Source organism: Rutidosis leptorrhynchoides, chromosome 9 (assembly GCF_046630445.1).
Source record: "Rutidosis leptorrhynchoides isolate AG116_Rl617_1_P2 chromosome 9, CSIRO_AGI_Rlap_v1, whole genome shotgun sequence".
Lineage (NCBI taxonomy): Eukaryota > Viridiplantae > Streptophyta > Magnoliopsida > Asterales > Asteraceae > Rutidosis > Rutidosis leptorrhynchoides.
This window is the reverse complement of record NC_092341.1, coordinates 368,713,419-368,857,597: the sequence shown is the minus strand read 5'-3', so window position 1 is coordinate 368,857,597 and position 144,179 is coordinate 368,713,419. Positions and strand designations below refer to the sequence as shown.

Below are 144,179 nucleotides of genomic sequence, written 5' to 3'. Positions count from 1 at the left end.
TTGCATATGGGTGAGCAAACTTCATATGATTGTTTAAACAATTTTTGCAAATGTGTTTACCACTTGTTCGGGCCCGAATATTTGAGAAAACCAACTGCACAAGATGTGCAACGTTTGACCACAAAACATGCTCAAATACATGGTTTTCTGGGGATGTTAGGAAGTATTGTTTGTATGCATTGGAGATGGAGAAATTGTCCGGCCCGTTGGAAGGGTCATTATACACGAGGTGACCATGGTTACCCGTCTATTATGCTTGAAGCGGTAGCATCATACGATGGATGGATTTGGCACGCTTTTTTTGGTACGGCTGGTTCAAACAATGATATCAACGTACTTAATCAATCCGATTTGCTTAGCGAGTTATTAGCCGGTGAAGCACCACCATGTACGTATACGGTTAACGGGTGTACGTTTTCTAAGGGTTATTATTTGGCGGATGGAATTTACCCGGAATGGTCTACATTAGTTAAGGCGTTTAGAAATCCGATAGACCCGAAACAAAAAAAATTCACAAGGTATCACCAATCGGCAAGAAAAGATATTGAACGAGCATTTGGAATTCTACAAGGCCGATGGCAAATTGTTCAACGTCCGGCACGACCGTATTATATTCGCAAAATTAGAAGAATTTTGTTAACATGTGTGATATTAAATAATATGATAACCGAGGACAACGGCCGTGCATTTTGTGGACTCGAGGACAATTATTGTTCCGTTCGACGAAGATCGGGCTCATTCCAAGAAACGGTTGATATGCATATGCGAATGGACGCGGAACTTAGAGATGTGGGCCTTCATCGACTACTACAACGTATGCTTGTCGATCACATACACAATCTTCCACCAAATTATCGCATACGATATGACCCGACACAAAACCCAAACAATCAAGATGACGCTGGACCTTCACACATTCCCGATGACGAGGATGAAGAAGATGAAGAAGAATATGAAGAAAACGACGACGAGTAGTTTTTTAATTATTGTAATTTTTTAAATTATTAATTTAAGGATTGTAATTTTTTTTTGTTTTTAATTGTCGTAATGTTTAATTTTTAATTATTGTAATTTTTTTTATTTTTAATGAAATGATAGTTTTATGTTTGTTATTTAAAATGTATTTTATAAATATTAATAATTATTTGATAATATAAAAAATAAAAAAAATAATTAAAAAAAATGGAAGGAGGAGTGTCATGGTTGGCAGTGGTTAGTCCAGGTTTAGTCCTGGAAAAGGAGGTGAGAATGAGGTGCTGATGTGGCGCTGAATTATTTGTTAGTCCTGGAGGAAGTTATGTCTTTGTTGGGAGCGCTCTAACTATAGATTTTATTTTCTAGATTAAAATAAAAATAATACCGATATTATATTAAAGGCATATTATCCTCCATATATCATACTATATATTTTCTTGCCACATATCTCTTATCGGCTTTATGTTAACTTGAATAAGGGGTTGTCCGACGACTTGTTTAAATATATTACAGATGATCATCAAAGTTCTTCGATTGTGATATTGTGCTTTTTGTATCCACAAAAAAATGTTTTAAATTTTAATCTATAATTTTTATTTTGACGAACACATACGCATCTAGAAATACTTAACAACTAATAACTTGTTTTATCTGTTAACTTGTTTCTCATAATATGCCTTTTTCTATTAATTAGTTATAAGAATAATTAAATAAATATACATTTTTTCATCATTTACGGTTTAATGTGACATGTTAACCACCATAAAAACCATTTAACTTTAAATTTTTGACATTTGCTACTCCGTTGAATTATTATGTGGTAAAGTGACATGACATTTGATAAGAACTTAGTTACTTATGCTATAATCATCAATATTTTCTTGTTAGGAATATTAGTGAGTCTCAACAAGAACTTGATAACTCCAAATTATCAAACCCACGAACAATAAACAAATAATGTAAGTGAACAAAAAAAATAAATAGCAAGAACGTAAAAGAACACAAGAATATAACGGAGTTATATCCAATATTGCTATTGGTTTAATCCACGACCAACCAAAAAGCAATTCTCATTAAAATTTGTAGGTGATAATTTACAGGTTACATAAGAGTTGTATTTATAGGAGAAAATAAACTAGGAACTAGCTTAGGGAGCAAGCTAAGTTCCTAAAACAAGTCCTACACGTGAAACTTCTAAAACAATTCATGCTCGTATTCGGAGTCCTAATTGTAATATAATTCCTTAAACAATTATGGACGTGAAACTTATCAAGCAATTCGTTGTATGTGTAAGACCTCACATTTGGTGACATGTATGTCACCATACGTGACATGCATTTTTATGAGCTTCCGAATTGCCTCGATCCTAATTTTCACGTCTTGCAACATGCAATCACGTTTGAGTCAATTTTGATGTCACCAATGGTGACACTATGTCACTAAGTGTGACTCATCATTGGCCCCACTTTCCAAGCTTCTAATTTCCTTCACACTCAACAATCTCTCACTTGAAGAAAATTTTAAACAAACTCATCCTTAACCACTTCATCACCATCAATATCATCCCACAATAACAACTTGACTCGTTAATTATACATCATTTTGATACCGCCGGATGAGACACCCGAATCACGCCGCACTTCATTCGATAACCTTCAAACAAGTGAAGTCTTTCGACATCAAAGAATATTGCTGAGCTATAACACGATCTTTATGTTACTAGCTTGGGAAACAAGAACAACTCTTTGGCTATGACACCTACCTCCTTAGTTTGGGAGATAACAGGTCGTTTGAGTTCGACCTGACCCAATTAACCCCATCGCCCAAGCGATTCACCCGTACAAAACTCCATCCACCTGATTTATTTTTCCAACAAATAATAAACCCGTCGGTAGAACAAACATGTGGATAACACCATCAAGGCAGCCGTGTGAGAACGCAATCACACCCTTGATATTCCACATAACCGCCTTCGCTTTCACCATTGGAACACCGACCACATACGTGCGCACGTCTTTTGACAAACCCGATTTTTCATCCCGAGCCTACTCCCATTGTACAGATGTATCTTTAACAGTGACTCTCATGAAAACCTCTTGTTCATCTTTCGGCCGACCGCAACAAAGTTGCCATTGTAGAAGATCTTTCCGAAGTGACGAAAGCTCTAGTGTACCCAATTCGACCCGAATTTTCACTAGCTTCAACTTCCTTTGAGCTCCCACTCAAACAAGATCTCTAAATAATAACGGAAAGCATTAGCACGCTAGGACTTTTAACACTCACAAAATTACATAGCCATTCCTCCTTAGAAACTTCAACCATATACATGGTTCCCCTTTTAAACCTGAGAGCGACTACATAATCTCCCTTAAACACAGCCCACTTTTGATCTCCAAATAGGATATGACAATTATCGTCATCCAATCGCCCAACCGAGATCAACCGACTCTTGAGCTTTGGAACGAACCGCACATTCCTCAAGATCCAAGCATAATTTAAGTGTCTAACCACGAGATCACCAATACCCGCAATATCAAACGTACTCCCATTCGCAACTCGAACCTTGCCGGAGTATTCCTTGAAGTTCACCGTCTCGTTCATGTATGAGGTAACATGATACGAGGCACCCGAATCTAAAACCCATGATTCGTCAAGAACCTCTTTTTGGTACATCAACGCATCCTCGATCACCATAGTCGACACGCTCCCACCCGACTTATGACTTGGGCACTTTGACTTATAGTGACCAACTTGTTAACAATTCCAGCACACCACGTTCTTGCTCCTTGATGGACTCCTTGACCTAGCTCTTCCCCGACTAACACTTAGAACTGAACCCGAGCTCCCATTCGAATCTTTCCTACGAATACCTTCGCTAAGAATCAAATCACGGATTCCTTCAAATGTGAGCTTAGTAGTTCCGGATGAACCACTAACCGCCGTAACCGTACCGGCCCAACTATCGGGTAACGAAGATAGCAAAAACAACGCTTATAGCTCATCATCGAATTTAAGATCAACCGATTTCAACCGAGTCAAAATTAAATTAAATTCGTTCACATGATCCGCCGCTGAAGAACTCTACTTCATCCAAGCATTCACCAATTGTCTTATCAAGAAGACCTTGTTCAAATCGGGTAGCTTTTCATACATGTTAGATAAACCCGCAAGCAATCCCGCCGTTGTGTTTTCACCCACGATGTTGTAAGCAAGAGAAAGTCGAACAACTCCTAGGGCTTGCCTATCCAACAACTCCCACTCGCCTTGATCCATTCCTTCCGGCTTAACACCAGTTAATGGTTGGTAAAGCTTCTTTTGATAGAGTAGATCTTCAATTTGCATCTTCCAAAAGCTAAAATCGATCCCATCAAACCGATCTATCTTCACATCACTTTTATCTGCCATTGTTCCCAAAATACTCGTAACCCGAGCTCTGATACCACATGTTAGGAATATTAGTGAGCATCAACAAGAACTTGATAACCCGAAGTTATCAAATCCAAGAACAATAAACAAGTAATTCAAGTGAACAAAGAAAATAAATTGCAAGAACGTAAAAGAACACAAGAATATAACGTGGTTATATCCAATATTGCTATTGGTTTAATCCACGGCCAACCAAAGAGAAATTCTCATTAAAATTTGTAGGTGATAATTTACAGGTTACATGAGAGTTGTATTTATAGGAGAAAATAAACTAGGAACTAGCTTAGGGAGCAAGCTAAGTTCCTAAAACAAGTCCTACACGTGAAACTTTTAGAACAATTCATGCTCGTATCTGGAGTCCTAATTGTAATATAATTCCTTAAACAATTATGGATGTGAAACTTGTAAAGCAATTCGTTGTATGTGTAAGACCTCACATTTGGTGACATGTATGTGTAACGACCCTACTTTTTCCGTTATCTTTTACCGTTAATTATTTAACGATAGTTAACTGTTATTCATGCCACGTCATTTCTATGACCTATATTATTATTTTTGTAATAATATATTAATTATTATATGCTATGTGAATATTTGTATTCATATTTTAAGTTTTACGTTTCTACGTGTCGCGGATTTCTATCCGGCGAATCTTTTCGGTTTTCAAACCAACGGTCAAGCTTTTGGGATTTTTAAGTCCTAATTATTTTAAATATGATATTTTAATGTCATATATGTATATATAGTGTTTATATATATTTTTCGTCGCGTAATCAATATCTCTCCGAATAATTAATCGCATAGTCGTGTTTTCGCGTTTCGGGTTTCGTTCGAGCGTTCGGGCCACAAGCAATCCACCAAATAACAATTTTGATCCATGGGGCCCACCTCCCTTGCACCATTCATCCGAACACTCCCAAGGGGAGGGAGTGTTGGCTCATTTGCTCCCACTTTTGCAATTTCACATTCATTTATCAAAACCTAAATTTTATTTTGTGCTCTCTCTCCCTCCCTCACCCTAGCCTTCACCTACCACCACCATCTTCACCATTTGATCATCAAAACTAGCTTGGATCAAGAAGCTTTCAAAATAAATGCTTTCCTCTCGTTCTTCTCTACACGTTGTTATTTCTTAATTCTTGATTAGGGTATAAACCCTAACCCTAGCTTTTTGATTTTTCATATATTTTACTGATTTTATATTTTATATTAATGGTATGATGCTTATATGTTATTGTATTATTGATTGTATGCGTAGAAATGCTCGATTATATATGTTTTCGGTTTGATTGTTTTAGGACAGCGGTTTGATTGTTGTTTTCTGTAAATATAACTGATATAAAAGTGAAATTAAAGTGTTTAGATGAGTTCCTCTCATCAAGACATTAATTTTAGACTCCGGATTCATGTCATTTCTATTCCCGGAGCTCTAGATATGCTTAAAGTGGTGTTTTGTTGAGATTAAAATGTGAAAACGAATTGGTACAGGTATGGTCCGATTTTGGGATCATTTTTGGAGTCTTTAGGGTGCACTAGTGTATTAGGATTGATTATTGGATGAACTTTCATGTTCGGGTCATCGAAATCTGAGCCACGGATCACCCGTTATGACAAAAACATGTTTTTGAACGGATTAAAGCTACAAGTTGATTTATGGCTGTAAGTCACGACTTGGTGGCTGTTCTTGGGATGTTCTTGAGCACACTAATGTGTCGGGTGGGTTGGTTAGGCAAAGATATATATAAGAGTCACCGAAAACTGATTCCCCGGGCTCAAGTTATGACCTGATGAACTTTTAATTAAAACTTATGGTTAATAATTATGACTTATGATATAAATAATGAATTTCATTATTAATAAATTACTTATGATATAAAAAATAATTAATTTAATTTAAGACTTATGATATATATATTTATTATATCATTATTTAATTACCTATGATTTAATTAAACATTTAATTAAACTTATGATTAATAATACTTTTATTATTAATGAAAAATACTTATGGTAAGTATTAAACTTATATTATGAGATTATTATAATAAGACTTATAATAAGGATTAACTAATTATTTAATTATTATAAGGCTTAGTTATTATTTAATTATAATTTAATTATTAAATACTTATGATTTAATAATCTTAATTAGAAACTTATGATATGATTAATAATTCATTATTAATTAATAATATTTATGATATGATTAAAATTTATTATTAATTAATAATACTTATATTATGATTAATATTTAATTAATTAATTAAATACTTATGTTATACTAATTATATAATTTAAACTTATGTTAACTTTAATAATTCATTTAATTTAATTAAACTTATGTTATGACATAATTATACATATATGACTTTAATTAACGTTATAACCTATATTATTATTATAACCTATACTTTTAAAATTAATGTTGACTATGTTTGACCAAGGTTAACTTTTGAGTTGACTTTCAGTTGACTTTGACTTTCAGTTGACTTTCTAATTAAGGAAACTTTCCTAACTTAAAAACTTTTCAAAAATAGCAACTTTCTAAATATAGAAACTTTATAAATATGGAAACTTTCTAAATTTGAAAACTTTCCAAAAATAGAAACTTTCCTAAAATAGAAACTTTCCAAAAATGGAAACCTGCTAAAAATAGAAACTTTCTAAAAATAGAAAGTATGTGTCCGTACGCTGTTCCGATCAAACTGATGCATGTTGAGTATTGTTTTATGTCTACTTGCAACATGTACAATAGCTATCATACTAAGACTTGACCTAAGTTAGTTATTTATATCGACCTGCTTTATTTATAGGTCGGCGTTGTGATCATTCCTAATCACTTTACTTCATTAATGTTCGCATTTTTGTCTGGTTACTTCATTTGCTTTAAGGTGAGTTATAGTCCCGTTTTTATATACTTTTCAAAGTATATTTTTGGGATGTGATTACATGCATTTTATCTTTACGTTTAGCCACAAGTGGTAATTAAATTTAAATTATTCATTGTGAGTTGAACAAAAATATTCCCTAGTCTGGTAACTGTAATCACTGGTTTCTACTGGTGAACGTGAATCCTACGGATAGATCTATCGGGTTTGACAACCCCATTTCGAGCTAGTCGCGCTAGCAATTTATAATCGGAATGTTTAGTACTTCGTATTTAGTTGTAGATACACTTGTTCAGTGTATATTATTATTGTGTATTGCAAGGGTAAATAAAGGGTTAAGTGGTTATCAGGTAGCTCATTGATAATGGAATAATGTTTTATGTTTTCTAACATTTTAAATCTTGTGGTCTAAAGCTTATACGTTCATTTAAACCTATAATTCACTCAACATTTTTGTTGACAGTTTACTCGCATGTTTTCACAGGTACTTGAGTTTGTTTGATGCTTCCGCTGTGTTAGAAGAGTCTTATAACAACCCGAAAATTTCTGACTAAATTTAAACCTAACTTCGACTCATTCCGACGATTCACGAACCATTATTCATAAATTATTATGCGTTGGTATCAATTCATTATATTAATATTATTATTTTTCTATATATCACTTTCATCATTATTATTAACATTAATAATAATGTTAACATCAGATTTAATAAAGACGGTTTGTTGTATTAATAATAAAACTATTATAATTATTACCATTTTTCTTAATATTAATATTATTTTGATATTTGGTAATATTATTATTATCTATTATTTATTATTATTATTATTGTTATTACTATTATTAATATCATTAACAAAACTTATATTATTATCATTATTGTTATTAAGAGTATTATCATTACTAATATTATTATCATTATTTTAGTATTAGTAATATCATTATTATTATTATTATTATTATTATTATTATTATTATTATTATTATTATTATTATTTGTGTTATTATTAATAATATATTTATTAATTATTAATATTAAATAAAAAAAAAAGAAAAAGAAAGTGACAGATACCTAAATTAGGTATTAACACAACTGCTTTTATTTTTTATTTAAAAAAAAAGATCACGATCTTCATTATATTTTATATATATTTTTATAAGAGAAAAATTAGGTATTAATCTGTTTTTATTTTTAAATTTGAAGATATCTGCTTTTTATTTTTATTTTTATACTTTTGATTTCCTTATGCAAAAATGAGTCAACACCCACAAAGTTCATTACTATAAATCAATCCAAACGAGTACCAGTTAATCACACATTATCAGTATCATTTATCAAATTTATCAGATAAAAAAATAATAATAACAAGCTCGTATTATCTCTGTTCTTAAGCTTTTTGGCCATAATTCGATTTCGTAATGTTTTTCAAAATGTGTTAATACAGAGTTGCTAGTAATTATTCCTTCAAACTATCTGCAAAAATTCATATTCCAATTCTTGTTATCGAAGTCGAATTTACGAGTCAAAGTTGTGGTTTTCAAAAGTCAAACTTTGTTCTAAGATCAAATTGGAGTTGTAGAAGTCGTTTCTGTTAAAATTAAGGATTTAGAAAGTTTCTAGGATGGATTTACAACCTATTTCATGTAGTAATTTCAATATAAAAACGTTTGGAAATCGAAATCATAATTAAAGTGCATCGTGTTCATCAGGTGGCTGCTACAGCCTTATTTTTTTTTTTTTTTTTCTGTTTTGATAAATCAAATGACTCATCCAGGTTGTTTCTGTTTCAATTACAAGTCGTAAATCATTTGTTTAACTCACTATTAGATTGGGTTTTGGTTCTGGTCAATCGAATTTTTGAAGAAGATAATGAAACCAGAAATTAAGTTAAAAGTAATTAAGATTCTGATAATAACAGAAAGACAGGAGACAGAGTAACGGTTAATTGTGTTGACGGGTTTCGAGAGGTCACGTGTTCGAGTCCCAGTTGAGGCATATTTCTTTTAAAAGAGCTTTAAAGGTAGTTTCTTTATCAAAATTATTATTATTATTATTATTATTATTATTATTATTATTATTATTATTATTATTATTATTATTATTATTATTATTATTATTATTATTGTTACTAGTATTATTATTAAAAGTATTATTACTAGTAATACTAGTATTATCATTATTACGATTAAATAACATTAAGTATCATTATTATTAATATTAGTATTAGAATTACCATTTAACATTAATTTTAGTGTTATTATTAATAAGATTATTCAAATTACTATTAAACTATCATTTTATTAAAAATTAACATTGTTATTAAAGTTATAATTAAAATTTCATTTAGGTTATTATTATTATTATCATAAAAAGATATAACTTTATATTTATACTTATTAATATTATTTTACTAAATAAATACTCGTTGTATAAAAAATATATTCAAAACCTACAACAGAACTATATTTATATTTTTATAATGAACACTACTTAATTAATTATAATAAATATATTTAATGTACTATTTTCAAATAACATATAAAAATAACATATATATATATATATATATATATATATATATATATATATATATATATATATATATATATATATATATATATATATATATAAACATACATAATTGAAATAACAAATATATTACTATAAGTAATATATTATAGACAAACTAGTTTGATTAACATTATATGTTCAATATACGTTTTAATATATATAAAACTGATATAGGTTCGTGAATCCGAGGACAACCCTACACTTGTTCAGTGCTATCATACGTATATCATACAAACTATCGTATCGTGAGTTTTCATAGCTCCCTTTTTATATATATTTTTGGGCTGAGAATACATGCGCAACTTTTATAACTGTTTTATACGTTAGACACAAGTACCAACTATTAAACTGTGATATGTTGGGCTATGACCAGCAAGTCCCCAACCGACAAGTATAAACGATAACTTGTTACGGGGCAAACTTGAAAGTCTAGTCTAAATATCAGTACCAACTATTAAACTATGCTATACCCGACTATGTCCGACTAAGTCCCTACAGTGATATTTTTAATTGCTGCGGCATTCTTAATTATTGGGGATAGGCCTATCGGGAGTAACGTCCCCGATACATTTGACTAAGTCTTTGTATTACTTGATAATGAAATTAAACGACAAGGACAGAACAACTTGTCACGGGGCAAACAACGTTTAGTCTAAATATCACGCACTGGCATAACTTTTGATCCTGCGGGAGATCAACTTGACTGGATCTGAGCGATCTACTTATGAAAACAAATCTTGTGGTCTAACATTATTACTGAAATCATTATTTATAACAAACCTATTGAAATGTCCCGTTCTTATTGATTAAAAACGTTCCATATTAATTGATTTCGTTGCGAGGTTTTGACCTCTATATGAGACGTTTTTCAAAGACTGCATTCATTTTAAAACAAACCATAATTTTTGGATATAGTTTCATGTTCATAAAAAAAATCATTTTCTCAGAATAACAACTTTTAAATCAAAGTTTATCATAGTTTTTAATTAACTAACCCAAAACAGCCCGCGGTGTTACTACGACGGCGTAAATCCGGTTTTACGGTGTTTTTCGTGTTTCCAGGTTTTAAATCATTAAGTTAGCATATCATATAGATATAGAACATGTGTTTAGTTGATTTTAAATGTCAAGTTATAAGGATTAACTTTTGTTTGCGAACAAGTTTAGAATTAACTAAACTATGTTCTAGTGATTACAAGTTTAAACCTTCGAATAAGATAGCTTTATATGTATGAATCGAATGATGTTATGAACATCATTACTACCTTAAGTTCCTTGGATAAACCTACTGGAAAAGAGAAAAATGGATCTAGCTTCAACGGATCCTTGGATGGCTCGAAGTTCTTGAAGCAGGATCATGACACGAAAACAAGTTCAAGTAAGATCATCACTTGAAATAAGATTGTTATAGTTATAGAAATTGAACCAAAGTTTGAATATAATTATTACCTTGTATTAGAATGATAACCTACTGTAAGAAACAAAGATTTCTTGAGGTTGGATGATCACCTTACAAGATTGGAAGTGAGCTAGCAAACTTGAAAGTATTCTTGATTTTATGTAACTAGAACTTGTAGAATTTATGAAGAACACTTAGAACTTGAAGTTAGAACTTGAGTGAGATCAATTAGATGAATAAAATTGAAGAATGAAAGTGTTTGTAGGTGTTTTTGGTCGTTGGTGTATGGATTAGATATAAAGGATATGTAATTTTGTTTTCATGTAAATAAGTCATGAATGATTACTCATATTTTTGTAATTTTATGAGATATTTCATGCTAGTTGCCAAATGATGGTTCCCACATGTGTTAGGTGACTCATATGGGCTGCTAAGAGCTGATCATTGGAGTGTATATACCAATAGTAGATACATCTAAAAGCTGTGTATTGTACGAGTACGAATACGGGTGCATACGAGTAGAATTGTTGATGAAACTGAATGAGGATGTAATTGTAAGCATTTTTGTTAAGTAGAAGTATTTTGATAAGTGTATTGAAGTCTTTCAAAAGTGTATAAATACATATTAAAACACTAAATGTATATACATTTTAACTGTTTCGTTAAGTCATCGTTAGTCGTTACATGTAAGTGTTGTTTTGAAACCTTTAGGTTAACGACCTTGTTAAATGTTGTTAACCCAATGTTTATAATATCAAATGAGATTTTAAATTATTATATTATAATGATATTATCATGTATGAATATCTCTTAATATGATATATATACATTAAATATCTTTACAACGATATTCGTTACATATATGTCTCGTTTAAAAATCATTAAGTTAGTAGTCTTGTTTTTACATATGTAGTTCATTGTTAATATACTTAATGATATGCTTACTTATCATAGTATCATGTTAACTCTATATATATCCATATATATGTCATCATATAGTTTTTACAAGTTTTAACGTTCGTGAATCACCGGTCAACTTGGGTGGTCAATTGTCTATATGAAACATATTTCAATTAATCAAGTCTTAACAAGTTTAATTGCTTAACATGTTGGAAACATTTAATCATGTAAATATCAATCTCAATTAATATATATAAACATGGAAAAGTTCGGGTCACTACACCTATGAACTCACTCAACCTCGTGTTGACTTTTTAAGCATGTTTATTCTCAGGTACTTAAATATTACTTCCGCTGTATATCTACTGCTTTGATGATGATTGCTTGCTATGCTTGGAGTCTTCATTACATATCATATCAATTAAAGACATATTTAACTTTTGCTGCAAAAAACTCAACAAAACGTCTCATGTAGAGTCGTTCTCATTTATACAACTGTGATTTGATATAATTAGACAAAAATACCCCAGGCCCTATTTGGGGGTGTCACAAGTCTGCATGCATTTGGGCAGATTATGTTAAACATTTATGAAACTTTGAACTTGCATTCTATTTTTAAATAATTTAAACTTGTGAGTTTTGTTGACAATGTTTTAATGTTAACTTTGTTTATTAATATGTTGGGTTGTTTAAACTACATATTTTAGTATGTTTCCTTTTTGGAAAACTTTTGAAATAAAAGAATACAACGTTGTTTATTAAATTCATTTAAGTCCGATCAAGCTGTGGGACCAAGTGACGGAGCCGTCAAGTGTTTTGATGGGGCCATCACAGTTGGTATCAGAGCTCTGGTTATAGGGAACTAGGCGGTCATAATGTGGTCAACCCGTGGTTTTTAGGGTGCATTAGAGTCTAGTCTACAGCCCGACCTTTCTTGTTATAGCATTATTATGCATTTCATTTCGTATGAGGAATAATTATAAGTTATTACTTATGTTATTTCTATGTTGTATGTGGCTTATGGTTTTTACTGGTTGCAGATGTCGACTTCAAGCAACAATTCCGTTACGGCTCCTGCTCCTTCGTCAGCCGCTAGATGCCGTACTCATCAGCCTTTGATCGATGATCCTGTTGACCACTACATGGCTACTATCACTCACATGACTAGAGCATACTCGAATGAGACGCGTATTAATGCTCTCAGCGATTGTATGCTGGTTTTGCCACATAACGAGGTGATGGACGAAATTAGAGCTAGTATGGATTCCTTTATCATTTTCAAGCATAATGTTGGGTTCGAGACCCGGGAGTGTAACCGTGAGGTGGACGCTAAGTTCGAGGCTCTTGAGAGCATAGTTCGTGGTCTGAAGACGGAGTTGGAGGAGGTGAAAGGAAAGTTGAGGAAGTATGAGACTCCTGACGAGCCTCATACCGGCCCATCTAATCACACTCGCTCCAAGCAGATATGATATGATATCATGAGTGATTATTTTATTTCATGGACTATCTATCCTTTTATACATTCATGTTTGGGTGATGTACGGCGTTTTGCCGAGGATTTTGTTATGGGATATTTTCATTTATGTATGGATGGTTATTTCTTTTATAACATCTGGTTATCATTATCATATTTTTATTCTAGTGTTGTGACTCTTGGCATGTTATATTATGCGTAATATAGTTCATGTATGTTAGGTGCTATGTATGTTGTATGATTTTTATCATAAAGTATGTATGCATGTGGTGGCTATTTTTATAACTATCATAACTATCATGTTGTTACTCATAGTGTTCATTGACTATTATTTTAATGGTTAATCTTTTCGTGTTCGATCTATTCCTTTATAACACTGGTATTATTCTTAGTACTAACAGTTGTGTTATTCTTTTTTGAAGATCATGCCTCCCCGTGTATCCAACGAAGCTCGCATGAAACGCCTAATTTCTGAAGGGATTGCGGCTGCTATGGCAGCTAATGTTAATGCTAATGCTAATAACAACAATCATGTGGGATGTTCCCACAAGACTTTTATGGCCAGTCGTCCACAAAAATTTAGTGGCACTGAAGGACCCATTGGACTTACTCGTTGGTTCGAGAAGATTGAGTCTATTTTTAGGGTTAGCCGAGTCCGAGAGGAGGATAAGGTTAGTTTCGCAAGCTGCACTCTTAAAGATAGTGCATTAACTTGGTGGAACAACTTGGTTAGTAGTTTGGGTAATGATGTGGCGTATGGTTTGACTTGGAATAACTTTAAAGAGAGAATGATCACCCGTTATCGTCCCCTGGGTGAACTTAAGAAGTTAGAAGCTGAGCTTAAGAACTTAAAGATGAAGGGCACTGAATTAGATGCCTATGAACAAAGGTTCTTCGAGTTGACTTTATTGTGTCCTAATACTTATGCTGATGAGAATCTTAAGATTGAAGCTTATATTGATGGGTTATCTGAGAAAATTGAGCATGGGGTTGAGTCTAGTGAGCCCCAGACTATTGAGGCTGCTATGTCTATGGCTCATAAACTTAATGATAAGATTTTGAGGAGAAGTAAGGCTGCTGTGACCGATGCCAGTGAGGAAGTTGTTAAAAAGACTGATAATGGGAAAAGGAAGTGGGATAATAACCGCAACCAGAACCAAGGTCAGCAGAAGAAACAAGATACTTCTAGTTCTAATAACCGTAATCAGTGTGTTTGTTCTCGATGTTAAAAGGCTCATGATGGTTATTGTACGGTTACTTGTAAGAGGTGTTCCAAGCAGGGACACATTACTAAAGATTGTACAGTGCTTATACCGGGTCCTGCTACTCCTGCTGCAGGTGGTAGTAACAATGCTGGTAATAATGGTGGTAATGATAATGGTAATGGGAAGCCGAGAAATGGTGGTAATCAGAGAATTTGTTATGAATGCGGTAAGCCGGGGCATTTTCGTGATGCCTGCCCTAACAAGAAGACTACTGAGAATGCACATGGAAAAGCATTCAACATTAATGACAGGGATGCTGAGAAAGATCCTAAACTTGTTACGGGTACATTCTCGGTCAACGATTTATCAGTTTATGTACTATTTGATTTGGGGGCTAATTTAAGTTTTGTGTCGAATAAATTAAGTCCAAAAATCAAAACTCCGTTAACTCCTCTAGATAATACTTATGTTGTAGAGATAGCTAATGGTAAAGTGCTTACTGCTAAGACTGTGCATCGTAAATGTAACATTAATTTGGCTGGTAGAGATTTTGAGATAGATTTGATACCGATTGACCTAGGCAGTTTTGACGTTGTTATTGGTATGGATTGGTTGTCTGCGAATCGTGCTGAGATTGTGTATTATGAGAAAGCTATTCGTATTACTAATGTGGTTGGAGAGCCGCTGATGGTTTTTGGGGATAAGAAATGCAGACATTTAAACCTTATTAGTTGTTTGAAAGTTCATAAACATCTCCGCAAAGGCTGTCATGCTATTCTAGCCCATGTTGTTGATTCTGATAGAGAAGAGAAGAGCGTTGGTGATGTTCATATTGTTAGAGATTTTCCCGAGGCATTTCCCGAAGACTTACCTGGCCTTCCGCCGCAACGCGCGGTAGAATTTCAAATCGATCTTGTTCCCGGTGCTGCTCCTGTAGCACGTGCTCCTTACCGACTTGCGCCTTCCGAACTTCAAGAATTATCGAGTCAACTTCGTGAGTTTTTAGACAAAGGTTTTATTCGTCCTAGTTCGTCCCCTTGGGGAGCTCCTGTTCTATTTGTTAAGAAGAAAGATGGTTCGTTTCGTTTGTGCATTGATTATAGTGAATTAAACAAGCTTACAGTTAAAGAATCCGATGTTCCGAAAACTGCTTTTCGCACCCGTTACGGTCACTACGAATTCCTTGTTATGCTGTTCGGATTGACAAATGCACCTGCTGTGTTCATGGATCTCATGAACCGTGTGTGTAGACCCTATCTGGACAAATTCGTTATTGTATTCATCGACGACATCCTTATTTATTCCAAGAGTGATGAAGAGCACGAAGAACATTTGAAGTTGGTGCTTGATTTATTGAGGAAAGAAGAGTTGTACGCTAAGTTCTCTAAGTGTGCTTTCTGGTTAAGAGAAGTTCAATTCCTTGGACATATTGTTAGTAAACAGGGAATACAAGTTGATCCTGCTAAGATTGAGGCGATTGAAAAGTGGGAAATTCCGAAAACTCCTACTCAGGTTCGTCAGTTTCTAGGGTTGGCAGGTTACTATAGAAGGTTCATTCAAGATTTCTTTCGTATAGCGAAACCTCTGACTGCTTTAACGCACAAGAGGAAGAAGTATGAGTGGAAGGATGAACAAGAGACTGCTTTTCAAATTCTGAAGAAGAAGTTGACTACCACTCCGATATTGTCATTACCTGAGGGTAATGATGATTTTGTCGTTTATTGTGATGCTTCGCGTCAGGGCTTTGGTTGTGTTTTGATGCAACGAAAGAAAGTTATTGTGTACGCGTCACGTCAGTTGAAGATCCACAAACAGAATTATACAACTCATGATTTAGAGTTGGGAGCTGTTGTTTTTGCGCTTAAGATTTGGAGACATTATCTCTATGGGGTCAAAAGTACAGTGTACACTGATCACAAAAGTATTCAACATATCCTTGGTCAGAAACAGTTGAATATGAGACAGCGAAGATGGGTTAAGACATTGAATGATTATGATTGCGAACTTTTATATCATCCGGGAAAAGCCAATGTTGTGACCGATGCGTTAAGTCGTAAAGAGAGGGTTGAACCTCGCAGATTTAGAGCTTTGAATATAACGATTCGAACAAACCTCGCAAGGCAGATTCTTGAGGCACTACAAGAAACCTTAAAGGAGGAGAACTTTGTGAACGAGAAAGTCAGAGGCATGGCTAAGAAGTTTGAGGTACGAGCAGATGGTACTAGATATTTTGCGGGACGTCTTTGGATTCCGATGTTTGGTGATCTGCTAGAACTTGTTTTAGTTGAGGCTCATAAGTCTAGGTACTCTATTCATCCTGGTTCAGGAAAGATGTATCATGATCTTAAGGAGCTGTATTGGTGGCATAATTTGAAGGCTGATGTGGCTACTTATGTGGCTAAGTGTTTGACATGTGCTAAGGTTAAAGCCGAACATCAAAAACCGTCTGGACTTTTGGTGCAATATGAGATTCCCGAGTGGAAGTGGGAAGGTATTACGATGAATTTTATTACTAAGTTACCGAGAGTTGCGGGTGGCTATGATACCATTTGGGTGATTGTAGATCGACTCACTAAGTCAGCTCACTTTTTACCGATTAAGGAAACAGATTCAATGGAGAAGCTTACTCGTTTGTATTTGAAGGAGATTGTTTCTAGACATGGTGTTCCTGTATCTATTATTTTAGACCGAGACAGCCGATTTATATCGAGGTTTTGGCGATCTTTACAGGAGGCTTTGGGAACTAAGTTAGATATGAGCACCGCTTATCACCCTCAGACGGATGGTCAGAGTGAAAGGACCATTCAAACGTTAGAAGATATGTTACGAGCGTGTGTTATTGATTTTGGTAATGGGTGGGATAGATATTTGCCACTAGCTGAATTTTCTTATAATAACAGCTATCATGCGAGTATTAAAGCTGCACCGTTTGAAGCTCTGTATGGTAGAAAGTGTAGGTCTCCTGTCTGTTGGAATGAGGTTGAGGATGCTCAACTCACAGGTCCATAGATTATTCACGAAACTACCGAGAAGATCTTACATATTAAGAAAAGATTGAGAACCGCTAGAAGTCGGCAAAAGGGTTATGCTAATAAGAGGATGAACGATATTGAATTTCGGGTTGGTGATCGTGTTATGTTGAAGGTATCGCCTTGGAAGGGCGTGACACGTTTTGGTAAAAGGGGAAAGTTGAGTCCTCATTTTGTTGGACCGTTTGAGATTATTGAGAGAGTTGGACCAGTGGCTTATCATTTGAAATTGCCACAAGAACTCGGTGCTGTTCACGACGTTTTTCATGTATCGAATTTAAAGAAGTTTTTGGCCGAGGCCGATAAGACTATTCCTCTGGAGGAACTTCATGTTGATAAGCAACTACATTTTATTGAGGAACCTGTTGAAATTATGGACCGAGAGGTTAAGACTCTTAAGCAGAGTAGAATTCCTATTGTCCGGGTTAGATGGAACGCCAGACGCAGTCCCGAGTTCATTTGGGAGCGTGAAGATCAGATGAAGCAGAAGTACCCGCATTTGTTCCCAGATGCTGAGTCAACCCCTGCACCTGCTTAAATTTCGGGACGAAATTTCCGTAACGGGAAGGTAATGTAACGACCCTACTTTTTTCGTTATCTTTTACCGTTAATTATTTAACGACCGTTAACAGTTATTCGTGCCACGTCATTTCTATGACCTATATTATTATTTTTGTAATAATATATTAATTATTATGTGCTATGTGAATATTTGTATTCATATTTTAAGTTTTACGTTTCTACGCGTCGCGGATTTCTATCCGGCGTATCTTTTCGGTTTTCAAACCAACGGTCAAACTTTTGGGATTTTTAAGTCCTAATTATTTTAAATATGATATTTTAATGTCATATATGTATATATAGTGTTTCTATATAGTTTTCGTCGCGTAATCAATATCTCTCCGAATAATTAATCGCGTAGCCGTGTTTTCGCGTTTCGGGTTTCGTTCGAGCGTTCGGGCCACAAGCAATCCACCAAATAATAATTTTGGGCCATTGGGCCCACCTCCCTTGTACCATTTGGCCAAACACTCCCAAGGGGAGGGAGTGTTGGCTCATTTGCTCCCACTTTTGCAATTTCACATTCATTTATCAAAACCTAAATTTTATTTTGTGCTCTCTCTCCCTCCCTCACCCTAGCCGTCAACTACCACCACCATCTTCACCATTTGATCATCAAAACTAGCTTGGATTAAGAAGCTTTCAACATAAACGCGTTCCTCTCGTTCTTCTCTACACGTTGTTATCTCTTAATTCTTGATTAGGGTATAAACCCTAATCCTAGCTTTTTGATTTTTCATATATCTAACTGATTTTATATGTTATATTAATGGTATGATGCTTATATGTTATTGTATTGTTGATTGTATGCGTAGAAATGCTCGATTATATATGTTTTCGGTTTGATTGTTTTGGGACAGTTGTTTGATTGTTTTTTTCTGTCGATATAACTGATATAAAAGTGAAATTAAAGTATTTAGGTGAGTTCCTCTCATCAAGACATTAATTTTAGACTCCGGATTCATGTCATTTCGATTCTCGAAGCTCTAGATATGCTTAAAATGGTTTTTTGTTGAGATTAAAATGTGAAAACTAATTGGTACAGGTATGGTCCGACTTTGGGATCATTTTTGGAGTCTTTAGGGTGTACTAGTGTGTTAGGATTGATTATTGGACGAACTTTCATGTTCGGGTCATCGAAATCCGAGCCACGGATCACCCGTTATGACTAAAACATGTTTTTGAACGGATTAAAGCTACAAGTTGATTTATGGCTGTAAGTCACGACTTAGTGGCTGTTCTTGGGATGTTCTTGAGCATACTAATGTGTCAGGTGGGTTGGTTAGGCAAAGATATATATAAGACTCGCCGAAAACTGATTCCCGGGGCTCAAGTTATGACCCGATGAACTTTTAATTAAAACTTATGGTTAATAATTATGACTTATGATATAAATAATGAATTTCATTATTAATAAATTACTTATGATATAAAAAGTAATTAATTTAATTTAAGACTTATGATATATATATTTATTATATCATTATTTAATTACCTATGATTTAATTAAACATTTAATTAAACTTATGATTAATAATACTTTTATTATTAATGAAAAATACTTATGGTAAGTATTAAACTTATATTATGAGATTATTATAATAAGACTTATAATAAGGATTAATTAATTATTTAATTATTATAAGGCTTAGTTATTATTTAATTATAATTTAATTATTAAATACTTATGATTTAATAATCTTAATTAGAAACTTATGATATGATTAATAATTCATTATTAATTAATAATACTTATGATATGATTAAAATTTATTATTAATTAATAATACTTATATTATGATTAATATTTAATTAATTAATTAAATACTTATGTTATATTAATTATATCATTTAAACTTATGTTAACTTTAATAATTCATTTAATTTAATTAAACTTATGTTATGACATAATTATACATATATGACTTTAATTAACGTTATAACCTATATTATTATTATAACCTATACTTTTAAAATTAATGTTGACTATGTTTGACCAAGGTTGACTTTTGAGTTGACTTTCGGTTGACTTTGACTTTCAGTTGACTTTTGTTGACTTTCTAATTAAGGAAACTTTCCTAACTTAAAAACTTTCCAAAATAGCAACTTTCTAAATATAGAAACTTTCTAAATATGAAAACTTTCTAAATTTGGAAACTTTCCAAAAATAGAAACTTTCTTAAAATGGAAACTTTCCTAAAATAGAAATTTTCCTAAAATAGAAACTTTCCAAAAATGGAAACCTGCTAAAAATAGAAACTTTCTAAAAATAGAAAGTGTGTGTCCGTACGCTGTTCCGATCAAACCGATGCATGTTGAGTATTATTCTATGTCTACTTGCAACATGTACAATAGATATCATACTAAGACTTGACCTAAGTTAGTTATTTATATCGACCTGCTTTATTTATAGGTCGGTATTGTGATAATTCCTGATCACTTTACTTCATTGATGTTCGCATTTTTGTCTGATTACTTCATTTGCTTTAAGGTGAGTTATAGTCCCGTTTTTACATACTTTTCAAAGTGTATTTTTGGGATGTGATTACATGCATTTTATCTTTACGTTTAGACACAAGTGACAATTAAATTTAAATTATTCATTGTGAGTTGAACAAAAATATTCCCTAGTCTGGTAGCTGTAATCACTGGTTTCTACTGGTGAACGCGAATCCTACGGATAGATCTATCGGGTTTGACAACCCTATTTCGAGCTAGTCGCGCTAGCAATTTATAATCGGAATGTTTAGTACTTCGTATTTAGTTGTAGATACATTTGTTCAGTGTATATTATTATTGTGTATGGCAAGGGTAAATAAAGGGTTAAGTGGTTACCAGGTGGCTCATTGATAATGGAATAATATTTTATGTTTTCTAACATTTTAAATCTTGTGGTCTAAAGCTTATACGTTTATTTAAACCTATAATTCACTCAACATTTTTGTTGATAGTTTACTCGCATATTTTCACAGGTACTTGAGTTTGTTTGATGCTTCCTCTGTGTTAGAAGAGTCTGCATGCATTTGGGCAGATTTTGTTAAACATTTATGAAACTTTGAACTTGCATTCTATTTTTGAATAATTTAAACTTGTGGGTTTTGTTGACAATGTTTTAATGTCAACTTTGGTTATTAATATGTCGGGTTGTTTACATATTTTGGTATGTTTCCTTTTTGAGAAACTTTTGAAATAAAAGAATGCAACGTTGTTTATTAAATTCATTTAAGTCCGATCAAGCCGTAGGACCAAGTGATGGAGCCGTTAAGTGTTTTGACGGGGCCATCTCAGTATGTCACCATACGTGACATACATGTTTATGAGCTTCCGAATTGCCTCGATCCTAATTTTCAAGTCTTGCAACATGCAATCACGTTTGAGCCAATTTTGATGTCACCAATGGTGACATTATGTCACTAAATGTGACTCCTCATTGACCCCACTTTCCAAGCTTCTAATTTCCTTCACACTCAACATTTATAACCCTAAATAGGTGGTTGAGTGGTTGGGTGCTTGGGAATTTCAAAAGGAGACCCATGTTCAATCCCCACTGTAGCGACCCGACAAAATCGTCATTGACGGCGCCGTCTACTTAGGTCCCGTTACGTGGTCATAAGTCTTTAAAACAACGTTTGACCAAAAGATATGTCGCATTCATTTCAAATGTAAAGATTGTTCAAAGTTTACGAGAATAGTTCCACCACAAAATTACGTTACAAAGTTATAAGTACAAATGAAACTTATGCGACACAATTTAAAAGTAGTCAAAAGACGCTCTGTGTATGCATATATACTCGACATCCAATGCAAGTATCAAAATAATGAGCGGAAGCATGTATCATGTATCGTTCAAGGACCTGAGAAAAACATAGAAATCTGTCAACGAAAACGTTGGTGAAATCATAGGTTTAAGTAAGTAAGTACAAGTGAACCACAAGATTTGCATCAATGAAATAATAGTAATACATTCCAAAAGTTTGTTTCACGAGCACCCAATTATCAATGCTTAACATTCCTTCCATTGAACCCCATCACTTAGTGCTAGAACATACACTGTTTCTCGAAAATATATTTCATTCGTAAACGGTAGCGAACCGTTTGAATGAGGGTTTGTCAAACCCATATGGATCCATACAACATAAGTTCTCGCTTACACCCGGCAAGTGTAACTAATGATAATCGAATTGAGGATTTTGTTCTAAACTCGTATGTAGAATGTTTGTTTTCCTGTACTTGTGTTCACTTAGTAAAAGAAATGTTTATGTTTTCTCATCCCAAATGTAAGTTCAAAAAGAGTAAAAGTGGGACTATGATCTCACCTTGAGTGCACGAGTAGTAAAGTACTTCAACAAGTAAACGTGTGCAAAGAACAATGCTAGTCTTGACCTAAACAATAGGTTGTATCAATAACGGTAAACACGATAGGTCAAAGATGTTCAATTAGTCCTATGGCTCGTTAAGACTCGATCATAATAGCATGTGAATCAAATTGTCATGTTTCATGCAAGGTACAAGTATAAAAAACATGTTAGAACGATTGCACAAATATTTGGTTAAGTTTGATTAAAAGTCAACTTGGTCGGGTCAAAGTCAACGAAAAAGTCAACATGTTCGGGTCGGGTCCCGAACTATTTTTCTGAGGTTTTTAATCATATATGAGCATGTTAGAACAAGTTTCATGTGAATCGGAGGTCCGTAGTATGCCAAACATTTTTCGTATTTTGGACATGGAGGTCAGAACCTGACCACGGCTTATGTCGCGCCGCGACATAAGCTGGCCGCGCCACGGCATTGGCCGTGCGCTGGTACCTGGTCAGTCTCAATTGTTCAAGTCTTGGTCAAAACTTCAAACAACCATAAAACGCAAACCGTAAACAACTAGAAGGCGTATCTTATACCGTTGGAAAGCTCTTTTGACAAGGAACACAACTAAACATGTATCATCAATCAAAAACATCATTTTCAACAACCGATTTCTCGTCAAGTGATCAATAAAAGTCTATTTTCAAATTTTCAAGTTCATCAAATGCATTTTGAGTTTCGGGAATCCAATTCTCACATATGATATGCCGTTTTAAAGGTAATGAGGCATACATTACAACTAAACACTAACAATTAACATTCCATGGCATTCAAGCATCCAAAAATTCATGTCAAGAACCATCAAACCCTAGTCAAACATCTCAAAATCAATAATCATGCTTTTGAAGTTTTCTTAATCAACCTACACATCAAATTGAAGCTAGTGATACTAGGAACACAATTAGAACATGAACTTTTAACATCTAACAACATATGATCATCCAAAATTCAAGAACAACACACCAAAAGTCAAGTTCATGCTAGTTATACTAAAACAACGAGATCGAGCATACAAATTACATACACGACATCACAATGAGCCATAGACACTAACTAACACTATTTCAAGTCAAAAACACGAATTTAGAGAAATCTAGAGTTTTAGAAATGTTACCCAAACGAGATGAAGTTGGTACCAAAATGAAGAGGATGAAGAGAGGATCACGAATATGTAATTTATTTTGTTGTAAGCCTCCTAGGTCGAATTTAGATGATGATTGAATGAATTTGGTAAATGTGTGTGTGTTCTTGCTAGAGAGAAAGAGAGAGAGATGGAGATGATAATGAATGGGTGAAAGGGGTTTGACCCTTTGACCTAGTCAAGGGTTTGATCCCTTATCAAGTTTAGTCCCTCAACTTTCGTTCGGGTGCGTGAATTACCTAAACGAGATAATTTAAAACGCGTATCAACGGAAGATGTTACAAACATATAACGGAGTTTAAATTAGTATAACGTAAAAGTAAATGGAAAAAGGCGGGATGTTACATTACCTACTCCTTAAAAGAAATTTCGTCCCGAAATTTAAGTAGGCGTAGTAGTCGTTGTTTCTTCCTCGGAATCCTGCGTTTCCGGAATTGGGAATAAATGAGGGTATTTCTTTTGCATTTGATCTTGCCTTTCCCAAGTAAACTCGAGTCCTCTTTTGGCGTTCCAACGGACTTTAACAATCGGGATTCGGCTTTGTTTCAATGTCTTAACGGAGGTGTCCACAATTTCAACCGGTTCCTCCACAAAATGAAGTTTGTCATCAATAGTAAGTTCCTCGAGAGGGATGACGATATCGGGTTCGGCAAGACACTTTTTCAAGTTAGATACATGGAAGGTAGGATGAACGGAACTCAGTTGAGGCGGAAGATCTAAACGATAAGCAACGGTTCCAATACGCTCCAAGATTTCGAAAGGACCAATATACCGCGGATTTAGCTTCCCGCGTTTCCCAAAATGGATTACACCCTTCCAAGGTGCGACTTTTAACATTACTCGGTCACCGACTTGAAATTCAAGATCGTTGCGTCGTTTGTCGGTATAGCTCTTTTGACGACTTCGGGCCGTCCTAAGCCTATCTCGGATTTGAACGATTTTCTCGGTGGTTTCATGAATGAGTTCGGGTCCGGTGATTTGCACGTCGCCTACCTCGGCCCAACAAAGAGGTGAACGACATTTGCGGCCATATAGCGCTTCAAAAGGTGCGGCTTTAATACTCGCGTGATAACTATTGTTATAAGAGAACTCGGCGAGAGGTAAGTGCTTGTCCCAAGCTTTTCCGAAATCAACCACGCAAGCTCGTAACATGTCTTCCAAGGTTTGAATTGTACGTTCGCTTTGTCCATCGGTTTGAGGATGATATGCGGTGCTCATGTCTAAACGCGTTCCCAACGCTTCTTGCAATGTACGCCAAAATCTAGAAACGAAACGGCCATCTCGGTCGGAGATAATCGATAAAGGTACACCGTGTCGGGCTACGATCTCCTTAATGTAAAGTTGTGCAAGTTTCTCCATTTTGTCCGTTTCTTTCATGGCAAGGAAGTGTGCGGATTTGGTGAGACTGTCAACAATAACCCAAATGGTATCATAACCGCCCGTCGTTTTTGGTAGTTTGGTGATAAAATCCATCGTTATTCTTTCCCACTTCCATTGCGGGATCTCGGGTTGTTGAAGTAGTCCGGACGGTCTTTGGTGTTCGGCTTTGACTTTGGAACATGTCAAACACTTGGAAACATAAGTAGCTACGTCCCTTTTGATGTTCGGCCACCAATATAGTTGTTTAAGGTCGTGGTATATCTTATTGGCACCGGGGTGAATCGAGTATCGTGACTTATGGGCTTCATCTAAAATAAGGCTTCGTAGGTCCCCATAACTAGGCACCCAAATCCTTCCAGCGTAATATCGGAGTCCGGTCTCCCTAATTTCGAATCGAGAGATGAGAATGATCAAGAGCTCGTGTGAAAGGTTTTCATCCTTGAGGGCCTCATCTTGGGCTACACGAATTTGACTATTGAGGTTGCTATGAATGGTGATGTTTAAAGCTCGGACACGAAGAGGCACCTGTAGTGACCCGAACTTTTCCATGTTTATATATATTAATTGAGATTGATATTTACATGATTAAATGTTTCCAACATGTTAAGCAATCAAACTTGTTAAGACTTGATTAATTGAAATATGTTTCATATAGACAATTGACCACCCAAGTTGACCGGTGATTCACGAACGTTAAAACTTGTAAAAACTATACGATGACATATATATGGTTATATATATAGTTAAAATGTTTTTATTATAAGTATGTATCTCATTAGGTATTTTAACAATGAGTTATATACATAAAAATGAGACTATTAATTTAAGAAACTCGAAAACGATATATATAACGATTATCGTTATAACAACGTCTTACTAGGTACATATGAATCATATTAAGATATTGATACACTTGGTTAATTATGTTAAATGATAAGTAAATATATTATTAAGTGTATTAACAATGAAATACATATGTAAAAATAAGGCTACTAACTTAATGATTTCGAAACGAGACATATATGTAACGATTATCGTTGTAACGACATTTAACTGTATATACATCATACTAAGATATATTATATATCATAATATCATGATAATATAATAATTTAACATCTCATTTGTTATAATAAACAATGGGTTAACAACATTCAACAAGATCGTTAACCTAAAGGTTTCAAAACAACATTTACATGTAACGACTAACGATGACTTAACGACTCAGTTAAAATGTATATACATGTAGTGTTTTAATATGTATTCATACACTTTTGAAAGACTTCAAGACACTTATCAAAATACTTCTACTTAACAAAAATGCTTACAATTACATCCTCGTTCAGTTTCATCAACAATTCTACTCGTATGCACCCGTATTCGTACTCGTACAATACACAGCTTTTAGATGTATGTACTATTGGTATATACACTCCAATTATCAGCTCTTAGCAGCCCATGTGAGTCACCTAACACATGTGGGAACCATCATTTGGCAACTAGCATGAAATATCTCATAAAATTACAAAAATATGAGTAATCATTCATGACTTATTTACATGAAAACAAAATTACATATCCTTTATATCTAATCCATACACCAACGACCAAAAACACCTACAAACACTTTCATTCTTCAATTTTCTTCATCTAATTGATGTCTCTCAAGTTCCATCTTCAAGTTCTAAGTGTTCTTCATAAATTTCAAAAGTTCTAGTTTCATAAAATCAAGAATACTTTCAAGTTTGCTAGCTCACTTCCAATCTTGTAAGGTGATCATCCAACCTCAAGAAATCTTTGTTTCTTACAGTAGGTTATCATTCTAATACAAGGTAATAATCATATTCAAACTTTGGTTCAATTTCTGTAACTATAACAATCTTATTTCAAGTGATGATCTTACTTGAACTTGTTTTCGTGTCATGATTCTGCTTCAAGAACTTCGAGCCATCCAAGGATCCGTTGAAGCTAGATCCATTTTTCTCTTTTCCAGTAGGTTTATCCAAGGAACTTAAGGTAGTAATGATGTTCATAACATCATTCGATTCATACATATAAAGCTATCGTATTCGAAGGTTTAAACTTGTAATCACTAGAACATAGTTTAGTTAATTCTAAACTTGTTCGCAAACAAAAGTTAATCCTTCTAACTTGACTTTTAAAATCAACTAAACACATGTTCTATATCTATATGATATGCTAACTTAATGATTTAAAACCTGGAAACACGAAAAACACCGTAAAACCGGATTTACGCCGTCGTAGTAACACCGCGGGCTGTTTTGGGTTAGTTAATTAAAAACTATGATAAACTTTGATTTAAAAGTTGTTATTCTGAGAAAATGATTTTTATTATGAACATGAAACTATATCCAAAAATTATAGTTAAACTCAAAGTGGAAGTATGTTTTCTAAAATGGTCATCTAGACGTCGTTCTTTCGACTGAAATGACTACCTTTACAAAAACGACTTGTAACTTATTTTTCCGACTATAAACCTATACTTTTTCTGTTTAGATTCATAAAATAGAGTTCAATATGAAACCATAGCAATTTGATTCACTCAAAACGGATTTAAAATGAAGAAGTTATGGGTAAAACAAGATTGGATAATTTTTCTCATTTTAGCTACGTGAAAATTGGTAACAAATCTATTCCAACCAAAACTTAATCAACTTGTATTGTATATTATGTAATCTTGAGATACCATAGACACGTATACAATGTTTCGACCTATCATGTCGACACATCTATATATATTTCGGAACAACCATAGACACTCTATATGTGAATGTTGGAGTTAGCTATACAGGGTTGAGGTTGATTCCAAAATATATATAGTTTGAGTTGTGATCAATACTGAGATACGTATACACTGGGTCGTGGATTGATTCAAGATAATATTTATCGATTTATTTCTGTACATCTAACTGTGGACAACTAGTTGTAGGTTACTAACGAGGACAGCTGACTTAATAAACTTAAAACATCAAAATATATTAAAAGTGTTGTAAATATATTTTGAACATACTTTGATATATATGTATATATTGTTATAGGTTCGTGAATCAACCAGTGGCCAAGTCTTACTTCCCGACGAAGTAAAAATCTGTGAAAGTGAGTTATAGTCCCACTTTTAAAATCTAATATTTTTGGGATGAGAATACATGCAGGTTTTATAAATGATTTACAAAATAGACACAAGTACGTGAAACTACATTCTATGGTTGAATTATCGAAATCGAATATGCCCTTTTTTATTAAGTCTGGTAATCTAAGAATTAGGGAACAGACACCCTAATTGACGCGAATCCTAAAGATAGATCTATTGGGCCTAACAAACCCCATCCAAAGTACCGGATGCTTTAGTACTTCGAAATTTATATCATATCCGAAGGGTGTCCCGGAATGATGGGGATATTCTTATATATGCATCTTGTTATTGTCGGTTACCAGGTGTTCACCATATGAATGATTTTTATCTCTATGTATGGGATGTGTATTGAAATATGAAATCTTGTGGTCTATTGTTACGATTTGATATATATAGGTTAAACCTATAACTCACCAACATTTTTGTTGACGTTTTAAGCATGTTTATTCTCAGGTGATTATTAAGAGCTTCCGCTGTCGCATACTTAAATAAGGACAAGATTTGGAGTCCATGCTTGTATGATATTGTGTAAAAACTGCATTCAAGAAACTTATTTTGTTGTAACATATTTGTATTGTAAACCATTATGTAATGGTCGTGTGTAAACAGGATATATTAGATTATCATTATTTGATAATCTACGTAAAGCTTTTTAAACCTTTATTGATGAAATAAAGGTTATGGGTTGTTTAAAAATGAATGCAGTCTTTGAAAAACGTCTCATATAGAGGTCAAAACCTCGCAACGAAATCAATTAATATGGAACGTTTTTAATCAATAAGAACGGGACATTTCAGTTGGTATCCGAGCGTTGGTCTTAGAGAACCAGAAAATTTGCATTAGTGTGTCTTATCGAGTTTGTTAGGATGCATTAGTGAGTCTGGACTTCGACCGTGTTTTCTTTAAAAATGATTGCTTAACATTTTTGTTGGAAACTATATATTTTTAACATATGAATATTATGTGATATATTAATCTCTTAACGTGTTTGATATTATGTGATAGATGTCTACCTCTAGAACAAGTCCCATTGACTCACCTAATAATAATGAAGAGTCAAATGTAAATTGGAATAATTTGTGGACTGATTCACAAGTTCCCGAAGAGGAACCGGAAGAAGAGTCGGAACCGGAAGAAGAATCGGAACCGGAAGAAGAATCGGAACCGGATGAAGAAATAGAACCGGTGGGGGAAATAATAAAACGGTTAAGTAAAAGAAAATCCTCAACCAACCGACCAAAGTTAATTATGGTCAATGGTGTTTCCGCCAAGGAAGCAAAATATTGGGAGGATTACCAATTCTCCGATGAATCGGATTCCGACGAGAATTCCGATGATGTTATAGAAATTACCCCAACTGAATTTAAAAAGGCAAAAGAAAATAATAAGGGAAAGGGCATAAAAATAGAGAAATCTAATTCCAACCCCGATGAACTTTATATGTATCGTCAACCCCCGAAGTCCTTAAGTTGTAACAATGACCCGGGAACCTCTAAACCACCAGGTTTTTCTAAACCAATGTGGAAAACGACGGTTCGTATTAGGGGAACATCATATATCCCTAGAAACTTGGCAAAACGAACCAAAACCGAAGAAGAAGAAACGAGCGAGTCGGAATAAGATAGTTGTATTCGTGTGGTGTAATATATGGAATATAGTGTTCTTATGCTTTATGATATATGTAAAAATTGCTTGTATTAATAAGTATTTTTTTTTATGAATCTAACTCTTGTCTATTTTACAGTTTAAAAATACAAAATGGATAGACAACCCAATATTTTAAGAGACCTACCCGGAGACATGATTGATGAAATCTTGTCTAGAGTCGGCCAGAATTCTTCGGCATAACTATTTAAGGCGAGATCAGTTTGTAAGACATTCGAAGAACGTTCCAAGAATGTCTTGGTTTATAAGAGACTTTCGTTTGAAAGATGGGGGATATCACATTGGGAAACCCATAAGTTACGATGTGTTTACTTTGACGCATATATTGCGGGGAACCCAAATGCTATTTTACGCAACGGGTTAAGAAATTATTTTGACTCAATATATCCGAATATTGGACTTCGTGATTTAGAAAAAGCGGCTAACATGCAACATAAAGAAGCATGTTATGCTTACGGATTAGTAATGTTCGCTTCTCACCAAAGTGAGAACAAGAACATCGGGCTACAACTATTAAACAAAACGTTTCCACAAGTGACGGAGTCGGTAATTGGGGTAAGAAATGAGGTTTTTAGATTATTACGGGACTGTTGGACATTACGTAACCCTCGTCCCTTTGATGACGTTACAACACGCTGTCTTATCAACGGCCATAACGGTTATGTTGCACAAGACCAAGGATGGGAAGTAGTCCTAGTAAAACCAGAATGCATGACTTGTTTCTGGACGTATGAATTACGTGTATTTATTGCCTTTGCTGAACGACTTGTGTACTAGCTAGAATTGTCTTCACAACTATCTTGTATCAAAGTTATTGTGTGCTATATTTCATGCTTTATGTAAAATAAGCGGTATTGTAAGTTTGTAAAATATTGTATAAAAGTTTGAACGCGAAATATTATTATAATCAGTTTTTCATATAGAATTGTAGTAGTTGAATTGTATATTAGCTACTAAGTATGAACTTAACGGGTAGGTACTACCCGAATTTAAACTTATAAAACGCTAATATGAAGAAAAAGCTTTTATAAATGAGTTCATATTATGCTACCAAATACTATTAACTACTCTTAATATTCTGTATGATTAACTTGTTCCATTTAACTATTTTGAAGGAAATGGCACCGACTACTCGACACACCGTGAATATGAATGAAGAGGAATTCCGTACTTTTCTAGCTTCAAACATAGCCGCAGTACAGGCTGCGCTACATACCAACAATAACCTTGGATCTAGCAGTACAGGAAATCGTGTAGGATGCACCTACAAAGAATTCACTGCCTGCAAACCTTTGGAATTTGATGGAACCGAAGGACCGATCGGATTGAAACGGTGGACCGAGAAGGTTGAATCGGTGTTTGCCATAAGTAAGTGTACTGAAGAGGACAAAGTGAAGTATGCTACGCATACCTTCACAGGTTCTGCGTTAACATGGTGGAATACCTATCTAGAGCAAGTGGGACAAGATGATGCGTACGCACTACCGTGGTCAGCATTCAAGCACTTGATGAACGAGAAGTACCGTCCCAGAACCGAGGTCAATAAGCTCAAGACAGAACTTAGAGGGTTACGAACCCAAGGATTTGATATTACCACGTACGAAAGACGATTCACAGAATTGTGCCTATTGTGTCCGGGAGCATTCGAAGATGAGGAAGAGAAGATCGACGCGTTTGTGAAAGGATTACCGGAAAGAATCCAAGAAGATATAAGTTCACACGAGCCCGCCTCCATACAACAGGCATGTAGAATGGCTCACAAACTAGTGAACCAGATTGAAGAAAGAATTAAAGAACAGACTGCTGAAGAGGCCAATGTGAAGCAAGTCAAAAGAAAGTGGGAGGAAAACGGTGATAAGAATCACCAATACAACAACAACAGCAATTACAACAATAATCGCAACAATTATCCCAACAATCGCAACATCAATCGCAACTACAACAAACGGCCCAACAACAACAACAACAACAACAACAACAACAACTACAACAATCATCCCAACAACAATAATAACCGCAACAACAACAACAATCAGAAGCAACTATGCCAAAGGTGTGAAAAGAATCACTCGGGGTTCTGCACCAAATTTTGCAACAAGTGTAAAAGAAATGGTCATAGCGCGGCGAAGTGTGAGGTCTACGGACCAGGGGTTAATAGAACGAAAGGAACAAATGGTGTCGGAACGAGTAGTGTCGGAGCAAGTTATGCCAATGTAGTTTGTTATAAATGTGGAAAACCAGGCCACATTATTAGAAATTGCCCGAACCAGGAGAACACGAATGGACAAGGCCGTGGAAGAGTTTTCAATATTAATGCGGTAGAGGCACAGGAAGACCCGGAGCTTGTTACGGGTACGTTTCTTATTGACAATAAATCTGCTTACGTTTTATTTGATTCGGGTGCGGATAGAAGCTATATGAGTAGAGATTTTTGTGCTAAATTAAGTTGTCCATTGACGCCTTTGGATAGTAAATTTTTACTCGAATTAGCAAATGGTAAATTAATTTCAGCAGATAATATATGTCGGAATCGAGAAATTAAACTGGTTAGCGAAACATTTAAGATTGATTTGATACCAGTAGAGTTAGGGAGTTTTGATGTGATAATCGGTATGGACTGGTTGAAAGAAGTGAAAGCGGAGATCGTTTGTTACAAAAATGCAATTCGCATTATACGAGAAAAAGGAAAGCCCTTAATGGTGTACGGAGAAAAGGGCAACACGAAGCTACATCTTATTAGTAATTTGAAGGCACAAAAACTAATAAGAAAAGGTTGCTATGCTGTTCTAGCACACGTCGAGAAAGTACAAACTGAAGAAAAGAGCATCAATGATGTTCCCATTGCAAAAGAATTTCCCGATGTATTTCCGAAAGAATTACCGGGATTACCCCCACATCGATCCGTTGAATTTCAAATAGATCTTGTACCAGGAGCTGCACCAATAGCTCGTGCTCCTTACAGACTCGCACCCAGCGAGATGAAAGAACTGCAAAGCCAATTACAAGAACTTTTAGAGCGTGGTTTCATTCGACCAAGCACATCACCGTGGGGAGCTCCTGTTTTGTTTGTCAAGAAGAAAGATGGTACATTCAGGTTGTGTATCGACTACCGAGAGTTGAACAAACTTACCATCAAGAACCGCTACCCACTACCGAGAATCGACGACTTATTTGATCAACTACAAGGCTCGTCTGTTTATTCAAAGATTGACTTACGTTCCGGGTATCATCAAATGCGGGTGAAAGAAGATGATATTCCAAAGACTGCTTTCAGAACACGTTACGGTCATTACGAGTTTATGGTCATGCCGTTTGGTTTAACTAATGCACCAGCTGTGTTCATGGACCTTATGAACCGAGTGTGTGGACCATACCTTGACAAGTTTGTCATTGTTTTCATTGATGACATACTTATTTACTCAAAGAATGACCAAGAACACGGTGAACATTTGAGAAAGGTGTTAGAAGTATTGAGGAAAGAAGAATTGTATGCTAAGTTTTCAAAGTGTGCATTTTGGTTGGAAGAAGTTCAATTCCTCGGTCACATAGTGAACAAAGAAGGTATTAAGGTGGATCCGGCAAAGATAGAAACTGATGAAAAGTGGGAAACCCCGAAAACTCCGAAACACATACGCCAGTTTTTAGGACTAGCTGGTTACTACAGAAGGTTCATCCAAGACTTTTCCAGAATAGCAAAACCCTTGACTGCATTAACGCATAAAGGGAAGAAATTTGAATGGAATGATGAACAAGAGAAAGCGTTTCAGTTATTGAAGAAAAAGCTAACTACGGCACCTATATTGTCATTGCCTGAAGGGAATGATGATTTTGTGATTTATTGTGACGCATCAAAGCAAGGTCTCGGTTGTGTATTAATGCAACGAACGAAGGTGATTGCTTATGCGTCTAGACAATTGAAGATTCACGAACAAAATTATACGACGCATGATTTGGAATTAGGCGCGGTTGTTTTTGCATTAAAGACTTGGAGGCACTACTTATATGGGGTCAAAAGTATTATATATACCGACCACAAAAGTCTTCAACACATATTTAATCAGAAACAACTGAATATGAGGCAGCGTAGGTGGATTGAATTATTGAATGATTACGATTTTGAGATTCGTTACCACCCGGGGAAGGCAAATGTGGTAGCCGATGCCTTGAGCAGGAAGGATAGAGAACCCATTCGAGTAAAATCTATGAATATAATGATTCATAATAACATTACTACTCAAATAAAGGAGGCGCAACAAGGAGTTTTAAAAGAGGGAAATTTAAAGGATGAAATACCCAAAGGATCGGAGAAACATCTTAATATTCGGGAAGACGGAACCCGGTATAGGGCTGAAAGGATTTGGGTACCAAAATTTGGAGATATGAGAGAAATGGTACTTAGAGAAGCTCATAAAACCAGATACTCAATACATCCTGGAATGGGGAAGATGTACAAGGATCTCAAGAAACATTTTTGGTGGCCGGGTATGAAAGCCGATGTTGCTAAATACGTAGGAGAATGTTTGACGTGTTCTAAGGTCAAAGCTGAGCATCAGAAACCATCAGGTCTACTTCAACAACCCGAAATCCCGGAATGGAAATGGGAAAACATTACCATGGATTTCATCACTAAATTGCCAAGGACTGCAAGTGGTTTTGATACTATTTGGGTAATAGTTGATCGTCTCACCAAATCAGCACACTTCCTACCAATAAGAGAAGATGACAAGATGGAGAAGTTAGCACGACTGTATTTGAAGGAAGTCGTCTCCAGACATGGAATACCAATCTCTATTATCTCTGATAGGGATGGCAGATTTATTTCAAGATTCTGGCAGACATTACAGCAAGCATTAGGAACTCGTCTAGACATGAGTACTGCCTATCATCCACAAACTGATGGGCAGAGCGAAAGGACGATACAAACGCTTGAAGACATGCTACGAGCATGTGTTATTGATTTCGGAAACAGTTGGGATCGACATCTACCGTTAGCAGAATTTTCCTACAACAACAGCTACCATTCAAGCATTGAGATGGCGCCATTTGAAGCACTTTATGGTAGAAAGTGCAGGTCTCCGATTTGTTGGAGTGAAGTGGGGGATAGACAGATTACGGGTCCGGAGATTATACAAGAAACTACCGAGAAGATCATCCAAATTCAACAACGGTTGAAAACCGCCCAAAGTCGACAAAAGAGCTACGCTGACATTAAAAGAAAAGATATAGAATTTGAAATTGGAGAGATGGTCATGCTTAAAGTTGCACCTTGGAAAGGCGTTGTTCGATTTGGTAAACGAGGGAAATTAAATCCAAGGTATATTGGACCATTCAAGATTATTGATCGTGTCGGACCAGTAGCTTACCGACTTGAGCTACCTCAACAACTCGCGGCTGTACATAACACTTTCCATCTCGAATTTGAAGAAATGTTTTGCTAAAGAAGATCTCACTATTCCGTTAGATGAAATTCAAATCAACGAAAAACTTCAATTCATCGAAGAACCCGTCGAAATAATGGATCGTGAGGTTAAAAGACTTAAGCAAAACAAGATACCAATTGTTAAGGTTCGATGGAATGCTCGTAGAGGACCCGAGTTCACCTGGGAGCGTGAAGATCAGATGAAGAAGAAATACCCGCATCTATTTCCAGAAGATTCGTCAACACCTTCAATAGCTTAAAATTTCGGGACGAAATTTATTTAACGGGTAGGTACTGTAGTGACCCGAACTTTTCCATGTTTATATATATTAATTGAGATTGATATTTACATGATTAAATGTTTCCAACATGTTAAGCAATCAAACTTGTTAAGACTTGATTAATTGAAATATGTTTCATATAGACAATTGACCACCCAAGTTGACCGGTGATTCACGAACGTTAAAACTTGTAAAAACTATACGATGACATATATATGGTTATATATATAGTTAAAATGTTTTTATTATAAGTATGTATCTCATTAGGTATTTTAACAATGAGTTATATACATAAAAATGAGACTATTAATTTAAGAAACTCGAAAACGATATATATAACGATTATCGTTATAACAACGTCTTACTAGGTACATATGAATCATATTAAGATATTGATACACTTGGTTAATTATGTTAAATGATAAGTAAATATATTATTAAGTGTATTAACAATGAAATACATATGTAAAAATAAGGCTACTAACTTAATGATTTCGAAACGAGACATATATGTAACGATTATCGTTGTAACGACATTTAACTGTATATATATCATACTAAGATATATTATATATCATAATATCATGATAATATAATAATTTAACATCTCATTTGTTATAATAAACAATGGGTTAACAACATTCAACAAGATCGTTAACCTAAAGGTTTCAAAACAACATTTACATGTAACGACTAACGATGACTTAACGACTCAGTTAAAATGTATATACATGTAGTGTTTTAATATGTATTCATACACTTTTGAAAGACTTCAAGACACTTATCAAAATACTTCTACTTAACAAAAATGCTTACAATTACATCCTCGTTCAGTTTCATCAACAATTCTACTCGTATGCACCCGTATTCGTACTCGTACAATACACAGCTTTTAGATGTATGTACTATTGGTATATACACTCCAATTATCAGCTCTTAGCAGCCCATGTGAGTCACCTAACACATGTGGGAACCATCATTTGGCAACTAGCATGAAATATCTCATAAAATTACAAAAATATGAGTAATCATTCATGACTTATTTACATGAAAACAAAATTACATATCCTTTATATCTAATCCATACACCAACGACCAAAAACACCTACAAACACTTTCATTCTTCAATTTTCTTCATCTAATTGATGTCTCTCAAGTTCCATCTTCAAGTTCTAAGTGTTCTTCATAAATTTCAAAAGTTCTAGTTTCATAAAATCAAGAATACTTTCAAGTTTGCTAGCTCACTTCCAATCTTGTAAGGTGATCATCCAACCTCAAGAAATCTTTGTTTCTTACAGTAGGTTATCATTCTAATACAAGGTAATAATCATATTCAAACTTTGGTTCAATTTCTATAACTATAACAATCTTATTTCAAGTGATGATCTTACTTGAACTTGTTTTCGTGTCATGATTCTGCTTCAAGAACTTCGAGCCATCCAAGGATCCGTTGAAGCTAGATCCATTTTTCTCTTTTCCAGTAGGTTTATCCAAGGAACTTAAGGTAGTAATGATGTTCATAACATCATTCGATTCATACATATAAAGCTATCGTATTCGAAGGTTTAAACTTGTAATCACTAGAACATAGTTTAGTTAATTCTAAACTTGTTCGCAAACAAAAGTTAATCCTTCTAACTTGACTTTTAAAATCAACTAAACACATGTTCTATATCTATATGATATGCTAACTTAATGATTTAAAACCTGGAAACACGAAAAACACCGTAAAACCGGATTTACGCCGTCGTAGTAACACCGCGGGCTGTTTTGGGTTAGTTAATTAAAAACTATGATAAACTTTGATTTAAAAGTTGTTATTCTGAGAAAATGATTTTTATTATGAACATGAAACTATATCCAAAAATTATAGTTAAACTCAAAGTGGAAGTATGTTTTCTAAAATGGTCATCTAGACGTCGTTCTTTCGACTGAAATGACTACCTTTACAAAAACGACTTGTAACTTATTTTTCCGACTATAAACCTATACTTTTTCTGTTTAGATTCATAAAATAGAGTTCAATATGAAACCATAGCAATTTGATTCACTCAAAACGGATTTAAAATGAAGAAGTTATGGGTAAAACAAGATTGGATAATTTTTCTCATTTTAGCTACGTGAAAATTGGTAACAAATCTATTCCAACCAAAACTTAATCAACTTGTATTGTATATTATGTAATCTTGAGATACCATAGACACGTATACAATGTTTCGACCTATCATGTCGACACATCTATATATATTTCGGAACAACCATAGACACTCTATATGTGAATGTTGGAGTTAGCTATACAGGGTTGAGGTTGATTCCAAAATATATATAGTTTGAGTTGTGATCAATACTGAGATACGTATACACTGGGTCGTGGATTGATTCAAGATAATATTTATCGATTTATTTCTGTACATCTAACTGTGGACAACTAGTTGTAGGTTACTAACGAGGACAGCTGACTTAATAAACTTAAAACATCAAAATATATTAAAAGTGTTGTAAATATATTTTGAACATACTTTGATATATATGTATATATTGTTATAGGTTCGTGAATCAACCAGTGGCCAAGTCTTACTTCCCGACGAAGTAAAAATCTGTGAAAGTGAGTTATAGTCCCACTTTTAAAATCTAATATTTTTGGGATGAGAATACATGCAGGTTTTATAAATGATTTACAAAATAGACACAAGTACGTGAAACTACATTCTATGGTTGAATTATCGAAATCGAATATGCCCTTTTTTATTAAGTCTGGTAATCTAAGAATTAGGGAACAGACACCCTAATTGACGCGAATCCTAAAGATAGATCTATTGGGCCTAACAAACCCCATCCAAAGTACCGGATGCTTTAGTACTTCGAAATTTATATCATATCCGAAGGGTGTCCCGGAATGATGGGGATATTCTTATATATGCATCTTGTTATTGTCGGTTACCAGGTGTTCACCATATGAATGATTTTTATCTCTATGTATGGGATGTGTATTGAAATATGAAATCTTGTGGTCTATTGTTACGATTTGATATATATAGGTTAAACCTATAACTCACCAACATTTTTGTTGACGTTTTAAGCATGTTTATTCTCAGGTGATTATTAAGAGCTTCCGCTGTCGCATACTTAAATAAGGACAAGATTTGGAGTCCATGCTTGTATGATATTGTGTAAAAACTGCATTCAAGAAACTTATTTTGTTGTAACATATTTGTATTGTAAACCATTATGTAATGGTCGTGTGTAAACAGGATATATTAGATTATCATTATTTGATAATCTACGTAAAGCTTTTTAAACCTTTATTGATGAAATAAAGGTTATGGGTTGTTTAAAAATGAATGCAGTCTTTGAAAAACGTCTCATATAGAGGTCAAAACCTCGCAACGAAATCAATTAATATGGAACGTTTTTAATCAATAAGAACGGGACATTTCAGCACCGCTCTTTCTTTTCGACTTAAGGCATCGGCCACTACGTTTGCCTTCCCGGGATGGTAACGAAGCTCGCAATCGTAATCGTTCAAAGTTTCAATCCACCGTCGTTGTCTCATGTTTAGTTGCTTTTGATCGAAAATGTGTTGGAGACTTTTGTGGTCGGTAAAGATAGTACTCTTGGTTCCATAAAGATAGTGTCTCCACATTTTAAGTGCAAAGACAACGGCTCCGAGTTCGAGATCTTGCGTCGTGTAGTTTCGTTCATGAATTTTGAGTTGTCGGGAGGCATAAGCAATGACTTTCTTTCGTTGCATCAATACACACCCAAAACCATGTTTCGAGGCATCGCAATATACAACAAAATCATCATTGCCTTCGGGAAGTGACAAGATAGGAGCGGTGGTTAGCTTTGTCTTCAAGATTTGGAACGCGGATTCTTGCTCGATCGCCCAAATGAATTTCTTTCCCTTGTGAGTTAATGCGGTTAGAGGACGTGCAACCAAAGAGAAGTTTTCGATGAATCTACGATAGTACCCGGCGAGACCCAAGAATTGACGAATGTGAGTAGGAGTAGTAGGAGTCTCCCATTTACTAATGGCTTCGATCTTCGTGGGATCGACTTTAATACCTTGATCACTTACAACATGACCAAGAAATTGAACTTCCTTCAACCAAAATTCACAATTGGAGAATTTGGCATAAAGTCGTTCTTGTCTCAAGAGTTCAAGCACAAGTCGGAGATGTTGTTCGTGCTCTTCTTCATTTTTAGAATAGATCAATATATCATCGATGAACACAATAACGAATTTATCGAGATACGGTCTGCACACGCTGTTCATAAGATCCATGAACACCGCCGGTGCGTTAGTGAGACCAAATGGCATGACGAGGAATTCATAACTACCACAACGAGTCCGGAAAGCGGTTTTGGAGACATCTTCCCCCTTAACCCTTAATTGATGATAACCCGAGCGGAGATCGATTTTCGAATATACACAAGACCCTTGTAGTTGATCAAAGAGGTCATCGATGCGAGGAAGAGGATATCGGTTCTTAACCGTCAATTTATTTAGTTCACGATAATTAATGCACATTCGTAAGGATCCGTCTTTCTTTTTAACAAACAAAATCGGAGCGCCCCAAGGTGAATGGCTAGGTTGGATAAAACCACGGTCAAGTAGTTCTTGGATTTGACTTTGCAATTCTTGCATTTCGGATGGAGCAAGTCTATACGGTGCACGTGCTACGGGTGCGGCTCCCGGAATAAGATCGATTTGGAATTCAACCGGTCGATGAGGTGGAAGACCCGGCAATTCGTCGGGAAATACATTGGAAAAGTCACTAACAATTGGCACATCATCGATATGCTTCTCATCGGACTCGACTTTCTTAACGTGGGCAAGGATCGCAAAACAACCCTTACGGAGTAGTTTTCTAACTTTAAGGCACGAAACGAGGTTGAGTCTGGTGCAACTCTTATCGCCATAAACAATCAAAGGTTCACCATTCTCGATAGGAATTCGAATTGCTTTAAGATCACAAAGGATGTGAGATTTCGTTTTGACTAACCAATTCATACCGATTATTACATCAAAGCTTCCTAGTTCCATGGGTATCAAGTCAATTTCAAATTCCTTACCCAAAATGTTTAACGTACACTCCCGTTAATATGTGTCGGTACTTAATAGTTTCCCGTTAGCCACTTCAATGGTATAAGTGGTATCTAATGGAAGAGGTGGAGTGCTAAAAGAATGAGTCAAAGTCTTGGATACAAAGCATTTATCGGCACCCGAATCGAATAAGCAAGAGACATAAGAATTGTTGAGAAGAAACGTACCCGTGACTAGTTCAGTGTCATCCCGGGCTTCCTCGGTGTTGATGTTGAAAGCTCGGCCGCGCATATTGGGGTTATCTTTCCTCTTCGGGCATGCATTTCTATAATGGCCCATTTGGCCACATTCGTAACAAGTGCCCGTCTTTGGTGCATTGGGCCACTTTCGAGCGACGGGAGTGGCACTTTTACAATCGTTGGCCTTATGACCAATTCCTTGGCACCGATGGCAAATTAGCTTACTACATTCGCCAAAATGATGTTTGTTGCATTTGTTGCAAAGAGGTAGAATTCCGGCATAACCCTTCTTGCCGTCGGAGGTGAAATATTTCTTGGCAAAGTTGTTGTTGCTTGATTGGGGAGCTTCCCATTTTCTTTTGTTGTTACCCGACTTGTCCTCGGCTTTAGGTGCCGGTACTACGATTTCGTCCACTGTCTCTATCAATTTGCGGGCCATGTTCAAAGCTTCTTGATGATTAGGGGGTTTGGATGACATTACTCCGTGTTTGATGCTCTTTGGAAGACCATCCATGTAAAGTTCAACCCTTAAAGCTTCGGGGTTCACAAGATTTGGGCACATCAAGGCTAGTTCGGAAAATCGTTGATTATAAGCCTTGAGATCATTTCCGATCGCCTTTAAAGTTCTTAGCTCTTGTTCGAGCCTTCGGGTTTCTTCACGAGGGAAATATTCGACAATCATCTTTTCCCTCAAGTCGGCCTAAGAGAGGGCGTGAGCTTCATCGGTACCCACCGATTGTACATAAGTATTCCACCATGTAAGAGCGACACCGGCGAAGGTGTGAGTGTAGTATTTGACCTTGTCTTGGTCCCGACAACCGCGTATGCTAAAGACGGCTTCCGTTTGCTCAAACCATCGGGTGAGCACGACCGGTCCCCCGGTTCCATCAAAAGTGTGAGGTTTGCACCCCATGAACGCTTTATAGGAGCATCCTTCGTTTGAGTTACCGGCTCCATTGTTGTTGTTGTTGTTGTTGTTGTTGTTGTTGTTGTTGTTGTTGTTGTTGTTGTTGTTGTTGTTGTTGTTGTTGTTGTTGTTGTTGTGGTTGTTATTATTATTATTATTGGATGAGTGACCGGCCATGGCGCATCCACGGTGGTAGCTATCATCCGTTCGAGAGCTTGTTCGGGAGTTTCATTGCGGCGTACACGAAGAGGAGCCATTGTTCCTTCAAGACACAAGAATATCATTGATTAGTATTCTCAATAATACTAACCGTGATATAGAATAAAGATAAAGAGAAGTTTTTCCTCGACTCGCCTTAAATTCTTTATGTCATAATGTCGGAACGTTCATATGAGTCACCGTAATATAATCCCGGAAATTATATTACTCTGATTCATATGTGCATTCGACATCATTTCATATAGTCAAGGTGGCGTGTCAATCAAATTAAACAACGTGAGATTAAGATGAACTAAGAGTAGATATGAGAAGAAGCGTTCGAGTATAAATGCACAAGTAGTCAAGTAATTCCTACTTCAAGTCTATATGCCGGTTGTAGTCTAGACTCACCAATGTACCCTATGACTCGGGGTCGACACCAATGAATTCTAAATCCCTACAACTAACGCTCTGATACCATCTGTAGCGACCCGACAAAATCGTCATTGATGGCGCCGTCTACTTAGGTCCCGTTACGTGGTCATAAGTCTTTAAAACAACGTTTGACCAAAAGATATGTCGCATTCATTTCAAATGTAAAGATTGTTCAAAGTTTACGAGAATAGTTCCACCACAAAATTTCGTTACAAAGTTATAAGTACAAATGAAACTTATGCGACACAATTTAAAAGTAGTCAAAAGACGCTCTGTGTATGCATATATACTCGACATCCAATGCAAGTATCAAAATAATGAGCGGAAGCATGTATCATGTATCGTTCAAGGACCTGAGAAAAACATAGAAATCTGTCAACGAAAACGTTGGTGAAATCATAGGTTTAAGTAAGTAAGTACAAGTGAACCACAAGATTTGCATCAATGAAATAATAGTAATACATTCCAAAAGTTTGTTTCACGAGCACCCAATTATCAATGCTTAACATTCCTTCCATTGAACCCCATCACTTAGTGCTAGAACATACACTGTTTCTCGAAAATATATTTCATTCGTAAACGGTAGCGAACCGTTTGAATGAGGGTTTGTCAAACCCATATGGATCCATACAACATAAGTTCTCGCTTACACCCGGCAAGTGTAACTAATGATAATCGAATTGAGGATTTTGTTCTAAACTCGTATGTAGAATGTTTGTTTTCCTGTACTTGTGTTCACTTAGTAAAAGAAATGTTTATGTTTTCTCATCCCAAATGTAAGTTCAAAAAGAGTAAAAGTGGGACTATGATCTCACCTTGAGTGCACGAGTAGTAAAGTACTTCAAAAAGTAAATGTGTGCAAAGAACAATGCTAGTCTTGACCTAAACAATAGGTTGTATCAATAACGGTAAACACGATAGGTCAAAGATGTTCAATTAGTCCTATGGCTCGTTAAGACTCGATCATAATAGCATGTGAATCAAATTGTCATGTTTCATGCAAGGTACAAGTATAAAAAACATGTTAGAACGATTGCACAAATATTTGGTTAAGTTTGATTAAAAGTCAACTTGGTCGGGTCAAAGTCAACGAAAAAGTCAACATGTTCGGGTCGGGTCCCGAACTATTTTTCTGAGGTTTTTAATCATATATGAGCATGTTAGAACAAGTTTCATGTGAATCGGAGGTCCGTAGTATGCCAAACATTTTTCGTATTTTGGACATGGAGGTCAGAACCTGACCACGGCTTATGTCGCGCCGCGACATAAGCTGGCCGCGCCGCGGCATTGGCCGTGCGCTGGTACCTGGTCAGTCTCAATTGTTCAAGTCTTGGTCAAAACTTCAAATAACCATAAAACGCAAACCGTAAACAACTAGAAGGCGTATCTTATACCGTTGGAAAGCTCTTTTGACAAGGAACACAACTAAACATGTATCATCAATCAAAAACATCATTTTCAACAACCGATTTCTCGTCAAGTGATCAATAAAAGTCTATTTTCAAATTTTCAAGTTCATCAAATGCATTTTGAGTTTCGGGAATCCAATTCTCACATATGATATGCCGTTTTGAAGGTAATGAGGCATACATTACAACTAAACACTAACAATTAACATTCCATGGCATTCAAGCATCCAAAAATTCATGTCAAGAACCATCAAACCCTAGTCAAACATCTCAAAATCAATAATCATGCTTTTGAAGTTTTCTTAATCAACCTACACATCAAATTGAAGCTAGTGATACTAGGAACACAATTAGAACATGAACTTTTAACATCTAACAACATATGATCATCCAAAATTCAAGAACAACACACCAAAAGTCAAGTTCATGCTAGTTATACTAAAACAACGAGATCGAGCATACAAATTACATACACGACATCACAATGAGCCATAGACACTAACTAACACCATTTCAAGTCAAAAACACGAATTTAGAGAAATCTAGAGTTTTAGAAATGTTACCCAAACGAGATGAAGTTGGTACCAAAATGAAGAGGATGAAGAGAGGATCACGAATATGTAATTTATTTTGTTGTAAGCCTCCTAGGTCGAATTTAGATGATGATTGAATGAATTTGGTAAATGTGTGTGTGTTCTTGCTAGAGAGAAAGAGAGAGAGATGGAGATGATAATGAATGGGTGAAAGGGGTTTGACCCTTTGACCTAGTCAAGGGTTTGATCCCTTGTCAAGTTTAGTCCCTCAACTTTCGTTCGGGTGCGTGAATTACCTAAACGAGATAATTTAAAACGCGTATCAACGGAAGATGTTATAAACATATAACGGAGTTTAAATTAGTATAACGTAAAAGTAAATGGAAAAAGGCGGGATGTTACACCCACCAACATCACTTTAAGGTCTTGTCTTTAACAAAAAAAAATCATCTATATTTTCTAAGTAATTGAATTTATGATATTATCAAACAAAGTTACAAGTTCAAATTATAATAGCAACATATATTTATAGATAACGAAGAAAAAATGTCCAAAAAAAAACAAAACAATCATGTAAGAGTGCTCCCATCGGTACCTTCTTCACCCCCACCCTAGAGCCCTGCAGAGCGCCGATGGCACAAAACTTCCATCGAGTCGCCCTGCTTTCGCCATAAGTGCAAAATGAAATAGAAAGTGGTACTTTTTATTTCTTTGCTTGTACATTTAATCAATTAAATAATATATTGGTTCCCAATTTTTAGGAGTAAGTATGTCATGGTTTGTAGTGTTTAGTCATGTGTTAGTCATGACGAAGAGGTGCCGATATAGCGTTGATGTGACAGCTAGTCTTTGTAAAGAAGCTTGTCATAATTGGGAGCACTCTAATAACTCAATTAGCTTGCGTATGTCTGAATAAAAATGCTCTAAATAGGTAAACTTTACATGTTTAGTGTCTCATACAGTATTATATACTCACTCTATTAAAAAACAGGTACCATAGTATTAATTTTATTTTTCTCATCATAGGAATGATTTTGATTTTAAAATTTATTTTTAATTGTATAACTTTTAAAAATATTATATAATATAAATAAAAATATTTAAAGTCAAAATTTATCGTGAAAAGGATAAAGTATAGTTTAAAATAAATATATATATAATAACCAATAAAATTAATCACCGTACAATTCCTCACGTATCAATTATATAACCACCATCACCAAGAAATATCACCACCTCTCCATATATACTGAATTTTTTTAGAAAATAGTAAAAAATGCATAGCATTTTATAGAAATAGATTTTCAAACGCAAACTTTACAAAATATGGAAAACTGCATTTCAAATGCCGGTTTGCAACTTTTCTACCCAAACCGGCATTTCAATTGCCAGTTTGCAGTGACGTGGCACAATTATTCACTTTTCAAGATTTCACTGAGAAAATGGCAATTCAAATGCCGGTTTGACTGTCAAAAAAGCTCCCAACCGATAACATTTATCACCTCAAATACAACTAACACAAATGTAAGTACATCCACGGTCTTTAAAGAACACCTTTACTAAATTGGGATGAGTGGGACTTGTAAGTAATACGGGTTAAGTGCGTTGCGAACCTATATAATTGATGTCAGAATCTATCATCTCCAAAATTCGAATTCGATTGGCTCATTTTTATGTTAATGTGAGGAAAAAATGAATGTGTGAAGTTAAAAAGCAAGACTGGCCCTTTATATGCAGAGCAAATCGGCATTTTAAATGTCGATGTCAGAAAAGAAAAGCAGACAAACCGGCGTTTGAAATGCCGATTTGTGTGCTTTTAGGGCACGGGTGGCAAAAAGTCAAAGTCAGGGGCCACGTCACTGCAAACCGGCAATTGAAACGTCAGTTTAAGTCAAAAAGTTACAAACCGGCATTTGAAACGCCATTTTCCCTATTTTTGTAAAGTTTGCGTTTGAAAATGTATTTATGTAAAATGCCATACATTTTTGATTTTTTACTATTTATAAAAAAAAATCATATATACTTCCATCTACAACCACCACCTTCCACTGTCATCAATCGGGTAACCAAATTACAGTTATTCAAAGTTTAAATCCCTATGTTTATACAAAAACATAGATATTATATATATATATATATATATATATATATATATATATATATATATATATATATATATATGATCAATCCTCAAGCTCTGTATAAAAAACATTAAGCTGGTTTAATATTTGACGCCTTGTATGGATCGAGTTTCGTTGTGCATTTTTCCTATTTCATTCTCTTAATTTCGAAGTCAATAATAAATAGAACAAACGAATCGTTCTCCAAGTTTTAAAGAAAAACGGATAGAAAGAAAATAAATTAGCAGTTCAATTACATTTCTTATAATTATTGCTGTTAGCCTTCGTTTCCAACAAGCTACCATGGGTGTCACATTAATCATCGACTCCATAGAAGTTTCTATCTTGCGCGATCGAGTTTACATAACATCAGACTAAAAAAAAAAATTAAAATAAGAATAAAAAATAATCAACGAACTAAACCATTTGAACTCCTATGTTTAATAACATGTTCTGTTCAGATTTCAGCATCATGCCAATGACACTTGATTTTCTTGTACTTAAGAACACACCCTTGCTGAGATTCATGTCCTCTTCAAGGCAGTTACATACGCCAACTAATTATTATTATTATATTTCTCATTAAATAAATAAAGGTAGGAATCTTGACACAATCATAATAAATTGATCACCCTGATATCATATAGTAACCTAATTATATTTCGTCAAATTCAATTCTCACATCATTTAATAATGTGCATGGAATGTAATTATTTTCATAATAAGTTAAAGGCTAGTTCTACCTGAAAACCTATATATCTGATAATTTATGCACTTGTAATCAAGAAGAAATACCCACACCAAGAAAATCAATGAAGGGTATATCATTATTATTTCGATTTACGCCTTCATCTTTTTTTGTTTCTTGATTACCAACTTCTCGCATTTTCATCATTGACGTCGAACTTGAACAGCTGACCATCTTGTGTGTTGGATCGAATCTATATCCTCCTTGACAATTTAGGAAAAATGAGTGGTCTAGTGAACTATTCGAAACTTGTACAAAACTGCTACCTTGTTTTCCATGACTAAAATCCATTGAAGTCGACAATCTTTTGCTTGCTAACAACGTTGATGTTGGTCGTACAAAACTCCACGAGTTACCATTATCAAAAGTGTGTAAATCATCATCTTGGTATTTTGTTGATTTATCACATAATTTGGATCTTTCCCTTTGTTTTCTAGCCATAATAACATGCCAATGATTCTTGACTGTATTATCCGTTCGACCAGGAAATAATCGCGAGATGAGAGCCCATTTGTTACCATGTACACGATGAGCGGCCAAAAGCCTTTCTTCTTCTTCTTCGGTAAACGGCCTTCGGTTTATTCTAGGATCCAGTTGATTAAACCATCTCAATCTGCAACTCTTGCCTGCATGTATTTCATCATTTTACATGTATTCCAATTAATTATGTATAGCATATATGATAATACTTTATATATTATGCATGTAGGTCATTTTCTTAAAATCACTACCTAGTATAATTTTTGCTTAAAAATGTACGGATTAAAAGTTTGATGTGTCTTGGGTTGTTAATTTTGCAATATAATCCTATAACACTAAATTTTTAACACTAAAGTTTTTCTATTCGTTACAAATTAACGACAAGTAAATAGCTGATGATGTATGGTTACTTACATAAAACTGAAATAACATAATTAAGGTTCTATATATATATAAAGGCATATAAATCCATGGAAATACAAATTAGTTGAATAATTTTAGTGAAAAAAAAAAAAAGAAACAAATAAACCTAGCTATGATGAAACAAACAAGCAATTTGAACAAATAAACATCTTTAGTTAATTACATACATAGCGATGAGATAATTCGTTGATTAAATCGTAATAGTGATCGAGTGTTCCTTCCAAGGCAAAACAAAATTACACAAGTAAGGGAAAAATAATTTACTTTATAGATCATACCGACAGTCTTGCAAGAAAAAAGTCGAAAACTTCATTAATCCGATTCACTAAAACTATCATACGACTTAGCTTGTATCAGTAATCATAATTAATGATCGATCGATGAAAGTTACCTGATCTCCCTTGAAGCTTTTCAGCAATAGAATTCCAGTTTTGGGGACCATATCGATGCACAAGTTGCCGAAGCTTTTCATCTTCAGCAGGTCTCCAATGGCCTCTAGGACATGTTGTTCTTGAATAACTATCGTCCTCCATAAATTAAACTGATTGATCGAGTCAAAAAAAGTGTAATACGCAATTAAGATGCAGAATAATTAAGGTGGAAAGACAAAGTATACAATATACAAGAAGTTTTTATAGGAAAGTAAGTGGGTTGGTTTAGGGTTGTGGATAAGCAGTCACTTTTGTTGGTTTTACACGACACTTTCCATCTTTAATCATTTTAATTTCTTTTTAGTACTTATATGAAAACTAATTTTGTGGGTAACTCTACTTAATTAATTAACTGTATCATTAGTATTATACTGATTGACGTCTCTTGTGTTATTTCCGTTTATGTATCTATGAATAAAATAACTAAAAATGAATACAATTAAACGGTAATTAGACCATTTAGGACACTAACTTGTCGGATCAAGCTACCTTTTACGTTACCATTAACAAAACAAACTTAAATTAATGACGATAAGTAAACTTACATTAAGCTATGTTAATTATTGGTTGTTGCCAGTTAATGTTTTCTTTCATTTGATTCGCCTTTTTCATCAAACCATGGTCGATCATTCGGTGCATAAACTTATTTATCTTGGAGATCATGTACAGATGATATTTATGGTACAGAATGATATTCCATAGGCGAAGTCTTGGTGGCACTTGATAGAAGTCTTTTTTTTATTTTTCGAAAAACAAACTCCATAAAATGAACGAGACAACTTTTATCAAAAGATGAAAGGAACCTAATCAAGAGCTATAAAAGACGACTAGCCTCACAATTAGAAAGCAAACATAACCAGTGGCGGATCTAGTATTGGTAGTTAGTGGTGTCACTGGTTAAAACCCCAAAAAAATTTCTACCATATGTCTTATTTCAATGGTTCACTCAAAAAAATTTACACTATCCAGTGGTGTTACTAGTTAAAAATCCAAAAAAAAAAATTCACTACATCGCTTATTTCAGTAGTGTCCCGTGCAACCACTGGATATAATCTAGGTCCGCCCCTGAACATAACGGCCCTTAAAACTAAGTTATCTGAGAGCGAGTTCAGCTAGCCTAAACAAACAATAAAACGAGAAACCTAACAAAAGCATACTCACCAGTAAAACGAATCGAACAAAACATACAACACAACCTCAAAATAACCAAACCAAGAAAACAACTAAATACGAGTAATACCTAACTTTTTTTGCCACTTGTTCGAATCTAACATATTTGCCCGTTTAGACGGGTAAACAAAAACCTTCGATTGTTCGGACGTAGAGGCTTCCTTTCTAATCGCATCGATACCATCTTCAGCAATCAAACCCGACTTCACTGCTATCACAGTCCCATCCACTCGCAACGAACTCAAGAAGACTTCTACCACACAGTCGTCATCATCCATTCGCAGATGAAGTCATTTGGAGTAACTTTTTATGAATTTTTTATTAGTGACAATGTAAATATAATTAGGTAATATTAGTTAAAAATTGTTCATTTAACATAACAAACAACTCAACTTGAGAGTTAAAGCTTTTCAAAATAAAAATTAAAAATCGTTAGTTTAGTTATTGTTGTACTTCATTTAATGTAATTTGCTTTGAAAGTTATAGGTTAGTTGGATTTAGGGTTAACTTAATTGGTGTTGTACGTGTGTGTATATATGGTTAACGGGTCCACTTTTCTTTGCCGATGGTTAGTCAAAATAATCACAACATACTGTATTTCTTTAAATATTCAATATCTTAACCGATGGAACTATTGAAGTTCTACCAACTTTTTTTAAAAAGTTACACTATATGTATATTAGCCACGTGTCAAAATTTCAAAGTAATTTGTTTTCCCTTGTGCTATCTATCTATCTATTTTGCTAGAATATATTTCTTGAACTTTAATATCAACTAGGTTAATTCATTAAAAAGAAAAAAATAGAACACCCCTATGGCCGGAGACGAATCAATTATATATGCATGTTATAAAATTTACTATGGATATTTAAAAGGTGTTGTGTGTATTGTGTATATCAAGCTTCTAAAATTTATGTTGGCTACATTCAACTTTCGATTAGTTATCTTATTTATACATGTGAGTATGTGACTACTTGCATGGATAACATATCTACTTGTTACATCTCAGTTAAACTATTCATCTTTGACTCGGTATACAAAATTATACAAAATCTTTTTGATTATAACTTTTAATCAAGTTTCATATATCTACTCATTTATGTATTTTTTGATTGTTTAAACACACTTGTAATGAAACTGGAGAAATAATACTTTGTATGGATGATATGCGGTCAAATTAGTTAGGGTTATTCAAGATTGGTAAATGGCAGTTTAACACTTTAACATGATGCATGATATAAGGTTTGCTACAAAAAAAGTCAGAGTTTATCTGGGTGATGACTGAAGAAGCGAGAGAGATTTTAGATTCCGTAAGTAAATCTTTGAAGAAAGATGACTTCTATTCTAAGATATTGAGTTAGACAGTTAAAAAAAAGCCCAAAGGCCAAAAATCTCCAACACATGTGCAAAGTGTGCAATCGAACCTACAAGACCTACAATCTTTTAGGGGCTCTTTGTAAAATAGTAAATGCATTATATATATATATATATATATATATATATATTAGCGGTAATATTATTCACACAAAAAATTAAAATTATAATTAGCTAGTTTATAAATTATGAGCTTAATAATATTAGTTTACTACTCTCTCCGTTTCATATTTATTGTCTCCAGAGAAAATACACAGTTTTAGAAATATTATCATTACACTGTACGTTTTCCGTATTTTAAAGTTTCACCCCTTACTTTTTACCATTTTTTTTTCTTACGTACATAAATTAGGGGTATAAATGGACTTTACCCTTTTATATTTTTTAACCATTTATGAAAATAGACAATTAATTGGGACATTTCATAAAAGAATACTAGCCAATAAATATGAAACGGAGGGAGTAATATGTTAGGAGAGTAATTTAATTTAAATAATAGCTTATATATAATGAGATGACAATCATTCGATAATAAAACCATTTGGTATGTTTATTATTATTTTTTTTTTTTTGTTGATAATTTTTAATACCCATAGTATTATTTTTTATATGCACTGAAAAATTTAATTTATATAAAGACTTTTTTGCTCCGTTGGTCCTTCAATTATACACGAAATTGCAATCCGAGTCTCTCAAGTTTTTTTTTTGATTTCCGAGTCCTTAAATTTGCAAAATTTTGCAATCCGAGTCTCTCCGTCTAACTTCCGTCTAAATTGGCCGTTAACCTTTGACATGTGTCATGCATGTGAGGGTAAAATCGTCTTTTTACTCTTTTCTTTGACTTTTTTGCTTCGTTGGTCCTTCGTTTATACACAAAATTGTAATCCGAGTCCCTCAACTCTTTAATTCGAATTTTTATCTGTTTTTTATCTTTAATTCATACTTTTTATCTTTGATTCGACTTTTTATCATTAATTTAATGCTTAACACTTAATTTCTTACCTAGAACATAAGATGATGACGAACAACCACCTAAGAAAAAAATTTTGCTTCCTGATTTCGAATCCGAACGAACTTCAGATCTGTCAATGATGATTTGACGATGATTCGATGAAGATAATGACGATGGTGAACAAACAAGATGACGAAGAACATGAACTAACAAGCGGTTTAAATCGGACAAACCCTACATGTTCCTTGACGGCGATGCGAAACGCCGGAGAAAGTTAGAAGATGACGATGACATTATCAATAGTAGTGATTCCGACGAGTCTAATGACGAAGTTGCGGTTGAAAACGGAGTTGGTGTGGGAGACGGAGAACGGAATACGGAATACGGAAGAAGGAGATGAGAGATGATGATGATAAAAAGTCGAATAAAAGATAAAAAGTATGAATTAAAGATAAAAACAGATAAAAATTCGAATTAAAAAGTTGAGGGACTCGGATTTCAATTTTGTGTATAAACGAAGGACCAACGAAGCAAAAAAGTCAAAGAAAAGAGTAAAAAGATGATTTTACCCTCACAAGCATGGCACATGTTAAAGGTTAACGGCCAATTTAGATGGAAGTTAAACGGAGGGACTCAGATTGCAAAAAATTTCAATTTTAAGGACTCGAAAATCCAAAAAAAACTTGAAGGACTCGGATTGTAATTTCGTATATATTTGAAGGACCAACGGAGCAAAAAAGTCTTATATAAAAGTCAATTTTTTATGTCTCAAACATGACTTTTAAAATTGATGAGAGGGTCATGAAGCTAGAGGAGTATACTTGGTATTTTTAATTGTAAAATAAGTAAAATATAACTACAAAGGAGTAAAGTAGAGAACTAAAAATGGTAACATGGTTATATATACACATCACTCTTTTTATCAAGTACATATATATTTAGGGTAGGTGTAAAATCGATGTCCAAACCATAACCAATAGATGATGGATGTGCTTCTTCGATTTAACCATCTAATCAACTACCTTTGAAAATTATATAATGAATGCAACTCATTTCCTTTTGCAAAAATCCAAACAAAATTAGGTTGCAACGATAAAGAATGTATGCTTTTAATCGTACTCCTATTACATTTGACAAAGAGAGAAAGAGAGAGACTGGGTTTGATAGTGACACATCTACATATTAATTTTAAGGAAAATGCTAACAACACGCTTTAAAATGTTGTAAATTTTGATAACCCCTTTATGAAAGCTACTAATAACCGTCTTGTACAATTACTTAATGCATGTTAACGATAACTCTTAGAACTCTCGTTAGCATTTTCCTAATTTTAAATGACACAATTTATTTGTAAGTCCTCTAAAAGTTAATTGTACTGTTTTATTTTAAGTTATAAACAACACTTTAATTGTGATTAAACAATGATTTGTATCGTCCGCTATATAAGTAAAGCAAAACTGCAAAACTGATTGTGTTACTACACTTTGAGATATTGTAGATACAAGATAATGATATTTGAATATGTTTGTTGAAAAATGCGACTTAACTTTTGCACTTTCGGCATTTTGAAATGAAATATAAAATCCGTCTTCAAAAGATTTGACACTTGTCATTTGCCGTCGAATTATAAACCGAGTTGACTATTTTGTGCACGTGGCTCATTGTGCATGCATATATTTAGGAGAATATTTATATTTATATTTGACTTTTTTGCACCGGTCCCTCGTTTATACAGCATATTGCATCCCGCATCCCAATGTCATTTTCTTTTAGCTCCAGCAATCCCTTAATTTTACAAATGTTGCCTTGGCGCATGGTGTTCCCTCCTATTTCCAGCTAAGGGGCTGTTTACCTTTTTTTCCCATTAAGTTTTATATGAATATAGATGACAGTATGGGTAAGAATGACTATATGTAGTAACCAGTGAATGAATAATGTTGTTTACTTTTTACGGTGAATAAAAAGTTTGAATGATCAAATTGACTCTTTTACCCTTAAATTAATAAATTTTTTTTTTTTTACATAGAATGAAAATTTAGTCCTATAACTCATGTAATATATGGATTATTTGTTTTAAACATTTAACCCATTGTTTTAAACAAAAACAGACATTCGATTTCCCTTTTTCTATTGTACAGATCCATCGAGAAGATAATACAATTTTAATTTGCTCCACATACACGTTTGTAGCAAATTTGTTCATGATTGCTCCATTTGGTTGTTTCTGCAAACATACCACACTTCTACACACTTCTTACACCACTAAAGTCAAACAAACAAAAAATTATCTTGAAACCAAACAATAAAAATGTCATCTTTCACACCTACAATCGTAATTATCAGAAACAATTTTTATAGTAGTTTTAAATGAACGGTTTTCACGATTTTGTAAACCTTAGAGTAATTTTCTCTTCGAGATGTTTTGATTTTCTCACATACATGTTTTTTAATTCACCTATTGGTGCGTAATATTTTATACTGTAACAAAGAAGAAAAATGAAGATTAGAGAAAAAGAAAGGGTAGGTGAAAGGGTAAGATAGGGAAAAGTTGAGAAAAATATGAGCTATATGGGGAGTACAGCCTATTTTGGGGTGTATCAGAAAGCTCATTATCCAGTTTGACTCAATCATTAATGCATAAGTAAACACCCAAAATTGATTACCGAATAATCTTCCCACTCACCTAAGTCCATTAATGCATAAATAAACAGCCCCTAAGTGTCTTTAAGTGATTAATACGTGATGTCGTTTAGTAACGTTTAATTCACCTTAAACGGCATCACAAAGATGGCACTTGGTAGACTTTTTTAGCGAAAAAAAATTATACAAATGGACCACCAAGGCAAACATTTTAAAATTAAGGAATCATCGAAGCTAAAAATAATGACAGAGACGTGACATACAAATGGATGTATAAATGAAGGACCGGCACAAAAAAATCTTTATATCTTTATAATTTAAAGCAGCCAATTTTCTTTTTATTTTTATAATTTTTCATTTTTTCATGAGTATCTACCAAACAAGGTGAAGTATGAACTTGAGGTCAACTCGAGTAAAGGAACCTGTCATTAAAGCCTACGTTGAAGACATTGGTTTTAACATAATTATCATGTCGTAACATGAGATCAAGAAAGACTAAATTTTGACTAGTCTAACTCGTTTTCTAGTAATACATGCTTTTCTTGATGGGGCGCACGATTAGTTGGTATTTGTCTCCGAAAGCTATTGCAGCTTCGTTAACCATTACAGTGGACTATCTCAAACACGGGTTATGCTTCATTACTTAGCCAAAACTCGAACACTGAGTCATCGAACATATGATGTCATTATAAGATTTTGTTACAATGGTGTGAGTGAATCCTGTTTAGCGTTTGACACCAACAAAACACAAACCTACTTCAGCTTGCGCCTGTAGCTCTTGAAGGACCTTTATAAGATGATCTCGTGGTACATTTATATCCACCTTTTCATCAAGCATTTTCCGCAATCTTCATCCAAATACAAAATAAAAAATTAATAATTAGAATACACTATTATATAAAATATTTGCAAAGATTATTAATAACTTTGTGTACCTCTGAACGACTGAAGTATCTCCATGATCAGAGCAAACGATTAACATGGCGTTACTAGGTAAACTGGAATAAACATTTTTAATTCTGGAATTCAAGTGACTAAGAACATCCTTCAAATCGGGTGTAACCGTGTACTTAATTTTCTTCCTACCCTTGGATTTGTTATTGCAAGTAAGTAATGCTATCATCTCAGCAAGTTTTTTGTTCAACGCCTCAACATCGTCTGCTTGTTTCTTGTAATAAGAACTGAGCTCTGTAAATTGTGCCCACACAAAATGTACCTTGTCATTTTTTACCTGTGGTCACGAGTTAGTGATCTCTTGTATGGTAAAAGTAATGATGTTAATACAAAATAAAACATAACTACACGAATAGTCCCTGTGGTTTCCCCTTTTTAAAAAGATAGTCCTTCTATCTAAAGAGCGTTAATTTTTTCTGTTAAAATCAGTCATGTGCCAGGCACGTGAGGGTATTTTCGTCCTTTTATCTTTCCCTTATCTTAAAATAAAAATAAAAATAAAAATAAGAGACACTGAATATATTTCTCAATTAAATCGACCAACACGAACACAACTATTAAAATCCTCAATTTATCCGTCCTCTTTTTAAAAGAAAAAACGATATAAAAACCCTATAAAAATCACATCTTTTTCGTTTTCTATTTACCCATCTTTTAGTAATTTCACAATCAAAACGACTTATTAGCTTTAAAAAAAAAAAAGTCGAAACGCACAGCCTGGTAACAGCGCAAAAGGTTTGACTTTTGGTTCAGGTGTTTTGGGCCAGGTGAGAATCAAACTGACAAATGGGCAAAAGATGACACCTTGAATAAAAAAAACAATACCTCTTTGATGGTTTTTGAGAGAACTTCATCATCGGAAGAAACAGGGATCGAATGTGATGATTCGGAAGCATATCGCTTCACTATTGATATATTATCAATAAAAGAAGAAGACTTTCCGGATTCGCCCAAAACTGTTAGAAACTTTTTCCGCATAAATGATGATGCAGGTCGACCAAAATCAGGCCCTGTTTAAAAAAATCACTTTCATGAAATGAAAAAAAAAGTATATATGAAAATCACACACAAATGGTCATTTGCTAAAATGTGTAATTGGGGACAAGATAAGTTAGATAAACTGATGCCAGCAATATGTAACTCAACAAGTCGGTTACCATGTTTGATCTTGGAAATAGATTATTAGGTAGAAATCTGTTAAATAGTTATTAGGAAAAAAAAAAAAAATTAACATATTTTTTTTCATCGGCGATAAAACAAAGCAAATATGTGATTTTACCATGTTTGATCTTCAAAAATGCTAGTTCCATTGCGGCTTTTGCATCCTCGATACTATCATGTCCGTTTTCTGAAACTTGTATCTCTCTGTTAAGGAATCTTCTAGTAAGCACACGAAGAGCAATTTTGTGTGTTCCGCCGCGTGAATGCTTGTATAAAACAGCCGTATCAATCACCAAACTATGAGAGATTTTCAAAGCTAATAAATCATTTTCCAACGAATGTCCAACCAAAATCGTTTCCTTATTAACAACATGCAGAAACTCTTCCTGAAAATAAAAAAGGTATGGTTGGTTAATTTAAAAGGCAATATTATCAGTGCTTAACATCTTAACTTTTCTAATTAAAGTTCGTTTTTTCGTTAAAAAAATAGAAAAAAAGTAATAATGATAAAAACATCTTGATCTTAATACATAAATAGCATGAAAACCTGAACATCTCCAAGGGTAGTTGTGACTCCATCCATCATCTCATGTGTTATTCCACTGTACCTGAATAACAGGAAACCTCTTAAACACGGTGTATGAATCTACGTACATCTGCTTATAGGTACATGTATAGAAACATATATGTGTGCATAATGTATCTCATTAGCTACATTAGCTATGAATACCATAGATGTAGTTTATAAGTCTCGATTGATATGTATCTATTGACATACATATCTATATCTAGATAAATTATAAAACATTACAAAGTAGGCACTTGTTATTTCAAAAAGTAACAAAATGCCTCGGAACAAAGTACCTAGTGTTGTAATCAGTTATCGCATTTGATGGTTTAACCAATTTATCCAATAGAACCTGCAAAACAAATTAGCACATGCGAAAATAGTAAATAATCAGTTAGGTTAGGATTCTAAAATATTAAGTATATCATAAAGTAGTGTTACATAGATTATTAAGTTACATTCTAATGATTACAAATTACCAGATATGTATCATATAGACCATCATTTAGTAACAGAGTAAAAGCTGTACCTGTCCCCTAAAATCTAGTAGTGTTACTCTTGTTAGCTCAAACCCATCACTTGTGATACACTGAATAAATATATATAAAAAAAAAAATTAATAATCGAACATAAAAAAATTATAACCTAACAATTCAAAAAATTTCACCGAGATAATGCAATGCAGATTGTAATTTTACTTGCCATTTCACAATCAACACCGACAATTTCATGTGTGGGCCTTTCCAAAGGTGCAGGGAGAGTTGATATAAAACCTGTAAAATATATATATGCAACAAATATATCAATGACTCCAATTTTTAATGCCTTTGTTGTAAGACAAAAGACAAATAAATATAAATATATAACAACAGTTATATGTCTACCTGATTGATCATGAACATATCCATTATCTTCTAGTTCCTTTGTTGTAAGAGTATAATATGAGATGGGAAATGGAGCATCTTTCATGAACTCAGCCAAAGACGTATCATCGGGAACAAGACAAGTACCTATTATAATTGACAATTATTCTTAATTAATAAAGTAATACAGAAATATTTTAGTAACAAAGATACAACAACAAAGACCAATCAAGCATTAGATACTAAATATAGAAGAACGTACTACAAGTATTACCTGGTTCAGAAATTTGTTCATTTTTCTTTGTGTTTGTATCATCTTCCCTTTTTCTTTTAAGTTTGCATGTAAGCAGTGCATCTATTGACTGCATTCCATCTGATACACAGCTAGCACAGGACAGAATACATAACAAAATTGCTGTGAGACAAAAAAAATAAAAATACAAACTCACAACTAGGGTGGTAAAATCAATCTAATATTAAAATAATAATCATGATATTAGAGTTATAACCATGTCCAAGGGAAGGTTCAAACAGATCAGAATCGCCCATGCCATCTACTGATTCACTTTATTCAAGAGCATAAACTAATATTGTAACAATATACTTTTTATGTTAACATGTAACCGGAAGTGTTATAAGACAACTTGACCTAAAATGGCACATTGTAACCCAACCCAAATAAATCCATTTTCACCCGTTACCCAACCTGTCCAATTTGACACCTGTAGTTAGAGTACTTTAATTCAATATCAAAAGTCTGTTATTTCCAACCTTGGTGCTAGCACTGCTCTCGGGACACCACAAGATTCTTTAAAACTGTGTAGTACTTTAGACTGTGATAGGTAGATTGCTGCATCAAGACCAGGAACATAAAGCAAAACCACTTTCGGAATCAAAGGTTTGTTCTGCATACAATAAAAATTGCACTCAGTATCTTTAATGGGAAGTAATTTCTAACACGAATCGTTACCAACTTTTAGCATGAGATTGCACTCTAACAGCATAATGTAAAAAGGAGTTGAAACCTTAATAAAAATCCATGATGGCATGAATCCCTCAGCAAGCACCCATGTGACAAGCCCCTGAATATCCTGTCACATACGATAAACCAAATTTAGGATTAGTTAAATCTTTAATAACTTGCAAATAAACTTTTTAGTATGAACTTAATTGACTTTGAAAACCCACTTCCAAATTCAATGTTGAGTTGGATTCTGGGGTCTTAAACTCAACGCCTGCTTTCGCCTGCATTATATCCACCATTAAAGTTATAATCTTTAAACTCAAATTACATAAGCATGGCAATGTTTCCACATGGGGTTAAGGGGTTTAACAATATGTTTTTTTTTTTTATTTACAAATTCAACAAGCATAAACTTTATAAAGCAAAAACAACCCGATATGATTCAGTTTTGAAAATAAAAAATAAAACTTGAAGATTAGATGAAACCTCGGGACCGTAAATATCGTAAAATGTGTTGGGTTTATTGGTGCAGTCTTCTTCTTCTTCTTCTTCTCCTTGACTGCAATTCTTTATCGGATGATTCATTCCCTCCGGCGACAAGAAAAGTAGGGATTGATTCGCTGATAACCAAAAAGAATATTGAACCGCTGGAAGAAAACAGGGTTAGGGGTTTTGCGCGAATGGTCCAAACACAAAATTACTATTAATTTAGCCCAATAACCCTTGCTTGTAATTTTAGGTTACAAATTGAAGGAGTCCGTTGACTGGCTAAGGTGTTCACGATTTGATTTGATTGGATTTGGTGCGGTTAAAAATATACTCTCACGCTAGTAATTTGTTTATCACCGACAAAAAACACTTCTCTCAAATCTCAAATTATAATTATAATATAATTTTGATAATGTGATTTACCAAGTTAGTAATTGTTTTGAGCGAAATGTAACAAATAAATAGAATATATAAATAAATAAACATAAGGAATTTGCTAACGACAGTATTTAGGGCTATCGGTAACTGTATAAAAAACTTGTAAATAACGGTTACTTTAATATAGCAGCTATTGAGCTGTTAAGTTTTATATTCACCTTGAGGTAGTTTTATTACTTAAGACCAAAATATATTTATATTTAAATATAACCGTGATCGGTAATTTAATTGTTCATTTAGAAGGTATATTAACATTCTTCGCAGTTTACGAAAATATCGTGATCTTGAATTCGATTATTGACATAGTTTTTAACCTTTTGAATCTTGTAACGTTCTTTTTAACCACTTAAAATTAAAAGAAGATAAGACTTAAGAATGTGACTAACTCTTTTTTTTACAAAATACATCTTGACCTTTAATGTTTGACCAAAGTTTCATGGATGGACCTAAAGAATTTTCTTTTTAACGTAGATGACCTTAGTGGTTGAAAATGTGGTGTCTACCTAAATGTAACAAACGTTATTTCCCATTCGTTAGTGTGCATCACGTGAGTGGGCATCGTGATTTCATCATCGTTAGTTCCCATGCGTATTTCTCTTGTAGTCAACTATCGCTATATATTAACGGGACCATTCATCCTCATCGTTAATTATTAATTTAGCCCATTAACCCTTGCTTGTAATTTTAGGTTACAAATTGAAGGAGTCCGTTGTCCGGCTAAGGTGTTCACGATTTGATTTGATTTGATTGGATTTGGTGCGGTTAAAAATATACTCTCACGCTAGTAATTTGTTTATCACCGACAAAAAACACTTCTCTCAAATCTCAAATTATAATTATAATATAATTTTGATAATGTGATTTACCAAGTTAGTAATTGTTTTGAGCGAAATGTAACAAATAAATAGAATATATAAATAAATAAATATAAGGAATTTGCTAACGACAGTCTTTAGGGTTATCGGTAACTGTATAAAAAACTTGTAAATAACGGTTACTTTAATATAGCAGCTATTGAGTTGTTAAGTTTTATATTCACCTTGAGGTAGTTTTATTACTTAAGACCAAAATATATTTATATTTAAATATAACCGTGATCGGTAATTAATTGTTCATTTAGAAGGTATATTAACATTCTTCGCGGTTTATGAAAATATCGTGATCTTGAATTCGATTATTGACATAGTTTTTAACCTTTTGAATCTTGTAACGTTCTTTTTAACCACTTAAAATTAAAAGAAGATAAGAAGACTTAAGAATGTGACTAACTCTTTTTTTTACAAAATACGTCTTGACCTTTAATGTTTGACCAAAGTTTCATGGATGGACCTAAAGATTTTTTTTTTTTAACGTAGATGACCTTAGTGGTTGAAAATGTGATGTCTACCTAAATGTAACAAACGTTATTTCCCACTCGTTAGTGTGCATCACGTGAGTGGGCATCGTGATTTCCTCATCGTTAGTTCCCATGCGTATTTCTCTTGTAGTCAACTATCGCTATATATTAACGGGACCATTCATCCTCATCGTTAATTATTAATTTAGCCCATTAACCCTTGCTTGTAATTTTAGGTTACAAATTGAAGGAGTCCGTTGTCCGGCTAAGGTGTTCACGATTTGATTTGATTGGATTTGGTGCGGTTAAAAATATACCCTCACGCTAGTAATTTGTTTATCACCGACAAAAAACACTTCTCTCAAATCTCAAATTATAATTATAATATAATTTTGATAATGTGATTTACCAAGTTAGTAATTGTTTTGAGCGAAATGTAACAAATAAATAGAATTAATAAATAAATAAATATAAGGAATTTGCTAACGACAGTCTTTAGGGCTGTCGGTAACTGTATAAAAAACTTGTATATAGCAGCTATTGAGTTGCTAAGTTTTATATTCACCTTGAGGTAGTTTTATTACTTAAGACCAAAATATATTTATATTTAAATATAACCGTGATCGGCAATTAATTGTTCATTTTTTTTTAAGGCAAAGCAGTATATATTATATAATCAAAACGAAACATTTACAAAGAGTTCCACTTACAAAAAGTAACCTACATCTATGAATCCGAAAACGAGAAAACACGGAGACCGAGATAAAAATACTCCACAAACGGCAGGAAAATGCCTTAGCCCGTTCATTATCGTTAGAGGCGAGATTGGACTTGAGAAGAATTAACTAAACAAGCTGGAGTGGAAACGGGGCACAGTGTTGGCAATTCAACGACAAAGCACCCCGTGCCACCCCAAATTCTCCCGACCGAAACGACTACTCCAGGGGTGGGGCAAAAAACCTGCGTGGAGTACAACTTATTAATGTGACGATCGTTCCAAATCCATATGGACGAACACGTCATTCATTGATTTCATTGCGAGGTATTTGACCTCTATATGATACGTTTTGTAAACATTGCATTCTTTTGAAAAGGCACACCATAAATGAATATTTAAATCAAAGGTTTTCGACATATGATGATTTCTACATATAGACAATCACCATAAATAATAGTTTACAACAGTATTTCAGTTGACAATGCAGTCAAAATAAGATACATGGTGATGATTTGGTGAATGCAACGTTTTCTTGAAAAATATGTCATGTAAGACTCCATGCACATAGCTTGTCTAACATCTAAGCAAACAGCGGAAGACTTCTAGGGAACCTGAGAATAAACATGCTTAAAAGTGTCAACACAAAGGTTGGTGAGTTCATAGTTTTAATGTTGCGCATAATTCGTATATAAAGGTGGATCACAAGATTTCAGTTGTTTCATCCAGAAACGTTTATCAAAATATTCTACAAGATTGAGCACCCTGGTAACTAAACTTAACGTATATATAATTTATACCCTTTGTATAATCATCTTAATAATACACGCAAACCAACGTGTACACTTCTCAAATAGCATACGTCCGTTAAAAGGCTAGTGCTCTAGCTCGGACGGGGATATCAAGCCCTATGGATCCATATACTACTACTCGCGCCCACCAGTTCTTATAACTGGCAGTTACTAGTTACCAAAGCTAAGGGATTTTCGGTTCAAACTCAGTGTAGAATTTAGTATGTAATTGTATCCATTGCGTTTAAAATAAAGTGCATGTATTCTCAGCCCAAAAATATATATTGCAAAAGCAATTAAAAAGGGAGCAAATGAAACTCACCTTAGCAGCATATAAAGTCGTTCACCAAAATGTGATCGAAACACGGATTACCAAATAACTGTAGATCTCAACCTAGAGAACATATGTTGGTCAATAAATGTCTATCAAGCTAGGTCAGGTCATAGTGTATCACAATCCTAATGCTCGATATTGACATACAAAAGTTATCCAATGTTGTTTCAAAAAGTCAATTTTGACAATAGTTTAACAAAACGAGATGTACCTTATATAAGGATTCATTTACTCGGTTGGTAATATTCAAAAATCCAATTTATCAATCTCGTAAACAAGTTGTTTAAATCTTAATTGTAGATTCAAAAGCAATTTCAATTAACTTCAATCATAATTCAGTTGCTCATATCTTTTAATCCGTTCATCGAAATTATTCGATATCTAAATGAAAAGTTATTGATTTTTCGTCAGCTTTCCAATAACATGTATATCATATACCTTTTACCAGTAATATATGTATTTAATTCGTGGTACATCATAAACTGTTTAGCGACAAAATTTAGCATACAAGCATGTATAAATATATATACTCGAGCACTAGTCATGGATACACTATTAATATATAAAAGATAAAATATAAATGCTTACGTATCAATATTGTGATTCAATATTTCAGAAAAGTACGTAGACGTAACAGAAATGATAAACACTAGGTTTGATTCACAAATATACCCCCGAACATTACCCATAACCTCCTTGGCAATAACCCATAATTTCCTTAACTCTGCCCCGCTCGTAAAACCCGTTTTTAAATTACTCGAACAGCACTCCGTCGTAGAATTTTATGTATAATACTAATAATAATAAGATTAATAATAATGTTAATCTTAATATTAATTTTAATAATAATAATAATAATAATATAAATATTAATAAAATAAATAACAGAGGGAGGTATGTGTGTGTGTCAAATGCCAGAACTCGATCGCGTTTTATAATGTTTCCTGAATCTTGATCCCATGCGATCGCATGGGTAATGTGGGTTAGTGCCATGCGATCGCATGGCCAGCTGTTTGGCACCCAATCTGTTTTGTTTTCATTCTGTCGACATATTTATATATATTATATATAATATATATATAATTTAAATAATTAATTATATATTATATTAAATTCACGTGCATAGTTGACTTGTAATTTTCGTCCCGATAATTCGTACGTTGTCACTTGACTTATGCCCCGGTTCCGGTTTCTCGAACGCATTTTCGTATGGTTAAAAAACTATCACTTTACGTTTCGTGACTCGTACCTTTGTCAAAATATCGTCTTAAATTATCAATAAACTATACCACTCGAGGTATAACTTATACATTTGAGTGTTTTGGTCATTTACTTCTATAAATCATCGTCTCGCTATTTGTTAATATATATATATATATATACATACATTTTCATTTTGAAATAGTGTTTTACTGTAGCAAAGTGATTTTCGAAAACATTGTAGCATTTTGGGTAAATTTTTACTGTAGCAATTCACTGTAGCAAAGTAAATTTTACTGTAGCAAATAGTGATTTTCGAAAACACTGTAGCATTTTGGGTACTGTAGCAATTTGAAAATACTGTAGCAAATTAGTGTTTTACTGGTTCATCTTAAACGCTTTAGTTAACTTATCTAAATATCAATCGAATCAATAAACGAATGTTACTATCGTTTACTAAATAACTTGAAATTATATATATGTATATATACATAAATCAGTTTTTAAATACACATTGGAAGTTATTTATAATTAATTTTAATAATAAATATTTCAACTTATCATACATATTCAAATAGATATTTAAATCAATAAGTTTAATGTACAGTATCAAACAATTATTAAATTGTTACTTTTTCAAGTTATAGTATATATGTATCTATTTACATATAATTGTTCGCGAATCGTCGAAAACAACCGAAGGGTATTTAAATATATAAAAGTAGTTCAAAAATTTTGAGATTCAGTTTTACAGGCTTTGCTTATCGTGTCGAAAATGTTAATCATACAAAGATTAAGTTTAAATTTGGTCAGAAATTTCCGGGTCATCACAATTAACCTATCCCGGATCTCTTAGATGATAAAGCTAGCGAATCATATGCACGTGGATTTGCTAGCCATATATCCCAATGGATTTTGATACCTTTGATCCTGTTAGAGAACCATTCAAAACATTTAAGTTGGATGTCTTTAAAAACCATATCACACGTCGGTTTTGCTTTAGTGAATGTAAAAGTGTTTCTATTTTTCCAAATCGAATACCCTGTAACCCATTCGGTAGCTTGCCACAATTGTTTACCAACATCGGTGGTAAACGTGTGACCGTCCCCAAGAAATGCTTCACTTATGCTCATATTTGAAAAGGCGCCTAGATTCCACCATCCAAAAACCTTACTCCATAAGTCGAATGCAAAACTGCAAAAGATAATGGAGTGGTCCACCGTTTCAAGCCCATTGTCACAAACTGGACATCGAACCGTACCCAAATCCATCCCTCGCTTATCGAGTTCGACCCTCGTAGGTAACCGTTTTTGACGAGTTCGCCAAATAAACAGTTCGACTTTAAGAGGGACAAGGTTATTGCGAAGTGTCGGGATGCACGAGGGAGTGTTGGGAAGATTGGCCCGAATAAGGAGATCCGTGAGCTTCTTTACCGAAAACGAACCGTCCCCACTCCAAGCCCATGACCATTCTTCTCGACCTGAACTACATGGGATAAAACTAGATAAAAGGTTAGTAAGGTTGGTGAGGTCCCCGACCAATCTCCCCGAGATATCACGGGACCAACACCAAGAGGTAAGAATATTAGAACCTTCCCAACGGACCCGGTCAAGGACGGTGGCATCTTTATTAGTTTCAAGTCGAAAAAGTCTATTAAATTTATCTTTTAGTGAAAAATCCCCAACCCAAAAATCATCCCAAAACCGAGTACTTGACCCGTCGACAATCCTCTTTTTAAACGAATGAGCGAACACAGAGTCATTGATAAACATGTTTTTACCCACTTTAAGAATACCCGCCTATGTAGAAGAAGCACGAGAGGAAGGGGGAGTCGAAAATAGTCCCCCGTCCTCACCATAAATAGTTTTTATAACCGACACCCAAAGCGAGTCTTTTTCATTATAAAAGTGCCACCACCATTTAGCAAGCAAAGCACGATTTTTAAAAGCAAGAGGGGCAATATCTAACCCACCATACTCACGAGGCAATAGGCATGTGTCCCATTTGATCCATGCCATTTTAGAGACCTAGGAAGACCCACCCCAGAAGAAACGACATCTCATACCCTCCAATTTATCAATAACACACAATGGGGATAAATATAATGAAAAAAAATAGAGATGTAGACTAGATAATACCGCTTTGATTAGAGTGAGCCCTCCCGCCATATGATAGTGATCTAGCTTTTCAATCTGCGAGTCGCTTACCGAACTTATCGAAAACCGGGTCCCAAGCTTTAGATTGTTTCATGGAAGAGCCGAGCGGAAGACCAAGATAGGTGATCGGGAGTATGCCTGCAACATACCCTAGCCAAGCCGCCATATTTTCAGTTTCAGATTTGGAGACCCCGAGACCATAAACGCAACTCTTATGAAAATTTATTTTTAAACCCGATGTCGATTCAAATCATTTAAGAATTTTAGTAAGATTTTGCACGTTGCGTCTATTCCATTCGCCAAAAAACAAGGTGTCATCCGCATATTGCAAGTGTGTGACACGAACAACCCCCCGCCCGATAGGAATCCCCGAGAAGCAATTATATGAGGCGGCCATTTTAGTTAGGTAGTTTAAGCCTTCGGCCACCATGATGAATAGATACGGGGATAGAGGATCCCCTTGTCTCACGCCTTTCTGTAAAGCAAATTCTTTTGTAGGGGACCCGTTGACCAAAATTGAGATAGAAGCGGACGAGAGGCATGCGTATATCCGTTTTCGCCAACGATGACCAAACCTCATTAGTTCCATGATTTCCATAAGAAAGTCCCAACTAATACTATCGAACGCCTTCTCGAAATCGACTTTAAAGAGGAAGCCTTTTCTTTTAGTTGCCTTGACATCATGAAGTACCTCATTTGCGATTAACACGCCATCGAGAATATAACGGTTTTTAATATATGCACTTTGCTCGAAACCGATGACTGAGGATATAACCCTTTGAAGCCTTTTAGTCAAAACTTTTGATAATATTTTATAAAGACAACCGATTAAACTAATTGGACGATAATCCCTAAATCCGAGTGGGTCGTTCTTTTTTGGTATAAGCGCGACAAAGCAAGAATTACAGCCTTTAGAAATTTCCCCAACCTCCCAAAAACGAGTAAAGACCGCAAGAAGATCCTCTTTTATTACGTCCCAATGTGTTGTAAAAAATTTCATATTAAATCCGTCGAGCCCCGGGGCCTTTTCGCCCCCACAATCTTTAATGGCATCATGAATTTAGGAAAGTGTAAATGGAAACTCAAGGCTTGTTGCCTCGTCGTTGTTAAGCCTTTTTTCCAATGGACCACGAATTTTGAAGGTTCGTTCATTTGTGTTGCTAAAACGATTTTTGAAGTGTGTAAAGGCGGCCAACTTGATTTCTTCCGGGTTTTCCATCCATAAACCGTTTAAATTGATGCCCCTAATGTTATTTTTGTTTTGCCTTCTTTTAATACACGAGTGAAAATACTTGTTGTTTTCATCCCCATCGATTACCCATTTGATCCTAGCTTTTTGCTTCAATATGGCCGCTTTTTCTTTATCTTTAAGAACCTACTTTTTCCTCGAATCCAACCACGAAGCAATCTCTGCATCCGAGAGGTCACGAGTACCAATGAGGTTTTCCCAATCGGAAATTTCTTTGTGAAGAGTATCAATTTCAACGTTTAAACTGTTGAATTTTGGGTTGCACTTTTCCTTCAACACCACTTTGACATTCTTTAGCTTGTCACGAAATACACAATCCGCCCTTGAATTTTGAATGATAGTACCCCACGCTTCTTTGATCAAATCACCACTTTTCTCATCCTCAAACCAATTGTTAAAGATCCTAGTTGGTTTCGGGCCGAAATCATTGTTCAAGTCTTTCAAAACGATGGGGCAATGGTCAGAGTAATCTCTATCAAGAGTGCACGCTGTAATTCCCTCCCACGATGAATGGCATGGTTCCGAGACCAAGAACCTGTCAAGTTTACTATATTTTAATCCGTCGTCGCTGATCCTTGTAAACTTCATGCCTCCCAGTGGGATTTCAATAAGATTCGCCTTATCTATAAAATCATTGAACATCTTTGCCCTATTTTCGATGAATTCACAATTTTTCCTCTCTGTTCTTTTTCTTACTTCATTAAAATCACCGCAAATAATCCAATCACCAACATCTACCTGCATAATATTATCAAGACTTTCCCATAGTTTTTGTTTCAAAGTATCATTATGCGGCCCATAAACATTTAATATGATAGATTCTACCATTTTGCCCGCCCAACGACCACGTATCCCTAAGAAAAATTCTCTTTCGACCACCCCGGAAACACAAAATCTAGAAGGGTCCCATATCATTATTAACCCGCCCGATAGACCCACCGACGGTTTAAAAATATATTCGAAGTTTTTATTACCCCATAAAGATTCAATCATAAAATCAGTAACACGTTTCCTTTTTGATTCTTGAATGGCGAAGATGTCCGGATTATGAAAACGAATTAAGTTTTTTATCCAGTTAAATTTTTCTTTATCAAGTTTCCCGAGCCCACGTACATTAAAAGAAATTATCTTCATTTTAATAAATAAAATAATAAGAAGAAAACGAAATGGGAGATAGAGTTACTTCCCTGACGGTGGCCCGATCCATTCGAGCCCGATATCTATCCCGAATTCTTTTAATCCAAAGCTACCATTTGAAAGTGCTTGTTCGTTGCTAGAAGTTGGTTTACATGGAGGCTTGATCTTAGATGTATTATGGAGATGAACCGGACCGGAAACAGTAACATCACCCGGATTGGGACCAGTAACGTCACCTTTTTCTTCAACATGAACATCAGTAACATAACTCGTATCAGCTTTCCCCCCTCTCGGATTGGGATTAGCAACATCACCCTTAACCTGAACATTAACCGGATTGGAATCGATAGAATTATTATGATCTAGATGCTTGCCTGACCCGTCACAAGTATTGGGGTTCTCTGTTTCGTCCACTTTGTTGCGTTTTACCGGGAGCCATATGTGAATTTCATGTGTAAATCGTGGCGTTGGTAAGAAGCCCGGAGGACAATCAACATCGAATTGCCCCTCAAAGTTGGGGCTATTATGTAACGACCCGACTTTTTCGACTTGCTTTTATGCCTGGTATTTTAGCGAAACTGCGTTTTTGTGCGTACTGTGTTACTTTATTACTCCGGAACCTTGGCACACGTGTTTTATATTCATAATTACCCTAAAACATGAATTGGTGTATGTGGAATGCTTAACTTGTCCTTTGCATGCTTTATAACCGTTAGTGTTACTTGCCTTTACGAATAAACCGCGGACTGCGCGCACGTTTGACTTTTGTCGGAACCGGAACTTTTGGACTGCGAAATATTAATTATTATTTTATAATAATAATTACTTGGGCCTTTGGATGCTTAATTTTATTTATTTAATTGCTAAAGCACAATAGTTAGTCTTGTTGGACTTTCTACCTTGTTGGGCTCAAGCCCACCCTACTCTAGCTAGTGACCCAATTAATTAGCCCAAGTAATATCACTAGTGGCCCATAATAAATAAATAATGAGTCATACTAGCATAATGGATAAGGATTATCTAATTGTCACTTAGGATTCTAGCATTAGTACACACTTTATGCTTCAAGATCTTCAAGAACACTTAAAGGTTCAAGTTTTCTAGCTTTGTAACCTTGTAACTTGTGTGAAATGGATCCAAGCTCTCTAGCTTAGGGTTCCATCACCTCTTTTGACTTGAATTGTGCTTATACTTGATGAATTGATGTAAAGTTTGTAGCTTCAGTTGTTGTTGTGAGTTGAAATTGTGTTAAGACTAAGGATATGATGTAACCTTGGTCCATCATCCATCTAAGACTCATGAATGAGTTGTGTTCTTACTTGGTCTTAACATATTGTGTATTGATGGTGAATCTTGGTCAAAAGAGATGCTAAACCATCAACGAGTTGTACACTTGAAGCTACAAGCATCAAGGATGAGAACCGTGATGAGCATCAAGCACCAAGAACCCCACCGGAGCACTTGTCCACTGATTTTTGTATCTGATCAGACCACCTGGGCTACTGGAAAGTTGATTTTCAGTTAGTTCAGTTCGAGAAGATGATTTTCCGTTTAGGCCTCGTCTTAATCCGAGTTACGGTTTAGGATTTATGGCCCTCCGAGAGTCACTACACCCTATTAACGTTGTGCTGAAATTTCTGACCTACTCGCACTTAAACCGCCGCCACGGTCAAACGAAGACGAGTTAGGTTCTAAAAATTGGTCAGCTGTTAGGGGACTCATATACGGAGCCATAGCCACTGACTATGCGTCTTTTTGATTTACGTAGAGGTCGTAGCAGCTGACCAAAGTCAGCCTATTGTTTCGATCTCTATTCTCGTCGAACTTACTTAACTTTTATGAATGATGATGATGATGATGACACTTAAACTTATTTTATGCACTATTAGAATTTATAAAAACAACCTACTGACCTAGTAACCTTTGATTTAGGTTGACGACCTTTCGGACCGACTTACTACTTGCGTACTTTCATTACCGACTTTACCACTTTTATCACTGTGAGTTATAGCATCCATTTTTACCACTTTTACTATTTTTTGAACTGAGAATACATGCGCTTTTTACGTTTTACATGTTAGGCACGAGTACTTAAACTTTATATGTGTGTGGGTTATACAACGGCATAAATATTCCCTTTAGCACGGTAACGTTTAGTCATTGGTTTTTGAACCGGTGAACGCGAATCTTAGATATGGATCCATAGGGTTTGACATCCCCACTCGGGCTAGTCGCGCTAGCATTTAACGAGTGTTTAATACTTCGTGAACATACGCACTCGCCAAGTGTACTTTCAGGGGGTTATAAACGTTAAGTCTAGTTACCGGGTGCCCACGGTTATGCATATACTTTTCATACTGTTTTGATACGCTGTTGCAGCACTGAAATCTCGTGGCCTATCTTATGTTACTATTACAACTTAAACTATAGCTCACCAACATTCGTGTTGACTTTTTAGCGTGTATTTATCAGGTGCCTAGAGGTTTATTGCTTCCGCTGTTAGACTTGATGTCATGCTGTTATTGAATTGCTGTTAAGGACCTGCTGTATTAGTTATCCGCTGCATTACTAGAGATGTCTCATTCATGGAACTTTTCTGTTGCATTCGTAGTTTATGTTAATTTCAAACAGTGGCTTTGTAACAACCTTAGGGTCAAATAATTATGTTTATGCTCCTATTCGTAGGATGCGCGCTCTCTTTTGTAAAACGTTATCTTTTTAATGAATGCAAATCGGTTTTCAAACAGCATGTAGTGTTTGACCTTGTGATGATCCTGATGTTGATGATCCGTACACGATGGTTTTGTACGGGGCGTCACAGTTGGTATCAGAGCATTGGTTGTAGGGAATTAGGTTGCATTAGTGAGTCTAGACCGACCCAAGTAGGATTCACTAATAGGACTAATCTACAACTTGCTAGTTTACTTGTTTCTGCGAGACTTACTGCATGCTTTTGTCTACTATTCTCAGCTGTATGATCTTACTGCATGCTATTGCTTATCTTCACTGCCATACGAACTTGTTGTATGCTTACTTCCGCTAATGCATGATTACTATCTGCTTTCACATGTTATTTCTGTTTAGCACTATTGTTATTGCCATGCTAGGTTGCTATAGTGCCTAATACCTGCTTGCTTATGACTTACTGATATGGAAAAGTTATTTTCCTTGTTCAGATGTCGGATATTCCACCTGTCATCATTTTGGACAGCGATTCAGGCTCGTCAGCCACCTCACATACTGCTGCTACCGACACACAGATCCCGTTAACCAGTGACCTTGGTGCTTCATCCTCCGGAAGCAGCAGTCATACACCTGTACCAGTGGTTACCACAGTCGGAGCCCAGGACCCTCCGGAGATTTCAGCTCCAGTTGCCCCGGTACCTCAGGAGCCACAGCCCCGCCCCAGTGGTGTTGTGATTCCCGGGGAATACGGGGACGTTCCGTTCCGTAATGAGCATAACCATTGGTGCCGACGCCTTCTTGATGGACGTGTCATACCGATCCCACCTTTCAGATACCGGATCATGACTACCGGACGCCGATCGCCGCCACCCCCAGCTGATTCATCATCTGACGACTCATCCACGGACGACACTAGTGACGATGACTCCGACGAGGAGAACCTTGAGGATGCACCTGTGCAGCCACCCTCCACCCCGCCGAAGAAGCGGTACCGTTTCGATGGCACCGTTATTCCGGGGATCAACGGAGGTCGAGCGTTCACTAACGCACATGGTCAGCATCGTAGGGTTACCGCCCGTAAGCGGGTTGTGCCTTACCCGGCTGATCCGTTCGTGCGTAAGCCTTACCGCCGTGCAGCATCTACCTCTGGAGCCGGACCATCTGCACCACCAGCACCACCTGCACCAGCAGCTCCGCCTGCTCTGCCAGCCCCTCCCTCTGTCGAGGAACTGACGAGGGAGGTGGAGATCCTCCGTGCTCGGGTAACTGAGCTCGAGGAGCAGATGTCCCATGTGCTGGACATCTTTTACCCACCTTCACCATAGAGCTTTGTAGTAGGTTTCATTTTGTAATCTCGTTTGTAGTTCCATGTTTTCCTTATATAATGTGCGAACTTATGCGAATGTATGCAACTCTTTATTAATTAATGGAACTTTGCGTTGTTTAATCCTTGCATAGTGTTCTATTTACATTACTGTATGTTGGTTTTGTTGTATTTGTACCTAGTTGCGTTACTATATTGGCATGCGTTGTGTTGTTTCCCTGTTTACTATATACTGTATTATTGTATGTTGTATGCTGGATTTTGACCTGAGTCTAAACTTTTGTTTCGAAGGGCAATGGCAAACACACGAACAACACCCACAACAGCTCAAATCGAAGAGATGATTAATGAACGAGTCGCCACAGCCTTGGCGGAAATGAACCCTCAAGCTGAACCACCGCCGGTTATCCAACCCATTTGAAACGGGTGTACCTACAAGGAATTCCAGAGGTGTAAACCACATAACTTCAGCGGAACTGAGGGGCCTGTTGGTCTCACAAGATGGTTTGAAAAGCTTGAATCAGTATTCCGAGTCAGCAACTGTTCCGAGTCCAACAAAACCAAATTTGCTTCCTGCACGCTATCTGATGGCGCCCTCATGTGGTGGAACACCATGGCACAGGCACAAGGTATTGATGAGGAGTATGCTACGCCATGGGAGGAGTTCAAAGCGGCTATGATTGATGAGTATTGTCCGAGAACCAAGATACAAAAGATGGAAAAGGATTTTATGCAATTGAAAGCTGTTGGCAACGATCTCGATGGTTACAATCGGAGGTTTCTTGAGTTAGCTCTTATGTGTCCTACCATGGTCAACCCGGAATTCAAGTGTATGGAGAGATACTATTGGGGACTCCCTAAGTCCATCAAGGGTAATGTCACCTCGTCCAAACCACCGAACGTTCCCGAAGCAATGCGCATGGCGCATACACTCATGAATCAGATTCTCATCGATGAACCGGAGAAATCCAAGTCTGAAGCGGGTAGTAGTGACAAGCGAAAGTGGGATAACAGTAAGGGGAGGACCTATGATCAAACCCCCGCTAAGAGACACAACAACGGTGGAAATCCCAACCCCGGCACAAGCTCCAACCCGAACTACAAGGGCACTCTACCGCAGTGCAAGAGGTGCTACAAGCACCATACCGAGTACTGTAATGCGGTCTGTGAAAAGTGCAACAGGATCGGGCACGTTGGCAAGAACTGCAAGATTCCCGTCCCAGCTGCAAGGACAAACCAAAATGGGACAAACCAAAATGGGCCAAGGAAATGTTACGAGTGTGGACAGCAGGGCCACTTTAGGAATGATTGCCCCAATAAGAAGAAGGATGGCGGACCACCGCGAGGTAGAGCTTTTAATGTTAATGCAAGGGATGCACGCGAGAACCCCGACTTGGTGACAGGTATATTCACTATCAACAATCTTTTAGCTTCTGTCCTATTTGATACTGGTGCCGCTAGAAGTTATGTATGTAGACACTTTTGTGATAAGATAAATTGGTCATTAGTTCCTTTAAAAGAAAGTATGCTTGTCGAGGTAGCCAACGGTAAACTTGAAAAGGTTGACCAAATTGGCCGAGGAGCTATTATTAACATAGCTGGCGTGGATTTCGAAATTGACTTGATACCCATCAAATTGGGAAGCTTTGACGTGATTGTCGGCATGGACTGGTTGACTAAAGTAAGGGCCGATGTTATCTGTGCAAATAAAGCTCTTCGTATACCACAAGGAGATGGTGAGCCACTGGTTATATACGGAGAGAGATGTAGTCCGAAACTGAACCTCATTAGTTGTATGAAAGAGCAGAAGATCATGAAGAAAGGACGTCTTGCTGTTTTAGCACACGTGAAGGCTTTAGAAACAGAAGAGAAGAGTGTGAATGATGTGCGAATCGTGAATGAATTCCCCGACGTCTTTCCGGAAGAACTGCCTAGATTACCGCCACCGAGAGCCGTGGAGTTCCAGATCGATCTAGTGCCGGGAGCTGCACCCGTAGCTCGTGCGCCTTATCGTCTGGCACCTTCAGAACAGCAAGAATTGCAGAGTCAACTACAGGAATTGCTCGACCGAGGGTTTATCCAACCGAGCTCGTCGCCTTGGGGCGCACCTGTTTTATTCGTGAAGAAGAAGGACGGATCTTTCCGCATGTGTATCGACTACCGCGAACTCAATAAATTGACGATCAAGAATCGATATCCTCTTCCCCGAATTGACGATCTTTTTGATCAGCTGCAAGGATCAAGCGTTTACTCTAAGATCGATTTGCGATCCGGTTATCACCAATTGAGGGTGAAGGAGAGTGATGTGATGAAGACTGCGTTTAGAACCCGCTATGGTCATTATGAGTTTCTCGTGATGCCATTCGGTTTAACCAACGCACCCGCTGTATTCATGGACCTCATGAATCGTGTCTGCAAGCCATATCTGGATAAATTCGTTATCGTCTTCATAGATGATATCCTCATCTACTCCAAGAGCGAAGAAGAACATGAACAACATCTTCGGTTAGTGCTCGAACTCTTGAGACAAGAGCAGCTTTATGCCAAAATCTCCAAGTGTGAATTTTGGCTGAAGGAAGTCCAATTTCTGGGTCATATTGTGAGTGATCAAGGTATCAAAGTTGACCCCACCAAGATTGAAGCTATCAGCAAGTGGGAGACACCCACTACTCCGACTCACATCCTCCAATTTCTAGGTCTTGCCGGTTACTACAGAAGGTTTATTGAAGGTTTTTCGTTGATTTCGCGTCCTTTGACCGCGCTGACTCACAAAGGAAAGAAGCTCGTTTGGGAAACCGAACAAGAAGAAGCATTTCAAACCCTGAAGCAGAAGTTAACCACCGCACCTATCTTATCTCTTCCCGAAGGCAGTGACGACTTCGTTGTGTACTGCGATGCTTCAAAGAATGGTTTTGGTTGTGTATTGATGCAAAGAACGAAGGTTATTGCTTATGCATCTCGTCAACTGAAGGTCCAAGAGCGAAACTACACTACTCACGATCTCGAACTTGGAGCCGTTGTCTTCGCATTGAAGCTGTGGAGACACTATCTTTATGGAACGAAGAGTACTATCTTTACCGATCACAAGAGTCTCCAACACATCTTCGACCAGAAGCAATTGAACATGAGACAGCGTCGATGGATTGAGACGCTAAATGACTACGATTGTGAACTTCGCTACCATCCGGGCAAGGCCAATGTTGTAGATGACGCATTAAGTCGAAAGGAGAGGACGGTACCTCTTCGCATTCGGGCTCTGAACATCACCATCCATTTGAATCTTCACAGCCAGATCCGAGCGGCCCAAGAAGAGGCTCTCAGGGAGGAGAACATACCTCGCGAATACCTGAACATTCTCGTCTCTAAATTCGAGGTTAAGGAGTCTGGACTCCGATGTTATGCCGAAAGAATTTGGGTACCTCGTTATGGAGATCTACGGAACCTTATACTTGATGAAGCCCACAAGTCGAGATATTCGATTCATCCAGGAGCCGAAAAAATGTACCACGATCTTAAGGAACAGTATTGGTGGCCAAATCTTAAGAAGGATGTTGCAACTTATGTTGGAAGGTGTTTGACTTGTTCGAAGGTTAAGGCTGAACATCAGAGGCCATCTGGATTACTTCAGCAACCAGAAATCCCACAATGGAAATGGGAAGCAATTACAATGGATTTCATCACGAAGCTACCAAAGACGGTGGGCGGATACGATACAATCTGGGTTATCGTTGACCGTCTTACCAAATCTGCTCATTTTCTAGCGATGAAAGAAACATATACAATGGAGAGACTTGCTCAACTGAACATCAAAGAGGTTTTATCTCGTCATGGTGTGCCCTTATCAATCATCTCAGATCGTGATCCCCGTTTTGCTTCCAGATTCTGGCGTTCTTTGCAAGAAGCCTTGGGAACTCGACTCGACATGAGCACTGCATATCACCCACAAACCGACGGTCAGAGCGAACGAACGATTCAGACTTTAGAGGACATGTTACGTGCCTGTGTTATTGACTTCGGAAAGTCTTGGGAAAGGCATCTGCCGCTAGCCGAATTCTCTTACAATAACAGTTATCATTCGAGTATTAAAGCTGCGCCTTTTGAAGCGTTGTATGGCCGCAAGTGCCGTTCTCCTATTTGTTGGGCCGAGTTAGGCGAAGTGCAAATCACCGGACCCGAGATAGTCCATGAAACGACGGAGAATATTTCTCAGATTCAGGCAAGACTTAAGACGGCCCGCGATCGCCAAAAGAGTTATGCTGATCTTAAATGTAAAGACTTCGAATTCAACGTGGGTGACCGAGTAATGTTGAAGGTCGCACCTTGGAAAGGTGTAATTCGTTTTGGAAAGCGCGGAAAGTTAAACCCGCGATATATTGGTCCTTTTGAGATTTTGGAACGTGTTGGACCGGTTGCTTACCGTTTGGATCTTCCGACTCAGTTGAGTGCTGTTCATCCTACCTTCCATGTATCAAATTTGAAAAAGTATCTTGCTCCACCGGAACTTATCATACCCCTGGAGGAACTTACGATTGATGACAACTCCACTTCGTGGAAGAGCCTGTCGAAATTATGGACCGTGAGGTCAAAACCTTGAAACGCAATAAGATTCCAATTGTCCGAGTTAGATGGAATGCCAAGCGTGGACCTGAGTTTACCTGGGAGCGAGAGGATCAAATGAAGCAGAAGTATCCTCACCTTTTCCTGACTCCATCACCTGCCTCAGCTTAAATTTTGGGACGAAATTTCCATTAACAGGTGGGTAATGTAACGACCCGACTTTTTCGACTTGCTTTTATGCCTGGCATTTTAGCGAAACTGCGTTTTTGTGCGTACTGTGTTACTTTATTACTACGGAACCTTGGCACATGTGTTTTATATTCATAATTACCCTAAAACATGCCTTGGTGTATGTGGAATGCTTAACTTTTCCTTTAGATGCTTTATAACCGTTAGTGTTACTTGCCGTTACGAATAAACCGCGGACTGCGCGCACGTTTGACTTTTGTCGGAACCGGAACTTTTGGACTGCGAAATATTAATTATTATTTTATAATAATAATTACTTGGGCCTTTGGATGCTTAATTTTATTTATTTAATTGCTAAAGCCCAATAGTTAGTCTTGTTGGACTTTCTACCTTGTTGGGCTCAAGCCCACCCTACTCTAGCTAGTGACCCAATTAATTAGCCCAAGTAATATCACTAGTGGCCCATTATAATAAATAAATAAATAAATAATGAGTCATACTAGCATAATGGATAAGGATTATCTAATTGTCACTTAGGATTCTAGCATTAGTACACACTTTAGACAACCATTATCCATAAAGCAAATTTGTGTCCCCTCCCTCCCCTCTCAAAAATCACGGCCAAGATGGCCTTTGCCATGTCACCAATCCTTGTCAATTTTCTTGCTTATAAATACTAGCCCTTTGCCTCTCATTCCAACACTTGATCATTTTGGTTTTTCACACACTTGTTCTTTCTTTCCTTTCTAGCATTACTTGTAAGTCTTCTTTTCCTTCTTCTTTTCCTTTCAAATTCGTGGCTATCATCATCACATTATGGAGATCAAAGTTCCTTTTAGCTTTGATCTTACTTATATCTTGTTGATTCAAGCATGAATCATTCAAGAACATGGAAGATTCAAGCTTTCTAGCTTGAATCTTCATATCTTTTGTAGATCTACTTCTTTTATACTTTAATCTTTCTATTTTGTGATAAAGATTCAAACTTTTGTTTGTAATCTTCATGCATCTTCAAGATCCAAGCTTTATGCTTCAAGATCTTCAAGAACAATCAAGATGCAAGCTTTCTAGCTTGAATCTTCATATTTTTTTGTTAGAACCAAGTTCTTTTTGCTTTGATCTTGTTATTTTTTTTGAAAAGATTCAAACTTTTGTTTGTAATCTTCATGCATCTTCAAGATCCAAGCTTTATGCTTCAAGATCTTCAAGAACACTTAAATGTTCAAGCTTTCTAGCTTTGTAACCTTGTAACTTGTGTGAAATGGATCCAAGCTCTCTAGCTTAGGGTTCCATCGCCTCTTTTGACTTGAATTGTGCTTATACTTGATGAATTGATGTAAAGTTTGTAGCTTTAGTTGTTGTTGTGAGTTGAAATTGTGTTAAGACTAAGGATATGATGTAACCTTGGTCCATCATCCATCTAAGACTCATGAATGAGTTGTGTTCTTACTTGGTCTTAACATATTGTGTATTGATGGTGAATCTTGGTCAAAAGTGATGCTAAACCATCAACGAGTTGTACACTTGAAGCTACAAGCATCAAGGATGAAAACCGTGATGAGCATCAAGCACCAAGAACCCCACCGGAGCACTTGTCCACTGATTTTCGTATCTGATCAGACCACCTGGGCTACTGGAAAGTTGATTTTCAGTTAGTTCGGTTCGAGTAGATGATTTTCCGTTTAGGCCTCGTCTTAATCCGAGTTACGGTTTAGGATTTATGGCCCTCCGAGAGTCACTACACCCTATTAACGTTGTGCTGAAATTTCTTACCTACTCGCACTTAAACCGTCGCCACGGTCAAACGAAGACGAGTTAGGTTCTGAAAATTGGTCAGCTGTTAGGGGACTCATATACGGAGCCATAGCCACTGACTATGCGTCTTTTCGATTTACGTAGAGGTCGTAGCAGCTGACCGAAGTCAGCCTATTGTTTCGATCTCTATTCTCGTCGAACTTACTTAACTTTTATGAATGATGATGATGATGATGATGATGACACTTAAACTTATTTTATGCACTATTAGAATTTATAAAAACAACCTACTGACCTAGTAACCTTTGATTTAGGTTGACGACCTTTCGGACCGACTTACTACTTGCGTACTTTCATTACCGACTTTACCACTTTTATCACTGTGAGTTATAGCATCCCTTTTTTTTACCACTTCTACTATTTTTGGGACTGAGAATACATGCGCTTTTTACGTTTTACATGTTAGGCACGAGTGCTTAAACTTTATATGTGTGTGGGTTATACAACGGCATAAATATTCCCTTTAACACGGTAACGTTTAGTCATTGGTTTTTGAACCGGTGAACGCGAATCTTAGATATGGATCCATAGGGTTTGACATCCCCACTCGGGCTAGTCGCGCTAGCATTTAACGAGTGTTTAATACTTCGTGAACATACGCACTCGCCAAGTGTACTTTCAGGGGGTTATAAACGTTAAGTCTAGTTACCGGGTGCCCACGGTTATGCATATACTTTTCATACTGTTTTGATACGCTGTTGCAGCACTGAAATCTCGTGGCCTATCTTATGTTACTATTACAACTTAAACTATAGCTCACCAACATTCGTGTTGACTTTTTAGCGTGTATTTCTCAGGTGCCTAGAGGTTTATTGCTTCCGCTGTTAGACTTGATGTCATGCTGTTATTGAATTGCTGTTAAGGACCTGCTGTATTAGTTATCCGCTGCATTACTAGAGATGTCTCATTCATGGAACTTTTCTGTTGCATTCGTAGTTTATGTTAATTTCAAACAGTGGCTTTGTAATGACCTTAGGGTCAAATAATTATGTTTATGCTCCTATTCGTAGGATGCGCTCTATCTTTTGTAAAACGTTATCTTTTTAATGAATGCAAATCGGTTTTCAAACAGCATGAACCTTGTGATGATCCTGATGTTGATGATCCATACACGATGGTTTTGTACGGGGCGTCACACATTAGTTGTTTTTCTTTGTAAAGGAGGTGTGACCTCACTCCCCGTAGAGGTGGTTTTGTTGCAGGTTTTCGTAGGAGTTGAAGCCATTTTTTTCTCGACATATGGCACATGAGGGATATTCGATGAGAAAGTGGGTATAGGTGGAGGCCTGTCTTGTAGGTTGAGCCCAATATTAACATTCTTTTCGGCCTGGCAGTATGCGTCCATGGTCTGCACACGTGTGGTATCCGATGGCACATCCTGGTTGATTTTGAAAACATGAGCCGAAGGAGGACTATTAGAAACAGAAGCTGGACTGGGGCTGTTTGAAACCGAACCCTTGCTAGACCTGCGAACCATCATCAAACTTACTGGTATCTTTTTCTACTTCCAAGTCGTTACTACCATTATTATTGAACACGTAATTTTCATTCCCCTGATTGTTTTTAGAAGGCTTTGACTGCGAGTTTGAGGAGTGTGTAGCAGCATTATTAGCATTATGTCCATCAAAGGAACTCTCCAACACCCAACATTTGGATTGGTTATCCCCGGCCTGGTTGTTCACAAGAATATCATCCGAGAAATTGGACTGTAATTCATCATCCATGTTAACATATTCCTCATTCATTGGAGCTTCTGAGTCCGATAAACCTTCACTTCCATCACTCTCATCGTGTTTAGGATTAACATTTACTTCGGAGAAACCATTGGTTTCCTCCATTACGTAGGCAAAGAAAATTGAGGAATCGGAGGTTACTCTCACAATATCATGTACCAAGTGAGCATCTTTAAGTTTAACGAGTACCTTTGCGACAACCAAATTTTGATTGCCATTTAAAGAGCAATTTGAGAATTCTAAAGGTTGCCCCCACCAATTAGCTATTGACCTGAAAGTGTTTTCGTTCCAAAACTGAACTGGGATTCTGGTGATATTAAGCCATGTTATTCGATGTGATAACCCGAAAATTTCTGATTAAATTTAAACTTAATCTTTAACGTTTCCGACACGATAAGCAAAGTCTATGAAGTTGAATCTCAAAATCTTGAACTATTCAATTACCCCTCGATTGTTCTCAACGATTCGCGAATAATTATATGTAAATAGATACATATACTATAACTTGAAAACGTAACAAAGTGTTAAGTGAACGATACTGTGCATTAAACATATTGGTTTGATTATCTGATTGATATATTTAACTATGAAGTTAAAAGATTATGCTAAATGATTGAATTAAAAGATATTTACTGAGTCCCTTAAGGATTATGATATTATTACGGGTCTCTGTTGTAAGGTACGCGTTGATTTGGGAAATCATTCATGTTTAACGGTATTCAGAATTAATGGTAAAGTGTTTGTTTAAATAACGTAATTTGAACACATACAATAATAAGGAATATTAACTGTTAGAATTGAATCTATGAACAACTTGCAACGTATATTTAGAACGTGTTTAAGTATATTGAATATATATTTATGAATATATAGCTTCAGGTTATTTGAAAACAATAATAACATTCGGTTATTGATTCAATTGATATTTAGTTATGTTAATTAGAACGTTTGAGAAATAAACGATGACACATAAATGAATTACATGAATTTAAATTTAAATGTATAAACAATATGCGATATAACAATTTCAAATGATTTTAAAATGTATTTTAATAAATAGCGAGACAATGATTTATAGAAGTAAATGACCAAAACACTCGAAAGTTTAAGATACACTTTGAGTGATATAATTTAGGGATAATTTAAGGCTATATTTTGACAAAGGTACGTGTCCCAAAATATAAATTACAAGTTTTCTCAGCGTACGAAGGGACACTCGAAAAACCGGAACCGGGACATAAGTCGAGTGACGACGTACGACTTATCGGAACAAAATTTTCAAGTCAACTATGCACGAGAATATAATATAATATATAATTAATTAATATAAATTATATATATTATATATTAATAAATAAATATGTCGACAAACAAGAAAACAAAAGTTTGTGAGCTGGATCAGAGGGCCATGCGATCGCATGGCCTTGAAGCACAAATTCCATGCGATCGCATGGGGTACTTTTTCAGGAAAAGTCTTTATAAAGCGATCGAATTCAGTTTTTGTGATATATATTTCTTTCATCTTACACTCCGTATAACTTATTTATATTATTATTATTATTATTATTATTATTATTATTATTATTATTATTATTATTATTATTATTATTATTATTATTATTATTATTATTATTATTATTATGATTATTATTATTAAGATTAATGTTATTATTAATCTTATTATTATTAGTATTATTAATATTAATTAGTATTATACATAAAATACTACGACGAGATTATGAGCGTGTCACTTTCAAAATGGTTTTCAAGCGAGATAGAGCTAAGAAAATTATGGGTTATTGCCAAAGAGGTTATGGGTAATGTTCGGGGGTATATTTGTGAATCAAACCTAATGTTTATCATCTCCGTTACGTCTACGTACTTTCCTACAATATTGAATCTCAATACTGATACGTAAGCACTTATAATTTATCTTTTATATATTAATTGTGTATCCATGTCTAGTGCTCGAGTATATATATTTATACATGCTTGTATGCTAAATTTCGTCGCTAAACAGTTTATAATGAATCACGAATTAAATACATATATTACTGGTAAAAGATATATGATATACATGTTTTTGGAAAGCTGGCGAAAAATCAATGACTTTTCATTTAGATATCGAATAGTTTCGATGAACGGATTAAAAGATATGAACAACTGAATTATGATTGATGATAATTGAAATTGCTTTTGAATCTGCAATTAAGATTTAAACAACTTGTTTACAAGATTGATAAAATGGATTTTTAAATATTACCAGCCGAGTAAATGAATCCTTATATAAGGTACGTCTCGTTTGTTGAACTATTGTCAAAATTGACTTTTTGAAACAACTTTGGATAACTTTTGTATGTCGATATCGAGCATTAGGATTATGATACACTATGACCTGACCTAGCTTGATAGACATTTATTGACCAACATATGTTCTCTAGGTTGAGATCTACGATTATTTGATATTTCGAGTTTCAGTCACATTTTGGTGAACGACTTTATATGCTGCTGAGGTGAGTTTCATTGCTCCCTTTTTAATTGCTTTTGCAATATATTTTTGGGCTGAGAATACATGCAATTTATTTTAAACGCAATGGAAACAAGTACATACTAAATTCTACACTGAGTTTGAACCGAAAATCCCTTAGCTTTGGTAACTAGTAGCTGCCAGTACATAGGATATGGACTGGTGGGCGCGAATAACAGTATATGGATCCATAGGGCTTGACATCCCCGTCCGAGCTAGAGCGCTAGCCTTTTAACGGACGTGTGTTAATTAAGTTTAGGACACGTTGGTTTGCGTGTATTAAAACGAATGGGGTATTTATCATTATAACGTTAAAGTTTAGTTACCAGGGTGCTCTGTTATGTAGAATCTATTGATAAACGTTTCTGAATGAAACAACTGAAATCTTGTGATCCACTTTTATATACAGATTATGCGAAACACTAAAACTATGAACTCACCAACCTTTGTGTTGACACTTGTTAGCATGTTTATTCTCAGGTTCCCTAGAAGTCTTCCGCTGTTTGCTTATATGCTAGACAAGCTATGTGCATGGAGTCTTACATGACATATTTTTCAAGGAAACGTTGCATTCACCAAATCATCACTATGTATCTTATTTTGACTGCATTGTCAACGGAAGTATTATTGTAAACTATTATTTACGGTGATTGTCTATATGTAGAAATCATCAGATGTCGAAAACCTTTGATTTAAATATTCATTTATGGTGTGCCTTTTCAAAAGAATGCAATGTTTACAAAACGTATCATATAGAGGTCAAATACCTCGCAATGAAATCAATGAATGACATATTGTCCATATGGATTTGGAGCGATCGTCACATTCGACCTTGGTAAGAGTGATGTTCATCCCATTTTCGAATATTAGACATCCACTTGTGAATACAATGGTTTTTGGCGTTAAGGATTGATGATACTTGCTCCTCGGAGTCGAAAATTAACATGATTTCCATCCCACCAAGATATTTTACTTGAACATTGTTTAAACTTTCCATTTCACACAAAAATATGATATGCTCAAGGTATTCAAGTTTTAAAATAGTACCAATGATTGCTTTATCGAGTAGTTTCTTATCAATACACTTATCATCAACCGATACTTCTCTAAACTTAGCATTACAATCCCATCGGTTAAACCAACCGATGCTAACCAGTTCTTTCGTTATGTCACTAGTGTAACCCTCCATATTCCCAACAACTTTGTTATAAGCTCTACCGTCTGTAAAACTTTTGTTAGGAATAGTATGATCATTAGGGTTAGGCATCGATGGTTTGGTTGGTACAGGTTGTTTAGGGGTATGGTTCTGTTGAGCTTGTGTTGCATTCTTTTTTCGATCCAAAGCTTTGTAAGCCTTTAACCACCCACTTCCAATGTATATGGTATTTAAACGTTTAAGTAAATGGTTAAGGTCAATTATATCAACAAACTTAAAGAAGGCAAATTTTGTACCATTTCTGAGTCTTTTTGAAAAAGGTATGAAGATATCATGAACCTTACCATATCTACTCATGAAGCATCGAAGGTCAATCTTGTTCCGGGAATCAGGGAATCCAAACACCATAATGGACGTGATGATCGGTTGGTTAAGCGTCTGACCCTGCGCATTAGGAGCATGTTCGGGATGATGTGGGTGTCGTGTAATCGGGATGTTGTTTGGATATGTGGCGGCATTTTTAGGGTTTGCAGGATCGTTACGGTTAGGATTAGGTTTAGCGATTGGAGCCCATTGTTGTCGGCTTGTCAGATGTGGTTTATTAGGGTTGCCAAAACGATGAATTAGGTTTCTAGCGCTCAAAAAAGAAATGTTTGTTTTAGGGTTGCCTTTACGCCTTCTCTCCACCACGTTCCAGCCGTCATCGATTGGGGGATTGGGAATTGTGGGTATGGGGTTGTGATTGTTGTGGGGGTGAAGGTGACGATGAGATTGTGGTGCTGGTGTACGATGACGGCGGCCATTCGCCGGAGTGAAGGGTGAAGTTGGGATGGAAAACAACGATGGTTTCATGGTATTAGAATGATTGAATTTGAATTAGTAGAAACTGATTTGAATAATAATGAAAACGAATTAGTATTAGGGATGCAGATTGATTATTGTTTGAAGGGAGGAGGAAGATGACGATTCATCTTAGAAGGTATATTAACATTCTTCGCGGTTTACGAAAATATCGTGATCTTGAATTCGATTATTGACATAGTTTTTAACCTTTTGAATCTTGTAACGTTCTTTTTAACCACTTAAAATTAAAAGAAGATAAGACTTAAGAATGTGACTAACTCTTTTTTTTACAAAATACGTCTTGACCTTTAATGTTTGACCAAAGTTTCATGGATGGACCTAAAGAATTTTTTTTAACGTAGATGACCTTAGTGGTTGAAAATGTGGTGTCTACCTAAATGTAACAAACGTTATTTCCCACTCGTTAGTGTGCATCACGTGAGTGGGCATCGTGATTTCCTCATCGTTAGTTCCCATGCGTATTTCTCTTGTAGTCAACTATCGCTATATATTAACGGGACCATTCATCCTCACACATAAAAGTAAAAAAATTCAAAATTTTAGCATATGCCATAAATAGTTTAGTAGTAGAACCTTTTTAATGATGTCAGCTCAACATCATAGCTGAATCTGCAGGAACGTTATACTTCTGCTCAATTGTTGTATAGCTTCCCAAGAACCTCCTACTCTCTTGACAACTCACAATGATGGCATTTTGTTGGCAAATTGCCAAAATTATACTAAAATAACAATGACTTCAATATTACATATGCATAATACTTGATAAATTCCACATATACAACAGACTGATGTGAAGAATGACCTTCCTAATATTATTATACATATGTCCAGTAAAATTATGTAAACGAACAAGTGTAGAACAGAGTTTAACATAGCCTTAGATTAACTTACAGATTATGGTAAGCCTTATCAGTTATCCCCTTGTTTATCAAAATGTTTCACTCTTGTTACATGAAAAAATACAGAATTTCACGTGTTCTCCAGGCTGCATTTAAACAAAAGATCGGTAAACAAATATGAATATAAATTCACAATAGCCAAATATGAACAGCAGATGTGATAATTCCAACCCAGTTACTGAACCTGTCTGGCCCACCCATTTGACACCTGTAGTGAACATTCTACTATTGCCTAACGTTATGTGTGAAGGAAACCTTAAGCACCTTCATCACATGAACAATAGGCCCATGGGTATGATCAATCTCATATACTTCCTTCCGGATGCCACTTTATGCTGCATCCAACACTGTTGATGGAAATAAATAGAACTGATCAACATAAGTTTCAAATTTTCAAAATCAAATGGCTACTCATCTCAAATACAAAAGGAAATGTATTCAACATTGTTGGATTGTGAAGCCAACAGATAAAGGTACCTGGGTTTCTGATTAGGTGGTAGTGGTTGACCACTAAGAACACAGTCTATTGCCAGGCTCAAGTCCCTACCACAAAGTTCAATGAGTTCCAATTAAGCAAATTAAATAATTTGTTGTATAGATAGATATAAGTGAAAATAGGTTCTCAATTCAATAATCAATCTGGAAGGTGTATATAGAACCAACCTCCCTGTGACACGAACATTATTACTTGGCCGTGAATCATCAAACTGACCATGATATACTAGTTCAAAGGGTCGACGCCCATCCTGTAATGATATAACACATTCAAATAGTCTCAGAAATGTTTAGCCAACATAGAAAGTTGCAATATGTACTTATGAATGTGTCGATTTGGGTTACGTTTGAAGTTCTAATAGCTCAAACAGGTAAAGTAAAAAATACGAGCTAAAACGTAGCAGCTCAAATAGGCTGTTGTTTTACAAAATATGCTTAATCGAATCGTATGTTCAATTGTAAAATCAGGCCAAATGACAGTGATTATATACATTCCACAATAAATATATAATACGAGCACTAACTATTTACATAACAAACCCTTCAATATTCAATATGGCTGAAGAGGTAAAACAAGTAGAAAGCCACCAACAATGTAATAATAACTGCATAAAACTGCTAATCATTTTGCTAGTATAAGATTATATGCGAATAAATTTTGTAAAAGAATAACCTTCCTTCTTCGACAAAAAATGTTATGGGTTAACCAGACAAAACACATTTCGACCCACATACAATACCCAACCCACCCAAATTGTCTCCGGTACTAATAATCATAAGAAGTTCAGGGTTGGCCAATATATGGTCATAACAGTTGATGGGAGGGTACCTTTTTAAATAGGAAAAATTCGGGTGTGCAAACAGCTCCATAATCTCTCGCAACATCTTGTGACTGGAGACATACATAATCACCACCATAAGATTCAAATATAATACATCCTCAATCAATCTACTAACCTATGGAACACAATATCTAATTTATAGGCACAATATAGCCTAAGCATGGTCAAAAGGATTTCTAGATATTATAAAGCATTGAGCTGTGGTGTTATATAGGATTCTTAAGCACCATAGATAGAACAATGAGTTATGTGTTTATCCCAAAGATGCAACACGTATGATGTATGAATGTTAGACCCTAAAAAATCAACTTTATGGCTTAGAAATACATGCACTCGAAGAATAGCTAGAAACCAGGCACAGAAAAGCTTACATGATCAAAAAGGTATGGGAACGGATAATTAAACAGTTTCGCATCTTCTGCCATGAATACTGGTCCATCCTGCAAGAATATGAACAGTTAAAAATTTGTGAAGTATAGTTTATCTACATGGAATGTCAAAAGCAGTATGTTCGATTGAACCTGCGGGTGAGTAATTATGGAATTTGATGATATCGCAACTACTCCAAGCCCTTTCTGTAGCAGAAAACAAAGATTCAAACAGGTGAAAACAGAACTACAGGTAACCACAAAATTGAATAAGTAAAGCAGCTAACCTCCATATATAAGTTTGTAAGTTTTACAATGTCTTTTTTCAAGTGTTTAACAAACGGACAATGATTGCAAATAAACATAACCTACAAAAAAATTAACCTACTATTAGTGCATTCAGTAAACTCGAAACAAAATGTAGCTAGAAACAGATGTAAGTTACTGTAATTAAAGTATCTCTTAGGGCTATTGAGTCTCAACTCATGGCCTTTAGTGTACTTTACATACGATATATCTTCTGAGAGCAAGGTGATTCTTGAGAACTAAATTCAAATCGTACTGCTCTTGGTTCTTGAAACCACGTTCACATTTTTACAGTCCATATAAATTTATATTAAATGATTAAAAGGCGTAAGTTATTGCATTTTTGTCAAATGATATGCCTCTATTTAATATCTACAATAATGTTAGATCAGTGTTCGCATTCTACAGCAATGTATCATGCTCAATCTCTCATCAGTCGCCATATTATAACATTATGTACAAATCTTAACACAACAGCCTATCTAATACTAGTACTAAACTATTAATACTGCAATTACTCTAACAAACATTTGATCGAAAGTTATATCGATATGAACATAAATACACTCACGAACATATATAAACCAAATTGTCAACGCATTATAGTAAATGTAGGTAAAAGCAGCTACCTACACATAAACTTCAACACATCCATCAAATTCCTTCAATCACCTAGTGAAACATCACTTACATCAATCACCTAAGGAATCATAAACTTCAACACATTCATCTAATTCCTTCATATACATCAAGCACCTAGTAAATCATCACTTACAAAATGCAATGTGCCGTGACGTCAAAAACCTGGGTTTTTTTCTATTACAATTAGCATAAATCTATATATATTAATGTATGTGTTTACCAGTAATGCAGGATAAGATTCAAAATCCTCTAATTTCCACACATTTCCTGTAAGCGGCTCTTTCAGCTGAAAAAAAAAAAAATTAATCAGCACACACACACATACATATACTGATATACATACATAAGAAAAAATTAAATATATACACAAACATACACACACATTATCAAATTGACATAACTTAGAAATATATTCCGTGTAACGATTAAATTGAAATAGAGACCTCAAAATTAGGAGCCCTAGAACCAAGAGAAACGCCTTTAGACTCGGTTCTAGCGGCACGAACGATTAATTTACTTGCTCCGGTCACATTTTTCCGTCGTCGGATAAAAGGATACACCAGTAGCTCTGGCGAAGATGATAGAAGTGAGAAGCGATTTGTGGTTTCTGCTAACGTGCGCTTTAACCGGATGGATGTCGTTGATGATGACGAAGAAGAAGGCAGTAGTAGTGAAGCATTTGGTAAGATGCCGGAAAACGCCATTGTTGTTCAATTTTGTTGACAAGTCGGGTTATCCGGTTTACTTATTTAAAAGGGTAGTTTTGTCATTTCACGTTCTTTTCATTTCGGCCCACAAAAACGTTATCGAAGTTTCGTAATTTGTATGAAAAAGGGCTTGTTTGGCAAATCGAATTGGAATATATTTTTAGAATCTTTTTCAGTAAATTTGTATTCACTATTTCATATTAGGCACATTTTTGTTTTATTACTATATTACTATATTAACTATTAGACAAAATTCATAAATAGTACCGAAGGTGTTTTCGTCTTTTCACTTTTTTTTTCCTTTCCAAAAAATCCCCCACACTTTGTTCCAAATTTAGAATCGACCCCCCAAACAGGGGGTAAACTGTCAACCCAACATTTTCATAAAAAATCTTAACTCAACTACACCCAAATATTCAACGAGTCATATCTTCTCGCCCGCAACGAGTTAAATTTTTTCAACACCATCTTTAAGATTGAAATAATTTTACGAACACAATGTCACTAACTATACGCAAAACGGACGCTTTTTAAAAAACGCTAATTATTTGAGTCCAGCTTTCATACACGTTGATTTTTTTCCTCACGGGCTCTGTACCTATTTTCATCTATTAATAACATATACATATGGGTCTTATTATTTTTTAAAAAAAATTATTTAGTAATTTTTATGATATTACTCTGTAAATATTCTATTCTTAAATCATATGGAGTGTTAATATAAGCTAACGAGTTAATTACGTTAAATTTTAAAAAGTCAACAACTCCATAGCGAAACGCGGAAATACACATATATTGTTAATTTAAGATAACATCTAAATCTTTGACGGGTTATACCTTTTCGTTCGACTCGAGTTGCGCTTCAACGATATCATCGTTAGCCACGAAATAATTTTGCGGAATAAACATAATAAAATACATTGGAAACCGAACCTCGGCGCGAAGCGAGAGTTGAAAAACTAGTTACTATATTTAGGGATGGCAATGGATGTTTCATCCATGGACATCCACCCCGATCCGATCCATTTATAATTGATATGGATGATATAAATGGACGATTAACGGATATGGATATGGATATGGATGATCTAAATATTTCATGGATCAGATATGGATGACAACTTATCATCCACGGATATATCCATTATCACCCGAAATACATCTATATATACATATATACGTACTAAAATATATGCATATGCATCTACAAATTGATATACATATACATATTACCTACAAATTCTTAAATTATTAACGATAATAAGAATTCTGATAGTCACAATTATTAAATTGTTACTAACAATATTCAAAGTTACGTTATTAAATTAGTTTAAACTTATATTTACCTATATTATAACGTATTTTGCTCGTCTAAATTCACGATCAGCGACAAATTACAATCAAAACATGTGTAACAAATAAAAAAACATAGAGTTTAAATGTTTACATTTGTTATAATCTATATTAAATTGATAAAATCGTCGTTAGATTAACAATTCATTTATATCCAATGAATATTCATTAACCCGCTTAATCCATCGGATATGGATATGGATGGATGGACTGAAATTAAATGGATATGGATATGGATGAGCAAATATTAAATGGATATGGATGTGGATATGACGTCATCCGATCCATATCTGATCCATTGTCATCCCTAACTATATTATCTAATAGACAAAAATGATGAATAGTAACTAGGGGCATTTTCGTCCTTTCACCTTTTTTTTTTAATTCTAATTAAATTTCATTACACCAACAATGACCCCACACTTTTTTCAAATATTCAGATCGGTCCCCCAAACAGGGGGTAAAGTGTCAAATAACCATTTTCACAAAAAATCTTAAATAAACTCCACCCAAATATTCACCGGGTCATATCTTCTCGCCAGCAATGAGTTAAATTTTTCCGACACCATCGTTAAACTCGAAATAATTTCAGGAACACAATGTCACTAACTATACGCAAAACGGACGCTTTTTAAAAAACGCTAAATATTTGGGGTACTTTTCATACACGTTGATTTTGCGTTAAATTTTTAAAAGTCGATAATTACATAGCTAAACGCGGAGATGGACATATATTGTTAATTTAAAATAACATTTAAATTTTTCACTGGTTATACCTTTTAGTTCGACTCGAGTTGCGCATCACCGACATCATTCTTTAGCCACGAAATAATTTTACAAACTAAACGCAATTAAATACATTGGAAACCGAACCCCCGATGCGAAGCGAGTGTTCAACAACTAATTATACCTTATATCTAAAAGGCAAAGGCCAAGTGAATAGTAACCGACAAGTTTCACAAACCACCCCCACTCTTTTACTTACTTACATTTTAGTCCCAAACAAATATACAATATCTAACTTTATGGTTTTTACAAACTTATCACAAACTTTTAACATTTTATACTTTAACCATTAAACTCCTCATTCATTATAAATCGACTACATACTTTATATACTACCTAATAGACAAAAAAAAAATAATAGTCGCCAGTGGTGCTTTCGTTCTTTCACTTTTTTTTCCCATTTTCCACCTTAAAAAAAAAAAAAAAACCCTCATAGTTTGTTCAAATATTAAAATCGACCCCCAAACAGGGAGTAAAGTGTCAAATACTCATTTTCATAAAAAAATTTAAAAAAACTACACCCAAATATTCAACGGGCCATATCTTCTCGCTCGCACCGAGTTAAATTTTTCTGAAACCATCGTTAAACTCGAAACAATTTTAGGAGCACACTGTCACTAACTATACGCAAATCAGACGCTTTTTAAAAAACGCTAAATATTTGAGGTACTTTTCATACACGTCGATTTTGCGTTAAATTTTTAAAAGTCGACAATTCCATAGTGAAACGCGGAGATGTACATATATTGTTGTTAATTTAAAATAACATTTAAATCTTTCACGGATTATACCTTTTAGTTCGACTCGAGTTGCGCTTCAACGATATCATCGTTAGCCACAAAATAATTTTACAAACTAAACGCAATATAATACATTGAAAACCGAACCCCGGCGCGAAGCGAGGGTTCGAACACTAGTATTATCTAATAGACAAAATGGTGAATAGTAACCAGGGATATTTTCTGTCATTTCACCTTTTTTTAAAAATATTTTTTAATTAATTTCATTACACCAACAAAGCCCCCTATACTTTTTTCAAAAATTCAAAACGACCCCCAAATAGGGGGTAAACTGTCAAATAACCATTTTCATGAAAAATCTTAAATAAACTCGACCCAAATATTCAACGGGTCATATCTTCTCGCTCGCAACGAGTTAAATTTTTCCGACACCACCGTTAAACTCGAAATAATTTTAGGAACACAATGTCACTAACTATACGCAAAACGGACGCTAAATATTTTAGGTACTTTTCATACATGTTGATTTCGCGTTAAATTTTTAAAAGTCGAAAATTTCATAGTGAAACGCGGAGATGCAAATATATTGTTAATTTAAAATAACATTTAAATCTTTCGTGGGTTATACCTTTTAGTTCGACCCGAGTTGCGCTTCAACGACATCATCGTTAGCCACGAAATAATTTTACAAACTAAACGCAATAAATTACATTGAAAACCGAACCCCCGGCGCGAAGCGAAGGTTCGAAAACTAGTTTATGGACTATTAGAGCTTTTACTTTTAAATAAAGTTAATATTAATATATTCAAGTTTGATATAACAGTCTGTATTCACTTTCTAGCCTCTATGGTCTTCTCACACACACTTGCATAATTGAATGGACCAATAAAAGCGACATCATGAACTTTACATATCAATATTAAGCCTATGTTTACTGCCCGTTTTAAAAAAAAACAGAAACAACTATGTTATCATCCTCTGATCATATGCATGGGCTAGAAACAAGTAACAAACTAAGCAGCTAGACATAATCACTAACATATGCTTATCAAGCACCTGCAAACATCTCCAAGTTACAATTCAAATTCTAAACCTTCTGAACAAACACAACATCCTGCTCATCAAGTTAAATCCGACGCACAAAACAATCCAAATCCAAATGAAATACTAACAAACAAAGAAAATTCTGCAAGGTTCCCCCATATACTCCTACGTAAGTCATCAAGCTATGGCTAAGAAACAGCATTAAACACTAAAGTCCTCAGCATTTGCAGGCTAAGCCTTAAGAAATCTTTCCACATATGCCTGCACAATATAAGGATAAGTTTAGTTACAAAAAAATATGGCTGGTGTATAAAAGGAAAATTAGAGATAAACAATCATGATGCAGGAACATTTAATATTTAATGTTAATATAAAGTTGAAAAGAAAATGAAAATGATAACCTACCTCCACAAGCTTAGTAATTTTGGGTTTAGAGTAGGCGAGATATTGCTCAATCTTTACTTGTGTTCTAGGGATTTGGTTCACTTGAATGGCATCTGTAACTTTATCAACTACTTTCTTCACAACATTTTTATGAACTTCCCTGCTTAACTTCCCTTCCTTCCATTTTGGCTTCAAAATCTCCTTAACAAATTCCACAAGTGCAACTTTAAACACACGCATCGCCTTTTCATCATTGCCCATATCACCCTCCTCTACTTTTTCAGGCTTCATATTATGTTGTTCTTGCTTAGCATTTTCATCAGCTTCCAAATTTTTAACTATTTCCTTCTCTATGATATTACCAGTTTTTTCAGGCTTAATATTAGCTTTGACCTCCATATTTGTAGTGGAACTAGCAAGAGATTGAAGGTAACCTATGGCATCTGTGATATTTAGATCTTTGTATAACTCGGGAACTTGTACTTCTATCTGAGACAATTCAGGCAATGATACTGGGACGCTGTTAACTTGCGGAGCCAGTTGACTAGTCAAATTAGCTTCATTCGCGTCACTCGTTACTTGTGGTACATCTATATCAATAGATTTCAGTGATTCGCCACATTCCTTGTTCTGAATTTGTGTCTGCTGGTGTGAATTCATACCTGTAACATGCTCATTTAACTGAACTTCAGGCTCGTTGAGAGGATTTTTGATTTCATCTAAACTTGACACAGATTGAAAATTCATATCGTGAACAACTTTTACATAAGAAACTTGTTGACTGGAATCATCAGAGACTATATTAAAATTGCTTTTATTAGAATCATTACCGACGCCCATCCATTGGGGCAAAAGGTTGTCATTTTTCTCAGAACCCGAACCATTCAAATCTGGACCATCCCACTTTCTAATCATATTATTAGTCTGGACCCAACCGGATTTCTCAACTTCAGCATGACCTGGTTCACCAACCTCGTCACATGACAGGCCATCCAATGTCTTCACATTGTCTGATCGACGGTTAGAAATCACAATATCTGGGAAATTCGAAGCATCTACATCATCCACTATTATGTTCTTTCCAGGTGATGTAGGGACATTAATATCATCACGCGAGCTTTCATCCACACCATTCCATGGCTTCTTGATGTCATCAGAGTTATGAAACGGCTTTAAAGCATTAGTGAAATCTGATCCGCTTACATCATCCCGTGAAGAACCATTCCACAATTGATTGGTATCTGGATTACGATTGGATTTCTCAGCATCTGAGAAACCTGATGCATCTGCCTTATCCCATATTCGGTTATTGGCATGAGAAGTACGTTCGTGAATATCATTTTGTGACCTTTTATTAAAACCTCGTGGTTCGACATCATCCCGTATTCTGTTCTTGTCACGTGAAGTACGATTATTATGAATATCATTACGTGAGTTTTCATGTGAAGTATGATAATGACTACCATCGAGCGAGCTTTGACCTGATGCATCTACCTCATCCAATGTTCTGTTCTTGTCATGAATATCTTTATGTGACCTTTCATTCATAGCTCGAGGTTCCACATCATCAATTGAAGGACGATCCCATGGCTTATTTGCACCAAAATTGGACTTTGCATAATTAGAAAAATCTGATCGATTTAAGTCATCGGGTGGTTTCTGTTCATGCCATCTCCTGTTTCGGTTACCTGAATTGTGTTCCCGAATGTCTTCATGTGACCTTCCATCATAATAATGCCTTGGTTCTGGAATATCATGAGAAAACCTACAATCATCACGGGTGCAATTACCGGCAGCAAAAAATCTGCATGGGATTCTACTAGTACGATTTGATTGATGATGTCTGTGATTATGATCGTTGAATTGATTTCCATCATCTCGACGATAATCACCATATCTTGAACCACCTGTGTTGTGATCTTGTCTACGACTCCAACTTCTAGGATCGACATATTCATTAGTTTCATGTCTATCATCATTGAATGGGCTACCAGTACCACTTCGGGCTTTGTTACCTCCCCAATCTCTGCCTCTACTCCTACTCCTGCTTCTAGTCACTGCGCTAGGCGGGCCCCTGCTCCGACTCCTACTTCGATATGGGCTCCTTGGTCCGTCTTGGTCCCGGTCCCGATCCCGGTCCCAGTCTCGGTCTCTGCTCGCGAGTGCATTACCACCTTTACGTCTATCGTAGCCCCTAATTAAACATTAGAAAGATGACGTCGTGCAATACATGGAAACTCAGTTATGCAAATGAATAAAACAACAGTGTTTATGTTCTCATATATTTTATGTGGCAGCACGAAAAATGAGAAATTTTGGTATGGGTCAGGTTGGCCGGAAACACTTCTTAAATCTATTTAATTATAGGATTTTCTATAAGTAGCCTTAGAGCAGGGGCGGATTTGAGGGCGTGCAACACGTGCGCTTGCCCCAGGGCCCATATTCCAAAGGGGCCTATAATCTAACAACATGTAGTACTTATGAAAAATATTTTTATGACTGATGCTAGTACTTCACATAATTTTTTGTATATAAAAGACCTATTCTTTTAATTGAACAGGGCCATATGAAAAATTGGAATTGACGAGACTCCTCTACCTTAGAGCTATACTTAAAAGGTGACAACTTTCATCAAGAAACCGCTAACCACCACGAAATCGTCAACCAGTTAAGGTTTAATAGTGATTTCAACACCAGCAGTTGGTTATTTAACATTCATCAACCATCCATGAATTATACATAGCTCTTACGGCTATGTTTAGCAACAGTGTTATACAAACTGACTTTATGCGTTAAAATGACCACAAAAACTATACACGTTGAATTAGTATTCTTTTTAAGAAATATATTTAGGAGGTTTTATGAATCGAAATACACATTTGGCAACTTTTGCCCCGTTTAACCACCTTCCACTCTAGCTAACATCGTTGTTTTGCATATTATAGATAAAACAGGACCCATTGCGAAAACTTTTTCCAGGTAGTATTTTTGTTTCAGGTAACATGTGAAGACGGGTTCCGGTTAAATAAGTGGTTTTTAGTATGGCCCGGGTCAGGCTGAGTTTGACCATCAGAAACAAAATTTTCAGGGTTTAATTTACAAATATTAAGTTACTAATAATGATTATAAGAAAAAAATCTTTGGATCAAAGTAAAACGATCATGGGGGTTGTATATGTGAAAAATGATGTTTATAAGACTTTCAAGTTTCAACCCTGTTACTAAATTTAATATAAATTTCGATTATTGAGTTTGAGTTCAAACACAACTTAAACAGACCCATTAATAAGTAAACAGATCAGAATTGCCACCTCGGCATGTAACCGCACATCTTTAATCTGTACCCGATGAGTGATGTGAAAGAACACAGACCTGTATGGAGGGCCGTAGCTATCAACTGATGGGTGGGTGCTATATTGTTTTTCCCATTCATCAAAACCCGGATCTGTTTCTATCCTACGTCTGTTTCTGCTGAAGTCATCATTCATGTGCCCACTTCTTTTTTCAAACAATGGTTCTCTAGCATGCTTCCCAGAAAATTTACCAGACATCATGCCGTCATTGACTTCAGACTTTGACCATTTTGGTGAACTACCCCATGAAACATTTGAATGAATCTCCCCTGGAGACAGCATCTCTTGCTTTTTGTCCCATGAAGCCTCACGCCTTCTGGGTCTATCACTCATACTCCTGATTAAGTTCCTGCACCTTGTACCTTCTTGTACGCTAAAACAATGTATAACCTGAGAGAATTTTAACGTGCTCAGGGTTAGTCAACCACTGAAAATAGATAGTTCATGGGTCAAATGGTCAGGGCAGTGTTTTTTTTTTTTTTTTTTTTTTTACTTTCAGCATAGATAGATAGGTCATGGGTCAAATGATCAGGACTGTACGGCGTATAACATGTTAAAGAGGGTTATATATTGACAGTTGTTTTTTTACTTTCAGCATAGATAGATAGTTCATGGGTCAAATGGTCAGGACAGGTTGACCCATTGAACCAACCACACTTTTTTCTTCTAACTAAGATAATTCTTTAGGAAAGGCAAATTAACTTGCATAAATCATCGATAATTATTATAGTAATCTTTTTCATCAAAATATTCCCTCTCATCCTCTTGTCCCAACCAGAATATTTGTTTACGTGACCTAATAATGATCATACTGATATGATTATGTGAGCATACCTACGTAACTTGACCAATCTTTTACATCTGAGCATGAAAAATCAAAAGAAGTGGGAAGCACAATTTGGTTGTTTTTTTTTTTTTTTTTTTTTTTTTGCCTTCTCAAAAAATGATTAAGAGAGAACTACAATTACTAAATAAACGCTGTTTTTTTACTCTATACGCACAAAAATCAAGGTAGGCATCTCTAATTGTTTTTAGTAAAACCAGTTTGACCCATTACCAAACATTCGTTGACACATTATTATTATTAGCTCATATAATAAAAAAAGGATCAAATGAGTCGGTATTAATTTTGAATGGATCAATTTACCAGGTATACCAAATAGCATGCATCACACCCAAATAAGTAACTTAACCGCACCAAGCATTTAAGTAATTTCCTAATCACAATGTGATAGCCCAGCATATAATATATCAGTGTACCATAGTACCTTAATAAGATCTTTGGGTCTAAAAGTAGAACAGAACCCAAAGGTAGATAGCAATTGGATAATCAGCTAGTAGGTAGTTCATTACGCATGATTCCTTAATGAAAACCAGATCACATAAATCATGATTTATATGTTTCTTCAGCTTTACGTCTTCCGTTACAAAGTCACGAGTAAAACTAGAGTATCGCACAAAACCCGATAATTACAATTAGCAATCAAGTTGTTTTTACTATGTTTGAACAATTAAATAGATGTGTAAGAAGAGACGATCAATATACTAATTAGAATTATTTTGGGCTTTCACGTGTAAGTAAATAACAAGAAGATGACTAAAGATGAAATCAATCAAGCAATCGTTGCAGAAAAATAAAAAAGTGCAAGAAAACAGATACCTATGTAAGTTAATGTCAGATAGAGAAGGTCATAAGAGGTAATTGAGATGGGGAAAAACCCTGGTCTCAAATGATATTGGGGGAGAAAGATGCTAATTTTCCTTAAATATAACTTTTAATATCAGTCGGCCATTAGCACAATTCAGTGGTTTCCATTTCCATATAGATTTTGTAATGAATTGTACAATATGCATTGTAAATAGTACAATACTGAATTATCTAATTTCGACTTTACACATATACATAGATATACAGCACCATTAAAGTAGATCTACAGAATTCAGCTACTGTCTTAAGCTTATAGCAATTCATTATTCATCAAGGAAAAAAAATGTAGGGACTAAATATGGCTACATTACATGTACTTAATTTTACAGTGTTCCATATCTCTTTTAATCATTAATGAATAATTATCTTACACATTTCTTAGATTTATAATACAGAATCAATCATTCTGAAATAAGAACATGTTTGTTATAACTCCATAGAAGTAGTAGCATAACTGGTAAGACTGCACATAAAGGAGAAAAGACTAAAGATTTTACACATTGCTTTCACCCTAACATAACACTTATAAGGATTGAGTTTAAAGCACTATTATATAAAACCTGACAATTGTATATAACTCTAAATTCCAAGGCCCCTGATATGGGTAAAAGTCTGCGCCCATAAAACAGAGTACTTTACTCCTCTAAACTAATGTCTCTCAATATTGAGTTGTGAAGTCTAATATAAAGCCTGACGTTCATGTAGCCTCTATGCAGGCGCAGAAGAAATATTCAGTTTTGGGCTTGGCCCATAAGATTTCGGCATGATTCTTATTTTAGAAGTACATCCAGTTGTAATGTGATATCCCAACAGTGTCTGTTTGGGGAAGACTGTGTATACCTAGCATTTGTGTTTGCGATATGTGACTGTTAGCTCTTATGTACGTGATCCTGTATCCATACAGGTTTGCATATTGCCAAAGAGTGTCTTTTTTGAGAGAGCACTGGTACTGCAACCTGGGTTTGCAGCAACTCTTCATCAATCACAACTTCAATGAATAGTTCAACCTCGAAATATTTTTTTAGTTGGCTTAATCAAGAGGGTGATCGGATCAAGTGCAAAACCCTGTAGAATATAAACGCCTACTACCACAAATAAATGTTCCATAGATGCTACCAATCTAGCTGGTTCTAGTTTCCTCATATGTATAAAGGGAAAATGTATATGAACAATCATTATTTATGATTTCAACTTAATTATGAAAAGCATCTCGAGCCCATTTATGTGCAAAAAGAGTCATGTACTTATGCAGGGAATCCACAATTTTCATTCCAACCCTTCAATTGCACTTGAAGTCTTGAACTTTCATACCTAACACTCAATATAGTTGGACACTATTACAATGTAAGGGAATGTCGTATGGATTTCTTTATCACATCTCCCAAAAGAACATTTTCTAACCATATGTGAATTAGAATCTTAACTAACAAAATGTTCGATGTCCAACGTAACTGGTAAATCCTAAGATCTCCATGTGAAACGATCCAAGCCTACTTCAAGCAACAACAAACATACTTATAAGAGTACTTAAACCGGACAACGATAATGCTTCATAACTATGCGGTGTTAGATCTCAACGTATATATTGATGATGCTTAAGGTATGTTTGGTTTACGTATATGGGTGCAAGTGAATACGGTTTACGCACGTAACATTGGGAATCCTACATACTCACCTAGAGATTCCTCTACCTTGTCGTCTAAACCCCCACACGCAATGATTCCTGAACAAAAACCAATTTATGCCTCAACCTAAACCGCATGAAGATGTTGATAAAGCTAGCTGCTTGCAAAGTTTTTAGTCCCCATGATAACTATCTGAACTTTTTTGCATTGAATGCTTCTTTGGCACTAATCATAAGCTTCATAAATCTTAAAGCTTATAAGCACATCACAGACCACAAATATTTCCAAAGGATTTTGCAATCTTCTTGATGATGAATTCATAGTAGCCATCAACATAAAAATCATGTGTAAGGTCAATTGCGGAGTATTGAGAGCCATGTTGAACGTTGTTGAATGGTTTTAAATATTAAATCTGGGTTTAAACACCGATATTTAGCCAGAAGGGAAGAAAGGTGATGGCTTTCTCTTCTCCAGACTTGAGAAAATTGGAAGAAACAAGCAATAAAGCTTTCTGTTAATTTGGTATTTGGCGGCACAAGATGATGACATGTCTTTGAAGACAATATCATGTGGGACCATGAATATTCAGCCATCTACACTGGTAAAAGATCACAAAAGAAAAGAATCAAAACCTATCTCATGAGTTATAACGAGTTGCTACTTGCTAGGTTATGCAGGAACCTTTAAATGAACATCAATCAAGATGTCATACAAATGTAAGTCTTTTAATATACTATTTGTCAGATTATTCGAGAATGTAATTCTACTCAACAACCAATAGCAAGATCTAAATCCAGCTATATAAGAAAACAAAACAAAAAGGTTTTGTGATATCACGAGGACTAATAGAAAGATGGACGACATCAAGAACCTAGCTAAAGAACACATCATTTAATATATCTATCCAGATCTCCATGCCACATTCATAATCACTTAATTTTCCAAAGTCCCAATAACAGGGCATTATCATTTTATCTTTTATAGACTATAACACAACAAAGTACAGAGATAAGAAACAATACATATGTGTATTACATATATCTACATAATATAAAAGCGTGACTTACACTATAGAGTGAGAAATCGAGATAAACACAAATCTATGGGAATAATCGTAGGTATGACCAAAAACTGAACGCAACCATCTAAAGGTTACATAATGAAAAGCGAAAGAGCAATTAACGATAACGCTGTTTTCCACAAAACTTCTTTAGCTCCAAAGTAACTAAAACTAACCTTTCAATTCTCTCCCTAAAACTACAGAAAGGAACGGCTGTAGTGGTAGAACACGGTAGAGTTGTGGTTTGGGGATGTAATGACTCTCAGGTTCAATTTAACTTCATAACATGTTTAACCTTAGTACTTTTAACATTCAATATTCAATATACATATTAAAGTATGTATGTATATACAGTACCTAACACTATACCACTACTGCAGAAAAACCTAACAGTAGCTCAGTATGCTATTCGTAATAACAGGAAGCATATCAACACTTCAGTTGAACAAAATATAAAAGAACAAACACGAATTTGATTCTTGCGTTGCATAGAATGAATTACAGGTAAGGTGAGTACGAATACAACGACAACACAGCAATGGAACATAATATGATTAATTAATAGCTTCGTAAGACGTTAATTACATGGATATAGAAACCCTAATTGAGCAGGCGAAAGAGATAACGAGATAATACCTGTTAGAAACCCTTGACTTTGACTTTTATTTTGCGGCTTCTTTTCTGTACGCCGAGAGATGGTTTCGATATGCGTATTTTATCACTTATATTAAACTGTGTGTTTTAGAAGAAGTTTTAATTAACGAGTTACGCCGTATTACTTTTTTTCTTTGGTTTGCGAATTTGGTAGGTTAAATGGACGAATGGATCGCTAGGTATAATTGTTTGGGATGTTTATTTTTATTTTATTTTTTCTTCTTTTTTTCTAGAAATAATGTCGACACAAAGAAGAGGAACCCTAGACCGGTATACACGATACAACATGAAAAGGCTCGAATAAAGTAAGCAGCACTAGAACGAACAAGAAAAAGTTGACTCCAACCGAGCCTAATAGGGACCAATACGGGATAACCTATTTAGGTCGAACTCGATTCTCATTTTATGTATAGTCAATCATATGCATTTAAGATTTACTTCAATGATTGAGTCAATTACAAAAGATTTACTTGCATTTAGAAACTGATTCTGGTTTGTTATCGACTGAGGAATCGAGGAAGAAGGCAGAAACGAGTGATAATCCGGTTCATTGTTCTAACTCCGGCCCTGTTTTATCTTCTGTCTCGGGCCCATTTGGGATGGAGCCAAGTGCGCAACGATTCTGACACGGGGCTATCTATAATAATATCTATTAAATCTCTAAATCGATGATGTCATAAATAAACATTTTTTAAGCATAAAGATAATTCAAAATGAAAAAGAAAAATTTTAAAACATCTTTGATGATGTCATTATTTTATATTAATTTAATTAAATAATAATAATACAAAATCTTTTATAAAAGAAAATATTAATTTCTTTTAAATTGTACAAACTTCTACAAAACACCCAATGAACACATTTACAAATTTTAAACCATATTGTACAACCTTTATATGATAATTGTATTTAAATTTTCTAAAAAAATTTCAAAAGGCATTTATTATTACTAATTATTATTATTAAAAATATAAATACTCAACTTTGAGCAAACTTTACTATTATTATTTATTTTTATCATAATAATTATAATTATAATTATTTTATTATTAATATTCAAATCAAATATGTATTCTCTTTACGAGATTAATTATGCTACATATGTATGCGAAATACATGTCTCTACATATTTGTAAAAATAACGACAAATTATTAGTCGAACGGGTCATTAAAATAAATAACTTTAGCATTTACATTCACTTAATACCTAAAACATGTCATTAAATTGTTTCGTTTAAACAAAATCGTAATTCCACGGGTCATTTCACTAGTGTGTTTCTAAGGGCCCAATCGGTTTCGATTCTGTTGCTTCCAAGTTTGATAAATCTAGTGGGAAAAAGCCCATTTTATCGGAATCTAGCAGAAGGGTCGTTGGTGACCAACTCGCGGCTTTTTGTGAAGTTATGGACAATATGGTCGGTGTGCATAAAGGTTCCGATGGTAATTCTTGTATCTTGCCTTTCGATTTGAAGCATTCTAAAAAGCAAAATAAGGCGACGAAAGGAAGGAATAAAAGGTTAGTTAAAGGCGCGGAAATGAAGTCCTTTGGCTTTTTCATCAAAGACGCTTGAGGATTTGTTCGTGGCAAGATGGTTTATTCTCTGTAGTTGTGTCGATTATTTTGTATTCTTATTTCGCTTTAGTGTTATTGTTGTGAGCTTAGTTTGGTTACTCGTTTATTAGATTAGCTCGGTAGTTTGGCTTGTACGTTTTTAGGAGGTTTCATTTTTTTTGATGAACTTCCTTTTTTATAAAAGTTGTTCGTTTTTGCGCTGAAAAGATATTACAAATTTATCGTAAACGGGTTTAATTTTTTTCCGGTATGATCAAGAAAAATGTTTTCATGGTCAAAATTGATGGAAAAAACCACAATATTATGCTAATATGTCAACAATTATATTTGGTTGTAAACAAACTTGTATTTGCAAGAAATCGTTAAGTAGTCTTAACTACTACTAGTATATCCTGGTTGAAATAAAACGCTCGACATCATTAATTCGAAAATAAAAATCTTTTGTTAATTTTTGATATTGAATAGTTGATTAAGTATAACGTTTTGTCGAATGCGTGAATATTTAAGACGTGTTGGTTTATATTTGTGATTAGATACTTGTACTTGTATATTCCTATAGAGTATGTCAAGGTTGTAAAAGTTATTAGTCGAGGATTAGTCGATCGAGCTCGACATCTAAAGCTTGAAATCGTATGAGAAACGAGCCCTGGCTGAGACTCGGACTCGAGTTTGTTTTGGCTCGGCTCGAATCGAGCTTTTAGCGAGCCGAACTTAAGTAATTCACGAGTACATCGGCTCGAATCGAGCTTTTAGTGCGCCGAACTTGAGTAATTCACGAGTACCTTGGCTCATTTACATCCCTTTATACCGTTAGTAATGTCTGATATATAAATTGAAAATGTTGAATTTAGAGTTTTGACTGGTGATACGAACCAAGTTTCTTCTCGAGTAGCTGCGGTTTTATTTCTTACTCGTACAGCGGGAGCGTGCTTGGGATGAGAAGATGGGTTTGTGAAATTCATAGCTATGAGGAGGTCACTGTACAGGCGAGAAAGCGGAAAGTTGAAAAGTTAGTAGATTTCGAGGTTGTGACTGCGTTCTCACTGGTGTGACGACCCGAAAATTTTCGATCAAATTTAAACTTTATTCTTATATGATTTCGACACGATAAGCAAAGTCTATTAAACCGAGTCTCAATGAAGCGACCCGTCCTAATCCATCTGAACGAAGTCCATATCGATTATAAACGATTCACAATAGTTGATTACATCCCGAGGTACTTGACCTCTATATGATACATTTTACAAACATTGCATTCGTTTTTAAAAGACAAACTTTCATTACATCGAAAGTTGACAAGCATGCATTTCATTTCATAATATATCAAACTATCAACGACTTAATAATAATCTTGATAAACTCAACAACTCGAATGTAACGTCTTTTGAAATATGTCATGAATGACTCCAAGTAATATCTCTAGGATGAGCTAATGCACAACGGAAGATTTCTTTCATACCTGAGAATAAACATGCTTTAAAGTGTCAACCAAAAGGTTGGTGAGTTCATTAGTTTATCATAAACGATCATTTTCATCATTTTAATAGACCACAAGATTTTCATTTTCAGTTCTCATAAATAAACGTCCCATGCATAGAGACAAAAATATCATTCATATGGATTGAACACTTGGTAACTGACATTAACAAGATGCATATAAGAATATCCCCTATCATTCCGGGAAATCCTTCGGACATGATAAAACAACATCGAAGTACTAAAGCATCGGGTACTTTGGATGGGGTTCGTTAGGCCCAATAGATCTATCTTTAGGATTCGTGTCAATTAGGCGTGCACTAATTCTCAAAATTAGTGATGTTCCCTAATTCTTAGGTTACCAAGTAAAAAGGGGCATATTCGGCTTCGATCATTCACCCATATAATGTAGTTTCAATTACTTGTGTCTATTTCGTAAAACATTTATAAAAATTGTGCATGTATTCTCAGCCCAAAAATATAAAGGGTAAAAAGGCAAATGAAACTCACCTAATGTATTTTGTAGTAAAAATACATATGACTATATTGAACAATGCATGGTTGGCCTCGGATTCACGAACCTATATCATTTGTATATATATTAACACACATAATTGTAATCGAATAAATATATTTATTATTAATGATATAATTTTTATATTAATAAATTATATGCTATTTTATATATTTAAATAAATAACAATTTTAATATAGTTAAGTTTTATATTATATATCTTTTTATTTAAGCAATCTTTTATTTACATAATATAGTTATACTAATACTAGAATAAGTATAATGATAAAAATAATAATTTTCTTAATAATAATATTGATAGTATTAGTAATAGTTTTTATATAAAAATATACATATTCAAAGTAATGATACTTTTTAGTAATGATTATATTAATTTTTAATAACATCAGTACTCGTAAATGGTAATTATTTTAATGAAAGTGATAATATTAGTAATAATACTTATGTCAATATTAATAATACTAATAATTATAGAAAATGATACTAATACTAATAATACACCTATGTTAATAATAATAGTTCTAATATTCATAAAATGATAATAATAATAATAATAATAATAATAATAATAATAATAATAATAATAATAATAATAATAATAATAATAATAATAATAATAGTCATAATTTTTGTGTTAATATCAACATTACTTATCATAACAATAATAATAATAATAATAACAATTAGTATTAACAAATACAATAATAACAACAATAATAACAACAACAATAACAATAATAATAATAATAATAATAATAATAATAATAATAATAATAATAATAATAATAATAATAATAATAATAATAATAATAATAATAATAATAGAAAGAGAAAAATAGCAACTACCTTCAAATCAAATTCTAAAAAAAAAAAATAGGCCATTGCAAGGCTTGAACCCGTGACCTCTCGAAACCCGACACCCCTTCTTAACCATTCCTCTGATCCGTCTCATCTGATTTAATTCCAAATGAATAATTTAAATCCCATATAATTAAACTGACCTTTCTTCTTCATCTTCAACCTCCAATCGACCAAAGCCATTCTTAACAGCGGATAATAAAAACTAATTGGGTTTTAGGAACTTCAAACTGAATGGAAACAGACGATGGTGGTGTATATAGATTAACAGAAAGAAAAAAAATAAAAACCAAAACCAGTTTCGAATATGAAGACGATGAACACATAATTCGATTTTAAAAACAGAATGTTTTTAGGCTATGATTACAACATGAAACATGGAGTATATCATCTATAAAAACTTCTGAGACAATCAATTGATCCTAAAACCCCAGAGAAAAATCGAATTTCTACACGATCAAAACTTTTGACTTTTTAAATCGACATTTTGACTCAGAAATTCATATTCAATATTTGGAATTTAGGCATGAAACTTTGAAGAAACATTCATTAGAGGATTCCTAACACATTTACATTTTTAGATTTTAAAAACTGATTCGTATACAAGTAATTGATGAGAAAGTAGTGGTACAAGGGAACGTAATGTGTTCTTCATCTATTTTGACTTAATTTTTGATAATTAGAAAACTGTAAAGAATGTTAGTGATTGATAAAGGTTGTAGTAGGTTGAATCATTTACATATTACTGAATTAGTTAATTATATAACGAATCTGGTACACGATTTCCTTAATCAGCCAATTAGATCATAAAATTAAATAAAATACAAAAAAAAACAAATCTAGTTGTTATCTGATTTGTACGTTCGATGTCGATGTAAAATTGCTTTTGGAGACAGAAACAAGGATTAAGAACAGTTGTGATAGATATATGTAACTGAATTGGTTCTATATGGTACGTATGGTTTTATTGTTATTATTAATAATACTTAATAATTATAATTAAATTAATAATAACCTAATTACATATAATAATAATATTTATAATAATAACAAAAGTAATAATAATACTAAGTCATATTGGATTTAATATTAATTTATGATAATGATAATAATAATAATAATAATAATAATAATAAAAATGTTAGCAATAATTAAAGGTATTAATTCCTAATACTAATATTAATTTATAATAATGCTAATATTTCTTATTAATAATGATAATAATATTTAATAATTCAAGTGGTATAAAAGACATAACAAGTTACATGTATTCTATTTTCATTTTAGAATAATGATATTAATAATACTGATATTGATATTAATATTAATAATAGTTAAAAATAATAATAACATTATACAAATATATTTTCAACTTGTAATTTCATTTAATATATTAATGTTACAGTTTATTACTTATGTAATGTTTATTAATTATTAATTGAATGTTTATACACAATACATATATATTACAATATATATATATATATATATATATATATATATATATATATATATATATATATATATAAAATAATTATACATAGATATCATAATTTATTTATATATCGATTCATTTTAAATTACAACATAATTATTTTGTATTTTATTTTACATTTTAAATTTTAAATTTTATTATTTTCAATTTTCATATATCATTACATTTGTATATACATATTTATTTACACACAATTGTTCGTGAATCACCCGGAATGGTAAAGGACAAATGTATTCATGTAAATTGTTTCAAAGTTTTTTTTTTCGAGACTCAACATTATAGACTTTTGCTTTTCATGTCGAAAACATATAAAGATTAAGTTTAAATTTGGTCAAAAATTCCCGGGTCGTCACAGTACCTACCCGTTAAAGAAATTTTGTCCCGAAATTTGAGTGAGGTGGTCATGGCTAACAATAAAAATGTTTTCATGATGAATATGAGTTGATAAGTAGAGTTTTATCATCATTAAGTAATATGGATAAAACAATTCGATTATTCGAAGAGCACGAGTGAAGTTATCACAAAAGAGTGAAATAAAGAAGTAAAGATTTGTCTTAGCTTTTGACGTAGTCAGGTTGAATTCCGGAATTCAAGGGATATAAAGAAAATCTTTGAAATCTAAAAGATTTGATTCTTCGTCGAATAAGGAAATTAAGATCTCTATAATTAAATACGGTGATCTGCCTCGATTACTATGTCTGATATTTCCATTATAAATTAAACTCTTCCGTTCCATTATTCTCAGCATTCCTATACTTTCTTTCTTAGTTCATACATCCAAAAGATAGTGAAAATGCTTAATCCAGTTCTAATCCTTGATATTTTTCTAATTATCATTTCTGTCATCCTTCTTTTCAACCTCCCATCAGAAAAATCTGTTTACTTCTACTATTACCTTGGGGTGATGCTATTCTTAATTATACCGTGTCTTTATATTGCTATTCGTATTAATATCCACGGTCTGTAACCTCCGTGTTGTTATTGGGCTTTATATTTTCTCTTATATTTTAGAGCTCTTTGCCTTTTTATCCTCTTCTCGACCTCTAGTAAAGCGAGTAACGGTCCAGAATTCGTAAGTATAAAATTTCGAATGATCTTAATGTTCTAAACAGGAAAGAACGTAATAGCACAATTTGATTTGTTAAATTACCAGAATCACTGAGAATAGAACTATCAAGAATATACTTTCTTGATATGTTCAGAAGTTAGACAGAATGAAAGAGTTATGTAACATGGCACATGATGACGTTATGATCTGTGAATGATCACGTCCCATTAGAAACTCAGCATGACTTACTGTAATATAATCATGTTGATCAAGTGTCATTATATTATACTAACTCATGCATCAGTTCCCAACACTACTTCAAAAACATTCATAATTTAAGTTCGAATTTTTCAGAATTTAGAAACTAAAATAGTTTCCTTTTTATGATATATCACAGATAGTGCGGAGAGATAATTAATATCGGATGAGAATATTTATGAAAATATCCTCAGAAATATCGAAGATATTTATGATGATATTTTGGAATTTCCAAGTTCGAAGGTTGATTAAGAAAAAATTTTTGCAAAATTTTAACATGACTTCGGAGCAAGATATTCTCTAAAGATTTCAACGGATCCAAAATTACCTGGATTCTTTAAATACAGGGTATGGTCCTTGTATTTGTCCTTGATATCCTTCGTGGTTAGCTCAATTCGTTTTCTAGTTCCAACTTTTATGAGCTTTTCCAACATACTATTCTTTATCATCAAAATTCCGCCGATTAAGGTCGTTTACGGTTGCCTACAGTTTCTGCTGCTTCATTCAGCTTTTTCAAAGTTCAATGTATTGCTTAGTAAGCTGGGTGCTTTTCAAAATTTCAGAATTGAAGATCATAGTTTTAGGAGATAGTTGTTATATGTATACATATAACTGTTGATGTATACATGATGCGAGATTTCTAAATACTGATTGCTAATTTCCGATAATTGGTATGGCAATTCTTGTTACAAGATGCGGTTGAGTATATGATAGGGTTTTAATGGATATAATGATTTTTCAGAAAGTCAAAGATCAATGAAGTTGCTGGTAAGTTTACTGCAAATGCGGTGGGATATAATCGGTTCTTCGGTAACGATGACGAGAGGCAAACTTATATATCAAAGTTATAGTAGAGTTCATTCAAATGAAAAGTCAAAATTGATTTGCTGAAGCTGTGACAAAATTGGCTAATTTAAAAAGGGATTGTAAAGTTATTTTCGGTAATAACAACGCCAAAGGAGCTAGTACAGATAGATGTTAAACGTTTACTCAGGTTCTGAGTGTTTTTCAGGTGCATAACTATATGCATCAATCTTTTCTTCCGTAGATGAAGTGCGGTTGGTTCATCCTCTCGATTGAGGTGTTTTCAAGAATCATGAAATGGTTGAACGCTGATTGTAATCGTCAAGATACAAATGAGGTTTAAGATGAGATCAAGTGGCAAACTTGAAGAAATATTTAGTTTCATATGTTGTAATCAATATTTTAATTCATTTTAATTGTCCAATGTTATTAGTCCACAGTCGATAGTACACAGTTAACAGTCCAATAATTCATATATAGTTTAATTTATAATATTCGAATTAATTAATACGTATCGTGACCCGTTATACATATCTCAGACTCGATCACAACTTAAAGTATATATATTATTTGAGAACCAACCTCGGCCATGTATAGCGAACTCTAGCATTACAGCATATAGAGTATCTATGGTGATTCCAAATAATATATATAGATGCGTCGATATGATATGTCAAAACCTTGTATACGTGTCCCGATATTTAAAGTGCGTAAAATAAATAACAGAAATTAAATGACGATAAATAAAATTGCGAGAATTTAAATTGCGATAGATAAATTGCGATAAATAAAATGTAATACGGAATTAACAGTTTGCTAGGAACAGTTAGCTAGGAATAGTTAGCGTGGATTCTTAACAAGATTTCTCATAGTTAATTTGTTTGTTTCTAACAAATTTTATTTTTGTCAAATGTTTTCTTCATTATGCCACTTGTTTGGGTTCTGATAAATAAAAATCCAAATATTAATTTGGATGTAAATGGTTATCCTGTAATGAACAGATTCGTATATCTGTGGATGTAAGTAGGATAGTAAATGACTGTTGAATTTGATTTGAAAGAATGTACAGTGTACTTATTAATGTGAAATCTAAATATTCCTCGGGTATTACCTACCCGTTAAAATATTTTTACCATTAACAGTTTGTACGAAAGAATTTTTAATTACAGTCTTTATGAAAAAATATATATACATATATATTTTCTTCAGATGTAATAATGGATTTAATGAGTTAATATGATATTAATCTCATTTGCTTTTCGGTTTGAGCTAAAATAAATAATCTCTAAAACTTTTAAAAACCACATATTCTTCGCAGAATATTTCTTCAATGAAGTTATGGATCAATACTTCATCGTTCATTGTTGTTGATACTCCTTGGTATCTATGGTGCGTATGACGTTGATGCTCGTGTGACAGATTGTGAAGTTGAGGTTTGCGATGCGGTTGATGTTGGTGGTGGTAATGGTACTGTTGGCGTTGATGATGGTGGTATTGGTTATGCTGCTACTGCTGCTGCTGGTGTTTGTAACCTTTGCACCATATTCTCCAAAGCCACTATCCGAGCGCGAATTTCGTTGACTTCTTCGATTACCCCGGGATGATTGTCGGTTCGGACGAGCGGATAAATATGATCTAGAATTTGGTATAGTATATATTCGTGACGAGATACTATGGAAATGAGTGAGAAAATGGTATTTCGGACAGGTTCGCCGTTAAGTACTTTAGGTTCTTCGCCAAGAGGACAATGTGGTAGATGAAAAGGATCACATTCTTCTTATCTCCAATGATTGAGGAGGCTACGAACCCAGCCCCAATTCATCCAGAATAGATGATGACTAATCGGTTGATCCATTCCGGTTACACTGCTTTTGGAGCTCGAGTGAAAATCCATATTGGAATAGTTATCGGAATCCGACGAACTTGAACTGGTTGCGGAATTCATCTTGCACGGTTAGGTAAAGGATTTTTTGATATGAAATAATTTTCGGATATCGAATGGTATTCTAATTACATAGAATATCTATGTATAGTACAGAAGATCCCATAGATTACGGAGGAAATTAAGGAAACGTGTCAGACAAAGTCTACAGCAACATATACGCTAAGATATGGATTAGCAGACACGCTAAGATATGAATTTTGTCTCTACACTATTCATGCAATCAATGCAATAAGAAGTGTCTAGACTAAAAATGATAAGCAGGTAATTTTCTAAGGATGATAAGTAGATGATTTTCGACACGAAATGATAAGCAAAACTTTTGACATGCAGACACGGTCGAAGTCCAGACCCACTAATGCATCTAAACAACTATCAGTTAGACACACTAATGCAAGACCTGGTTCGCTAAGACCACCGCTCTGATACCAACTGAAGCGACCCGTCCTAATCCATCTGAACGAAGTCCATATCGATTATAAACGATTCACAATAGTTGATTACATCGCGAGGTACTTGACCTCTATATGATACATTTTACAAACATTGCATTCGTTTTTAAAAGACAAACTTTCATTACATCGAAAGTTGACAAGCATGCATTTCATTTCATAATATATCAAACTATCAACGACTTAATAATAATCTTGATAAACTCAACAACTCGAATGCAACGTCTTTTGAAATATGTCATGAATGACTCCAAGTAATATCTCTAGGATGAGCTAATGCACAGCGGAAGATTTCTTTCATACCTGAGAATAAACATGCTTTAAAGTGTCAACCAAAAGGTTGATGAGTTCATTAGTTTATCATAAACGATCATTTTCATCATTTTAATAGACCACAAGATTTTCATTTTCAGTTCTCATAAATAAACGTCCCATGCATAGAGACAAAAATATCAATCATATGGATTGAACACCTGGTAACCGACCTTAACAAGATGCATATAAGAATATCCCCTATCATTCCGGGAAATCCTTCGGACGTGATAAAACAACATCGAAGTACTAAAGCATCCGGTACTTTGGATGGGGTTCGTTAGGCCCAATAGATCTATCTTTAGGATTCGCGTCAATTAGGCGTGCACTAATTCTCAAAATTAGTGATGTTCCCTAATTCTTAGGTTACCAAGTAAAAAGGGGCATATTCGGCTTCGATCATTCACCCATATAATGTAGTTTCAATTACTAGTGTCTATTTCGTAAAACATTTATAAAAATTGCGCATGTATTCTCAACCCAAAAATATAAAGGGTAAAAAGGCAAATGAAACTCACCTAATGTATTTTGTAGTAAAAATACATATGACTATATTGAACAATGCAGGGTTGGCATCGGATTCACGAACCTATATCATTTGTATATATATTAACACACATAATTGTAATCGAATAAATATATTTATTATTAATGATATAATTTTTATATTAATAAATTATATGCTATTTTATATATTTAAATAAATAACAATTTTAATATAGTTAAGTTTTATATTATATATCTTTTTATTTAAGCAATCTTTTATTTACATAATATAGTTATACTAATACTAGAATAAGTATAATGATAAAAATAATAATTTTCTTAATAATAATATTGATAGTATTAGTAATAGTTTTTATATAAAAATATACATATTCAAAGTAATGATACTTTTTAGTAGTGATTATATTAATTTTTAATAACAACAGTACTCGTAAATGGTAATTATTTTAATGAAAGTGATAATATTAGTAATAATACTTATGTCAATATTAATAATACTAATAATTATAGAAAATGATACTGATACTAATAATACACCTATGTTAATAATAATAGTTCTAATATTCATAAAATGATAATAATAATAATAATAATAATAGTCATAATTTTTGTGTTAATATCAACATTACTTATCATAACAATAACAATAATAATAATAATAATAATAATAACAATTAGTAGTAACAAATACAATAATAACAACAATAATAACAACAACAACAACAACAACAACAACAACAACAATAATAATAATAATAATAATAATAATAATAATAATAATAATAATAATAATAATAATAATAATAATAATAATAATAATAATAATAATAATAATAATAATAGAAAGAGAAAAATAGCAACTACCTTCAAATCAAATTCTAAAAAAAAAATAGGCCATTGCAAGGCTTGAACCCATGACCTCTCGAAACCCGACACCCCTTCTTAACCATTCCTCTGATCCGTCTCATCTGATTTAATTCCAAATTAATAATTTAAATCCCGTATAATTAAGCTGACCTTTCTTCTTCATCTTCAACCTCCAATCGACCAAAGCCATTCTTAACAGCGGATAATAAAAACTAATTGGGTTTTAGGAACTTCAAACTGAATGGAAACAGACGATGGTAGTGTATATAGATTAACAGAAAGAAAAAAAAATAAAAACCAAAACCAGTTTCGAATATGAAGACGATGAACACATAATTCGATTTTAAAAATAGAATGTTTTTAGGCTATGATTACAACATGAAACATGGAGTATATCATCTATAAAAACTTCTGAGACAATCAATTGATCCTAAAACCCCAGAGAAAAATCGAATTTCTACACGATCAAAACTTTTGACTTTTTAAATCGACATTTTGACTCAGAAATTCATATTCAATATTTGGAATTTAGGCATGAAACTTTGAAGAAACATTCATTAGAGGATTCCTAACACATTTACATTTTTAGATTTTAAAAACTGATTCGTATACAAGTAATTGATGAGAAAGTAGTAGTACAGGGGAACGTAATGTGTTCTTTATCTATTTTGACTTAATTTTTGATAATTAGAAAACTGTGAAGAATGTTAGTGATTGATTAAGGTTGTAGTAGGTTGAATCATTTACATATTACTGAATTGGTTAATTATATAACGAATCTGGTACACGATTTCCTTAATCAGCCAATTAGATCATAAAATTAAATAAAATATAAAAAAAAACAAATCTAGTTGTCATCTGATTTGTACGATCGACGTCGATGTAAAATTGCTTTTGGAGACAGAAACAAGGATTAAGAACAGTTGTGATAGATATATGTAACTGAATTGGTTCTATATGGTACGTATGGTTTTATTGTTATTATTAATAATACTTAATAATTATAATTAAATTAATAATAATCTAATTACATATAATAATAATATTTATAATAATAACAAAAGTAATAATAATACTAAGTCATATTGGATTTAATATTAATTTATGATAATGATAATAATAATAATAATAAAAATGTTAGCAATAATTAAAGGTATTAATTCCTAATACTAATATTAGTTTATAATAATGCTAATATTTCTTATTAATAATGATAATAATATTTAATAATTCAAGTGGTATAAAAGACATAACAAGTTACATGTATTCTATTTTCATTTTAGAATAATGATATTAATAATACTGATATTGATATTAATATTAATAATAATTAAAAATAATAATAACATTATACAAATATATTTTCAACTTGTAATTTCATTTAATATATTAATGTTACAGTTTATTACTTATGTAATGTTTATTAATTATTAATTGAATGTTTATACACAATACATACATACATATATATATATATATATATATATATATATATATATATATATATATATATATATATATATATATATATATATATATATATATATATATATATATATATATATATATATATATATATAATTATACATATATATAATAATTTATTTATATATAGATTCATTTTAAATTACAACATAATTATTTTGTATTTTATTTTACATTTTAAATTTTAAATTTTATTATTTTCAATTTTCATATATCATTACATTTATATATACATATTTATTTACACACAATTGTTTGTGAATCACCCGGAATGGTAAAGGACAAATGTATTCATGTAAACTGTTCCAAAGTTTTTTTTTCGAGACTCAACATTACAGACTTTTACTTTTCATGTCGGAAACATATATAGATTAAGTTTAAATTTGGTCGGAAATTCTAGGGTCGTCACACTCAAAATGTTGGAACTATTTGTCATGAATACATTTAACCTTTGACTATTCCCAACGATTCACGAACTAATATTTATAAATAGATATATGTATATAAAGTAATTTGAAATAATATATATGATTTAATTGTCAGAACTAAAATGTATAATTATATAAGAAATAATAAAAACTATTATTAAAATAAATCTATATATACATAAAAAGTATATTAAATATATATTTTGTGTTTTCGAACCTATTTAGTAAACGACAGTAACACCCAATTAACATTCGATGGATATTAAACAAGTTAAATACGAACTTATATGATTTTAAAATAAACGATGATCCGAAACCGAGTTCTATAAATTATTAACTTATTAAGAATGTATTTAGAAGCTATTTGTTAAATTTTAGAACTTTTTATATTTTTACCCAGGATCGAGAGCGGACAGTTGAGTTAATTTTATTGATAATTTTTTTTAAAAAAAAGTTAATTATACAATAATGACTTAAATAAATAAAGGAATTTAATATAAAAATTTATGATTTTTCTGAGTACTTTTGTCCGCCACAAATTTAACAACAGAGTACGAGATAGCACTCCGTGAAAACTGTCGGTAGATTCCTTACCGTTAGATGATGGTTTCCCTATTATGACTTTTGACATTTGACACGAAATATCTTATTGTTACTGTGTGCTTTTAGACTATCATAACATTTATATATATATATATATATTGTTATAAAATATCTAGATTGGATGTTAATTTTATTATTATTATATTTCTTGCATAGTAATATTTTATACTATAAATAGACATGTATGGTAGCCATTTAAGGTGCACCATTTCTCTTGAAATATCAATATCAATATTTCTTCTCTCCTTCTTCTCTCTTTTTCTCTCTTTGTTCTTATAACCATTAAAGGTAGTTATAAGCCTACTGAATTATAACACGTTATCAGCACGAAGAGCTTAGTGTAATCAAAGGATATCTCAAACGATCACGAGTCACTAATCAAGGTATGAAATTATTAATAATTTTCAGACTCGGACATATCAAATTTTGGACTACTAACATTTTGAACTACTAATTTTTATTAAGTTCTTAGTGCATTTGTATTGTTCTTATTATATGGTTGGCTCTGCCACCTAAATTATATATGGTCGACACTGTCGCCTAACTATCATTTATGTTTACTAACTTTTATTAACTTCACTAACATTTATATTTATGTTATTTAAGTTATATATGGTCGGTTATACCACCTGAATTATATTTATGTAATCTAACTTTTATTAACTTCACTAACATTTATATTTATGTTATTTAAGTTATATATGGTCGGTTATACCACCTGAATTATATTTCTGTAATCTAACTATTATTAACTTCACTAACATTTATATTTATGTTATATATGGTCGGTTATACCGTCTGAATTATATATTCTGTAATCTAACTCTTATTAACTTCACTAACATTTATATTTATGTTAATAAGACCTCATGATTGTACGCAACACGTCATTTGACAACACGGTACTTTATGTACGCAACACGTCATTTGACAACACGGTACCATGGGTCGAGATTAATTCCGATCAATACGAATACGATGGGGTCTTTATATGTTATCTAACATTTATGATTACTTATGCAATTAATTATTATTTATTTCATGCATACTAATGTTTATTCTTAAATTTATAATCTTAAAAGTTAAAATAAGAAAAAGTAGTTTGTACTTTTATTAAAAGTAAATCTTAAAAGTTAAAATACAAAAAGTAGTTTGTATTTTTATTAAAAGTAAATCTTAAAAGTTAAAATACAAAAAGTAGTTTGTATTTTTATTAAAAGTAAATCTTAGAAGTTAAAATAAAAAAAAAGGAATGGTAAAATGGATTAGCTTTTTGTCAAAAATGAAGTATTGAAAATGAAGTGGTCTCCTTCTATAATTAAAAAAAAATATATTTTCATCAAATGAATTTTTATTGTGGCCGACAATTCCAAACACGAGTCAGTGTTTAGTTTATCAAGAATATCTCTTGCTTTGGTGAAAGGTCACGATCACGATATCGGGTGTTGTGAAAGAATTAAAAAATTGGTCAAGTGATTTTTTTTAAAACAAAGAAAGTGTTTAAATGAGTTTTACAGAAATGGGGAAAGCAAAGTAAATTTTTTTTTTCCAAACTTGTCAAATGTTTTGTTAAAAACGTGACCGTTGAAAAAAGGAGGTTGAATAATAAAACTTAAAAAAAAAAAATTATTTTTTTTAAGAGTGTGCATCAAAATGGCCATAATGCCAAAGTGATGTATAAAGTTAATAAAGATGCAAGATGATCATTTTGTATGTTGAAGTTAAACAAAAAGTTGATACAAGTGGGGTTTACATATATTATTTAGTTACTATTAGTCCACTAACCTCCACTCAAAACATATTTATAAGTTATAAAAAAAAAGGGTTTGGTGGCAATGCTAATTATTGAACCGAAAAAAAAAAATATAAACCTTGGATGGCCACGAACCAAAACAAGAGGAGGCATGGATTTTAAGTTAGTATATATTCTGAAATGGTACGGGTGATGGATCCAATGAATCCGCATCAAGGACCCGCGGGTGCTATCCCTAATTGTGACAAGTACAAATCAACTAAAAGTCTAAAAAATAAATGCTCTTATAGGGACCAAATGTTCACAATAATTGCCTAAGCTAGATATGAAGCAAATAGTTCATAAAAAAAAAAAAAAGGTCGTTGTGCGTTTTCGGGATGATAGCCGAAATACACTTACAAAAGTAGGTCAGCCGTCAATTCTTTATGGCCATATCAACGTAGATCAATAAAATCATTTATGGTTTTGATAAAAGATTAATTAAAAATTAATTGTTTTTTGGTCTTGGATTCTCGGTAACAAAAGCAAAGGTTGTTTTTGGTTGCCACAACAAACAAGACAGAGGTTGTTGACTTTTGTTGTTAAACATGGCACAAGTGAACAATAACAATAGATTATTGTTTTTGAAAAGAATAATGATGCGTTAATTTTATTGTATAAAATAAAATTAAAGAAAATGGTTTTCATTGATGACTATGAACAAACGCAAACAAAGTGTTTGTGGTATTTGGTGATTAAAAAAAAAGTGCATCTAAAGCTTCTACTGAAAATAATATGCATCTAAAGCTTCTACTGAAAATTAATGTGCAAGGTACAACGTATAACTATATGGTCAAATTCATTTGAGCCTTCGGAGTCACAAGTATATGATGTATATATATATTACTCAATTAACAAAATAGTAAATCTAAATTAATTCATATGAATAGTAAAACGAAATTAATTAATTTACTATTCACATAAAAAAGCGCATATGATAAAAAGCGCATCGCATATGATAAGCGCATATGATAAAAAGCGAATATGATGAAAAGCACAACGCATATGATGAAAATCGCATATGATTAAAAGCGCATATGGTGAAAAACACAGCGCATATGATTAAAAGCGTATATGGTGAAAAGGATATATGATAAAAAAAAAACACATATGGTGATTTATAAAAAAAAAAAAAAAAACACATATGGTGATTAATGGAAAGCACATATGGTGATTAATGAAAAGTATATTGTGAAAAAGAATCACAAATGTTTCTTGAAAGAATTCAAGGTAAGATATATGAACCAATTCATCCATCATGTGAACCATTTTGATATTTCATGGTTCTAATAGACGCATCTAGCGGATGGTCTCATATTTGTATGTTATCAAGCCGTAATATGGCATTTGTAAAGTTTCTTGCACACATTATTAAATTGAGAACACATTATTCTGATTACACCATTAAAAGGATGAGACTTGATAATGCTGGTGAGTTAACATCTCAAGCATTTAATGATCATTATATATCTACAGGGATTGTTGTTGAACATCCAGTTGCTCATGTGCATACACAAAATTGGTTTAGCTGAATCAATAGATAAGCGCTTGCAGCTAATAACTAGACAATTGATAATGAGTACAAATCTCTCAATATTTATATGTGGATATGTAAATTTACATGCTGCGACATTAATTCGCATTATACCATGTGGAAGTCGTAAATATTTTCACTTAATACTTGATTTTGGCCAAGAGCCAAATATTTTCTACCTTAAAACATTGGTTGTGCAGTGTATGTTCCAATTGTATCACCACAACACAATAAAATGGTTCTTCAAAGAAAGATGATAATATATTTTGGATATAAAACATCTTCAATCATAAGATATACTGAACCCATGATGGGTGATGTTTTTACAGCACGTTTTGCTGATTGTCATTTTAATAAAACATTGTTCCCTAGATTAGGGGGTGAAGTAAACAAAATAAATAAATAAAATGATGCTTCATGATGTGAACATCAATTAAGGTATATTGAACTCGCACAAAAGAATGTGAAACGAAAGTTCAAAAATAATGCATATGCAAGAACTTGCAAATTAATTACTTTATGCATTTACAGATATAAAAAAGTGACTAAATCATATATACCAGCGATAAATGCTCCAGCTCGAACTGAAATTCCAAAAGCTGGCAATAATGTCACTGTTTGGTCTTTGCCACGCATCAAACGTGGAAGATCAATTGGTTCCGAAGATAAAAATCCTCGAAAAAGAAAATCAGCTGATAATGAGGTAAAAGAAAGTGTTCAAGAAGAACCACAAATCAATATTCCTTCTGCAGAGGATATTGATAAATGTAAATACATAAATTGCGATAAATTATGCAATATTATGGAACCGAAATAAAATGAAAAATCTTGATGAGATATTTTCATATAATGTTACAATGACATCATGAATAAAGATGATGATCTGGAACGAAAATCTGTCATTGAATATACAAAATGGACATGATTGAGCTCAATGGAAAGGAGCAATACGAGCTGAATTAGAATCGCTCGATAAAAGAAAAGTTTTCGGATCAATCGTTATCACTTTTAAAGATGTGAAACGTATGGGATACAAATGAATTTTTATCCGAAAAGAAATGTGCAAATGAAGTTACAAGGCAAAACTAGACTTGTAACTCAAGATTTCCCACAAAGACCATAAATGAATTAGGAGGAAAATTTATCCTCCTGTAATTGATACAATTACTTATTAGATACTTAATCAACCTGGTAGTTATTTAAATGCATCTCATACATGTTGTTACTACTTACTTATCTGTATGGATCACTTAATAGTGATATATATGAATATACCTAAAGGGTTAAGGTATCATAAGCATCTAATGTAAAACCTAAGGGAATATATTCCATTAAATCACAAAGATTTCTTAATGTGTTTATACAAACGGGACGTATGTGGTATAACCGATTAAATGACTACTTGATAAGAAAAAGGGTATACATATAAACTTATTTTGCACGTATGTTTTTATAAAAACAATGTTCGGATATGTGATCGTAGTTGTTTATGTCAATGTTCTTAACATCATATGAACAAATAAAGAGATCTATGAAATCATTCAACTTCTAAAGAATTATTTTGAAATAAAAAATCTTGAAAAAACCAAGTATTGCCTTGGATTGCAAATTGAGCATATGCCTAATGGTCTACTTGTACATCAAACAACCTATACTGAAAAGATTTTAAAACATTTTTTTTAAAGATAAAGCCAATTGGTTGTTAGATCACTCAATATTGACACTGATCCATTTCATCCCCGTGAAGATCATGAAGATATTAACGGATCAGAAGTTCCATATATTAGTGCAATTGGGACTGTTATGTATCTTACAAATTGTACAAGACCTGACATTTTTTTGTAGTTAATTTGTTGACAAGGTTCAACTCAGCCCTTACAAAAAGACATTGGAATGGGATAAACACATATTTTGATACCCTTGAGAAACTGCTAATTTAAAATTATTTTATTCTAATGTTTCAAAACAAGATTTGGTTGATTATGTATATGCAGGTCATTCATCAAATCCTCATAAAGATAAATCTCAAACTCGATATGTATTCCTAAATGGAGGTACCACAAAAATCATGGCGTTCTTAAAACAAACACTTGTTGCAACATAATCAGATCATGACGAAGTGATTGCATTATATGAAACTACTCGAAAATGTGTTTGGTTGAGATCAATGACACAAATCATTATTGATTCTTGTGGACTAGAACGCTATAAAAGACTAACAACTATCTTCACCAACAACTATATATGAAGATAATGCAGCTTGCATAATACAAATGAAAGAAGAGTATCAAAAGTGACTGAACAAAATATAAATACTGACGAGGCGCCAAAGCCATAGACAGTCTTAACGGTCATAAGTTTGATGGAAAAGAATGGTATGTTGGTAAGGCTCAGAAAAGACTACAAGGGAATATGAATTGAAACAAGGGTTTGAGCAAACCATGAAGGAGATTGTAGACAAATCACGAGGGCCAAACTTGTACATAAAAGATTTAGATGATACAGTTTCAGATGAAAACCTCAGATTCTTCTCATATACTCAAGATCTCGTAAAAGACAACCAGATTAAAATGAGATACGTTCAATCAACAACTCTGCTGATCTTTATACCAAAGCACTGCCAACTGCTATTTTCAGAACACACGTTCATAATATTGGCATGAGGCATGTTCAGAAGATGTAACAACTCAGGCGTTGCCTACTTGAGGGGGAGTCAACTCTATGCTGCACTCTTTTTTCCCTTAGCTAAAGTTTTATCCCAATGGGTTTTCTTTAGCAAGGTTTTTAACGAGGCAGTACTAGTTATTCTCTAATAAAATTGTCATCCAAGGGGGAGTGTTATAAAATATCTAGATTGGATGTTAATTTTATTATTATTATATTTCTTGCATAGTAATATTTTATACTATAAATAGACATGTATGGTAGCCATCTAAGGTGCACCATTTCTCTTGAAATATCAATATCAATATTTCTTCTCTCCTTCTTCTCTCTTTTTCTCTCTTTGTTCTTATAACCATTAAAGGTAGTTATAAGCCTACTGAATTATAACATATATATATATATATATATATATATATATATATATATATATATATATATATATATATATATATATATATATATATATATATATGCATATAAGGTATCAATCATTCATATATCTCATTTCTTTCATTTGTACTCGATCAAATAAGAATCAATAATCCACTTAATCTAATTATCATGTAACAAAATCCAAAACCCCACCACCTCATCACCTTTCATCTATCTTATTTATATTATATATATATATATATATATATATATATATATATATATATATATATATATATATATATATATATATATATATATATATATATATATATATATATATATATATATATATATATATGTATATATTTAGACACATACATTGCATTATCAATCATCTTTATCCATATCTGCTTTCTATCCAACCAAGCAATCACCTCATCCTCCACTTGCAATTACATCCGTGAATTGAAAGTAAAATGATTTTATTGTTTTTGCTTTTCATCACCACTCTCCTACTATCTCTATTATATATAATACATATACATAAAACTATATCTTCTTATATATATATATATATATATATATATATATATATATATATATATATATATATATATATATATATATATAACAAACATATATTGAAAACCCACCATTTTTTTTTTCTTTTTGATCCCTTACTTCGACAAACACCAATCGCCACCTCAAAAACGGACCATCACCACTATCACCCTCTAGATCACAACCTTCCGTCACCACCTTACCACCATTGACAACCACGAACTCGCACCTTTTCTATTTCTTACATAAACGGAGTAGAGTGAATAAGGACCAAGAATCTTTTAAGATTAAGTTCAAACCAAAGTGACAGATCATTTCGAACAGTTCGAAGGATTCTAGACTAGGATGACAAGGATTCTTTTTGTGACCTTGAAGACCCATTAGTTTAAAGGTCAATATATATATAAGGAACTAGTGGCCAAGAAGTTAAAACTTGAAGACTTTGTCACCCATGTAACAATTGATATTAAGATTTTATTCGTGCAAACAAGGTGCCAGAATACGACGGGCAAGTGACAACCTAAATATTTGAATGATAAAGAGTTAAATCTCGAGCTAAACCGCATCTCCATCACAATCATGGTAATCATCCCGAAACCCATTTCATGTCTCTTTAATTCTGTCACGAACACATATAATATTCACCATCGTAAAAAAACCAAACACCACCACCCTACCATTTAACCACTAGACCACCGAACACTTTGAAAACACTGGTGCTTTTTCTTCACTATCCCATCCGCCACCATTGCACACCCACCTCACCACCATCGGAGCAAAACCATTAAATCACAGCCGCCTTTATCGAATATCTTCCTGTTGTACTGAATAACCGGTCTGTTTTTCTTTCAAAATGAAACCCACAATCCACAGAACCGTTACTACATTGAACCTGCAACCTCATATTGACGCTGCTATGATGTTTCTGTCGAACAGTCCCAATCAAACACCCCTTTACCTGCTGATTTCTTCTGCTTTCTGTTAAACGGTATTCGATACACAATAAGGGATGACGATGAAAACAGTGATTTGTTGCTGTTGTTCGCTACTAATCGCTGTTATTACTACTTTTATTCTACCATCTGTTTCATTTGTAAACCCAGTCAAACCAATGATGATTCGTGATACACTGAAAATGAATGATACGTAATATTGGATGTGATGAAGGGTACATGAAATGATGAAAAGGAAAGATAATAATTATGAATGATGATTGATGTTAGTGTCCCTGGCTAAAACCGACCCCACCCCACTAACTCCCTCGTTCACTTCCTATCTATTTGAGATATTACGAAATCAACACGAAAATGGTGGACTGCCATTCCTATTTTTTTGGGCCGTTTTTTTTAAACTTGTCGGGCTGCCATTTTCTACTTGGGTCGAGTTCATTTTCTTTTTCATTTGGGTCAAGTTCTGTTGTTTTCAGTTCGGACGTTGGGCTGAGATTGGGCCGAAAGAAACCCATCGTCTATTTCTTTTGCTAAACATTGTACGAGTTTCGGTTCATGCTTTCCTACTCCTGGCCCAATGAGATAACAATGGTTGATGATACATAAGTCGATACATGAAGTATTGTACGTAATACTTGGTGATAATATGGTGATTATAGTTTAAGATTATAATGTTACAATTAGGATGATGATATATTAGTGATGATCGTGAGGTTATGATTTATGATGATGAGGATGATGATTCGAATGAAATTGAAATGATTATAATTAGATTGAGATTATCATAACCACTCGAGTCTTCGTTGTTGTTGCTAATCCTCTCTGATCATGTACACCGAGGGTATAATTTTGATCCGAACTTTTACTTTAACACTTTGATATTGATGATTATGATTTAATAACATACTACATTATTATTATAACCATACAAGTATATTAAGATAATTAAAGTAATTAAATGATTTTAATAAAAATATTAGAATTAACATTATCATTATTATTATTTTTATCATTTTTATTATTATCATTACTATTAAAATTATCCTTTTATTAAAATTATCTTTTTATTAGAATTATCATTATTAGTATTAACATTATTATTACTAATTTTAATCACTTTTGTTATTATTATTATTATTATTATTATTATTATTATTATTATTATTATTATTATTATTATTATTATTATTATTATTATTATTATTATTATTATTATTGTTATTATTATTGTTATTATTATTGTTACAATAAAAGTTAGTCATATAAAAATATACTTAATAAAACTATATTAATATTTTTATAAAGTATTTAGTTAAAGTATACAACATAAATATAGATAACATATAATTTAAGATATAAAATGTAAATAAAATATATATACTTTAATTAAGATTTAGTATAAATTCTATATATAATTACAACACTAATATACAAATATTATATAATTAATAGGTAGAATTATTTGATTCTATGAGTTAATATCTATATAAATGATATAGGTTCGTGAATCCGAGGCCAACCTTGAATTGTTCAATGTCGTCATATGTATTTTTACTACAAAATACAGTATTGTGTGTTTCATTTGCTCCCTTTTTAAATGCTTTTGCAATATATATTTTTGGGACTGAGAATAAATGCGCTGCTTTTATAAATGTTTTACGAAATAGACACAATAATCGAAACTACATTCTATGGTTGGATTATCGAATCGAATATCACCCCTTTTAGCTTGGTAGCCTAAGAATTAGGGAACATACACCCTAATTGACACGAATCCTAAAGGTAGATCTACGGGCATTAACTCCCCTCATACTGGAAAAAGGTATGCTTTAGTACTTCGAGTTATTAATACAGATGGATTTCTATTTTTGGGGATATTCTATATGCATTATGTTAATGTCGGTTACCAGGTGTTCAATCCATATGAATGATTTTTAAACACTTGCGAGTGTATGATTATTGAATAAAGGAAATCTTGTGGTCTATTAAAATGATGGAAATGAATGTTTATGATAAACTAATGAACTCACCAACTTTTTGGTTGACACTTGAAAGCATGTTTATTCTCATATATGAAAGAAATCTTCCGCTGTGCATTTGCTCATTTTAGAGATATTACTTGGAGTCATTCATGACATATTTCAAAATACGTTGCATTAGAATCGTTGAGTTCATCAAGATTATTATTAAGTCAATTATTAAGTCAATTATTATCAAGATATATTATGGTATGCATGCCGTCAACTTTCGATGTTGTGATGACCCGAAATTTTTTGACTTATTTAAACCAATTCTCTATACGATTTATTATTTTAACACGCTAAACAAAGTCTGTTAGATTGAGTCTCAAAATTTTAGAACTGTTTCATATATACAATTACCTTTGATTACTCTCGACGATTCGACGATTCATGAACAATTATATGTATGTATATATATATGTACAAGTAAAAACGATTTTCCTACAGTAAAACCCTATTTGCTACAGTAAAAATTACTTTGCTACAGTAAAACACTATTTGCTACAGTGAAACCGTATTTTGCTACAGTGCTACAGTGAAAACGAGTTTGCTACAGTGATTTGCTACAGTGAAACACTATTTTGCTACAGTAAAACACTATTTGCTACAGTAACACTATTTGCTACAGTAAATACTATTTGATGTCGACGAACTAGCAAACAAAAACAGAAAAGGCGGCCATGCGATCGCATGGCAAAAACACTGAAAACTCATGCGATCGCATGAGCTACAGTAAATCGAAAAGTACTATAAAAGGTCAGTTTTGCTCGACATTTTTTTTCATTCTTATTCTGTACTTAAAATTTATATTTATAATTTTAATTATAATTTTAAGTTTAATAATAATAAAGTATATTCGAGGGTATTTTTAATTCGGGTTTCAAACCGTTTTAAAATAAGGAAATATTGGGTATTGTTCGGGGTATTGTTCTTGAATCCAAGGCCAACCATACATTCGTCTACCATCATTACGTCTACGCAATTTGCCTACAATATTGAGTCTCAATATTGAATCGTGAGTTATAGTCTCCCTTTTTAAATACTTTAAATATTTTTGGGCTGAAAATACATGCAATTTATTTTAAACGCAATAAGACACAAGTACATACTAAATTCTACACTGAGTTAAACTGAAAATCCCTTAGCTTTGGTAACTAGTAGCTGCCAGTACATAGGATATGGACTGGTAGACGCGAATAATTGTATATGGATCCATAGGGCTTGACATCCCCGTCTGAGCTAGAGCGCTAGCCTTTTAACGGACGTATGTTATTTGAGTTTAAGACACGTTGGTTTGCGTGTATTAAAACGAATGGGGTAATTATCACTATAGCGTTAAGTTTAGTTACCAAGGTGCTCTGTTACGTAGAATCTATTGATAAACTTCTGATGAAATCTTGTGGTCTATCTTTATATATGTTTATGACTCGAGCAATTAAACCTATAACTCACCAACATTCGTGTTGACTTTTTAGCATGTTTTATTCTCAGGTCCTTAGAATGCTTCCGCTGTGATGTGCTTGTTGCCTGCATGGAGTCTCTCATGCTTTGTACAAAGTTTATTGCATTCAAAATAAAACTGCGTTGTGTAATAAATAATTGGACTGTGAAGTCAACCTGTAAATTAAAGACTTATGTATTTTGGGGTTTTGCTTATACCTAAGCACTCGCCCACATGTTTATAACTTTCTATGTTTAGAAAGTCACTTATTTTAATGAATGCAATATTTTATCAAAACGTATCATATAGAGGTCAAAACCTCACTGTGGAATCAATGATTAACGTGCTGCGTCAATAGCGATTTTTACGGGTCGTTACAGTTGGTATCCGAGCTTGAGGTCATAGGGAACCAGAAATTACATTATTGTGTTTAACTGGTAATTGTTAGGATGCACTAGTGAGTCTGGACTATGACCATATCTGTTTTTCCTGATTTTTGCTTATTATTTGGTCAAAAACATTATATGTGATATATTTATATGCTAACGTAATTGTTGTTTCAATTATGTGATAGATGACTTCCTCTAATCCTATCATTTTGTACGACTCGGAATCGGACACTGAATCTATTCTATCCACAACTGAAAAGGGCGTTCCAATACCTATTAAAGAAGAAATTGTGTTAGCCGGGGAATCTCAACTCCCGGTAAACCCAGAGGAGGTTCCAGCTCCACCCAGCTTTAGTTTTCCGGAGCCACAGTATCGTTGGCATGGACCCATGATCCCTGGAGTAAACGAGGATCGTCCATTTCTAAACAAATATGGACATTGGTCCAGATATACCGCCGACGGGAGGGTTGTGCCGATTACGCCTGGCAGATTTCGGTTCATGACCACCGGTACATATTCTTGCAGTTCGTCATCATATTCTCCTACACATGACTCAGACAGTTCGTCATCAGACGAGATCAGTAAGGAGGAGGATTTCGCTAATGAAATAAAAGAGATCACTAAGGAGAAATTCCAACTTGCTATAGATAATAAAAACAACCACAATAATAAAATGTCCTTAGTTATTAAAAAAGAACAGGATCATTCGATCCGTAACCACCCTTATTGTATTAAACCCACTGGGGCAACGGGTACCTCAAAACCCCAACTAAAAATAAAATACACTGCCAGAATGTCTGTCGGACCATGTGCACACAAACAATTGGCAGAGAGAACCAAATGGGAAGAAGTTTCTGATAGTTCTGAATGAACGACCTCGCAATCATAAATCTTTCATGCGCTATTTTATTGCTTATGTGTGCTACTCTATCTTGTTATGTAAAATAAGCATATGTAAAATATCAGTATTGTATGGTATTGTATTATTTTAGTTTATTAATAATAAATGCATGGAATGATTATTTGTATTATTACTACTTCTTATTATTATTATTACATAATAATGTAGTAACTCGCTATAAAAATTTTATAGTGGAATATTATTAGGATTTTAGTAGTTAATTCCTGGTACTAGCTATTATGTATGAACTTAACGGGTAGGTAATACCCTAGAAATAATTATAAAATGCTAATAAGAAGAAAAGGCTTTTATAATAATCGGTTCATATTATTAATATGCTACGATTAACTATTGACAACTCATTTTACCTATAATATTCTATATGATTAAATTATATCTGTTGTGTTTATTGAAGAAACATGTCTCAAATGTCGGATGCTGAGTTTGAGCAACTAGTCGAGAAACGTGTGAATGAAAGAATTGCTACAACCGAAGCAGCAAAAGCAACAGCCGAAGCAGCAGCCAAAGCAGCAGCCAAAGCAGCAGCCATAAACACAAACTCACGAAACGGATGCTCATACAAAACTTTTCAAGGATGCAAACCACAGACGTTTAGTGGAACCGAGGGACCAGTCGGTCTAACCCGATGGTTTGAAAAGATGGAGTCCGTTTTCAAAATCAGTAATTGTGCGAACGGAGACAAGTCAAAGTATGCTTCGTGCACGTTGCAAGACGGTGCACTTACTTGGTGGAACAATTATGCTAAAGCGGAAGGAATAGATACGGCATATGATATCTCTTGGGAAGAACTGAAAAAGATGCTAATCGAGGAGTACTGTCCTCGAAACGAGATCAGAAAAATGGAATCTGAGTTACGTAATCTGAAGGTTATCGGCGCGAATCTCAATAACTATGAAAAGCGTTTCATGGAACTAGCCTTGTTGTGTCCCGAATTGGTGCCAAATGAGAAACGAAAGATAGAAATGTATATTGACGGTTTATCGATCAATATCAAAGGAAATGTTACATCGTCCAAACCGAATACGATGCAGGAAGCCATGACAATGGCACACCAACTCATGGACCAGATCACAGAGAGTTCGATTAAGGCACCAATTACCGAAGTCAAGACAACTGAAGGAAAGAGGAAATGGGAAGACTATAAGGGCAAAAGTACTCACCTGAAGAAACAAGAAACTTTTAAAGGTAAACAAGATGGGGCAACTGCAAGTCCAAACTATAAGGGACCCCATCCGTTCTGCAAAAGATGTTATACACATCATGCAGGTTATTGTCAAGTGGTCTGTGATAAGTGCAACAAGAAAGGACATGTGGCGAAAGATTGTTATGCCACCGTTTCTGAAGTAAAGACAAAACTGACCGATGTCAAGAAATGTTTTGGATGCGGGAAGTCTGGTCACTTTATAAATCAATGCCCTGATAAGGAGAAGAACAAAGAACCCGCACGTGGGAGGGCATTTAATGTTAGTGCCAGTAAAGCACGTGAGGATCCTAATCTTGTCACGGGTACGTTTACCGTTAATAATCAACTAGCTTCTATTATGTTTGATACGGGTGCTGATAGAAGTTATATGTGTAAAGACTTTAGTTTTAAACTAAAATGTGCATCATTACCTCTAGACGATAAATATACTATTGAATTAGCTAATGGTAAACTGATAAAAGCCGATAAAATTTGCCATGGTTGCGAAATGAATCTCGCTGGTGAAACCTTCAAAATCGATTTGATACCCGTAGAATTAGGAAGTTTTGATGTAATCGTTGGCATGGACTGGATGTCCAAAACAAGAGCGGAAGTTGTTTGCGCTGAGAAAGCAATTCGTATCCCTCGTAAGGATGATACGTCATTAATGATTTATGGGGAGAAGAGCAACTCAAAGCTGAACTTTATCAGCTGTATGAAGGCCCAGAAACTTATAAGAAAAGGTTGTTATGCTATTCTGGCACATGTAAAGAAGATCGATACTGAAGAAAGAAGCATTAATGACATGCCGGTTGTAAGAGAATATCCCGGAGTATTTCCAGAAGAATTACCGGGGCTACCTCCACACAGATGTGTAGAATTCCAGATTGATCTCATACCAGGAGCTGCACCTGTAGCCCGATCTCCATATAGACTTGCACCTTCAGAAATGCAAGAATTACAAGACCAGTTGCAAGAATTATCGGACCGTGGATTTATTCGTCCTAGTTTTTCACCTTGGGGTGCTCCTATTCTGTTCGTCAAGAAGAAGGATGGATCTATGAGAATGTGCATAGATTACCGAGAATTAAACAAATTAACGATCAAGAATCGGTACCCATTACCGAGGATTGATGATTTGTTTGATCAATTGCAAGGATCAAGTGTTTATTCCAAGATTGATCTACGCTCCGGATATCATCAGCTGAGAGTGAAGGAAGAAGATGTTCCTAAAACCGCGTTCAGAACCCGTTACGGTCACTATGAATTTCTAGTCATGCCTTTTGGATTGACTAATGCTCCAGCAGTATTCATGGATCTAATGAATCTCATCTGTAGACCGTATTTAGACAAATTTGTCATTGTTTTTATCGACGACATATTGATTTACTCGAAGAACAAGGAAGAACATGAGCAACACTTAAGACTGGTACTAGAGATACTCAAGAAAGAAGAATTGTACGCAAAATTTTCGAAGTGTGATTTCTGGTTACAAGAAGTACAATTTTTGGGACATGTTGTCAGTAAACATGGAATTAAAGTTGACCCCGCCAAGATCGAAGCCATTAGTAAATGGGAAACACCGAAGACTCCAACACAAATCCGCCAATTCTTAGGTCTTGCTGGTTACTACCGAAGATTCATTCAAGATTTCTCTAGAATCGCCAAACCCTTAACTGCATTGACTCAAAAGGGAAAGAAGTATGATTGGTCCACAGAACAGGAATCCTCATTCCAGTTATTAAAGAAGAAGTTAACGTCTGCACCCATTTTGTCATTACCGGAAGGAAATGATGATTTCGTGATCTATTGTGATGCTTCACGCCAAGGTTTAGGATGTGTATTAATGCAACGCACAAAAGTCATCGCATACGGCTCACGACAACTAAAAATTCATGAAAAGAACTATACGACGCACGATTTGGAACTTGGAGCAGTAGTTTTTGCACTCAAAATATGGAGACACTATCTATATGGCACCAAGTGTACAGTGTACACCGACCATAAGAGTCTTCAGCATATTTTTGATCAAAAACAACTCAATATGAGGCAACGTCGCTGGGTAGAGTTGTTAAACGATTACGATTGTGAAATTCGTTACCACCCCGGAAAAGCTAATGTTGTAGCTGATGCCCTAAGTCGAAAAGAAAGAGTAAAACCTCTTAGGGTCCGAGCTTTGAATATTACAATTCATACTGATCTCACAAAGCAAATTCAAGCAGCACAGTTAGAGGCTTTAAAAGAAGAAAATGAAAAAGGCGAAATGAGCAAAGGGTTAGAAAAACAACTTGAAGTAAAAGCCGATGGAACCCTGTATTTTGCTGGTAGGATATGGGTACCAAAACATGGTAACCTAAGGCAACTAGTACTGGATGAAGCACACAAAACGAGGTACTCAATTCACCCAGGAAATGGGAAAATGTACCACGATCTCAAGAAGTTTTATTGGTGGCCTAATATGGAGACAGAAATTGCTACTTATGTAAGCAAATGTTTGACGTGTGCAAAGGTCAAAGCTGAGCACCAAAAGCCGTCAGGATTACTACAACAACCAGAAATTCCGCAGTGGAAATGGGAAAGAATAACCACGGATTTCATTACGAAATTGCCAAGGACTGCAAGTAGTCATGATACTATTTGGGTGATAGTTGATCGTCTAACTAAATCAGCTCACTTCCTACCAATAAAGGAGACAGACAGTATGGAGAAATTAGCACGCCTATATTTGAAGGAAGTAGTTTCCAGGCATGGTGTACCTATCTCCATCATATCTGATCGTGACACCCGATTCACATCACGTTTTTGGCAATCATTACAAAAAGCATTGGGAACTCGATTAGATATGAGCACCGCTTATCACCCACAGACAGATGGTCAAAGTGAAAGAACAATACAAACATTGGGAGACATGTTACGGGCATGCGTGATTGACTTTGGAACCAGTTGGGATCGACACTTACCGTTGGCAGAATTTTCATACAATAACAGCTATCATACGAGCATCAACGCAGCACCATTTGAAGCACTTTACGGTAGAAAGTGCAGATCTCCTATCTGTTGGAGTGAAGTAGGAGAAAGACAACTTACTGGACCAGAAATTATTCACGAAACCACCGAAAAGATCATTCAAATACAACAGCGATTGAAAACGGCCATGAGTCGCCAAAAGAGTTATGCTGATGTAAGAAGAAAACCGCTAGAATTTCAAGTGGGCGACAAAGTCATGTTGAAAGTGTCACCCTGGAAAGGCGTTGTACGATTCGGTAAACGAGGAAAGCTAAGTCCTAGGTACGTAGGACCCTTTGAAATCACCGAAAGAATTGGAGCAGTTGCTTATTGATTAAGGCTACCACAAGAACTTAGTAGTGTTCACGACACATTTCACGTGTCAAATTTGAAGAAATGTTTAGCTGAAGAGGATGTCATAATTCCTCTTGACGAAATACGAATCAATGATAAACTCCATTTTGTCGAAGAACCTGTTGAAATCATGGACCGTGAGGTCAAACAATTAAAACAAAGCAAAATACCGATAGTTAGAGTTCGTTGGAACGCTAGACGAGGACCCGAGTTTACTTGGGAACGTGAGGATCAAATGAAGCAAAAGTATCCACATTTGTTCACTGATATCGCTCATGAAACAGGTACTACTCAAAATTTCGGGACGAAATTTTCTTTAAGGGGGAGGTACTGTGATGACCCGAAAATTTTTGACTTATTTAAACCAATTCTCTATACGATTTATTATTTTAACACGCTAAACAAAGTCTGTTAGATTGAGTCTCAAAATTTTAGAACTGTTTCATATATACAATTACCTTTGATTACTCTCGACGATTCGACGATTCATGAATAATTATATGTATGTATATATATATGTACAAGTAAAAACGATTTTCCTACAGTAAAACCCTATTTGCTACAGTAAAAATTACTTTGCTACAGTATAACACTATTTGCTACAGTGAAACCGTATTTTGCTACAGTGCTACAGTGAAAACGAGTTTGCTACAGTGATTTGCTACAGTGAAACACTATTTGCTACAGTACACTATTTGCTACAGTAAACACTATTTGATGTCGACGAACTAGCAAACAAAAACAGAAAAGGCGGCCATGCGATCGCATGGCAAAAACACTGAAAACTCATGCGATCGCATGAGCTACAGTAAATCGAAAAGTACTATAAAAGGTCAGTTTTGCTCGACATTTTTTTTCATTCTTATTCTGTACTTAAAATTTATATTTATAATTTTAATTATAATTTTAAGTTTAATAATAATAAAGTATATTCGAGGGTATTTTTAATTCGGGTTTCAAACCGTTTTAAAATAAGGAAATATTGGGTATTGTTCGGGGTATTGTTCTTGAATCCAAGGCCAACCATACATTCGTCTACCATCATTACGTCTACGCAATTTGCCTACAATATTGAGTCTCAATATTGAATCGTGAGTTATAGTCTCCCTTTTTAAATACTTTAAATATTTTTGGGCTTAGAATACATGCAATTTATTTTAAACACAATAAGACACAAGTACATACTAAATTCTACACTGAGTTAAACCGAAAATCCCTTAGCTTTGGTAACTAGTAGCTGCCAGTACATAGGATATGGACTGGTAGACGCGAATAATTGTATATGGATCCATAGGGCTTGACATCCCCGTCCGAGCTAGAGCGCTAGCCTTTTAACGGACGTATGTTATTTGAGTTTAAGACACGTTGGTTTGCGTGTATTAAAACGAATGGGGTAATTATCACTATAGCGTTAAGTTTAGTTACCAAGGTGCTCTGTTACGTAGAATCTATTGATAAACTTCTGATGAAATCTTGTGGTCTATCTTTATATATGTTTATGACTCGAGCAATTAAACCTATAACTCACCAACATTCGTGTTGACTTTTTAGCATGTTTTATTCTCAGGTCTTTAGAATGCTTCCGCTGTGATGTGCTTGTTGCCTGCATGGAGTCTCTCATGCTTTGTACAAAGTTTATTGCATTCAAAATAAAACTGCGTTGTGTAATAAATAATTGGACTGTGAAGTCAACCTGTAAATTAAAGACTTATGTATTTTGGGGTTTTGCTTATACCTAAGCACTCGCCCACATGTTTATAACTTTCTATGTTTAGAAAGTCACTTATTTTAATGAATGCAATATTTTATCAAAACGTATCATATAGAGGTCAAAACCTCACTGTGGAATCAATGATTAACGTGCTGCGTCAATAGCGATTTTGACGGGTCGTTACAGATGTAAAGAAAGATTGTCTTTAAAAACGAATGCAATGTTTGTAAAATGTATCATATAGAGGTCAGAACCTCGCAATGTAATCATATGTTATTGTATTCGTCCTTATGGATTAGGACGGGTCGCTTCAACTGGAGCCTTGATGAAGAGTCTACGAGGGCGTCTGTTGGATTTTCTGATTGCTGGGAAGGAAAATCATAGATAGAGGGTGAAATCCTGTACGAGGGTGCTCATTGACATGTGTGTTCGGGATTGGACATGTCTAGAGTGATCGCTGAGGCGATTTAGTCTAGGTGAAATCCTGTCAAAAAACTTCACTTGCTCGTAGGCTAACGAGTGAAGTCCGGCGTGATTCGAGTGTCTCATCCGACAGTATCAAAAGGAGTTGGTAATTGACTAGTCTAGAGTTATTGTGAGTTTGTTTAAACATAGTGATGGGTTGGTAAAATGGATTGTGTTTAGATCATCCTTCAGGTGGGAGATTGGTGGATGTGTGAAGGATATCAAAACAACAAGAAAAGTGTGTTTTAGTGTTAAGGCCCGCCATGGCTCAATAAGGCGCGACTTAACACTTGGAAGTTGTTGGGGTCGAAATCATGGCTTAAGCCACGACGCGGCTCCTTTAGCCGCGACGCGGCTTAAGCCTATCCGGGAGCCTGACTAGGAAAAACGCGTTTTCTTGCTCTTTAAGTTGTTTCCTTGTTTAGATATGCCTATATAAACACTCTATTGTAACCCTAACATATGTGCACGAAATTAATAGTGAACAATATCTGGTTTACGCCCGTGGACTAAACCCTTCTCTGTGTTTTGGAGTTGGGATATAACCACGTTAAATCATGTGTCGTTTATTTATCATTTTGCTTTAATTATTCATTTGTCGTTCATGGGTTAGTGAAAGGACCCGTTCATATACATTATAAATGATTCACAATAGTTGATTACATCGCGAGGTATTTGACCTCTATATGATACATTTTACAAACATTGCATTCGTTTTTAAAAGACAAAATTTCTTTACAACGAAAGTTGGCGGTATGCACACCATTTCATAATACATCCAACTATAATTGGCTTAATAATAATCTTGATGAACTCAATGACTCGAATGCAACGTCTTTCAAAATATGCCATGAATGACTCCAAGTAATATCCTTAAAATGAGCTAATGCACAGCGGAAGATTTCTTTAATACCTAAGAATAAACATGCTTTAAAGTGTCAACCAAAAGGTTGGTGAGTTCATAGGTTTATCATAACAATCATTTTAATATATTAATAGACCACAAGATTTCCGTTTATAAATATATGTACACTCGCAAGTGTATAAAAGTATTCTATAAGTTGTAGGCACCCGGTAACAAGCCTTAACGTTCATGTTTTACCCTCTGAAGTACACCAGATCAGGTGTGTTTAAAATAACCTCGAAGTACTAAAGCATCCCATAATCAGGATGGGGTTTGTCAGGCCCAATAGATCTATCTTTAGGATTCGCGCCTACCGTACATAGACAAGTAGTTTAATGTTACCAAGCTAAGGGTATATTTCTGGTTTAAACCCACGTAGAATTTGTTTTAGTACTTGTGCCTATTTCGTAAAACATTTATAAAACAGCGCATGTATTCTCAGCCCAAAAATATATATTGCAAAAGCAATTAAAAAGGGAGAAAATGAAACTCACAATACTGTATTTCGTAGTAAAAATACATATAACGTCATTTAACAAGTGCAAGGTTGGCCTCGGATTCACGAACGTATCAATATTGAGATTCAATATTGCAGGAAAGTACGTAGACGCAACGGAGATGATAAACACTAGATTGACCTTACGAGCATACCCATGAACCATACCCATCACCTCCATAGCTATAACCCATAATTTCCTTACCTTCGACTCATTCAAAAAAACTATTTTGAAATCACTCGGACAACACTCCGTCGTAATATTTTATGTATACTAATAATATCTTAAAATAATACAGAGCAAATATATATATATATATATATATATATATATATATATATATATATATATATAAATCGATTGAGAGAGTTTAGAGAAATATATTTTCAAGTTTCTATGAAATAATGAAACCTACTGAATTCTATTTATAATAGATTTTTGAATTATTAAAGTGAATTATTAAAGTGAATTATTAAAGTATGAATTATTAAAGTATGAATTATTAAAGTGAATTATTAAAGTATGAATTATTAAAGTGAATTATTAAAGTATGAATTATTAAAGTGAATTATTAAAGTTAAAGTAAAGTAAAAGTAAAGTAAAGGTAAAGTTAAAGTATAGTAAAAGTATAAAAACTATGTATGTATAATACGTGTATAAATATATATAATATTAATTTAAATCGTTATATATATTTAATGAAATAAAATATAAATATCGTTATATTTATTATACTGGTTAAGTAATGAGTTGTCAAAAGTGATTCTAGATATTTATAAAAGTTATATACGTTTTAATAATAAAGTTCTTTTTAAACTGAAAACGTCTTTGTACGTTTGAAAATAGATTAATAGAATATTATGGAAACCAATTCTCCACTAACTTTTGTCTAACTTTCGTAAATGACACTTTTTGTTTTTATTTATAAATAGCTTTACAAATTATTCTGAATATCGTTAAGAGGAATAGATTTTCTCAAATCAAGTGGACCTCTCAACAGAGACTTGTAATCATAATTCAATGTTTCTGATAATTCAATCATTTAATATATATTTTTTTTAATTTCGTCGAAAATCATATTGAAACAAATACGTTCGTGTAAAGTATTATACGTTTAATACTTTATTAATATTCTCAAGTTATAATATATATATATATATATATATATATATATATATATATACATATACATATCTATTTATATATAACGGTTCGTGAATCATCGGAATTTGGTCGAGGTTATAATGAATGTATGAACACAGTTTAAAATTCTTGAGATTTAACTTAACAAACTTTGCTTATCGTGTCGGAATAATATAAAGATTAAAGTTTAAATTTGGTCGGAAATTTTCGGGTCGTCACAGTACCTACCCGTTAAAGAAATTTCGTCCCCGAAATTTAATAGAGGTCGTCATGACTAACAATGAGAATGTTATTATAAAGATTATAGAGTTTTATCATGTTCAAGAAGAATGGATAAAATAATTCGATTACTCGAAGCGTGTGAGTGAAGTTATCGTAAATGAATGAAATAAGATAATAGTGATTCGTCGTATATTTTGACGTCATCACGATTGATCTCCGAAAAAAAAATCTTTGTAATCTATATTGGATTTGATTATTCGGCGATTAAGGAAATTATGATCCTCTTCGAATTAATGCGATAATCCATTTTGATTTCTCTGTCGGATATTTCACTATAAATCCACCTCATTTGTTTTCTTACAACTCACACCTTCTCAACTCATATTTTAAAGTATTTGTCAATATGCTTCATCCAGTGCTGATTCTTGATATACTCCTCACTTTCATATCTGTCGCTCTTCTTTTTCATCTGCCACCGAAAGAATCTATTTACTTCTACTATACTCTTGGTTTTATAGTGTTTTTAGTTCTCCCGTGTCTTTATATTGCTATACGCATTGATATATACGGTTTGTGATTTCTGGGTTGTTGTTGGGTTTTATATCTTCCCTTATATTTCAAAGTCCTTGCTTCTTCTATAATCATTGTCATCCACAGTTAATGCTCTCTTCCATTTTCTATGATTTATACTCCCATTTCTAGTTCGGAGCTTTGTCCTTTCCTTTCTTCTTCTTGCGATTAAGCACCGCTTGTAATGGTCCAGAATTCGCAGATATAAATTTTGGAATGAACATTGTTAATGTTCTAGGAAGAAAATTGTAATGACACGATCTTGACTTCTCAAATTACCAGAATACCTCGGAAAAGACCGAATCATCAAGAAATATTTTCTTGATATTTAGAGATCAAAGAGAATACAAGAGTCGTGTAACATAGCACATGATGACGTTATGATTTGTGAATCATCATGTTCCATTTAGAAAATCAGCATGAATTACTGTAATATAATCACGTTGATCAAGTGTCATTATATTATACTAACTCATGCTTCAGCTCCCAACACTTCTTCAAGAATATTCCTATTTTAAACTCAAATGTTTCAGAATTTAGAAACTAAAATAGTTTCTTTTATGATATAATACAGATTGCACGAAGAGGTAAATGATTTCAGATAAGAATAATTATAAAAATATCTTCAGAAGTATGGATGATATTTATAATGAAAGATACGATGATATCTTAGAATGTCTAATATCAGAGGATGATGAAGGATATTGTCCGCAGGGGTTTAGAGTCAGGAGCAAGGTATTCGTTAATGACTTCTGCAAGTACTGAATCATTTGGACTCTTTGAAGGCAGGTTCAGCCTTTGTGATTTGTCCACAGCCTCCTTCATACTTTGCTCAATCCGTTTTCCAATTCCAAAGCTTCTCTTTTTCTGAGCTTTGCCAATATACTATCCAACTTTTTACTGTTAAGGTCGTTTACAGTTTTTGCTGCTTCATCAGCATTTTTCAAAATTTCGAGAACTGGTTCGCAGTTTAGGGTGTTTTTTTAGAAATTTCTCATTCAAAGAATGTAAGTCTTGGAGGTAGACATTGTGTGTATATGTAATTGTTGATGTAGACATGCTGCGAGGTTTCAAAATACAGATTGCTGATTCTCAATAATTGGTATGGCAATTCTTGTTATAAGGTACGAATGAGTATATGATAGGGTTTCGATAATTATAATGATTTTTTTATTTTTGGAAAGTCAAAGATCAGTGAAGTTGTTGGTAAGTTTATTGCTAATGTGGTTGATGTCAAAGCTAAGGGGTATAAAATACTATAAAATTTTAGCAGGAAATACTATTAAATACGATACAATTTTACACAAGATATTTATTTATTTATAGAATGGATATACTTAAACCTTGCTACAACACTTATAGGCAGTGTACCTAATCGTACAGTAGTGTAGTTTTTAGTAAGTCCGGTTCGTTCCACAGGTAAAATCTTTAAACAAAGCTTAACGCTATATTAGTTTACTTTTATAAAAATACAAATATATATATAAGTAATATTATTATTACAAAGGGGGGTTTTTACCGTTTAATGACCGGTTTGTCGATTTTAAAACTTTAGTCGCAGTTAAAACAAAATGTAAAATATTAAATAAATAAAAGACTTAATTTAAAACGTAAAGTAAATAATGATAATGAAATTGCGAATAATAAAAGTGCGATAAAATAAACTTGCGATAATTAAAAAGTACTATAATTAAAAGTGCAATTAAATACAATAACAATAAAAATGCGATAATTAGAAGTGCAATTAAATATAAAATAAAGGAAATTAAATATGAAATAAAAGAATTATGCTTATTTAAACTTCCATAATCATGATGTTTGACGTGTTGATTTTAGTTTTATGCCCATGGGTTAATTGTTCTTTGTCCTGGATTATTTAATATGTCCATACATATTTGTCCATAATAGTCCATCAGTCATAAATATAAAGAGCGAAAGCCTTCGTCAAATTATTCTTATTCCTGAAGTCAAATATTCCAACTAATTGGGGATTCGAATTGTAACAAGGTTTTAATACTTTGTTTAATGAATACACCAGGTTATCGACTGCGTGTAAACCAAGGTTTTACTACTTTGTTAACAATTACACCAATTACCCTTGAATGTAATTCACCCCTGTTTCAACAAGTCTATTAACTATTAATCCAGTTCCGTGTCCGGTAAAATGAATAATTATTGGTATTTATAGATATCCCGCCCACCGTACCCAGTCAAGCGTATGTGGTTATATTTAAATACTTCGAATTATAAGTTTGTATATTAAATTAAGAAGGTATTGTTTAGTTAATATAAAACCCATTAATAGCCCATAGTCTAATTTTCACAAGTGTCGTTCTTTTATCCAAACCCCAATTATGGTACAAAGCCCAATTACCCAATTTTAGTAATTAGCCCAACATCATGATTACTTCGTTTTAAATAAGCATAATAATAACTTAGCTACGAGACATTAAATTAAAAAGGTTGAACATAACTTACAATGATTAAAAATAGCGTAGCGTTACACGGACAGAATTTCAACTTACACCCTTACAATAATTGCTAACATACCCTTATTATTAGAATTATAATTAAAATTAAAATTAAAATATAAATATATATATATATATATATATATATATATATATATATATATATATATATATATATATATATATATATATATATATATTACGTATATATTGAGAGAGAGATTGAATTATTATGTTTTTTGCGATCAAACTGCGTTTGCTTTTATAGGGAATTGAGTCCAGGGGAACTCCGCGATTCGCGGCATTTTTTGCCTTCAAACTCCGCGAGTCGCGGAGTTTGAAATTCCAGCTCAACAGCTTTGGCTTCTTTCTTGCCGAAGATTTTAAATATTAATATAATATATATATAATTTTTAAGAATTATTTATATATTATATTATATTCATGTGCATAGTTGACTTGTAATTTTTAGTCCGTTGCGTCGAGCGATGAGAGTTGACTCTGGTCCCGGTTCCGGATTTTCGAACGTCCTTGCATACAATTTAATATCTTGTACTTTGCGTTTTGAATCTTGTACTCTTGTAATTTCGAGACGTTTCTTATCAATAATTGGAACCTCTTTGATTGTATTTTGTACTTTTGAGCTTTTTGGTCGTTTGCGTCTTCAATTCGTCGAATCTGTCTTTTGTCTTCACCTTTTAATATTTAAACGAATATCACTTGTAAATAGAACATTTGCAACTAAAAGCTTGTCTTTCTTGGGGAATAATGCTATGAAATATATGTTCGTTTTTAGCATTATCAAATATTCCCACACTTGAGCGTTGCTTGTCCTCAAGCAATATAGTCTTGAAATACTAGAATCACTTCTTTATTCTTCACACTTTGTACATCAGTGATTTCTATACGGCGGTATAAACAATGGTAGTAACGATATGGTTTACAGTCCCATATGACTATAATAATTTAGATCCATTAAGGAAATTGGATCTTTATGAAAACATTTGATCTTTTGAAAATTAAATCTAGTTTTTACCCTAGATAAGTTTTCCGGAATAACCCTTCACCGGTGTTTGCAAATTATTTTTGTGGGTTTGGTGGGTTTCAGATTTGAAAATTTTAGCTCAAAATTTGCGGTTTTGTGTCACCCACTTGCTAACCTTGTATTAGGAAAGCAACACGTCCAGTTTACTTGTCCCGTATATTACCTTTCGGTAAACTACCGTCCGGTTGTAAAGGAAAGCGTTGAACA

General features: G+C 34.1%; 6 protein-coding genes across 14 annotated transcripts in view; 1 reads left to right on the top strand and 5 right to left on the bottom strand.

Annotated features, from left to right (window-relative positions):
- The window catches only part of LOC139869310 (uncharacterized), a 1,428-nt gene extending 453 nt beyond the window's left edge, over positions 1-975 (top strand). Inside the window, exon 1 of the mRNA XM_071857622.1 lies at positions 1-975. This exon is cut by the window's left edge and continues 453 nt beyond it. Coding sequence (XP_071713723.1) covers positions 1-975 — 975 coding nt within the window.
- Positions 976-47,151: 46,176 nt separating this feature from the next.
- LOC139867693 (transcription factor MYB52-like) lies at positions 47,152-48,937 on the bottom strand. 2 transcript variants are annotated; one of them, XM_071856059.1, is made up of 3 exons: positions 48,762-48,937; positions 47,463-48,093; positions 47,152-47,352 (listed from the first exon to the last, which is right to left on the bottom strand). In XM_071856059.1, exons 1-2 carry the CDS (start codon positions 48,901-48,903, stop codon positions 47,501-47,503), a joined length of 735 nt encoding a protein of 244 aa, XP_071712160.1. In that variant the 5' UTR covers positions 48,904-48,937; the 3' UTR covers positions 47,152-47,352; positions 47,463-47,500. The 2 variants fall into 2 exon arrangements, with proteins under 2 accessions (XP_071712160.1, XP_071712159.1); XM_071856058.1 differs by lacking the exon at positions 47,152-47,352 and having other exon boundaries at positions 47,385-48,093.
- A 6,389-nt stretch (positions 48,938-55,326) lies between these two features.
- LOC139866539 (small RNA degrading nuclease 5-like) lies at positions 55,327-60,106 on the bottom strand. 3 transcript variants are annotated; one of them, XM_071854793.1, is made up of 14 exons: positions 59,934-60,106; positions 59,672-59,728; positions 59,509-59,574; positions 59,255-59,388; positions 58,758-58,867; positions 58,505-58,630; positions 58,323-58,393; positions 58,150-58,209; positions 57,917-57,972; positions 57,600-57,660; positions 57,171-57,438; positions 56,717-56,901; positions 55,873-56,168; positions 55,327-55,785 (listed from the first exon to the last, which is right to left on the bottom strand). In XM_071854793.1, the coding sequence occupies exons 1-14, from the start codon at positions 60,030-60,032 to the stop codon at positions 55,662-55,664; spliced, it is 1,713 nt and encodes a 570-aa protein (XP_071710894.1). In that variant the 5' UTR covers positions 60,033-60,106; the 3' UTR covers positions 55,327-55,661. The 3 variants fall into 3 exon arrangements, with proteins under 3 accessions (XP_071710894.1, XP_071710896.1, XP_071710895.1); XM_071854795.1 differs by having other exon boundaries at positions 55,327-55,706; XM_071854794.1 differs by having other exon boundaries at positions 55,327-55,657.
- An 8,175-nt stretch (positions 60,107-68,281) lies between these two features.
- LOC139869309 (uncharacterized) lies at positions 68,282-69,289 on the bottom strand. Its single transcript, XM_071857621.1, has one exon. It carries the CDS (start codon positions 69,287-69,289, stop codon positions 68,282-68,284), a length of 1,008 nt encoding a protein of 335 aa, XP_071713722.1.
- Positions 69,290-86,860: 17,571 nt separating this feature from the next.
- LOC139866890 (uncharacterized) lies at positions 86,861-90,479 on the bottom strand. 3 transcript variants are annotated; one of them, XR_011765668.1, is made up of 10 exons: positions 90,138-90,479; positions 89,915-89,980; positions 89,034-89,114; positions 88,900-88,953; positions 88,750-88,818; positions 88,366-88,428; positions 87,705-87,787; positions 87,519-87,584; positions 87,213-87,388; positions 86,861-87,127 (listed from the first exon to the last, which is right to left on the bottom strand). XR_011765668.1 is itself a non-coding variant. In XM_071855184.1 (10 exons), the coding sequence occupies exons 1-9, from the start codon at positions 90,396-90,398 to the stop codon at positions 87,346-87,348; spliced, it is 786 nt and encodes a 261-aa protein (XP_071711285.1). In that variant the 5' UTR covers positions 90,399-90,476; the 3' UTR covers positions 86,865-87,127; positions 87,306-87,345. The 3 variants fall into 3 exon arrangements, 1 of the variants encoding a protein (XP_071711285.1); XR_011765667.1 differs by having other exon boundaries at positions 86,862-87,127; positions 87,226-87,388; XM_071855184.1 differs by having other exon boundaries at positions 86,865-87,127; positions 87,306-87,388; positions 90,138-90,476.
- Positions 90,480-94,159: 3,680 nt separating this feature from the next.
- Positions 94,160-103,187, bottom strand: LOC139865916 (uncharacterized). Of its 4 annotated transcripts, none has more exons than XM_071854025.1 (5): positions 103,091-103,168; positions 99,330-99,505; positions 98,081-98,451; positions 94,731-96,903; positions 94,160-94,586 (listed from the first exon to the last, which is right to left on the bottom strand). In XM_071854025.1, the coding sequence occupies exons 3-5, from the start codon at positions 98,392-98,394 to the stop codon at positions 94,557-94,559; spliced, it is 2,517 nt and encodes an 838-aa protein (XP_071710126.1). In that variant the 5' UTR covers positions 98,395-98,451; positions 99,330-99,505; positions 103,091-103,168; the 3' UTR covers positions 94,160-94,556. The 4 variants fall into 4 exon arrangements, with proteins under 4 accessions (XP_071710126.1, XP_071710127.1, XP_071710124.1 ...); XM_071854026.1 differs by lacking the exon at positions 99,330-99,505 and adding an exon at positions 100,610-101,992 and having other exon boundaries at positions 103,091-103,160; XM_071854023.1 differs by lacking the exon at positions 99,330-99,505 and having other exon boundaries at positions 103,091-103,187.
- Between the last annotated feature and the right edge of the window lie 40,992 nt (positions 103,188-144,179).

Coding starts and splice junctions, on each gene's coding strand:
- LOC139867693 (XM_071856059.1), bottom strand. CDS start 48,903: ATGGAGGACGATAGTTATTCAAGAACAACATGTCCTAGAGGCCATTGG. Junction 48,094..48,761: donor AAAGCTTCAAGGGAGATCAG/GTAACTTTCATC, acceptor AAATACATGCAG/GCAAGAGTTGCAGATTGAGA.
- LOC139866890 (XM_071855184.1), bottom strand. CDS start 90,398: ATGGCGTTTTCCGGCATCTTACCAAATGCTTCACTACTACTGCCTTCT. Junction 89,981..90,137: donor CTAGGGCTCCTAATTTTGAG/GTCTCTATTTCA, acceptor TTTTTTTTTCAG/CTGAAAGAGCCGCTTACAGG. Junction 88,819..88,899: donor CCATAATTACTCACCCGCAG/GTTCAATCGAAC, acceptor ATATTCTTGCAG/GATGGACCAGTATTCATGGC.
- LOC139866539 (XM_071854793.1), bottom strand. CDS start 60,032: ATGAATCATCCGATAAAGAATTGCAGTCAAGGAGAAGAAGAAGAAGAA. Junction 59,729..59,933: donor ACGATATTTACGGTCCCGAG/GTTTCATCTAAT, acceptor GATATAATGCAG/GCGAAAGCAGGCGTTGAGTT. Junction 59,389..59,508: donor CATCATGGATTTTTATTAAG/GTTTCAACTCCT, acceptor TATTGTATGCAG/AACAAACCTTTGATTCCGAA.
- LOC139865916 (XM_071854023.1), bottom strand. CDS start 98,394: ATGAGTGATAGACCCAGAAGGCGTGAGGCTTCATGGGACAAAAAGCAA. Junction 96,904..98,080: donor AGCTACGGCCCTCCATACAG/GTCTGTGTTCTT, acceptor ATGTTTAATTAG/GGGCTACGATAGACGTAAAG. Junction 94,587..94,730: donor AAATTACTAAGCTTGTGGAG/GTAGGTTATCAT, acceptor TATATTGTGCAG/GCATATGTGGAAAGATTTCT.
- LOC139869309 (XM_071857621.1), bottom strand. CDS start 69,289: ATGAAGATAATTTCTTTTAATGTACGTGGGCTCGGGAAACTTGATAAA.